This window comes from Gavia stellata, chromosome 6, assembly GCF_030936135.1.
Source record: "Gavia stellata isolate bGavSte3 chromosome 6, bGavSte3.hap2, whole genome shotgun sequence".
Taxonomy (NCBI): Eukaryota; Metazoa; Chordata; class Aves; order Gaviiformes; family Gaviidae; genus Gavia; species Gavia stellata.
The window spans coordinates 14,680,783-14,824,961 of NC_082599.1; positions in this window are offsets into that span (position 1 = coordinate 14,680,783).

A 144,179-nucleotide genomic window follows, 5' to 3' on the forward strand; every position below is an offset into this window, starting at 1 on the left:
TATTAGAGGAGCCTGTCTGAAAAGGGTCAAAGATTTAGGTGGTTTTTAGTTGTTTGAACACCCTCCTGGGTTAATGAGGTTTGCAGCCAGGTGTATAGATATGTTAACAGCCATAGCAGCACTTCTACTGTGACACAGATGTACTTGCAAGGTAGGATGCAAGTCCTGATGGGGTTCAGCCCTGAGCTGAGTACTGAAGCATCCAGGCCAAAGTAAGCAAAGCAGACCTGCCTTCTTGGCTGCAGTGTACCACCTTCTGGGCTTTGGGATAAACCAAATTTCTATGCACACACATGCATGCACGCATGTGTGCAAACGGGCAAATCATCTGCGTACCTCTGGGTGCCAGTTGTCTGAGGCATAGTAGTGTAGAGTACTGTCGCCCACCAGCTTATGCTTTCCTTGTCAGAAAACCTGCCAAAAGACGCACTGAAGACTATGTGGATTTCGAATCCTGCTGAGGCTGAAGCATGAAGAAGGGCTGAAAGCTGTCTCAGGATATTAGGATTTCCTTCTATATGTGCTCCCTCGTAGAAATACAGGCAACTTTAGTGACTTTGCTGGCAGCAACAGAGGCACCTAAAGGGTTAGACAGCAGCTGAGCTAGGATTTTGAGGATCAGAGTGGTGCCGAAATGGGGATTTAGCTATTGGTCCTTATTTAGGTACTAAAATAACTTCAGTTAGCTGGCAAATTTGAAACTGCTTCTCAGAAAAAAATCTGGCTTTAATTGTGGCTGCTGAGCAGTTTCAAAAATCTGGTCCTGTGCAAATGTAAGCAAATACTGATCCCTTGCTGAGTTCTCAGATCTATTGCAAACAATCAGAGACTTCATAAAAATACACAGCTTTTCACTTATCCTATATTTTTTCTCATATTAGGTCACTAGCCAAAAAGCCTCTTGCCAGCAGTCAGTTTAATAGGGAGAAGGAAACAGTCTTATTAGTTAAGTTTATTTATGATGACAAAAGGAAAATCATGAAAACCCCAAGTTGTAAGTGGTAATTTATTCCTGATAAGTAGTAAATCAGTAGGATTTCACTGCCCACATGGGGACCTGCAGTTAAATAATTAATGATAAATAATGAGCCTCATAAATGTTCAGTGTTTTTGAGCAACTATTTATACATGAGCTCATTCTACAAACTCTCCTGCTGCTATAATCATGATAACCTAGTGTCCTTACTGCATTATAAAAACATAAGATGATGACACCAACCATTTTTGTGGTTAAGTTTATATTGCTCATTGCCAGGTTAAACTAATTATTCACTGCCTCCAAGGCAGTGCTGGGTTAATATTTGAAACTGATGCATCTTTTGTCATGATAAACTTAGCTCACACTCATGCATTCCACTGATCTGGCCTTTGTCTGAAAAAAAATGCAGAATTAATAGAAGAAATGAGCAAAGGGAAAAGGCTGTAAACCTTTATGTTCTGGGTCACAAAACAGTAAAAATACTGGTACTGGTAGTAAAAAAAAGAAATATAGAAATACAGTAAAAAAATATTTTCCCGTGTATTAAAGGGTCTGAACACTTGCAGATTTGTGTGCATCCTTTTTCATCAGCACTGTTCAGCACTGGCCACCAGAAGAGTTCAAAGTCAGCTCTACCATGGTAATCTCCACATTCCTACACCTGAGAAACCCTGAACCTCTCTAGAAAATAAATCACCTGAGAATGCCTTCAGTCCTTATTGACCCGTGTTCTGATAAAGCACCCAGGATTGTGCCAGTACTTATTTTTTCTTTTTTTTCTTTCCTTTTCCTAGGTCCTCATCTTGTTTCTCCTGTATTCTCTAGCAATTATCTCATTAATTTCATAGGAAGCAATATCAGGAACTTCAGTAGTTCAAATCTGTTGTGTTCATCTTTTGTTTCACTTCAGAAGCATCCAGCGTGACTCCACGATGACCCAGCATACTGGGGCTGAGGGTAATCATCACAGTTCTCTTTGGTTTTGGTCTACCAACATCCCCAAAGCACAGTCAATCTATGTGTACAAATTATTAAATTCAGCAGTGTGCTGATGTTCAGAGCCTTATGAAAATCCACCCTCTTAGCTGGACTCTCATGCTCGGAGATACTTTTGGCTTTTGGAAAGCTTTTCAAGTAGCTGCTGGCCATTAAAAATCAGGCTTTAGGGTGCTCATGCAGAAGGTAATGCACGACATCCCGCTGTGGGGTATCTAGTATGGTGCGCTGCCTGCACACATAAATTGAAGCTAGCAAACTGCATGGCCACCCCGTTATTCTCTATGCTGCAGACCTGAAATTGAAAAAACACAAATGAGAAGTGAGAAGAGAACTTGGCCCGATTTTTTTTTCACTTCGAGAGGAAAGGGAGGGATGTGGGTGCGGAGAAAATAGAGAATGGTTATTTTAAAAAAATAGTGTATACCAATTCACGAAATCATATTTTATAACAGGAAACAGAGAGATGGAACAGAATGCATTGAACAGTTTTTAAAAAAAATTACAAAAGCTAAAACTCAAAAAACAAGAGCCCAGACCCTATCCGATGTATCAGGCTCTGCCTAAGCAGGAGAGAGCAGGGGTGTGAGGTGACGAGCAGAAGCTGCAGTTTCTTGCCGGGCGGGTGAGCAGGGCGCAGGGAGCCAGCTGGAGCAGGGCATCGGGGCAGCCGCCCCAACACCTGCCTGGCTCCCGCCCCGACAGGACTCAAGGTCTTCTGCCATGTAATCACCCCTCTGGCCCAGGGGCTGCAGGCCCGCAGGCACCCCTGCTCCTTGGCCTCCCTCTGCTCAGATTCCCTGCCAGGAGTGCCCACCGGTCACACAGACCTGCCAGGGGTCACAGCTCCTTCTCCACAAAGAGCCCCCTGAGACTGCCCTCTTCCACAGCACACTTCCCCTATCCAGTGTCCTCTGTCTCGGTTCCAGGAAAAGTTTAATGCCGTACTTGGTAAATCTGTAAGCTTTCCTGCTCGTATTTGCCTTCACAGTTAACCAGATTGTAATTATCTCAGTCTCAGGTCATAGTCTCTCTGAGCAGAGAGAAAACACAACATCTTTTCTCACTCTATATTCCTGGGGATGGTAAACATCCTTCAAGACCTCCTCGCATTGTTAGAAGGGAGACGCGGACACTCTGGGCATGTGTTTTTGCTATGGTAAGAGACATTAATTGTTAAACTGTTTTGTTTCTTGCGGCTTGCTTGTTTTAATAGCAAACTTTTTTTTTTTTAGGTCTCACTGAATTTCATCCACCTAGGAAATAAGGGCTTGAACCCAAAATGAACTCAAAACAAGGAGTCTCCTTCCATACATTTATGACTTGATAAGCATGGGATTTTTTCTGAGTATTATTGGTTGTATAAATTCTGTAGGTAATTGTGTGCAGATTAAAAAAATGGGAAAAAAGGAGGTTTATTATTATACCAATACGCCAAAAAGCCCAGTTTTCCTGTCTCAGCCAGCATGTAGTGACTTACCTTAAAGAAATAAAAAAATCAAAATACAAGCATTCAAAATAAACCACATAACAAAGAAGCTATGTAACTGTCACCTGGCAACATTTGTATCTTGACACTGCTGATTTTGCAAGAGAAAGAATTGCTTCCTCTGGGACAGACTTATTTTTTAAGATTGCTGAATTCAGGTTGCACACCCTATCTCTATAAAACCACACTTGAAAGCTGCACTCCTGTGTTCAGAGGAGTTGCTTAATAAAGTCGATGAAACATAAAGTGACTTTTCATATTGATAATGTTGAAATATAATATAAATTCGTGGTATTTATTAATGGCCCACACAAAATCAGAGGGAAAGTAAACTTTGAAGGTATATCTTCTGTGTGTAAATATGTGTGTGTGTGTGTGTACATATGCACATGCACACATATATACATATATATGTATGAATACACAGTTGTATATACATAGCTACATACATATCTGTGAGCATATATATATTACTAACAAGTCTGCACTTGATTTTTTAACTCACAACTATTCAGAGTTAGGATTCGGTACTTTTAAACTGATAAAGCACTGGGGAAAAAAGTGGTTTTGAAAGGAGGGGAGAGTCAAATAGCTTTGCACTTCTTGATCAGTGTGGGAAAGTTGCTGACACTCATCTGAGCGAAGTAACTTGCAAGGAAGACTAACCAGGTCCCTAGGTTTGCCAAAACGTAACATGAAAATTGGTTCTTTTAAACCACATTTTGTGCTGGACTAGGAGGACACAAAGTTTAGTTACTGAATGTGACCTGAAGGTCAGTAATTCCCATCTGAGAGGTGATAACTTCTTAAGGCACATTGGCCTGATCACTCAGTGAACAGCAGACTCCATGGCAAATTTGTTCCATAGAAACATAAGAGTACCACCCCATGTCAGACTGTAATGAGCAATGCAGAGTCCTTTGGGAGAAATTGTAGATCTTTCAATTAAATAATTGTCATCACAAAGTGAAAAGTTTCTTCCCGTGGCTTTAAGTCACGAAGAGTGAAAGGCTTACCTTCCTTCAAAAATGAGTCTTCCTAGATAGCATTACTGCAGATGTCCCCATACAACATCTACCTCTTCTTAGAATCCTGCTAAGCCCTCGGCCTCAGTAAATTTTTTTGCAATGATTTTCACAAGGTAATAAAGAAAAGGTACTTTCTTTAATAGGTGTTAGATCTGGTGTCTTTCATTGAATGCCCCTTGTTCTTTTATTGTAAATGACTTTATTGTAAAGACTAAATGAGAGCTCCTGATTTATTTCCTCGATATCATTTATTACATTAGTCACCTTTATCTGGTCTCCTTTGATTTCTTACCTTTCTAATAAGTTCCAATGTTTTCAATACTTCCTCATACAGAAAACTTTTGAAGCTCTAATTGTTTCTGATGTTCATTTCTGAACTCTATTTTGCTATCCATTTCTGCACACAAAATATTACCAGCACTGCAGTCATCTAGTTGAAAGCAGACCACTGGTACTTTTAGTACTGTTCTGTGTGCTCTCTCTCTATCATCTAAGCATTTTTGTTCATTGCTTTAAAGTAACGGACTTACCCTCACAGTTCTGTTGTGCCCTTGGCCCTGCAGGCAGATGCTTGCATTACATTCTCCATTAGAATAGGTAAGCCAGTCTTCAAAGGGGTTTTAGCCAATTTCGTTGGTTTAACCTGAAATCATAGTGGGACTAAATGTAGCCACAGCCAGGACAGGGGATAGTGCAGATAGTAGATGAGGTAAAAATATGATTCCTCTCCTCTCAGGAGATCAAGAGTCACATCATCACATCACACTGCACAATGATATTTGGAGAGGAGGAAAAAGAAAGAGGGGAGGCAACCTGTTACTACTGCCCTGCTTATGGTGCCCAGCAAGGATAAGTGCTGAGACACATATTGACAAAATCATTATTATTTTTTGCTAAAAGCTATTTTTCCCTTCCATCTTTGGTGAGGGAAGAGTCTTCATGGAGACCCCTTCCGAAAAGACATTCAAACCAGAGGCTGTCATAACTGGAATGCAAGGGCCATGGACTTGAATTTTACTGTTACTTTGACCAGCAGTACCAGAGCATGCTCAGGCATTTGCTCCTCAGCACAGGGGCATGGAGATCTGGCTTCTCACCCACAGCTGCCTGAGACACACTGTGTCAGCGCAGGTATTAGGACCACAGGACACACCACTTGCTGGATCTGTCCCTTCCCAAGACAGTCCTGACCTCCGAGGCTTTCAGAGCACAGTGCCATTTTCTACGAAAAGCTTCTTCACAACAGCACTTACCATGATTCTGAAGGATTTTCCGCTAACTCTGTGTGCATTAAGTGCAAGATATGAGTGGTGAAAAAGCTCCCTGCTGTATCTGCTGTTACTTTAAGACTGTATGCTACATTAAGACTCTCCTAAGCAGCACAAAGATCTTTCCTCTTTACCATGTGAATAATGAAAAACAGACAGACGTCTGCTATTAAGATAAACCACTCAGCGCAGGTTTCTTGTGTTTGGTGAACTGAGAAATAGAAGCTATTCCCTATGCCACCAGCTATGGATTATCTCACTGAAAAATCACAGAATAGCAACAAACTATTAATTATCTTTCCTTACTATAAACTACTGAAATCGCTCTGTAAATGTTTTTCTTTTATAAAGATAAACATTTCTGTCACATAGTTTGTATAATTAATCATTTTTCAATTTAAGGGACCATCTCATTTTCACTGGGAAACAGTTTATAAAATTACTTGAGAGTGAAAGATTGCTAATAAAGTTTTCAAAGTACACTTCATGGTTTTTAGGTTAAACAGTCACTCAGTATTTGTGGGATGTTTGTGCTGACATTCAGACTATGTCAAATTATGCAGCTAAACTCTTTCCACAAAGGAACTGGACGAAAAAAACATGGACTTGGGAGCTGTCCAATGATTCTCAATTTAGCTTCTGTAAAAGAAAATTAAGCTTGTAAAGAAGGGTTGTTGGAAGCAGCTTTATGGGATGAAAAGTGGGAAAGAGATAATTAAGATGCTCTGGTTATGTTCATTCCCCAAATTAATCATATCATTTTTAAACAATATAACATGAGAAACCAAGTATTCTTTCTTCATATTTCTCGTGTTCACATCACAGAAGGCGACAGTATATGGTAAACAAATTTATTGTATACACCCAGCTTCCTTAGCAGCTGTGAGACTGCACTCCCATAAGCATCTTCTAAGATTCCAAGTTTCTTCAGAAACAACACCCCCAGTGTCTTTTCAGCTATGAACCTGCAGAAAACCAATCCCTTCCTTCAATGTAATGATGGGATTTTTTTTTTAAGATTCTTGACTGAACAGGGTTCCTTCTACCTCAAAACCATCTTTCATATTGCTAACAGTGTCCAGTCAATTATCTTGTGGCATTGAAGGACATCACTGAAATGAGAAATCCATTTGAAAAGACAATTTTCTATTTGTACTTCTATGATTACTATGATATGTTTTCAAAACTATCTAGAATATAATTTTTGTAAAAGACAGGTTGTGTTTGGCTTGTAATGAAGCTGTAATTGGCATTCTTTCTGCACCTGCATACTGTTGCAAGCAATCTAAACTTTTGAACTTAAGGATTAGGATTCTCTTTTCAAATATTTCTTACTGAAGATTATATTTTTCCAGATCAAATTTTTAAATATGAAGAATCAGGATTTCATTTTTTTCTTTTTAAAAAATGTTTATAAGTAAGCAAAGTTAAGCAAACTTAGCTCTCATAATAGGTGTAACTCAGCTGTTCCAAGATCTCTTCTGTATAGGTTTCCTGTTGCTCTTCTTTCTTTTCCCATAATGGTCTCAAATTTCCTACATGTTGGATTCACAGAATTTCAAGAAAATTATCTATCATGGGAACTTGACTGCATTTGTGGAGGTAAAAACAGAGCCATGCAGCAATGAAACTGTATTTCCATAATACTACAACAGCTGTGAAGGACAGAGATTAATTTCAAATTGAGACAAACCAAAAGTTTTTGCTTGCAGAATATCAGTACATAATAATCTAGTATTTTATACTAAAATTATGGCATTCCCAAATAGTTACCATTTATTTTCAATCAACTATTTTGATATTTGATTACCCATCTCAGTATGAAACAAAAAGATTTCTGAACATTTGTAGGCATTTTAATAGAAATGCAGATACCTATTTGACATACAACACAATCTTGATCTCCATCCACATTGGAATTCTTATTACTGTATTTACACAATATATCCTTTTTTCTTAGTTGCACTTCACACACTGCCTCATATTGGCTCAGTGTCACGTAATATAAATGCAAAGACCATTTTAACCAGAGATATTCCCAGAACAATTTAACCTTGCACATATAAAAATCCAAGCGGCACTCGTGCCACTACAGACTTCATCAGCAGAATTAACACAAACCCCTCAAAACCACAACCAAAATGTAACTGATCGAATCACATTTAAGCTGGTGGATATTGTGAAAACTTGTACCTCATTAATTTTTCCTTCTGTGATACTGAGAAGAAGAATGTATGTAGAGGCAAGAGAGTTGCTTCCACTGTGACAGAGTAGTGCACAATTTTAACCGGTGACCACCTCCACTCCTTGATGACTGTTGTTTTGCTACACATGGTCTTGTATAATTGCTTGCACACCATAGAGAGACTGCCAGGAACAAAAAGAAAAAGAAGGGGAAAAAACCATGTTAAATAATATCAAGCATTTAAATAATGACAATGTCATGTTTCATGTGAGATTTAACCATGATCTGATATTACTAAGTTCCAGCCAGACAGTCAAGACTTATGTTCAGACAGCAATGTGTGCAAACACATGCTAATGGAATTATTTGAAAATTTGAATTTATCCTTTTTTTGTTGTGTGACTTTTATTTCACAGAGATTTTTGCATGGGATCCAAAACTTCTCAGTTCTTTGATTTATAACTAGCTCATATATTCTCCAGCACTTTGTAAAGCAAACTGTGGCTATAATGAAGAAACACTCAGAGTGCTGGTCTATTCATTGTAAATATACATGGGTAAAGCGTAATAATAATAAGACTATGCTTGTTCTCAGTTCACAATGGTGAGTGTTCAAGGATTGCCAGGTGAAGTATTCTTAATCATTCCCCCCCTCTTGCCCCCATATAAATGAGAATACTGAAAAGCTACAGAATTAGATAGACGCCATGCTGGAAACTGTCAGTTCTAGCTTCTCAAAGCTTTCATTAGCCATGTCATGTGTGATGACATAAGAAAAAATACTTTGATCTTGCAAGGAAAAAAAACCCCTAAACTGAATGTGAATTGTAGTATGGGAGACCTCACACGGCTTTTTAAAAAGGCAAAGGGTTCCTGAGATCACCCATTTTATCCATTGTCAAGAAAGGTCCACCTCTATCTCAGAAGCCACGTTTTCTAACATAAATAGTGAGATATCATCTCAGACAAACCGGGTAGGTTTTCAAAGGGGTGTGCAGGAGGTTCACTAACAAGTGCCTGTATTTGTCAATGGATAGTTAACAAACACACTGCTTTGAAAATTTACCTCTGCGTGTCCACTCTTCTTTTAGCTGTACAATGGCAGCAGCCAGTTTTCTAAAGGAGCTCCACCCAGCCGGCCTTTCCAGCTGGGAGGGCAGGAGGACATCTGTCTCCAGATCCAATGTCAATCATATTCTAACAATCAGTGTTTCTCCTCAGATGAATTTATTATTTGCACTAAGTGATCTGTTTCTCTCAGCTAGTCTTCTGAACTCCCTTTGCCAAGGTTACTGCATATGAGATACAAAAGTCTGTCTCTTGTATGACTTTTTTTCCCTAAAAGGTTTTTTGTCATCGAGATGCTGACATTCTTTATATATGAGGTCCCAGATTCTTTCCTGAAGGCTCTTCAGTGCTTTTATCCCAGAATATCTCTGCCTGATTTGTCCCTCGCTCTAAAGCTGATCTCACTCTAATTGTTTTCTCTTTTCTTTTGCAATAAGACTCCTTTTCAAGAGAAAGGTCTGATGTTTATTGCATACTCTCCCAAGTAGAGAACTTCTCATCCTGTATGTTTGTGAAATGCCGTGTGTACCAAACATAGTAAAATAAGAAATGATTAAGCATAATACTATATGCTAAGTAAAAGTGATAAACTGAAACATGCCTTGAATAGAAATATGATTTCTAGCTTTCAGAGTAACCTAAAACCAAATCCAGTTATTAAGTGCTTATATATATTAGTGAGTTGCTATACCTATTTAATTTATTCTTCCAATATGTTTATTAGGGGTATTTTGTTCTGTGGTGTATGTGCTACCACATGCAGCCAAAAATATATCTTACATTCATATATCAAATATAATTTTTCATATTATGTCCCTCTCCATGCAAATCTGAAATCATCAGAAACACTTAAAAACAGAAGGTATGAATGCTTCAGGGGTCTTTAAGACAGAAACAGGATTATTACATGTGCAGGGAGGCTAACTTGGAATTTGACATGTAAGTTAGCAAAGAAGCTGATGTCACCTTCCAAATAAACTTCTTTGCAAAGGTAAGACTCTAATTTCCATTTTAGATGTTCCCAAACTTATCCCCACACGTTGAATTTTAAAACACTCACAGCGGCTTCTACTTGGCTCTGTCTCACAAGGGCTCCTGACGAGCAAGATACTGAGTGCAAGGACCACAAGCCTTATGAGGAGCAGCTGAGAGAACTGGGGTTGTTCAGTCTGCAGAAGAGGAGGCTGAGGGGAGACCTTATTGTTCTCTACAACTGCTTGAAAGGAGGTTGCAGAGAGGTGGGTGTTGTTCTCTTCTCCCAAGTGACTAGCGACAGGATAAGAGGAAATGGCCTCAAGTTGCACCAGGGGAGGTTCAGGCTGGATATTCGGAAAAATTTCTTTACTGAGAGAGTGGTGAGACACTGGAACAGGCTGCCCAGGGAGGTGGTGGAGTCACTGTCACTGGAGGCATTCAAAGAACTTGTAGATGTGGCATTGTGGGACATGTTTTAGTGGGCATGGTTGTGTTGGGTTGATGGTTGGACTTGATGATCTTACAGGTCTTTTCCAATCTTAATGATTGTGTGTGATTCTGTGAAAACTGCATGTAATACATGCCTTCATAAACAGCAGCAGCTCATCATATTATACTTATGTTTGCCTTTACTAATGTTTGAAGAATGATTTGTGATTGTATTTGCACCATCCTAGAGATCAGGAGCCTTGTTTCATTACATTTATATTTATTATTACATTGTAGTAACGTGCAGACTTAATCTTTAATCTTTAAACTGCTTTCATGCCAATGTTCACTCTAAAGTCTGTGTACAGGTCTGTCTAAGGCTCCAGCCACCTATGCAGGAAAAAGGCTGATAATACACATCTAAATAATCTGCCGAACTGGGCTGTCTGAAAGTATGAACATCTTTGCAGGACACTAGTGATCCAAAAGCAAATGGAGATTAAGCCTCCTGGTAGAAATAAATATGTACACTCATTTGACTGACTTAAAATTTTTCACATGCACAGTTATCTGACTACGCTTTCTCTCTTCTGTACCTTTGCTTAGGAATTGTCACAGAATACTGAATGGTAAATACAGCAGCTAAAATCAAATATGTTGTAGTCCCTTGACCTGAATATAATATTCATTGCAAAAATAGCAAAATCAAACACTTACATGAATCTCATGGGCAGGAAGTTGCTAGTGGTTTTTTGCTCCATACATCCTTTTCTTATTTTTTTTTTTTTTTTTACTATTCACCCCTACTACAACCTCCCTTACTATGTTAAATATTTCCTCTCCATCTTGAATGTTTACACAGGATTTTGTAGAGTTGTTATGTCTTTCATTGCTGGTCCTTTAGCCCAGCAACAGATATTTCAGCTCATTCTATGAATTATTCCTCCTCTGTGTGTGCATTTTCTTTTTATTCTAATTTTCCAACACAGCCAGGATTGATTTTGATGCAGATAAAAGTCAGATATTGGACAAAACTCTCAAATATATATATATCTTAGTATCCTTGTATTAAAGAGATCTATTTAAATGCTGTTATTTTCATTTCAAAAGTCCCATGTTACTTATCAGTTGGTAAGTGAGCAGATACAAGCTCAGGATATGCTCAGGAAATCACATACATCCTCAGCAGTCCTAGATAAGGCAGTGTTTATATTAGCACTGCACTGCTTTTAGCATTTGAAAAATACAGCCATGGATATTTCAAGACAGTTTGAAAACAGTTTCTTCTAGAAAAGCTTTAGGGTAAGATGAGGCCATGCTGAAGATGGAGGGAGTTGAAATTATTATTTAGATGATCTGGAGAACAGCTTTTTACCCGTGACCTTTTTTCTCTGAACAAGGCTAGATAATTAACTCAAATTAATTCTGTGGATGTGTGCAAAGGGTGAAGTATTGTTAGTAAGAGCCTCAGTACTTAGTGGATACTTACTAGGTACCTGTTAGATTGATCCTAAGGGACGCATCAAAACAGGACTGAAATAGGTGACTATGAGGCCAAATTCAGGGATACACATAAAACTATCTTAAGAGATGGATTTAGGAGTGGAGCGTGTAAGGGAGTAACCTGGCAGGAAAAGTAACGGCAAGAGACTACCACTGCTTCTGCACGTCAAGGATCCCTGCAAACATTTCTTTAACAACAATGCATCACCTTAACTTCATCCTTCTAATACAATCACTATGGGTACTATCAATTTGAGTGAATACATACTACAGCTTAGCACCTGGACATTTTTTATACAAACAGTTAGCAAAACTGCGGGTTGCGTGAAAGAAGCCAGTACAGTGCTGTTCTGTCCCGCCTTTCCCACTGTGCTATGCCTCTCCCATCTTCTGAAGCAGTATCTATCCCCCTCCACCCAAGCATGCTGGATTCCTGAAAAAACTCACTTTTGCTTTTGTTTTGAATGGAAATGTGCTGAAAATTACTTTCATAGCTTTCTCAAAAGGGGTCTCCCTGAGTTTTAACTATTTCCTGTTTATTTTCTTGTCTCTCACAATGGATTATTCGTTTAAATCATCAGCATTAACTCATCAACTTTAATGCTCAGCTGCATTATTGTTCTGCCTTAAAGTAACAGTATTTTTAATTCCATTTTCACCTGGGCCCATTGCAGAAACCATATACTAATAGTGACTTTGAGCATAACTTCATATTAAGACAAATATTTGTTTTCAAGGTAGCCACAAGATTAGGCCTTCAGAGAGTCACTCGTGTGTGAGAGTGCCAATACCAGTCTGATGAAAGTGAGCATGTCATCAGTCATCCAGTTAATTCTGTTTGGGTCTTGATCCCCTGTTCTATTACAGTCCTTCACATTTAGATCACAATCCAAGACAGGAGTGTCAGAGTTAACCAGCTGTGTAAGTTCATCCTTAAATACATCAACCATTTTTCCTCTTTCTGAGCTAGTTGAAACAAATGGGGAGGAGGGACTTTATTAAGCTGCCAGTTATGCCAAGAGTACAGACTGTACCTCTGGGAATATGGATGCAACGCAAAATGCCTGGTGTTCTCATGTTAATATTAATACACAGGATCCTGTTTCAGCTCACTTATTTTAATACTGGAATTTAAGCTTTGGGAATAGACCAAATTTGTAGTTTTAGATTCAAACAGGAACAAACTTTAAACAACTGTATATCTTGTACAACTGTCCACGTCTCCAGAAAGTAGCTCAATTATCATGATTTCACTAGGGTAGAATTATCATGATTTTTAGGGGTAGAAATGAGCTATGAAGAGGGCTTTCAGGGGTACTATATAACTCCTTTGGAACTGAGTAGTTCAAGTTTCCGTTCCACCTCTCAGTCACAAGAGAATACAAATGGGACACAGATTTGGCATGTAAGTATAGAAACCATATACGAGCACAGACTGAGCCTCCTGCATAGAGAGTGTAGCTGCTCACAGCTCTTAGTTTAAGGATTTGTGGATGGCTATATTATGTCTCAGCATCTGTTCTGCATCACAGCTTCTGACACGTAGAAGGAATCTTCCACAGTGATTTGAGCAAAGAAAACACTGCATTCATATACAGTATGGAGGACAAAATTTTGGCCCTGAAAACAAAATACTTGGTTCATTGTTTGGTTGGTTAGATTTTCTGAAAGTAGTCAGACTTCCTGCTTTAAATTTCTACATATTTGTTAGACATCAGTAGCTAAATGTAGTAGTTAAACAGGCTGGATTGATGGTCTGAGGCCAATTGTATGTGGTTCAACAAGGCCAAGTGCCGGGTCCTGCACTTGGGTCACAACAACCCCATGCAATGCTACAGGCTTGGCGAAGAGTGGCTGGAAAGCTGCCCTGCAGAAAAGGACCTGGGGGTGTTGACTGACAGCCGGCTGAAGATGAGCCAGCAGTGTGCCCAGGTGGCCAAGAAGGCCAACAGCATCCTGGCTTGTATCAGAAATGGTGTGGCCAGCAGGAGCAGGGAGGTGATCATGCCACTGTACTTGGCACTGCTGAGGCCGCACCTCCAATACTGTGTTCAGTTTTGGGCCCCTCACTACAAGAAGGACATTGAGGTGCTAGAGCGTGTTCAGAGAAGGGCAACGAAGCTGGTGAGGGGTCTGGAGCACAAGTCTTATGAGGAGTGGCTGAGGGAACTGGGGTTGTCCAGTCTGCAGAAGAGGAGGCTGAGGGGAGACCTTATCGCTCTCTACAATTACCTGAAAGGGGGTTGCAGAGAGGTGGGTGGTGGTCTCTTCTCCCAAGTGACAAGTGATAGGACAATAGGAAATGGCCTCAAGTTGCACCAGGGGAGGTTCAGGCTGGATATTCGGAAAAATTTCTTTACTGAGAGAGTGGTGAGACACTGGAACAGGCTGCCCAGGGAGGTGGTGGAGTCACCCTCCCTGGAGGCGTTCAAGGACCGTGAGGATGTGGCATTGTGGGACATGTTTTAGTGGGCATGGTGGTGTTGGGTTGATGGTTGGACTTGATGATCTTACAGGTCTTTTCCAAGCTTAATGATTCTGTGTGATTCTGTGTGAAATTTGGGTCACTGCCTGATCTCATTATCATCTGTACATACTCTGCCGAAATAAAACAATTTGCATAATTTTAAATGATAAAAAGGAAGTAAAATATCATTTTTCTCTTCATTTCTGTCCAAGTTTGACCTTATTCTTTGTCGGAAGCCTGGTAAACAGCCTTTCTCATGATTAGAGGGTCTGCAGTGTATGATGTCCAGCGGACATAGAATCTTATTTCAGACTGGAGAATTTTCTCTTGAAGAAGTCTTATGGAGAGGTGTCACTTAAAAATGAGCTTTGGTCCTTACTTTTCGTGACATTTTCCTCTTCCTTTCTAAGCAAAAGTAGTCAGTTTCATTGACTGAGCAAGTGTTCACAGGTGTTGAATCATGTGTCCAACATTAGATGTCTCAGTCACATCGCAACACTGACTTATATTCTTCTATCCTTGTATTTTAAAATTAAAATGTATATATTCTTGTGTTGTTATTGCTTAGATACTGTCATTCTCTCTGGCTTCTTTCATGGCCCTTATCATTGTCAGATTTGAACACCTGATTGCTAGAAGATGTTAAGATTAAACCAGGCAATCTGTTAAGTCAAAAGTTCTTCTGTGGAAATGGTGATAGAAAGAAGGTTTCACTACCTTTACTCAACTTCATTCTCCTGAGGGCAACAAAAAAGTAAATACTGAAATAGAGCAGTTTTAAGAATCAGTTTTATGGGAGCAGAGAGAAACAACTTGAATAATAGATGATCCTCAGAATGGGGTGTGAGAAGAAACCTGTAATGAAAGAAAAGCCAAAATTTAAACTGCTGTAGCGCAGGCTAAAACTCTGAGGAGTGACATCAATGACACCTCACCAAAGGGCATGCTGGCACACAAAAGTATAATCAACATCTCCCTCACAAAGTACAATCCAGCCCACTACAAGTTGAGATTTTGAAGTCAGGGCTCAGTCAGAATACTATAAATGCTTCAAATGTCACTTACTGTGATGAGCCAATTTGGATCTTGTTTGAAGGCATAACCTGGAATCTGACATACTATATTGTTTGCTATAATTTGGGAGGAATGGCTGATATCAAGCAGCTTTCAAAAGAATACAGAAAAATTGACTCTTGATAGATTGGGCCATATATTGCATGTTGTAAGGCAATGAAAGCAGGGATGCTGTGTACGAGAATAAATTTAATTTCTCATAGGACAGAAATATAACACAAGAAAATAGTTGTCCATCAGATAGTAGCTTTGAAATTGCCTATTTCAATGGTGATGAACAAATCAATGATTCCACAAAACAGTTTGAGTTTAATGGAAGCAAACACCATTTCTGCGGTAATTAATGAGATATTTATTCCTGCTGAACCATGCCCCACATTTACTTCATCCTGTGCCAAATTTTGGCAATGAGAATTATGGAAGAGTAACTTAAGAATGGCTGAGAACTCTCAGACCCCTCCTGCAATCAGAATTAACAGGGGTACTAAGAAGCAGCACCCTCAGAAAAGACATAAAATTATCCCCCTGCAGAGTTGTATACAGACTCCTTCTAAGTAGGAGTAGTTTATGCGCCCAGGTTAAATTGTTCAAAGACATTTAACAGCAAATGGAAGTTAATGCACCATCTGGTAATGTGTGTCCACTTCCTATTTATCTGATAATTAAATTCCTTTCCTTTCTGATAGCTTTTCACCTTGAGAAAATGTCCTGTATGTAGCAGTAGAGATGTTGAAAAGCTCAAATGTTTCAAATATTATATTGTGTCCTGAAAATGCTGTTCTGTTTTGCAAAGAGACCTAAGTGCCAAGCACTCACTGTTGTTCATTGTTTGCTCTGGTTGTGTTTCTGTACTAGCGGATTTCTTCACATAGTGGGTATTTGAGAATTACCATAAAGTGTCTGCTATGTGATCTGTTCTTTAATAAGAAACTCCTAAAAATTAAGGAACTTTAGGTCTCTTTAGTCTAAGTCTAAGCATTTTGAAATTCTGAACGTGCTTGATGTGAAGTCTGCTGCTGCTGCTGAACTCATTTAAAGTGCTTATGAGGAAGATGTAGTACATGTAGGTAATCTTCACAGGAAGAAAATAAGATAGAAATAGAGAGGGCTGTGCTGCACTGAGTAGCTGAGCTGCCAGCACTTTTCTGTTCTCACTAATGCTATTTTATTAGCAGCATCTAGACATCCACAAGTCTGCCTGCCCTTTGGGCTATGTCATTAAGGTCTTAAGGGTTTTCAGTATCACATTGTGAACGGGAACATTAACAACTAAAAGACTTTCAAGGTACACGCTTTAGTCCACAGTGCAGTGTCTCTTCCAGCCCCTTGGAAAACTGTAAATTGGAACTACCCATTGGAAAATTCCAATGTAAATATTTAAGTTGATTATTCTTATCTTACTTGTGCATTAGCTAAAAGGCCCAAGAGGTTGCCAAGCAAACAGTCCTGAGGAGTTCTTACTGAAGAACAAGACATTCCAGTTACTGCAGTGAAAATACAAACAGGGTTTTTCCTAACAATTAACTGTAAGAATAGAAACAATGTGAGCCTTTCACTAGATACAAAACAGTAGTGTGGGAAGTCCTTGTCTTTTGAAAAACAAATCTTTTTCTGAAAAACTATTGATTCCATTTAAATATTTGTTAGCTAAATTAGTCAAAGGTTTAATTTTTCATTACCAGTCACAGATATGCTTTTTACTCTGCCCAAAATTAATCTGCCTTAGGTAAGTGGTGTGGTTTTAATAGGTTTTGTATTTTTTTATCATAACACTTTGACAAAATACTTGTTTACTAAAATTTTGGTTATATACAATACGAGGCCATGTTGTGAATCCCTCATTCATGCAGAGGAAGCTTATTAATGTAGATAGTTCCATTTGGGACAGTACTTGGGAGGATAATTTTCCCACCTCACTACTAAATTTAGGCACCATTACCTACGATGCAGTGTCAGCAGAAGGTTGGTTGTGTCACTCACAGCATTCACTTAACAGGATTGCCTAGAAGTCTCATGCTACATGCCACAGAAGGACAATCTGTGCTATGTATACTGGCCTGCACAGAAGTCCACCCTGAAACCAGAGCTATGGAACAAGCCCCTCTACATCTAGTGGCAATACGACTCCATGCAACAGTAAAGAGAAATCTGTAGCTCACCTAGTGCCACTGCATCACATGAAGTGTGGAATTTGATTCATCCAGTGTCCCACCTCTGCCCACCTGTAAGCCCTGTAGAGTTCCCAAATCCAGATTCATGTCATTGTGATGGTTTTCATCAAAAAGTAATAGTTGTGTGCTTTTTTCACAAGCCCTTTCTATTGGCCTGCATATGCCCACTGATGGCACAGGTCATAGACTTGATCAAAGAAGTTGGCTCAGACTCAGATACGCTAGAGAATATTTTCTTAATTTATTTTAATGTTTTAATTATGGTTACTGAAGAGCTACCTTCTTCAGAATAAAAAGCCTTCTACCTTAAATAGAACCAAACTATGTCAAAAAACAATAAAAGGGAAATAATTCCCAAGAGTATTTCTGTATTCTTTCACCAAAGGTGTATTCCTGTGGCTTAGTCAGCCACTCGTGGAGAGTGGAAAAGGGTTTATAACGGAAGCATTGACACTAAAAAAGACACCTGTTGGCTTTCTAGCCTGGAGTGTTTGGTGTACGCATCCCTATGATCTTTTCAGTAATATTGTAGCAACAAGGGTAATGTATGCTGCAGCCCTCAGAAAATTACTCCCAGCATGATTTTATTTTTCTCTTCTCATGGGAAGAACAAATTTTAAGAAGATTGAAATTGCCAGAATTTTTTTGTAGCAAATTATATTCTCAGATTATTGATGTTATGAACTAAAGAGACTCTGTATTTCTTAGAGAGCTGAGCTAAGAATGGTTTTCTTCTTGGCTAGTTTTAGCCATCTACACCATGACTGTCTAGTTCAGGATTCCAATTTCCTGGTCTCATTACAGAGAGGAACTGGTATCGCCAGTGTGCAACATCTCCACTATCTGTAAGATTTTAGTCATACAGAGTGAATCTCTCTGTGCTGGGGTCTGCCTCTTAGACCTGATGTGCACCTGCAGAAGCTATTTCAAACTTTCCTCATCCTTTCTCTTTCAGTTCTTTGCACCCAAACCTACATATACCCAGTGTAAGAAATTTACTCACACAGACAAATTATATGCAATTAGGTACTCCTAGCTCCACAGACACTCCCCTCTGCTTCAGTATATCTTCCTTTCTCATGCTATGCATAGCTAGCTTAGATTTTCAGTTTGTCTTAAGGTCAAAATCTGTCCCTGCTCATCAAGAATTCCACTTAGTTTAACAATTGAATGTTTTAAATCATTACTGTTGCTGAAATACCTACTTGATGTGTAAGCAACTATGTAAAAGTGAGTAGGGATAAAGCAAATGGGCACTAGAATAAATTTCATTGACCTACTGACAAGAAAAAAAACAAATATTAATTTGAAAAAAATCTAAGTTAATTCTTTCTGCCCAGATTTAAAAATCAAAAATGACAATACATGTTTAGGAGGTAGAATATACATGGAAATGCTTCTAAATTCTAAAAAATTCTTCTGGAGTGAAAGCACATTATGTTTATGTGTTATATATATGTATGCACACATGTATATGTACGTGTGTGTATGTATACACATTGTTGGGTGCGTATACACATATACACTGTGCATGTGTGTATGACAATGAAATATATGTATTAGTTTGCAGTGTCAAATAATAGCAAAAAGATCACTACAGTTAAACACACAAAGACGCACTTGTCACTGAAGTCGCTTTTCGTATGTACTTTCCACACTTGAATACAATGTCTGCTGCACTTAGGTAGATCGTTTCCCTTCTTCCTCCTCTCTGAATTTGCCATCTGACCTAACTGCTCCTCAAAACAACCCAACCCATGTTACTGTATTTTCCTAGTTATAAAGTTTGAGTACTTCTCCCTCCTTTTTCATTGTGAGATCCAGGAATAACCTGCTCCTTTTTCATGCATCCAAAACACCTCTGTGATAGTTTCCATTTCCAGTTCTCCATTTATGTTACAGATCCATTGACTATTTTTCTTTCTTGTGCTCTGAAAAAATAATCTTCCTGCAGAAACTCAGTGCCTTTGAATAGTCTCCGTACACTAATTTTATCTTCAATATAATTTTCTTCTTTCTCCTCCAGCAGGAACCATGTCCTAATTTTAGGTTATTGAACTTACTCCATCAAATCTACTTCTACAAAGAAACATTCCTCTCCCAAATCATTATCTTTCCATCAACTCTTTTAACTCAGAGTGGTCCAGAGCTATGTTTTCATTGGGGCTCTGTGTGTTTTGATTTCTGCATGTAGTTACTGATATTTTTTTCCTCACAAAAGGGTATTTATTTTATGATAATCACCTGACAATGGGATAAATGGTTTGTAATACTTTTCCCACTAAGCCAGCACCCGAAAGAAGGCATTTAGTTCCACGTGTTCCAGATGTAGAAAGATCTGTAGAAATTAGAGGAAGTTCATTCATACACTGGAATGAAACTTAGAGGAGGAATATTTAAGCCAAATGTGAGAGAAAAATGTCCCTCAAACTTTCTGCCAGAAGGACGCTATGACCGTGAAAGAGAAAGACAATTCATCCGTTTCGAATTTGTGCGTCCTAGTTTGCAACTTGGGCATAAGGCATTAGGCATTACCTCTGAGGCATCTCTCTGAGGTGCTGCACATCATTGAAGTGCGCTTCCTCGGTGCCTTCCCTTCAGTCTGGAAGGTAGTATTTTAGGATGAGATCCAAAATAGTACCTCTGCCATCTCAGGCACCTAAACAGATTAGGTGGGGTTTTTTGGATCACTCTCCTGAATCTAGGCACCTAAATTGCCATTTGGGCACCTAAATACTAGTTCAGTGCTGGAGTAAACCTGTAGCAAATTACACCCACAATTACATCATTTCCGACATGCCATGTAGGCTTTGTATCATGTGGGGAATGATGAGGAAAGACCTTCCACCTACCTCACCACTCCCTGCCTAGCTGCACCCGCTCTCTTGTGCGCACCCAAATCCATGTTCCAGGGATGTATGGATAGTGGGCGATACAGGGGTGTAAAACTCGCAGCCAGAGTTAATGATGGCCCAACACGCCCCAACAAGTCCACAGAGAACTGTTGGAGTGTTAGTGAATTTACAGAAGAAGCTAAAAATGTCTCAGTGAGCCTACAAGGAAGTAGTAGGTCTGCCATGACTAAACTGATTTTTTAAAACTAAGATATTACAGGGAATTCACAGACTACAGCATTAGTAAGATAAAATATAGAGATTCAAACAACTAAGAAATCCCTACGTTTCTAACTTATTCATACATGTAACCTTTAAAATGTAAAGCTCTTCGAAAGCAAATTTGGAAGTGGAATAGTAAATCTAAGTAAAAGTAACAAGGCTTTTGTATTAGAAAGTTATTAAATATATTAAACACAATGCTGTAAGCATGCTGGGCTTGCTTGATGTTCTGCACAGACCACGGATCATCAGATATTATTTTATACTCCAACATCACTTCACAGCTGAGAAACTCTTTAAAAGTTGTGAAAGTTTTAAGCTAATTCAATAACAGTAAATTAGATTGTCCTAGATGATAATTCCTATATTCTTACTGGTGTATCTGTGTGTGGGCCTAAAGATAATTTGCATAGTACAATCTGTATTACAGCAAGATGGGGCAAGCACAATCTGTTTACTCTGGTTCAACTATGGCTCATTTTGTAGCCAAAGAATAGGTGGGGCTGGTTCCTTCAGGTTCTTTTTGCTTGGCCTGTTTTTTGCACCATTGCTACATCTCACATTTGAGGTATGGAAAGTTATATTTCAAAAGGCTAAGGTTATTTCTTTGTGGACTATCTGTCACTCTTACAGCTTCTCAACAGGACTTATTAGCTCAACAGGGCACCACACTAACAGAAGACATCTAATTTCCAGGTGGTTTACGTCCAGTCTTGCGGTGCGAGCATTGCAAGCTCAGGTCTTCACGCAAGCACCTTCATGTAGACCTACCGTCAGTGGCTGGGTAAACAAAAGAGATGAAGGGTTATTCCCTCACTCAGAATAAGATGGCATTGCTCACATCTGTACAGGAAAAGTCTTTTCTGTCACCTTCACCTACACTGTGTGTTGCGAACAGTATCTGGCCTGTAATATGCCCTGAACCACACTCAGCTATGTCTGGGAAAGTCTTAGCACAAGCCTTGTGCCAGGCAGAAGACTAACAATTAATGAATCTTAACATTGTGGCAGACTGCTTGAAACTTCTCTCTGCCCCTCAGTTTATTATTTTAGATATTCCTCTGGCAAAAGTCGGGGCGGGGGGGGTGTGTTTTGTGTGTTCTTTTTTTTAATCATGCAGTGAAATGCAGGTCAACATGAGAAGGACCAGGGGCCCCAAGACAACTTAGCAATCATTTATATAAACATCTTCAAAAACAGAGGCTGACTTGGGGCATCAACATTTTTGCATGCATATCCTGGGGTCCTTCATTCTTTATTTGCGCATATGGAGTGACTCTGCATTCCTGAAACACCATTTGGTTGTTTTAAGGTGACTCTCAAAACTAGAACGAGTTCCCCACAAATATTTGGCCAGTGTCAAAATTTTGTTGTATACCAAATATGTATCCCCTCAAGAACCTTATAATTATAAATTAGTTTTAAATGACCTGTGGTTTCGTTAAGTTAGTTGGATTTGCCTGTGATAAGGTTATGACTGTCTAATGAAACACTTATTTGGGTTTCTTTTCTGTGAAGTGTCCTATGGCCAGTCTCTATGTAATGTGGTCACAGCTGTTTTAAAAGGTAGCTCTCAGGGGACCTCAGAACAGCTTAGTCTACAGAAATGGTGACATTCCTTCATGATCCTAATGAATCATTGTTTAACCTTCTTTAGTGATCATGAAAAAGAGAAAGACAGCATCCAACTGTGTTGGATGACAGGATGTCCTGAGAATTTCTGCCTTTGGATCTGCAATCTTAGGTCTCCTCATTTGCAGTGGGGCAGAGCCATATAGCATGAAAAGCCACCATTTAAAGTGTCTCTAATATTTTTAGAGCTGAAAGCATAAAATGCTCCCAATGTGTACTATGTCATCAGCTCTGCTTAGGCTTTACATAATAAGAATTATTTCAGACGTACAAAACAAACAAATTTTTGAAGCATTGTTATAGTTTTATTCCACTGCTTGATGTGGCAAATACCAATCTGATGTGCTGTGTTTATGCAGTTCTACATTCTAAGAGTGGTTTTGATTTAGGCAGCACTTACAGGTTCATTTAGGCAATCCTCACTCCTTTCTGAAAACAATTACTGTTCAGAAATCCTGGTACTGATACTGTAAATATGAACCTTGTGTGCCCAAACACCATCTCTCATATCTTCTACGCATTAGACTTGGTTAAGACATACTAGAGTAACTGAAAAAGGGGCTGTCAACAGGGGAGAGGAGCAGCTCTTAGTCACATTACATTTGCTTCAGGACTGTATAGCCACAGACACAAGACTCCTATGAAATTAATCAGGTTTTAGTAATAGTTTACATAGCAACAGTAATTATCCTAGTTTCAAAAATGGCATCAACTATATATTCAGTACAAAGAAAGATCTAGAGATTCAACTGCATTTTTTCTTTCTTTGACATAGATTTAAAAAAATGGACAGACACTTTGAATAGCTCAGAGTTGAGATTATGAACTTCAGTTTATTTCAAAAGGACTGAAATTTGCCCCTCCCATCTAGACTCATGCTTTAGGCACATATATGTTGCAAATGGGTGTATTAGATTTCCCCTGGGCTATTATACCCAAAAGACAGCGGGCACCCAGGTGTATTTTAAACCAAGCTTGAGGCTGTCCAAGCAAGTTAAGCATGGTCTGAGCATGCCTGAGAGGCCAAGGCCCCTCTGGGATGTGTAGAGATGTTTTCCTACCCTTCACCAGCAGAATTTCAACATAACCAGTGCCTGGGTGGCATTGCAGAGGCCTCTACCTGGGTTGTGCTGCATATCCACTTTCTGAGACCCAAGTCCCTTAGTGATATCTGACACTGTAAGTCTAAAATTTAAGGCACCTAGGGCTATTATTAGATGTCAAAACTCATTAAAAAATGAAGACAACTGTATTCTGGTTCAGTTAAAGCAAGCAAGTGTCCAAACACTATGTCTGTTCACTCATGAAAGATCTTCTGAATGTAAGAGGTGCTCTCTGTGGGAAGTAGTTATACTATCTTTTGTGTAAGAAAACTTCCATTGCCACCTGGGTTGGGAAAAATTTGGACATAAAGACATAAAATATCTAAAAGAAAGTTGTTACCAATTAAAAATGCGTTTTCTTCTTCTGTACAGGATAAAGAATAAGCAGATGGGATAATAAGATGAGAACAAGGGGAAATTTACAGAGCAAAATATCTAATTTTCTGTTTTAAATGGAGCAAATTACTTCAGGAGGTAATAAACAGAAAATTAAAAAGATGAGAGAGAACAGTTACTTGGCTTTTCCTTATCAGCGTGCACGGTAGTGGAGATAAATGCTTACGTTACCCATTGTTCTGGTCCAGTTTCCTTTTTGACTGTCCTGGAAAACTCTTAGTAAAACATTGACAATTGATGGAAGTTCAAAGAACAAGCAACTTGATTTTTTGTTTGAGAAATAAAAATCAGAAACTATTTAAAAATGTTATTAATTTAACTTCCTCCTTGGATCTTTAGGTCATGTTCTGCATGTCTTTGCAAAGCAAACACTGAAAAAGGCAGCAGTCAAATATTCCCTATAAAAGGCAGTCAGTCATTACTTTCAGTTCCTTTACTGTATAAGTCAGGGTTTTGCAGACACAACTGCATGCTTCATCACCACTTCCAGGAACTTTTTTTAATCCAATGAGATCTCAGTTCACAATTCAACTGAAAAAAAATTACACTAAAAAGTGATCATATTGCTAATGCAGATGATTGTGCTATTTCTGATCCCAGAACTGTGCATTAATTTTATCTGCGCAAAAGAGCAGGGTATATTAAATCCTTGACCAGGGATTTTAGAAGTCTTGCAGCTGTATCGTAGCTCTGTCTTGTGAGTTGATCACTTTTCTCTGCTTCTGTCTCAATTTCTTACTTAGTTTAGTTTAACAAAGCTGCTTAGATTATCAAAACAAAAAAGAGTGGCAAATTGACACCATGTTATAATTTCTTTATCTGTAAATCATTGTATTAACCAGTTCATTAATATCATGTGAAAGGACACTTTTAAAACTGCCACATACCCCAGAGAAAACAATATGTGCAGTAATCTTCCAGTTTGCTTACAGTTCCAGATAGGGAATTAAATGCTGGGATTTGTTGCATTATTTAGATGAAGGACTCAGAAATATTTGCTATTGTTTTGTAGGAAGCGGATTATCTTCAAATGTTAAAAGCAAAGCAAAAAAATGGTTAAATAGTGTTGTCAAGTCTACCTGAGAATTTGGTGAATAAAATAAGAAAAGCAACCTAAATTTCATGGTCTGACTAATAATCACTATTCCTCACAAATTCTTCTCTAGCTAGAATTCCCTTCTGCACTGACTGGCAATGCTGATACTATCTTTAAGAGTTATTATTCTCCTCTTACCTCCATACCACCATGCTTAGCAAGGGCAAAAGGTGAGCAGCCTGAGGAATTAAAAGTGGAAATGAAGCCCATTTTTCCAACAGAGAGATTGCTTAAGTAATGAAACAACTTATTTGGAGAAGCTGTGAGATCTTGAACTTTGGTTGGATCCCTTTCAGAATGCATGTTTTCATCAAGCACATCATATTAGTCTCAGCAGAGATTTAGAGGGAATTTAAAGTCATGCAGTGTGTGAGAATAAGTGGTTCATTCTTAAATTAAACTAAGTGTACTTAAAGATCTATATGTGAGAGAAATTCTGAAAGACTAAGATTACATAGACTGTAAACTTTCGTATCATTTCAATATATACATGAAGGTTGCCCAGGAAGTGGAATCTGATACCTGCGCAAAATGTCCATCACAATGTTAGTACAGTTTCTACCACTGTGCAAGTAGTCACCCTGCCACAGGAATGCACATGGCTGGCCGGTGACTCATTGGCAAAGCAAAGAGCAAGTGAATGCAACAGTGCCCGCTACTGATGGCAAAAAGAAAGAATAAAGAACACTGTATGCTCTAAAATGACAAAATAATTAATACCTACATTACTGGTTTTGTCTCAAATATTGTTTTGGCAATTTCTTTTTCAGTTCTGAAAGAACATTCATAATTTAAAAATCACTTTTCTCTATGTATTTTTTATGTCTAAGACCATGTGGAGACATACCGAATCTTTCCTGGAACTGAAAATTTCACCCTAGCTGAATATCTCCTGTGTGATTTACCCTTCCATACTCTTTCTCATTAGAACTGTAAGATTAGAGGCTTTCATCCATGGACTGTATTAGAGTTCAGCAAGTGCTGGTGTTGGTATTGGCTTTTAGATGACTCTATTCACTATTAGCTTGCTTTTAGCATCCCAGTGTCCATGAATATTAGGAATGAACAAAAAAAAAACTTGGATCCACTCTCTGGAATTAATAAGCCTTTTTTAGCATCCTACCCATAAGGAAAGAAGAATTGGATTACACAGAATTAATTTAAAGTCATATCTCTACAATATATATATAATCCTTGGTTAAAATTATATGCTTTCTTACCAACAGATATATTTACATGACTCAAGATCCTAGAATGGGATGTGCTTTTCTAACTTTGCCAATATTTCTGTACCCAATGACTTGGCTATAGCTATGCACTATTTTTGCCCAGTGCTGACAAATTTAGGTTGCATGTTCTTGGAATGATGGAAGATGCAGTTAATAGTGTAAATCATATGGCTGGTCATGGTGAATTGCATTTAAAATATCTTAGGTTTTACTGGCCTATTTTTTTTCTTGGAGCTCTCTTTGTTACTGGGAATTACTGTAAGCCTCTCCAAACCAAAATGCCTTTGCAAAAATATAACCAAACTTTCGATATCTCAAATCTACTCAGAAACAAAACCCACCAACCTATTGGTTTCTTTTCCTGTGGCCTGACTTAAGCCCAGACACAAAGTCTGGGTGATGGTAATGATACATAGCTTTAGTGCTGCCTTACTTCGATTACTTCTAACTACAAGTATGAGTCCTGGGCAATCCTGATAGCCTAACCTAAATTAAGGGCAGGTCAGAACTTGGCTTTGGCAGGGCTAGTAAATCTGGTAAAATATTAAGGACGTGAAGGCACAAAGGAAAGATTGTGAATATCATACTCTTCTCAGTTACACTCTGCAGGTATGCAAGTATGTGTCTCTTTACAAGGGAATATTAGGAAAGGATGCATGAAGCCCCTATGTACAAAAGCCGAGTGTAGGTAGGATCTGTGTGCAGGGAAGAAAACAATTACTTTGTTATGCTGAGCTCCAGACTAAAGTAGAGACTGAAATTTTTAGCTGTCAGAGTAGCAAGCAGCAAAAATTTCGCCCAAAGTTCTCAAGTCTTTGCATTTCTATGCAACGGTGGGTGACATCAGTCTGACATCAGTCTCAGAAGAGACTGGGAAACACAAACCACAGTGCCATGCAATATATGCTTCTTTGTATCTTTCTGTTCTCATAATATAAAGCTAAAGGGTTAATGTCCTTAAAAGTAAGCATTGGGTTGGCTTTTCTCCACAAATACATTCTCTGTTGAATCAAGTGTGGAAAAATTTGCCCTTACAGCAGAGTGAGCCAGATTCTTTCTGACTATTAATTCTTTAAAGTAGCTGATTGCCTTGGTTGCTCCATCTGATTCAGGTGAGGTGGAGCTAAAATGTAAATGAAAAACAAAGCTTCTGCTTTAATCCTTGCCTTGGGCTTGACCTCGAATTCCTCGAGTTCCTACTTGTCTCATTCATTCCAGTACAAGATCTGGAACAGCTTTTTGTGCATTATTTGGGACAACTATTCAAAGGTGGTGAAAAATGGGAGAAATGCAACAAAAGGGAAAAAGTTATTTCAGAGACTTCATTGTGCTGACCTATTCCTGTTCTCAACTAATTCAGGGAGTCAATAGGATGTTTATCCTCTGTCTGCTCTGGTACTGTCAGTGCTGCTATTATAGATGCTTGATTAATAGACTAAATTTCCCATCCCAAATGCAGCCTGGCAAGAGTAGAACCCTTTATCCTAGTAAAAGGCGATATCATCAGACCTGTTATGGATGTTAATAAGGATATGTAGGGCTTAATAAATGCCAGGTATCTGTTTTAGTGAATAACTAAAAAGATAATGCTCAAAGAAATAACTCACAGATAAAAGAATGTGTAAGGGGTTATGAAATGTGGATTTGTAAATGAGTAAGAGAAATGATGTGTTAAGGGATTAAAATGTGAACTCATTTGTTGTGTAATGATGCCTGTCAGTGTTCTATATTAACTAATTACTAGATCTATTGTTAATAAGATGGGAGGTAATGGCTTTATGATCTCCTGATGAGTAGAAGAATAGCAGTATGTGGATGACAGACAGGAAAAAAAGGGAATAAAAAGAAATCTATTTCAGTTCTTTATGAAAACACTGCCAAGAAACCTGTCTAATGTGGACACAATGGAAAGAAGGTACCAGAAGCCCAGGTGTGTCAGCCTGGCAACAGATGGAACTTTCTGTGGGTGTTACAGGCATGGTTATTATCCCATTACCATGTGGTATTTTCACAAAAAGTAATCCCTGTTTCTAGCTACTTGAGTTAAGATGGGCTTTATCTCCCCTGGGCTGAGCAAGAGTTCTACGATTAGAGAAAATCTGACTGAATTTCTTACTACCTTTTCATTTAAGAACTTCTTTACATCTGACGCTAAAGGCATTCCAGGTTCAGTGAAGGAGGTGATGGGGAAGGGACTCTGCAGCACAGAAAAGCCTTCCACCAGCGCAGAAGTCAAATGTTGCCACTTCTTTTAGAAAGACTATTTTCTATGCAAAAACTCACTGGAAAGGTGTAATAGAGGTGCAGGGAACATTTCTGTGTTCAGTGTTTGAACAGCTTATATGGAAGAAATGTAGCACAAAGCATCTAGTAATTTCCAAGAACACGGCGATCAGCAGCAGAGGAAAAACAAAGGTATTATTAAAGGAGAAGTGACTGACAAGTGACTGCTCGATCTTGAGCCTGGACCAGAAAGACATCAGCATTTTGGAGCAAGACCAGTGGAGATCCACAAAACAGTGGATCAGGGGACTGAGGCCTTCCAATGAGAGGAGAAATGGACCTGTTCAGTCTTTAGAGGAGAGGGCTAAGGGGAGATCTTATTGCTGTCTGCAAAATACCCAATGCAAGGATGTAGGGAACACAGAGCACACTCTTCACAAGTGGTGTTCCCCACCAGGGCCAGTTTTGTTTAATATCTTTATTCATCTAGACAAGGGGATCAAGTGCTCCCTCAGTAAGTTTGCAGATGACACCAAGTTGAGCGGGAGTGTTTATCTGCTTGAGGGTCGGAAGGCTCTTCAGAGGGATCTGGACAGGCTGGATCAATGGGCCAAGGCCAACGGTATGAGGTTCAATAAGGCCAAGTGCTGGGTCCTACACTTGGGCCACAACCACCCCATGCAACGCTACAGGCTTGGGGACGAGTGGCTGGAGAGCTGCCCTGCAGAAAAGGACCTGGGGGTGTTGACTGACAGCCGGCTGAATATGAGCCAGCAGTGTGCCCAGGTGGCCAAGAAGGCCAACACCATCCTGGCCTGTATCAGAAACAGTGTGGCGAGCAGGAGTAGGGAGGTGATCGTGCCCCTGTACTCGGTGCTGGTAAGGCTGCACCTCGAATCCTGTGTTCAGTTTTGGGCCCCTCACTACAAGAAGGACATTGAGGTGCTGGAGCATGTCCAGAGAAGGGCAACAAAGCTGGTGAGGGGTCTGGAGCACAAGTCTTATGAGGAGCAGCTGAGGGAACTGGGGTTGTTTAGTCTGGAGAAGGGGAGGCTGAGGGGAGACCTTATCGCTCTCTACAACTACCTGAAAGGAGGTTGCAGAGAGGTGGGTGTTGGTCTCTTCTCCCAGGTGACAAGTGATAGGACAAGAGGAAATGGCCTCAAGTTGCGCCAGGGGAGGTTCAGGCTGGATATTCGGAAAAATTTCTTTACTGAGAGAGTGGTGAGACACTGGAACAGGCTGCCCAGGGAGGTGGTGGAGTCACCATCCCTGGAGGTATTTAAAAGATGTGTGGATGAGGTGCTTGGGGACATGGTTTAGTGGTGAGCTTAGCAGTGTTAGGTTAACGGTTGAACTTGATGATCTTAAAGGTCTCTTCCAACCTACCGATTCTATGATTCTATCTAAGGAAAAAAAAATTTCATAGGGGTGATCAAGCACTGGAAGAGGTTGCATAGAGAGGCTGTGAAATCTTCATACTTGGAGGTGTTCAGGACTCATCTGGACATGGACCTGAGCAAGCAGGGCCTGCTTTGAACTGGGGCTTATTTTAGATGACATCCAGAGGTGCCTTCTGACTGAAACTAGCCTTTGATTCTGTACCAAAAAAACCCACCAGATAATAGTACATGGGAAACAATGCTAAGACTACAAACTTGACCCTATCATTGCAGTTAGATATTATTTTTACATATATTTTAGTGAATTGTCTTTTTCTGCCTATCCTATGGAATTATTCTAGTTAAATTAACCTCAAGTCAGTTATTACCTCTTATTTGTGCATATGCTTTACTTAAAAGGGTGAAAATAATGTGTATAGCTTGTGAGACTGAGGTCTAAACCAGCAAATTAAATTACTAAACAGAAAGTGGATAATTTCCCTAAAGCAATCATTTTAAAAAAACCTGTGGATACCCTTACTTTATAGACGGTACATAAGTATTTTAGCATGACTTTCTCTTTAAGTGTTGAAACGCCATACTTTTGTTTCAAAAAAAACCCCAGAACAGTAATATTTGCAAGGAGACAGAATGAGTCTGGAAATACACAGAATTCCAATGAATTCCCTGAGATCCATCCTTACAGAAGACAAGATGTACATTGATTTATTAAAAGAATGTACAAGTAATGGAACATATATGATTAAAAGCATTGTAACATCTGAGGATATTAATGTGATTTAGCAAAATGGTGAAGAGAGAAAAGATAAAGAAGACAGCATAAGGAGTAAATGAATGCCTCAGTTGCTGCTCATTTACATTTTGCAGTTTGTCTTGGAATTAAGCTCCTTCTTTTCTGCAGGAAATGGGCCACATTTCTTAATATTTCACTGAACCATCTCTAAGTAACCATTTTAGCAGCTCTCTAAACTGTGTAATAATCTTAAATTATGGGTGTATGTATTTCATCATCTGTGAAACTTTATTCATGCATTTTATTGGCAAATGAACTGAAAGGGAATTTGGATGGAAAAGGTTTTCAACTACTGAAATTCTGGTGACATTTTTCCAAAGGAAAAAAGTATAGGCTGCTCATTTCCTTGAAAGAAAGATTCTGACCCACTAAAATAGGATTGCAAGCATATGGCAGCACTTTCTTGCACCCTGGGATGGATTATTTAAACTCCATAGATGTCACGAGACCTGTTTTCAACACTTGTTGTCCACATCCAGGCAGTACCTTGCTCAGGTTCTTGATTGGTTTGGGATACTAATCCCCCTAACTCTTCTCATACACTGCATTGGGAAGGATTTTCAGAAAATAGCAGAAAGTCTTAATGCTGTTCCAGACACAAACAGTTGTAGACTGGTGCTAACTTTCAGACATTTTTGTCCTTTATTAGACGATTACTTATGTTTGCTCTGTGTTATTCAGCCACAAAAAATCAAGAGTGTTTATTCTGTTCTGTCTATAATACCCTATCACCAGTTTATAAATCCTGAACTGTGACAAAGGCTCCTAAGTCACTGCAGGTAAAGGATGGGTTCCTGAAGTGTGATTTTTTTTTTTTTTTTTAAGGATTAGTTTTTTTTAAACTAATAGATTTTACGTCTTTTCTATTTACATTCTGCTTTTCAAGACTCTGGATTTCATGCCTGCAAACTTTTCTTTCAGTTAGAAGGCTGGACATTTCTCTCTCACTCTCTTTCTTTTTATTTCTTTAAATAAGGGTAGAGATATTTTCCTTAGCTAGAGGTGTAAGGAAAACATATTTTGGCCAAACACAAAAGTGATAAAACTGTTTTTATATAAAAAAATACATTAACAATTTTGAGAGTGTGTCTACACACCTCTCTTACGATGCTGTACCTATTTTATATCTGTGGTTTCATTAATCACATACATTTGAAAATTAGGAAGATCAAGGGTGCTTAGTGCTATTACTCTTCCAGAGAAAGTATTGCATGGCATTCTTCCTAGCTGTAAAGCCTGTATTGGAGATTGGCAGCTTTTAGAGAACATAATGTATTTGTTATATAACAGTGTGCTTTATATAATTTGCCCTTTGTCCCAGAGAGAAAACTAGGTTAAACTTAATATGGTTTGTATGTAGATAGGTGTTAACAGATTTTGTAATCGGATGTTAGGCAATGGACCATGCATTTCATTTCGTTTGGAAGCAAAAAACCTGTCACTCAGGTAACATTACACTTTGAGAACATAATTTCCACTTTTTAAAATTCTGTCTAAAGCAGAAGGAAGGTTAGCTTCTTCTCTCACTTCCTGACTTACTTAGAAACACAAAACACTGGTAATTCAACTGGCTGCAGAAGTGGGTAAAAAGACATTAATTTGTCAGTCATTCTGGACTGTTATTGCATATAAAAGCAATTACTCCTGCTGTTATATGAGGATCACAACATTGCTTACAAATAACAACTACATGTCACACCACCTGTCTTACGCAGTGCAATACATAGTAATATACAGATGAGAAAAAAGAAGCTCAAAATTGAAAGAACCCAAGTTTTTGAGCTTTTAGAAATTTTAACAGTAAGAATCTGTTCACTCCTTTCTATGCTGGTAGAGAACTCTGTTATTCTTGAATTGTCATCTAGCAAGATATAGGATGGAAAATATTGGTCTGATTAGAAAAAATATTCAAAATTATTATTGCAGATAACAAATCAGTCCACCAGAGAAAATATATGGAGCTGTCTTTCATTGTGTGAATTCATCCTCTCCTGAATGACCTAAAAACACATCGTTTTTTGATCTCCATTAAGATTACATCAATCCACATTTCAGTGTAAAAACTAGAGACAGAAAAAGTTGATTCTTTTACCATTAATGGAGTAACTACTTTCTGAAAGATCCCTTAACTGCATCATCCTCAAAGCTAAAAAGGCAATCTAAAAATGGAAAGGCAGGAGTCCTGTTGTAAAAGTTATCATTATATGGTTAATATCTAAAGAGTGCTATATAATTGATGTTCTGCATTGTTCTGCTGTGGTAGAACAAATAATATTGTCATGCATCTTCCTTATTATCAGGAAACTGTAAGTCACATCTCACTTACTACTAAGAGTTCCAGATGCAGCTTGAGTTAATAAAACTTGCATAAAATTATAACTGAAAAATTAATATAATCTGATTTGATCACTGACTACAGAGTCTGAAAATCTGTAAATTAAAAGTAATGACATATCAACATTTTGCACAGGGAGGAGGCAGAGAACTGGGAGATGCTGAAATTATTGTTTGACTTGCTACAGCTGAAGCCTTTAGCGACTGTCTGACTAAGATGAAGAAAATATTAACTCTTGAAAAGGAATATTCTTTCCACTAACTGACTGCACATCCTTTATTAACAATCCAAATATACTAGGAAAGTGCAAACTAACCTAGTTTTGATTTTAAAAAAACAAACAAACAAACAAAAAAAAACCCAACCAAAACTAATCACCACTCTCTACCAGATAGTCAAATGAGTGGCTATTTGGTGACTTAACAGGAATGGCAGACCAAGAGCTGTTTAGCAGGCTTTTACAGATAGCCTAGAGATGGCTAAAAAAGAATATTATGTATGGTTCTGAACACATCAGCACTCAGAAGTACATGACAAATCAGAACATATTTGGGCAAGGCCCTAACAATCTAAATTCATTGGAATGACTCCAAATGTAACTTGATCAGGTGGTGACTAATGATATCTTAAACATCTACAACTATTTGTAAGATATAAGCAGAACTGTTTACAGGTAGTTTAAGGAGTAAATTAATGAAACTTGAGTTCAGAAAAATGTAGGTAGAGCATAAGGAATCCTATGTTAAGGGTATCCTTACCTTGGTGTAATGAGGTCTTTTATTAAGTATAATATAGAGAGAAAACACAAAGTCTAGAGAGCACATGGAAGAGAAAAACTGGGCCTCTCATACTGCTTTCGACTAAAAGGCAAGGGACTACCTTAAAAGGCAATGTGCTATCCCTGGTAGTCAGGGGCAAGTGTCTTTTGTACAGTAGAAATGCACACTTTTAGTGGAGGATTGAAATGTTACTCTTGTAAAACAGACTACATTATTTTAATGCAATGCCTGAATTACATTTAGTCAAAAACAGCTGTAGCTTGTTTCTGGTCTTGTATTCCCTGAGTTTTGTGAATAATAAAAATACCTCATGCAGATCATTGGATTACCTGCTTAGCTGCTGCAGCCACTTTAACTCTCCTTGTGAAGAAAAAGGACTCATACAAATCACCACAAGGAGTCACTGACTGAATCTCTATGGTAGACGTTGTATGTTGAATATGGTGTTATAAGGTTCAGGATAAGTTTGGGCCACTGTCCTTTTCTACTTTCTGAAAAAGACATCAGGATGACATGCTAACACATCTCTGACAGTTTTTGTAGAAAAAGCATTGAATTATATGGGAACAGAAATACCATTCATTCATCACTCAGAGGCTTTGGGAATGAAGCTTTTCTTTTTGCACCTAGTTGCCAGGAAAAAAATATTGACATAATGGTCTTTTTAAAATAATGTTCACCATAAAAAGTCACCCTTTTAACCTAAGAATAAGTGTGGGGTAGCACAATATTTTTTTAAACTCTGCCTCATGCATGACTGAGGCACACTAGTTTAAACGGATTCTCTGAATGTTTTGCATTGACCAAGCACAACTGAATTCCTTCCAGTGGGCTCAAAGTCCATTGCCAGCTGTGTTACTGGGGCTCAGTGATCTCTTAGCTATTCTCTTCTGTAAATTAACTATTGAATTGTGCCTTGCCCAAAGCTGCTGGACATGCCTCTGCAGAGGGCGAAGTGGCTCAGCAGTTCAGATCCCACTGAGTCAGGAGAGGAGAAAAGAGCAGAGCTTAGCAATGCCAAGCTCCTTCCTCTCAACAGCTCTTGTGCTTTCAGGTGTTCATTGAGCTGCTACTTAGTTAAAGAAAATATAACCTAAGAAACATATGGCAAGGATAAATAAGAGCTACTGAGGAGCAAATATTCTTTTAACTTCTTTCATTTCTTTTCACTACAACATTTCATTTCTTTTCTTTTCACTACAACTGACCCTGGGGGGTTGTAGAAGTGCCTTCACTATTACTGTCCCTTGCCTGTCTGGCCTCTGAAAGAGTCCGCAAAGCAAAGGAGGCTGGCATGCCTGAAACTAAAGCCTCTCCTCCAAATTCTTCCCCAACCTGTGCTCACCTGTGCCTTTGCAATCCATGTCTTATGCCTGTAGTTGGCACATGCAGCAAATTCCCTTGTGCTTCACTTTGTTTGTATATTAGTTAATTTGCCTTCAGAGAAAGATTGGCATCCCTAGCCACAATCTGTGGAGGACACAGTGGAATGAAGTAAGGGCAGCTATAACACACACCTCCTTCCTGTCATGTTTGCTGAAGGGTAATTTTTATTGGTGTGAAGGGAATTTTGTGTTCCTGTTCTTGGAATGGGACACTCAGGAGATGTGAAGACGGCAGCCATGCTGTTGTACTGGTGCACTCAAGCCTATGAGACAAGTCCTATGGTAGGACTTACTAGCTTGGCCACAGTTCTCAAATAATGCAGCTATATGGTACCAGGTATGACACTGGCAAGCTTAGAATTGGAGAAGAGCAAGCCCACATGTATGAACCAGTAGTCTGGCTGTAAAAGAGTGTGTAAACATAGCCTTTTTATTTTTTTTAAAAAGCAATGCAAAAGTCCAAATAGTATACCAGTGGCAATTACAAAATAGGCAGTGCCTAACCATCATTGCTATTTTAGTAAGAAATTCACTTGGGAATTACTTAGATTCAATCATCCCCGTATAATTTGAATTTTAAGATAGTAATTTTGAATTATTATCAGCTCACAAATCTTGAAGAGATAGGGAAAGGGAAGGGTGGCACTACACTTCCCCTTCTACTCTGCTATAGTTAAAAGGAGAAGGAAACCCAGCGGTTTATACACCACCCTCATTCCCGATGAATGGGAATCAAACGATAAAATTTGAAGGAAGCAGTTTTAGGACACTTACTAAAACTACAGTCAAATCTTAATGTTCTCTAATTATGGTATAAGAAAGAATTTTTTATGGAGACTTTTGATCCAGACTGTTTTATGGTGAGCAAAGTTCAGTTGCTATCAGTTGGGCCCACATTTTTCCATTAGCATTTCATTATTCATTCAAACTCAGTCACAGTGAATGTTCACTGGACATTTCCCTGGGGTTAGTATAACTACCTAAGTGAATTGCATATGCAAAAATATTGGGTATAATGAAGTGCAGATTCAAAATAATAGCCACAAATCAGGAAGCCATTCTGAACAATCTGGGCCATAAAAGTATAAGAATAGTCATCTGTGTTGACAGTTGTATCAATCAGAAAAAGAGATTGCCACAGAAAGCAACAACATAGCTTAATATTACATCATTTTTCACTTCACACTAACCTTGTTTTCCCTGCTCTTTATTTCCTTTTGTCATGTGTTAACAGCATGCAAGATTTTACTGCAAGAATATCAATACCATAATCATTTTTCAAAGTGTGTCCCATCAGCAGACAAATAAAATTTAACCAAGAGAAAAATAATGGAGTCAAGTCACAGAGGAATAAAATTTGCTTTAAGGCCATTAGCTTTTTCCTCTGGGAAAGAGAAAAAAACCTCCCACCCAAACAAATGCTGTTAAAAATAAACAGCTACCTATATTTTATGCCTGAATCAATAACATGGGCATCCCCCTAAAACTCTGGTGACATTAGAGCAGCAAAATCTTATACTTTGTATTTGGTTTTGGTGTTTGTCTTACATTAGTGGTGCATAAGCTGAACTGCTTAGCTCTGAAGTTAGAGAACGTGTCACCTGTATCAGCAGAAAATGAGCAGGTTAATGTTTTGAGTCAGTAACATCATAATTACTCATCTTTTAAAAAGCACTTTTTAGCTCAAGATTTTAAGGCTTGTTATAGAAGTAATGACTCCTAATTCCTCCATACAGGTAGGAAAATAAGGAATGTGCAGTGGGGAGTGACTAGCTGAAGTCATTTAGCAAACTAATGTTGAAATTGGGATCACAAACTCCTCATTTTTGAACATCGAGAGAACTCAGATAACTTACAAGGATTTCTGGTGCCTGCAGATATATATTTGTGTTGAATAGCTTGGAGGATACAGTTTATAAATTTGTATCGAGCTAAAGCAATCATTTGTTCTGGATTTATACTGTAGTAAGGTCTGTCTTCTTGCTATCAGAACTACTATCAGTAGTTCTCCTTATTGTCTGCTAATCCTCGTCCACTACCAAATAACTGATAAAGCTCCACAGGTCACAGCTCATATCTGTTTATCATGAGGGCACATGTGTGAACTATGGCACAGTTATTCCTTAAAGCACAACTCTGGAGAAAAGAATCAGATCTCCATTTGCTCTGAAAATGAAATAATCAGAGAACAGAGTAGTCACTGGAATTAATTAGTCCTCTGTGCTCTTCTTAAGTCACTGGAAAGAGGTGGGCAGTTGCTGAGAACAATCCATGACTCCCATCTTACACACTTTTGTTAATGTGGAAATAAACATCCTCTGGAGGTACCTCTCTCTCGACAATAGAGCACATATAGGCAGCTAATTTAGAAGATATGTAAATACACATGGCTAAAATTTGTGAGGAAAATCCTACACCAGTTAAAATATTCCATCAGCTAGACTGTTTAGGTGTCACTCATAAAGATTTCCACGTCGTCAGATAAATCCTACTTGTAGTAATGTGTGACCCCACCTTAAACTAATAATTGTCTCCTATTTTACTTTTCCACCTTGTTTGTTATAAGCTTCCCCCTGCATTCATTTTGAAGTTATCTCACCTTATTATATTACAATGCGTAATACAACAACAAAACATTGTATAATGGCTTAATGGTGACAGATTCTGAGCCGGTATGGCAAATCTCTAATGCATGTTCTCAGTTCAGAGTGTGGAAAGTAAGTGTTTAAATGTCTTGCTGAATCAGTGCTTCAAAGTTATGGGCATTTCCTAGCCCAGTAAAGGCTGATAGTATAATAACATGGTCTTACAGGAGTATTCTGAAAATTCCTTCATAAGTGATATTAAACACTGATATGTCTATGCAACATTTATGCTCAAAATTGTTTGCTCCACTTACTATTGGAAATAGTAACAAATAAATTTATATCAACAATAAAAAAGTCTACTTGAATATTTGCAAACACTTACAAGAAAGGCTAGAGAAGACTTTGCTTACAAGCAGAATATTATGGGTTTTTTTTCTCCGTATACTGAAATGGAAATAAAACCAAACCCATTAATCAGTACCAAGCAGTTTGCACAAGAGATTTCAGTCTGTCTGGGACTAAGAAACAAACTGAAAATTGCCACCTTATTCATTGTAATTCAGTGTCTCTTTAACTTTGCATTTTTAAGGATTTTTTTTTTTAGGTCAATCCAGAGTGCTGAAGTAAATTAAACAGACTGTGAATTAATTTTTTGTGGGCGGAGCTAAATTGATGGTTAAGTATAAAATCCATGTGATAGCCAACAGAAAATACTGATCTTGCTTTTTTTTTCTTTAAAGAAATTTGAGGGGGATGACTTTTTTTTAAAGAGTTTGTCTTGTACCTAACAGCATTGTAACTCTGGCGTAATTGGAGACTGTATGTGTCTTAATTCCACCAGTCAATACTATACACTGTTCCACTGCCTGTTATTACGCACAGTAATACTTTGAACTTTCACATGCCTATATTTATTCAACAGATGGCAGAGCCTGTGAGAGGATCAAACGTCTTCCTGACAAGAGAGCATTTTGTGCAAGGAAACTGCCAGGTATCTTTACTGGATGGTAAACAACTGATGGCCTGCTTCTTTTCCCAGGAGGAATTAGCTGCATGCAGCAGCCACAAAGAGGGCAGAGACGCATGAGCTGCTGAATCCTGCAAGCCTTAATTCAGTGTCTAGTAAGGAGACACTGAATGTACCTTGCAGCAGGGTGCAAATTTATGCTAAGACAAAAAGTTCACCCTCGAACTCTGTAAGTATTATCTGGATAATAAACACTTACGGAAACTTTCTCTTAAATGTAATAGAGAATGAGAATCTTTCTGCAGTTTTCTGTATGAGGCAACATATTCAGAGTGTTTGTTTAAATAGCTCCTAAAACAGCTTCAGCGTGGCTTTATGGTGTTATCAGAACATGAATGCCAAATAACAAGAGGTACAGTAGTCCTTTGTATTCAAAACATCTGCTTTGAGATAGTTAAGAAATACCATCAGAAACTGTTATTGGAACTGTACAGTATTTTTTATAGAAGGTTCTTTCCATCAGAGCATATTGTTTTCATTTCTGACAGCTTCTCTAGGACTTTTCATAACAGACAATACCCCAGCATGAACTTAGCACCAAAGTTTTCAAAAGACAGCAGACCTAGCTCTGTAGTTCCTCATTCCAGCTTTAAAGTGGGGTAGCACAGAATTTGCTGATTTACACCTCCTAAAAAAGGTTTCAAGTTCAGTGAAATAATGCTGAAAATACAACAATACGAATTACTGGAACCAGCATGAGTTGGTGGAACACAGAATCAGGGGAAAGTCCGGTAGGAAGTCCTTTATAACAGCAGCAGAGACTGTTTTCTGAAGTGCCCTCAGAAACAGAAATATGTGCACTGTTGCCCAGGTGACAAAATACGAGTACGTGGTGCCTACTGTGAACGAAACAACTGACATTGACTGTTCATTGTGGAGTGGCTATAATTAGTGACGCTAAGAGCTATCCCCTTAAATGAAGATAAGAAACAAAGCCTATTTTTGTAGATATGTGTTAATCATCTTCTAGACTAGGCAGTTACAAAGGTATAGCTTCTTCAAGAGAGGTGTTTTTAAACAAGGCTCATCTTACTGTCTACAAATACTCGTGTAAGTTCCGTTCTTTCTTTCTCATATTTTTTTGCAGTGCCGAAGAAAATACATAAGGAATTTCTCAGGTTAGACTTTATTTTACCTTGGTGATTATGTCCCTGAAGTTGTTCAAGTGGCACCTTCTCTGGACATGCTCCAGCACCTCAATGTCTTTCTTGTAGTGAGGGGCCCAAAAATGAACACAGGATTCGAGGTGCGGCCTCACCAGAGCCGAGTACAGGGGCACGATCACCTCCCTACTCCTGCTGGCCACACCATTTCTGATACAGGCCAGGATGCCGTTGGCCTTCTTGGCCACCTGGGCACACTGCTGGCTCATACTCGCCGGCTGTCGATCAATACCCCCTGGTCCTTTTCTGCTGGGCAGCCACTCTTCGACAGGCCTGTAGCATTGCGTGGGGTTGTTGTGACCCAAGTGTAGGACCCGGCACTTGACCTTGTTGAAGCTCCTACAATTGGCCTCAGCCCATCGATCCAGCCTGTCCAGATCCCTCTGCAGAGCCTTCCTACCCCCAAGCAGATCAACACTCCCGCCCAACTTGGTGTCATCTGCAAACTTACAGAGCGTGCACTCTATCCCCTTGTCTAGATGAATGATAAAGATATTAAACAAAACTGGCCCCAATTCTGAGCCCTGGGGGACTCCGCTTGTGACTGGCCACCAACTGGGTTTAACTCCATTCACCACAACCCTTTGGGCCCAGCCATACAGCCAGTTTTTTACCCAGCGGAGAGTGCGCCCTTCCAAGCCATGAGCATCCAGTTTCTCCAGGAGAACACTGTTGGAAACTGTGTCAAAGGCTTTACTAGAGTCTAGGTAGACTACATCTACAGCCTTTTCCTCGTCCACTGCGCGGGTCACCTTGTCATCGAAGGAGATCGGGTTAGTCAGGCAGGACCTGCCCTTCATGAACCTGTGCCATACACATTTCCAGATGTTTTTAACAGGAAGTTTAGTGTCTGAAGTTGCAAGCCATTTTAGTTTTATTCTGCATCATCTGGAATTAGTATAAGAGAGATCCTTTATAGGTCACATATATATCTATACTACAGTATACCATTGTGTGTAAAATGAATCGTATCAATACATGTCTTTGCAATGCTGCTGTGAAATACAACTCAACTTTCTCCATTTTCAGGAAGAGAATGCAAATCCCCTTAAGAGGACCGGAGGTTAGCTCCAAAAATGGAGTTGTGCAGTTACAATGCTTATCCAAGGTAAAGGAGGCACTCTACTTCTCCATCTGAATTTGTGTTGGTATGTGGAAAGGAATTCAGAACAGAAAGAAAAATTGATTACACAGCCTTGTGAGTAGACGACCCACACAGGGCAAGTAATCCTGGATTTCATTCTCAGGACTCTTACTGGTCAATTTGTGTTCAATACACAAATCATCATAGGCAAGGACAATTCATGTTAAACACAAAAATAATCATAGGCAAGGAATCCAAGATTCTTCCCTCCAAACAGGCTACAGAACCATGTCTGTTCTGTCTCGTTCTCTCTTTCTCTCAGTCATTTGTTTCTACAAAATTTTTTCTTCTTTCTTTTGCTACATATTTAATAGTGATCTTAATAAGTACAGAAGCAAAAAGAGAGAGAGGAGGGAGAAGGAAGGAAGGAAGGAAGGAGGGAAGGACGGAAGGAAGGAAGGAAGGAAATACATTACAACTTCCAAACTCCTATCCTTTAACAATTAGAATTAGGCATGAGTGCATTTTGTGATATGTCCTGTAAGTTTGCGTTATTTACAGGGATCCTGGTCCTTCCAGGAAATGGGCAGAAATACTCTCAGAGGTTCACTTGAACATAGGTATCAAATGGGCTCTGTGCCCATTTCAGGGCATATTCACCAGCAGCCTTTTAGGATGCTAAAGTAAGATAAATCAAGACATGCACATTGGGAGCAGGAAGGAAGCAGTATTGGGAGCAGAAGACTCCAAGAAAACTGAGGTGCCTTCGGAGCTAAGCAGCAGCAGAATGGCAACATGCACCATTATATTTTTGCGTATAGACACTACACTTTACCTTAAGTCCCATCCAAGTTCTTTTTTTGAAGCAGACAGTCACTGTTGCAAAAGCAGCTATAAACCAGGTGGTAGTTTCTATGGTCACGTCCTGGACTGGAGCTCGGAGACTTGCCTTGAGCTCCAAGCAGAGCTGCAGACCTCTTTGGGTGCTTGCAGATACAGAGCTATAATGAGATAGCCATGATTGTATTGTCCGACCTCTGTTATAACCAAAGGACACAAAAGGATGGAAAGAGAGTATCATCAGACATAACGTGGAGGCAGTGCAGTCCTTCATCCTGCCCTGAGAATCCCTCAACCACTTTTAAGAGACATTTATATAACCTGTACTTATAAACAACCAGTGATAATGTTTCTTATACCTTTTGGCTCCATGTTTTTCCATGTTATAAAGCTTCTCCTGAGCCTTTAGTGCTACACTTTAAACCAACTAGTTTCTGTCCTTGTAAATGCAGACAAAAGTTTGTTTTCTACCTTTCAGTTGCATTTATATTTCACACTTGAAGTTTGTTAGCCTGCTTCCTTTCAGTATTTTTTACTTCCACAACTGAAATCTTGCTTTAACTAAAACCACTTTTAAATAAATGGTTCAGTCTTGATAATTTACTCCAGTAGTTCTTTATTCTCCTAGTGAAAAAGTGTCTTATCTCCTATAATCAGGTGTAGAAAGCTTTTAAATTCTCTCAGCTTCCAATTGTGATTCTATTGCAGACAGTAATTCTGCTTTTCTCACACCCTTCTAAGGATAACCCTACTGAGAAAATAAACTCTTCAGGAGGGCAACAAAATGGAGTCCTGATATTAGAATAGGTCTCTGGGCATCCTTGTAATGCAAACATTAACGGCGTTCCCTTTTAACCCAGGCTGGGATGAACAAACACTGTGCAGCTCCCAGCCATTTAAGATGCTGTCATCAGTCACCAGCATCCTGCTGATTACAGGCAGAATCTCAGCTGGTACAAACCAGTATAACTTCTATCAGACATCACACTCAACAGTTCTCGCCTTCTTTATGAAAATGTGCCTTCTGACTGCCATAGGCTTTTATCAGTATCATTCTTTGCTTAATGTGTCTGAGATCTGTAATGGCACATTGAGCAATATGATAGGCATCTCGTAAGGCTATCTGATCTTTTAAGGTCTGGACTGAATTGTAACATCCCTGAAGCATTCAACCTCTTTTAATTAGTGAGTCAATTCTGTCATAGCTACCTACTGAAAGACATATACCCAGATCTCCCTTTCTCAAGCTCCTTCCTGTCTTAGCTTATCTGTTATTATAATAAAGACTCATCTTAGTTATAGGAGACGCAGTCTCATTAAGAAACTTGTAAGAACAGTATCCAGTTCATGTTCAGTGGGAGCATATACCCAAAACCCCTTTGTATCACTTCTGGAAAACTCCATGTTGTTCCTGTTGTTACAGTAAACTGTTTTGCAGTGGAGGATGACTTACTTTAGTATAAATACGCGTCTATAGTTAGTTACATTTACCGTGCTTATTTTACACATGCCAAAAGCCCATGGCCTTCAGTGGGAAATTCGAGTGTGCAAGAAATACCATTTGGAGCTTATTAGGTAGACATAGTTTTTATTGCTTCCAAAGGATGTCTGCTCTTGCGTTCATACACAATGTGGGGATAGTATATGCACATGTTGTGTTAAAGGTTCTGTTCTTGCTTCATTTTAGACAATGACTGGGCAACACTCCAAATTGTTCCTTATGAAAATGTATTAAATGTAATGGTTTTGAAAGAAAGGTATTGCATGGGGTCAGATAAATGTAAAACAGTTCCGCTGGGTACAAGAGCAGTAGGAATAAAAAGTGTGTGAATTAATTTTTCCTTGGCAGCTAACACTATTCAGTGCAAAATTTGTTCAGGGTTTGTTGCACAGCTTAAATATTTGAGCTTTTTGAGATTCAGATGAAATATATGTTTGTTTTTTCTAAAGCTGTCAGGGGCATATATGTGTCAGTTTTCATTAAGAATAATTTCCCTCAGGATCTTTGGCTTAAGCTAACCTTCAGACCTCCACAGACCCCTTCCAAACCATCAGGGTTTCTTTTTGTGTGTTGTTCCATGGATAAATGTACCTGCCAAAACCCAAGTGCCTTCAGCGGATGATGTTGACTGAATGTCTGAGCAGTTCTCAAATCTAAGAAATGTGTCGTGCAAAGTACAGCAAGAAATTCTCCTCCTTCCTTTCCCCTGAAATGGTGTATTTCCCCAGTACTAATAAAACAAACACTTAGGTAAGTGTATATCATAGGGACATTTAAAAATTTGTGTCCTCTATGTTAAAGGTTCTTTCTGGAAGGACTACTTTGTGCTGTATATGTTTAAGCCCAATTCCTACCCTGAAAAGTTATGCTTGCAAACTAATGAGAAAGCACAGCTCTAGCAATTCTTGAAATATATGAAAAGGAATCCAATTAGCTGACAAAATATCATAACAGTAATATGCAGCTAAGGTAGCTCCTCTGGACAAAATGCTGTTTTTTCACCGGCCGCAGGGGCTTCACAAAGACTATAAGCCCTCCTAGTGCACCAGTCAGGATATACATCTGAGCCCCATTCCACTCTTTGCTGATGGTATAGGCCACCCATTTTCTTAAGAGTTAATTTTGTTCCCTGTTCAAATGTAGCAAATAATTTTAGAGTTAGGTCACTGTTGGCAAGTAGAGGAGGACTGTTGAAAGTAAGGAAGTTTCCAGGGAAAAGCAGAGACTGAAATATTGTTCAAGGATCCTTCTGCCTAAAAATCATGAGGCTATTGTAACATAGCGTTCTGGTTCACACGATCCACTGATGTTAGTAAGTAAGGAATGCTGAAATGTTTTGATTTGAAGGCTGTGTTGGAAATTAATAATTCACTTCAGTTCTGCACCCATGAGTTGAGAAATACATTTGCAATATGCATTTCTCTTATAGAATGCTTTAATGAAAGACTTAGCTTATTTTCTTTCCTTTAGATGAAATCCCATGATTAGCTCTTTGTAAAGAGCTATCAAAATGTTCTTTTGCTGCAGGACCAAGGCAAGGGATCAGCTCACCAATTTGCAACAAACCATGCTAGTAACTGATATTTTAATGGCTAATGGTTAGCAATATGAAACCTTCACATAGATAGACTTTTTTAAACACATCACTCTCAGTGAGGTTTATCTAAAGGTATTATTGCAGATGTAATAAAACATTTTTCATTTGTGCATTTACTAGTTGCAGAATCCCCTGAAAGTGTAAACCAAGTTATAGACATTGATCTTTGTGTTGGGTTATGGGAAAATAATTTCAGAGGATGTATGTATTCAGTGCTAGATGTTTTCCCTCTCCCCAACTCACTCCATTTGCCTTTCGAATGGCCTGGATAGAGTGCAACTCACAGGTGGGTGAAATCTGGCCCTTATTACTCATAGTTTCCACACCAGAGATAAGCTGAAACCATTCTTAGGAAGTCATTGTTTCTCTTAACTATGATTTACTCTTATGTTCATCATATTTGTGACATTACAGCTTTGGATTTTACCCACCTTTCAAAGGCTTTCTACATTCTGCAGTGTGATATGGCAATAGCCAAACTAGAGTTAAACAAGCTCTCTCAGGAACATGAACAGGCCTGGTCATGACAGCAAAGTACACCACGGTAATTATGTATATTATTGGGTTTAAAGGAAGATACCTTCTTAGAAGTGTTTGAAGTAAAAAAAATGTTCATGAAAGTGCTATACAAATGGTCCAAAACTGACTGTCCACTCAGTCATGGTCTGTGGGTTACCCATTCATATATAGGGTGACCCTGTCTGGAAAAGTTCCTAAGCGAGAGAAGAAAATATAAAGCATGCTATGTGGTCAGAAGATGGATGTCATTCCCTTGCTCTGTCCATGGCTTGGGGCCATTGAGACCTTATTCTGGATATTGTTCCACCAGGCTCGGGGCCAGATCTTCCTCTCATACAGTGTCCAAAAGAGATTTCAGACAGATCTCTCAAATTCACCCTGCTTCCCTGATTTCTTCTATGTCTGTTATACAGACCCCATTAGAAATTAAGGAACAAGATCAGTGACTTCAAATCAAACCCTATATAGGTGTTGAAAAATAATGGCTCTCAGTACAGTATTCTGGACTCCAGTTCCCCGTCACCAGAGATTACTGTGAAGCATTCTCTATTAAATAGCCAGGCAGTTTCCTCTGAAGCAATATTATCAGAGTCATTGCAAAATGACTTGGAGCTCTCTTTAGCTGAAATTTGGCTCTGAACTAATAGTTAACCTCAAAAACAATCTTTCCCTTTTGGAAGAATTCAAAATAAGACCAACCAGCAGTGTTCAGTGCTAGTTTGTGTCTCCAACTGTTAATAATTACTGCATAGCATCTATTTTTAACTTGAAATCCCCTGTCTCCAGCTCTCCTAACACCTTTGCTGGTCATTATTTTTCATATGATAGGATTCCCTCAGTTAACCTAATGTTGCAAAATGTGTCATCTGATATAGGTTAGCTGCCAAGGCTCCCTACAGAGTCAATGAAAAAAGTCAGGTTCCTCCATAAATTTACACCTCTATTATATACCTATCTCAGTCTCCTGGAGAAGACTATGTATCTCCATCAACTATAAGGGAAATTCAGTCTATCAGCCTAGGCTAGACACCTGACTTTTAGATGGTGAAAATCCATTCAGATAAATCCCACTCTTTGTGTCCAGAGAAGGCATTGTACAATAATGATCATAACCTAAAACTATGCAGGTATATTTTCACAGACTCGATCTATGAAAATAAACCAAACTTCACTCTAATGTAGCTTGTCTGAAATGATCAAACATGTTTAGCATGATATTATTTATCGTTTACCATTAGTTCTAGGTGTCCAGTGCTACAAATATTAATCTATTTATCCTAATATTAGGGGGAACTGTGAGTGCTCATCATCTGAAACGATGTTTATTTCATCTTGAACTTAATATGCATAAAGCTACACCAGGGTCTTTTTGTATCATTCAGTGGGCCAGTCATACCCTATTAAAGGTAACCAAAGTCAGAATGGAAAAAGCATCACAGCTCTCCTAAATTCAGGGAGTTTGGCTCAGAGGGATTAGACTGTGATACCTGAAAGGATCTCAGATTGTGATGAATGGTAATTAAATGAACAACCACTCCCTAAACAGAAAGCTAAGCTTCACACAATCTTTTTGGAGTATTGCCCTTAGCATAATCTGTGGAGGACAGTGGGGAAGTATGCCACTTCCTTGCTGTGTGACCAGGGGTGTGTGAAACCAAATGACACTAATTCATGATGTGGCATCAGGTGTCCCAGGAGTACATGTGTTTCACTGGTCCACACAATCCCTTTAGCTTCATTCACCTGGTTCTTCAGCTGGCACCCACACCACATTTTCTAAGAATGGAGGCATTTTCCTTAGCCATGCTAAGGAATCTCCTTCAAAGATTTCCAGAGGAGCCTTACTGTTTTAGGACCCTAATTCAATGAGAGCTGAGCAGCTAACTCCTTGGAGAGGGTGCTCTTAGGGTTGCTACACAAAGTTGAGGATGCCCTAATTTTAAGCAGGATGATTTGGTATCTTTACAAATAAATTGTTCTCAGAACCTTCTGATGTCTGAACAAATGGAAGTTGCTAAAAATCTGCCCTCATATGCAAATCTGGCATGTTGGAAACAGCTTAGCTGATTTGTAGTCTTATATGCAGTAGAAGTATACCAAACAAGTTACTTATGGATTGGATTCTAATTGAAGTGTCTCAGTAGATTAATGTTGTCCAGAAAGGTGCTGAAAGAGAAATACAGAGTGTAACAACCAGTCTTATTTCACACTATTCTGGTTTAATGGGCAGCTGCAGATTGGAGGGCGAGCCATGGGACTGCATTTGCAAGTGTGTTTACAGATACAGTATTGATTTCCTTGCTCACTAAGAGCATTTCTGTACTACCACTGCTTTCAATAAACAACCCTGCAAGAGCCCACATGGTTGTGAAGCCATAATGCATTATTTAACAGGAGCTAATCAATATAAAACAAGCATTCCCTTTGTTACAGGAGTGCTATTGACAGAATGCTTCTCCCTTTTAATTTTTTATTATTTTGCATTGATTGCTGAAGCCCTACATAGTCTTCAGTAACATTTACTGAGCCAGGCCTGACCATAAATTTCACTTTTTATATAAAACCAGATTGCCACATTTTAGAACAGAATTAATTTGGAAGAATATCCAGCATTCTAAGAAATCAATATGAGCATAGCCATTAACTTCAATAGAAGAAAAATCAGGCCTTTGATCAGATATAAAAATCAGTCAATTTGACCATCTCTGAAATAAAAGATCAATACCAAAAAACCCCTTCCTATTCCCAAATAAGTCCTTAACTTAAGAGTTCACCTGGAAAGAATGCATGGAATTTGGATTTCTCAGCTAATTGAAGAGAAAGAATTTTGCCATTTGTAATTTCAAAAATAATATTCTCTACTCTTTGTCTCAGATTTGACCTGCAGTTCTATTAATGCCATGCCTGTAACATCATTCAAATAACAGTAAACAAGTGCATGATGGCGTTTATAAAACTGGACTGCCTTGCACATATATCATTTATCCTTTCCTAAAAATGTCCAACTGGTTCAGTGGGAGCAGGGATGAAGTAGGCAGAGAGGAACCTATTTGAAAATTCCACTTCCACTTCTTGGGCCTTCATTTATAGGAATATGTTTAATTATTGAAGTGTTAGTAGTTTAAAGTGTGTCCCAGTCACCACCCTTGGATGCTTAGAAGTCTGCCTGTATGGACGTACAGGCTGGCCACAACAAAGCTTCCAAATTCAGGACAGTGCTTCTTTGACAAATCGAGGGTTGTTTAGGAGGGCCCAAGATCCATCTCATGAGGATATGTGGGAACTGACAAGGAGTATTGAACTAGGACTCTGCTACCTGTCTGGTAGACCATATAGAGGCATTCCAGTTTTAAACTAATTATTGGGATTGCAAGTGCTTTGCTTAGTGAGGGAGACACCCTCTGAGGTCTGCAGAGATATCTAGACAGTGCACAAGCCAGAAGGGCTGAGTGGGCTTAGGCGGTTTGGATTCTGGAGTGGGAAATTCAGTTGTTTCACCTCAGAGTTAGAGAATAGACATAAGGCTGTGCAGCTCTTGAGAGGTGTAAAATCACCTCTCACAACAAGGAGAAAGATGAGATCACCTGGAATTTGTGAACCAGGAAGGTAAACCAACAAAGAAGGCTGAATTCTCCTGCCAGACACAGGCACTTTGTAAGTGGCTGTACCTGGCAAGACTGAAGGACAGAAGATAGATGGCAACACAAACCTCAGGGCTGCCAAAGCACTCAAACTTTGACAAAGAAGCACCACAACAACTTAAAAAACTGCTGATGGTCTTAGAAAGGGAGTTGACCTGCCTGAACAAGCTAACCCCAGCTAGAGGTGTAATACAAAACTGGTTTTACTTACAGCAATTTTGCCATTGAAAAATTCTCTCTCATTTCATGAACTAGAACAACTTCTTTCATGGAGTAACAAATTACGTACATATGTAAATTATTGATTTATTTATACTATTTACTAGTTCTAAGAAAATTCATATTATTCTGTCAGGATTCTATCCATTTTTTTCCTTTTCTCTGCTTACTGTAGGAGCCATCCAGTAAGGACTGTCGATACTACTATATATCTGAAAAGATAAACACTTGACAACTTGGCAACACTTAAGCATTCTTCATCCTTATTCTTTTATGCACCGTAAGGATCTGCTCAGAACACCCGCATACATGCACAAACATTGTGTCACTCACACATAATACACTCCTTTTTCCAACCACGATTTTTCCTTTCCCAACAGTTCCAACTATCATTCACTGGCAGAGCAAAATCTTGGAATAAGCATCTCATTTATCACTGGACAAAGACAGGCCTTTACTTCTCCTCAACTCTAAAGGCCAAGGTGGAGCTGGCTGCATCTCATTTGTCATAAACGTTCAGTAGATGAGCTAGTTTATATCTGGGTGCATTGAGACAGGCTGTAGCTTACTGTAGTGTTTTTTCATATTTTAGTCAGGATGGGGGCAGAATTCACAGGTCTGAAGCTTCACTGCTGAGAAAGTTTGACTTTATCCTGCCTGCAAGAACCAGTACTGTGGTTCAGAAGAGGTCCCTGGGGTGCTCAGGCCAAGTAATTACAGTAACTTGCATAACACCTCTCATCAAGAAACTGCATTTTTTCAGCAAGAAGAGGAGTCTTGTTCCATTCATAGTAGAGACTTAAAAAAAGAAAAATGTCAGTCTCCGGTACTAAACTGCCTGTAATCCATTTTACCTTACCAGCAACAAGTAAGGGCAGCAAAACAAAACAAAACAAAAAAAAAAAAACCACAAACAACTGAAAAATCTTATGTGTGACTTACTGGAGGATCAGAGAAGACGCTATTCTTTTTGTCTCAGTCTGGTAGAAGTGAGTTTTCAGGAAGAGTCTACATAAGGATTGGTTAATGGCCCCTGAACAGCAGAGCTCTCTTACGAGCTGTCTCACAGTTCCTCACTACCAAATTCACAGGCTACCACACAAGGAGGGACTGTGCCTGAGGCTTGCTCTTCTGTTCCACAATTGCTTGGTATATGTAGATGCCTGCTTACGTTACAAAAGCTGTTAAGTTTGTGCAAGTTACTCCCCTCCCTCTGTCCCTTCTCAGTCCTGCTCCCTCAGATGGGGACACACCCATGATGCTCTCCAAATGACAGTCACCAGACCACGCAAAGTCCATGAAGTCCAACAAGGACCATTGGCAGACTCCAAGGGACTAAGGCTGTCAGGATGCCAGGCTAGAGTCAAGAAAAGGGACACAATGATTTAAGCTCTTATTTATAAGGTGGGAGAATCTTTAGTAAAAGAAAAGTTCTATCACATGCAAATCGGGACTGCTTTAACAGGGAATTAAAAAAAAATAAAATAAAATCATTCTTCCCCCAGGATATTTCTTGGAAGGTAAATATACAAGTTCTCCACTGGCAGAGGAGAGCTGTGTTCCCCACCCCTTGGGCAAGTTCCCTAGCCACTGGATTACTGGCTGCAAGATGGACTGCATCACCTGCTGATTTTATGAATGGTGTGCAAGTCTGGCATGCCATTTCTCTGGCTTTGCTTTTAATGGAAATGTTGATATGTAAAATGAAAGTGCTTTGTTTCGTAGAAGAGGAAAAAAAATGAAATCTCATTTTGCCTAAGAAAACCCTACTTCTATACAATTTCATTTCTTTTTCAAGAACCACGAACTAGGACAGGTTCATTTAGATTTAGCTCAAGCCAAATTCATTTCCATTTTTTAAAGATCATTGGCATTTAAAAGGGTAAAATACGCTGTTTTGTGAATTAATCCGTATTCCATTCCTTCTTTATGCTACAAAGCTTAATAAATTAACAACGTGGGAATTGTTACTGGGGTCCTTAAATTTCCAGACATCTTTAACAGTGATGAGAAAGCTTAGTCTTATATATTTGTACTCTACACCTAAGATACAACATATTTTTATATTTCCAATTTTTAAGTTATATTTTCCTCCACAGAAAATAATTGGGTTTGTTCCCCTCCCATTTTAACCTTTTTTCCTCAAGCTCAGGGGTGCCAACGTTCTTCTTAGTACATAAAGCATCCTGATATTTTGAAAGAATAAAAAAAATCCTTTTCTTTTCTTGGCGAAGCATACATTTAAGGATGAATAGACCATTTTAAAATTTCAACAACAGCACTTAGCCAAGAATGCAGAGATTGATAGTTTCTCAAAAAATTACGATTATTTTAGGACATATTTGGTTAACAAAATATCTCAGGTTTCCCACCCAGCCTCAACAGTTGGCTTTTGCTGTACTAACCACTGCTGTTAAATTATATAGTGCACACTACACTTATGATGGACATGGTTATAATGGACAATTGGTTATAGCGGACAAAAACAGATCTCCCAAACCAAACATATTAAGTTCAAGACATTCCTCTCTGGTTATAACAGACAAACTTTGGCCGCAATGCCAATTTCTGGGCTTTTTTCTGAACCCTATAAGTGGACTGAATAGAAATGGGAGCTGGTGAGGAAAGTTACAGGAATACTATGTTTTTAAAATAGATTGTGCCTTAAACCAAAGACTGATCAAGATGGTAAAAGAGGTTATGCCAGACTGGCACTTTCTGCCAGTCTGATTGACCACCGCATACCAGATGAACCCAGAATTTTTTATAATCTGTTTGCTCCTGCTCCAAGAGCCAACGTCAGTGGATGCAGTACTGTAGACATGTAAAAGTATTGTGAGTCACCACTCCTTCACAGGGCTCTTCCTCAGGTGACACAGCCTGTCCTGCCCATGCGCAAGGGCAGAAACTCCAGGGTACTCCAACTGACATCATTTTCAAGGTAGCCTTTTACATCCTGTTTATATCAATATTTGCCAAGGGCACAAGGGGGATTGGTGGGTGAGTTAAAATATACCCATTTCAAATAGAAAGAAGAGCCTGTGAGCTGTCAAGAAGTGTGAAATATTTATGATCCACAGCTCATGAAAGGATTGCATGTTAGGCTCAGTCAAAACTCTTGAGAGATTTTCACAACACTCACCTAGCCCCAACAACTATTACAGATAACAAACATTTAAGTGACCATTCAGGTCCACTTCTTACGTAGTAACTTTCCTGGATGAATTACAAAAAACTAAACTATCAATGGTGGGTGTAGAAGTGAGAGTTATTTTTCAGGTCTGCTTTTGAAACAAACAAACAAAACAACCTTGTTTTTCACTTCTGTTAAAAGAAACAGTTTGAATTTAAGCCTTTTGTTTTGAAGAAGAGCGACATAAACAAAGCATGCTTGTCTCAAGTGTGGGCAAAGCCTACTCGCCTGAGTTCCTCACTGGGGAGCTTAGCAATAAAACATGTGACCCTTTTTGAAAGGCTTCAGCACATGCTTTTCCTTAGTAGCCACATACTTGCTTTTAGGGGCCTTGTGGCAGACATTTTCTGGCCAGCATTTGTGTCACTAGCAAAGTTAGTTCTGCAGGATCCTTGCCTGTCTAGAGCTCATGAACTCCCTCTCTGCTTTACTTCTTAAAACAGAGTAACAGAGTAGGATGTAATTCACACTTGTACATCCACAAGCATCCACTCACATCTATGAAAATAGTTCTGGTAGAAACAGAGAGGCTCTGTGTTTGCATGACCAAGGTCCTACAAGAGGGCAGGCACCCTGTCAGCTGATGCTAATGGAGAAGAGCTGCCCCAAGATGTAATTCTGCATTTCAACAAAAAGCTTCATTTTATTCTATATGTTCTTTGGGGTCCAGGTGTGTCAAGGCATAGTTTTGGCTTCCTGATGTCTAAGAGTATAAATGAGTGCCTACTACATTTAGGTAACACAAACAATGTTATCTGTGAATTTAGTTATGTCCTATGTGACCTCCCTGCAAAATAGAGATGAACATCCCAAGTCAGCACAGAGTACATTGGAGGTTCTTTTACCTAATACCTACAGGGAAGTCCCAACACACATCTAAAAATAAATTGTGGCATTCTCAGAAATATGATGGTAAGAATATGTGTGATCCACAATAGTCTTATGTGACACAGCATACATTCGAAAAGACTCTGCAGTTCACGTAGCGATTTTTCAGGCAGTGGAGGTCTCTTTCCACCCATACGTCTCTTCCCTTCTTGTCATACAATAAGGGCATCACAACACTTTGCAATTGTGTAAAGAGTGTTTCATTTCAACAGCAGGATAGATGCCTCAAGTACCTGCCATTTTGGAGGAAGATTGCTAACAAAATGTCATCAGTGAATGATCATTAGAGCAAGTCCTGTGACTGGAAAGTGTTTAGGGAATATATACTGGCAAACACACTTGCCACCTAGAATTATAATTAAAAGTGTTTGCAACGTGCATTCAAATGTACTATATTTTCCGAAACTGTAGAAAATATCTCTATTTAATTAGTCAATTCATTCAGAGGGTTTGGGATTTTGACTTATTCTTTTGTCCTGAGCTTCAATATTTTAAGGCCTATTTTCCAGTTATTAAGTAGACGCTAGCTGTACTCAGGCAGTGCTAATGCACAGAATTTGATAGAATTTGATGTCTCATCAAGAGATGTGAATGTCATACAGTTTTCTGTGCATTTAAAGTACCATATTTGCACACAGCTTCAAGTAGCCACTGGACTTTGCCTTCACTGGCTAAATAACAACACAAGAACAAAATATAGATTTGTGGAAAATGTATTATTTACCTAGAGAGTGTCTTAAATAATTTGGGATGCATGTTGATATCTTCTACTTATCTATCCTCTTTTCATTTCCTTGGTTAAAGATATAATACTCGGGGGGGGGGGCGGAATAAAAGAAAAAAAGTGCATTAAGATTACATTTAGCATTTTTGAATACATCAAAAGGTACCTATAGGGCTGCTTTATCGTCCAGTCAAGTAAACTCCAGCTGTCAGGCCTGTGATCACTTCTTCAATAGGCAAAAAGGACTCAGCTCTAACCTGGCTACATGCTGGTTCTTATCAGTATAACAACTGGTATTTTCTTCTTTATGAATCGCATTTACAATTATTCCTTGGCTTTCAAGGAAAACTTTGAAAGAAAAATGTGACTAGACTTCCTAAGTGAGTGCTGGTTTGTTTTGGGTTTTTTTGTTGTTGTTAAATAAAAAAGCTGTATATCTGTTTTTATTAGAGCTGGAGTAAAACCTTTTGCCTGAGATGAAAACTTCTGCAGGATGACTTGCAAAATCTTGTGGTTTTACTGGCATTCTCCTATTATGTTCACATTAAAGAGCCCAAAATATGCTAACTATGACCCTCTGTCTGGAGAGAGAGCAACTACTGCATATATGGAGTCAGAAAATATGCATTGCTGAAACTTTGATCACCTCTTTAAATGTGTCAGTAAGGGGAGAAATCCTGGCCTTGCTGAAGTGAATGGGAGTTTTGTCATTGACTTCAGCTGGGCCAGGGTTTCACTAGTTGTCTTCTGGTAGGAATTTCCAGATTTATTGTCTAACTTTGTTGGAGAGCCACACTTCACAGGAAGAACAAGTATAACGGAACACTAGAATTGATTTAAAACTTTGAACAACATTTTCCTGAGAATTTTTCTTTTCAGAATGTTCTCTTTTAAATTTTCTGAAGGAGGAAAATGATGAAATCAAACAAACACCATTTTGAAAATTTGTTTCAGTCTTACTTGAAATGTCTGATATTGTGTGGTTTTTCTTCTGCCTTCTCCCTTTTTCTTCATTAATTTCTGTCTTCACTTTTCTTCTGGAAACTAAAGAATAAAAAAAAAATTTAAAAGGGAGATGTGAGTGGGGTGGGAAAAGGGGAGGAATGACAGTTATTTGGGAAGAAAGGTGACTTTTTTCCATATGCCATTTCTTGCATTCAAAGTCAAAGACAGAGACAAGTGACACAGCTTCTAAACTACAAAATTCCATTTTTTCCCAGAATGGTTTGCTACGCTGTTTTCAAAAGAAACCACCATATTTTGAAAGCTAATGGCATGTTGTATGTTGTTTCTTTTATGAAATTATATTTTTCATTTCTAAGTCCATTCTGTTAACCTGTTTGTCAGAAACTTATAATAAATGCCATTCTAGATTGCTCCGTCATGTAGATAGGCAAAACACAGAAGGCTATGACAATCGCAGCCTGTGCAATGCTAAGCAGCGTATGGCCTTAAGCAAAAATGGGCCCTAAATAATTTCAAAAAAGTTGTTTACTGTGGCATTATACATTTGTCAAACTATATTCCAGCAAATCAAAATATTGGCAACTACTCAGTGAAAAATTTCTTTTCAGCAAAATGCTTATCCAGGTGGCTGAATGCTTTGTTTTCAGTTCTGACCTCAGTCAGCTAACTAGTCTGCTCTTTCAGCCTTCTCCAAGTTCATCAACCTTAACGCTTCATAAAATTGAATCAATTTGTTTTGCCATAATTTCTTTATCATCAAAAGTCTATGTGTTTATATGAAAATACTTTTTTCAAATGTCTGAAATATCTATCTATAGGCTCTTGGGTAAATGGTTAACTATTTAAATGACAAGCTCAAAGCACGAAGTGAGCTTTCTAAGCCATTTTTTGGCTTCAACAGTAACATTCTGCTCACCTTATAATCCGGTTGAACCACTTTAATGTAAAAATGTACCAATGGAAAAAATGAAATATGAGGAGTGGTGTTGCACAGTGTTTTCCTGTCCAAAATCTTCTATGTAGTATAAAACAAACAAAACCAAAAAAATACCTACAAAAATGCATATTAGGTATATGAAGGTACTTCCATCCTCAGCAATAGGCTGCCAACAGAAATTTTTTAAAAGGAAACCATATACGTATGAAGGATTTTCTAAGAGAAAAATTGTTTCAATGTTACCTAATACAAATTTAACCCTGTCAGTGGTATACTTGCTCTGTGTACACACTCAAGCAATGAGCAGAGCAAGCTTTAAGTTCTCACACTTCATTATTCATGTCATATATTATCTGTATGACATAGAAAGAGATACTGTTTGATATAGTGGGACAGAAAGTTTACCACAGATCCTACCAGAGTCCTGGCACAAAGTATTTTGATAAGTTAACAAAGTTTTTGACAATGTCATCAATAAGAATGGCACAGGAAAACATTTGAAAAATTTAATATCTATACCTGAAGATACCCTATGCTAATCAGAGGTAAAGGTTTACTTTTGAAAATCCTTTCATCTGGCATATCTGTTAAACACCTGTAAACATCTGTAACACCTGCCTACCTCCAGGGGATTTAATACCCCCTGGCTCTTCACTCTTCCCTCCCAAGCTTCATCTAGCAGGGAACTGCAACTATGTTTGGCTTCTAAAAGCACTCACAGTTACTAGGTATATCCATGGAACTTCTTCCAGAGTAGGTAAAAAAACCCTAGCAGTTTCAGGTAAGAAGGAGAAAGTTCCTGTAACATGATGTGTTTCTAAGGTGATGAGAAAAATCTCATCAGAATTGATTACAAAGCCCAGGACATGAATTATGCTGTGTTATGGACTGGCTGAGCTATTTCAAGCCTTGCTGCAAACATTTACTTCCCTACCATTCCTCACCATAGCGTACGCTCCTCCTTTCTTTACCCTTATTGATAGGCAATTACCTATGAAAAATTTGAATTCTTTCTTAAATTATTTACACCCAACTACCTCTTTAAAATTGCAAATCCCAAAAACACTGTCCGAGTTATTCATTCACCCACCATGCTGTTTGCGATATCAAGGGCAACACTGCAGCAGGTATTCCGAGTGGTGCTTTAACCCACTGGGATTTCTGTTACGCCACAGACCCTTAAGATTCTCCGAAGTACTCCAAGGACCACAGAAATCTAAAGCTTTAGAGCAAATTGGATTTAACACTTGTCTCCTTAGACCCCTTTCCTTCTAGAACTGAGTTCCTTTCATTGGGTTTGTTGTATAAATACTCACAGAAAAACCCTTCTATAAAGAACTTATAGGGTGATGTTTGAAAAAATGAGTAAAGCAAAAGCCATAATAATGTGTTGTGGTAATTCAACTCAAATTAAAAAAAAAATATATAAATTATTATAAAATTAACCGCGTTATATTGGTACTGAAGAACACATCAGAATGGAAGATAGCATATGGCATGTGGGCAGCTGTGCACACCGATATGTTACCCTCTTCCAAAGGCTGGAAAACATTCCAGAAAAATAATATCCCTAGGTTTCAAAACTTCAGTGAACTGAATATTTTGATTTATGTTTTTCATAATTACATATTAATATAAATATTTACCAATACTTAAAATACATAACATGAATTTGATTAACCAAGTAAAATTAAATATCCATTTTGCCTATGCAATTTCAAAACACCTTTTTAGACAATCTAAATCTTTAGGCACCAAAAACAGTTGTGAAAAATATTATCCTAAACAGAGCCTTTAATATCTGTAAGTACCATAGTAAAATGTATTATACAGTTCAGCTACTGAGAGATGACTAAACAGATGTCCTACTGGTGGAGGTTAACATGACCAAGAACATACTCTGTAATATTCTGCTATTTAGAGTTCTTTTTTCTTTAATGCAGCTGGAAAGATTTAACAATGCATTTAATCTTCAATAGAAAAATATCATGTGTTAGATCACTTATTGGTAGCGGTCTTACTACAGAGGTAAGAATTACTTATCCATTATTAAAATACAGGGTTTATGACCCTGTGGACAGATAGCCGCACAACTAGCAAAATTGAACTAAAATGTTTTTTTTTTTAAATATACACTGTTCAGATATCAAGACCATTTCCCACTTGTCAATCCTGCTTGCTTCCCTCCAGGTGGGGAGAGAAAGCAGCCTTTCTGCAAAAAAGACACAAAACCTTCACCTTTGTGTCACTGGTGTGTTCCAAGTCCATGCAGGAAACCACAGCCCATTTGGCAGAATCTACCATTTTACTGGCTGGAGTAACAATCTCTCTATTTCTGGACTTCCTGCAATCACATGATGATTTCCCAACAAAATGGTTTCTGCACAGGTATAGTTTTCAGCGTAATTAAAGTGTTACAAGAAATGCATTGTGCCCCCTGCTTTCAGACAGCTCTGTGGTGTCAGGGTTGCATACTACCACCTCACTGGGGCTCCCAGCATCTCTAGGAGGTGGTGCGGGACAGAGCCAGCAATCCCATTATGATACAGATTCATCAGCCACGGGAAAGGCATGTCTGAACACCATCTGAAATCACAAGAGAGAAGGGAGCCAGCACCAAGAGAGCTGGTGCACTCCTGCTATACACAACATGGTGCACACGCTAACCAGGAACCTGATCATTGCACGGTTGTGCTAGAAACACATTTCATCCAGGCTACGCGAACAGACACACGTCTAGTGCCACACTGGTGTTGTTCCACCACTCCCAGTTTCTGCAGTAGTTCAGCCTACAATAGATGAAAGCTGTTTGCTCTGTGCTCCCAAGTGATGATCAGACAAGTCCTTAGAAGTGATATTTGGGGATTTTTTTCCCCTCTATCCTTTGCTTAGACCAATATTTAGACCAAAGCATACATTTTCTACGGGATTAGTTCAGTATTGTCAGTGTTTAGTCATGCTAAGGAGCCTCTATAAACCTATCCTCCAGATTTATGAAATTTTATTTTTTTCTAAAACTATCTGATGACAATACCTGGGGTCTAGATACAGTGAATTAAACAAAACCTCTCCAATATCCATCTCTCAGAAGTAAACACTGAGCCTTCAGTTTCACAGCTGCAGCTCTGCAATTATAGAATCACAGAATCATTAAGGTTGGAAAAGACCTGTAAGAGCATCAGGTCTAACTATCCACCCAACACCACAATGCCCACTAAACCATGTCCCACAATGCCATGTCTACATGTTTTTCGAACACCTCCAGTGATGGTGACTCCACCGCCTCCCTGAGCAGCCTGTTCCAATGCTTCAACACTCTCTCAGTTCATGCAGCCACTTTGAATAACAGAAAGTTTTCCTTTCCTTTGTCTTTTCCTTCTCTTAGCTGTGAAACCAGTACTCACAATACAGCAACATTCAGTCACTCTAGGTAGACAGCCTTGGCAAATACAACTGTTCCACATATACAGCTTGTGTAATCACTCCATGTGAGGTCTGAAACGGGGGGAAATAATGGAACCATCTCCAAAATAAGAAGATTGGTTTAGATCCAAAACAATCCACTAGGAAGTCATGTTAGCTATAAAATCTCTGAAAGACTTATTCAGGTAAGCAGGATCAAGCTCATCTCATTATAATATTTGCCAAATAAAACTAAAATTTTTTAATAAACCCATTCTTTCATTATAGCCAATGACCCCTCTTTTAAACGTTGTTCTAGATAAAGACCAGATTTATACAGAGTTTATCTTCTGCTGTCCTGCCAATGGTTGGTCCACCAATCCCTCAGTTCTTCTTGTAGCAATGTCCATGCACTGACACATCCAAAGAAATATAATGAAAGCTTTTTAATTTCTTAATATGATTACAGTACCCGACAATTTTTAAGAGACATATATAAAATATATTCTTTTCAATTAAAGGCTGGCAGAACTGATTTATATTGTTTTAATTCCAAAGTAGTTTCCTGTCAGTAGAATCAGGGCTAGATTTGAATTTGCTCTTGTGTTTTAATAACGTTCATGATTTAAACAACATTCATGTTATTGAGAAGAAAGTTAAATCACTGAGAATATATGATTGGTTGCTTCTTCAGGCTGTTTTATGCAATTGTGACAGCTATATCAGCCCGTGAAGCCAAGGCAGGGGGGGAACCACCAAAAAACCCCAAAAAAAACAACAAAAACAACAGCATATGAAGAGCCTTATTCACTTGCTGGAAAGTCAATTTTTTTCCTCATATGCACATTTTTTAATTCAAAAGTATCTCAACCAGTATAAATTATTTATTGTATTAACTGGTACTTAGTACCAGTGCAGTGCACTCAAGTACCTTCTAAATTCTTTCCAAGCAATTTATAAAACATTTAAACAAGTAAAACTGAGATTAATTTTAGTTTGAAACCCAGCCATAGCAGAACAATATTTAGAAGGTTACTGCAATCTGTCCCAGATGTGGAAGAAATCATTTTCACTATTCATTTGAGGTAAGAATGGATATAGTACCTCCTACACATTAAGAAACTGAGAGAACTAAGATCAATATTAGATTACACCATTTTCTAATTCAAGATCCTGAAGCACTCACAACTAATAGAATGAAAACTTCAATATAGACTATTCTTCATATAATAACTCTCAGCTTTCAGCAATACTTAAAATTTTCTACAAAGCCACTATATTGTTTTAGAGGAAATTAACTGGAAGAGGTTAAGGCGTATCCACGCACTGAAATCAGAGTGAGAAAGCAGATAATTAAGACATAACACTGAACAACATCCCTTTTCATTTTTCCTGCTTTGTTATAACGTGTATTTACTTCCGTCACACTTATGAGCAAAAAAGAAAAATCATAAATATTTTGATGAAAATTTTTCTTGTTGAACACATTATGGCATAAGCCTTCATTAGAAATAAGATCACATTGTTGTAACTGTAGAACAGCAACTTTTTGAGAGAACTGTCATAGAAATGCAAGTGCTATTGCACTAGTCATTGAATCAGCCTTAATATTTTTGATATTGAAAGACCTTAGAGAGTTTTAACTGATTGGTATTCACCTAATATCCAAAGCCATTTCTAATAGCTGAAAAATATTTTAAGATAATTCAACTTCAATCAGTATAACTTGTGAGTATAGCTATTTCTCAGAATTACTAAATGTTTCAGGCTGAAAACAAAATCTCTTCTGAAATTCTGATGTTATTTTACTAGACAAAGAAAAAGTAATTGAAAACTTATGTTATACAATCTATTAGCAATCAAATAGTGATTTACCTATATTACAGTTTCTTGTATAGTATGTACTTAGCTCATGGCAAATACTCATTTTCATTTTCTTTTCACCTCCAGAAACAAAGGCACTTCTCTTGAAATTACCACTTACATTATCAGCCGCAACTTACGTCATATCAAATAACATAAAAATCATTTATATTTGCAAATACTTTTTACACCATTTCCTTGAAATCTTGAAAGTGCAGTACATAATGGCTCAGTCTTTTTTGGTTGTGTAATAAGAAACACAAATCTTCCTATCATTTGAATTATCAGCAGTCACAAGAGAGTACTTCCTTCACTGTCAGTGTTCTCAAATAAAAAGTGAGCCAATGTGTTGTTGCAAATGTGTGAAGTTTTAGTCCAGTAGTAATAACTGTACTTCTTTTGCATTTTAGTGGTGGCTGATTTTTGTTTTGCGTTCACAAAGAAATGTAAGATCTTTGCTGTTTTAGAAATGATTCTTCATTGTAAGCAATCATTTTCTGGTTTTACTGTGGCCAGTTCTCAGTCTTTAAACATTAGCCTCATTTCAGGATATAAGGGATTCCCAGATGAGACTTAGAGTCTCATGTGAAACCTCCATCCAATTCTTAATCTAATGTCAGAAGAAACTAATTTCTTTCTTGCACCATCATACCTCTGAAGTCCTTCCACAATCTCCTCAGCACCTTAGACCACCACAGTAGCACACAACACTGAAATCTCATGCAGGCAGATGTCCTGCGTTATTTATAGAGTTTTGCACCTGGAGAAATATTTGCAGAGAGCTCTGCGAGGGCCTCTACCTGAAAACTGCCAGGATGAGTTTGCTTGCAAATACGTTTCAAAGCCTTGCCCAGAACGTCTGCAATAAAATATATCAGCACTCAGAGGCAGCCGGCACTTTCAGAATGATGAATGAAGAGTTCAGAATATGTTCATTTTTTCATGATGTTACCCAACCTGGGTCAGAGTCCTGGGTCAATAACTTGTTTGCATGAAGAAAGTATAAAGCATCAAGACCACACCTCTGTCACTTATACCAGGTGAGCACTTCACCGTAGAGCAAGAACAGCACCAAAGAACTTTTTTCTTTAACTGTGATTGATATCTTTTAAAATCTATTTTTAATCTCAAAACAGATTTAAATTAAAGTGACATTGCTTAATGTTGCTCTACAAAGCTTTGACTGATTGATTTAGGCTCTCTTATTTAGGCAGGAGTTGCATGAACTAAGAAACATGCCCTATGACGAATGAAGATGGGAATTATAGGGGACAAATCCAACAAATGAACTACAGTACATACTCACCTCTATGAAGCCATATAATTTTGTTTTCCTATTTTATTTTCTCATTCTTTTGCCTTAATCTTATTCTGTGACATGTAAATTAACTTCAGCAATTTTCTGGATGTTATCTCTATCTCAGAAAAGGCTGAGGAAATAAACCTGACTCCCCAAATTTATAGAATCCAGTCTTATCATCCAGCCTTTTCTGGCTTTCCCCTAAAAACTATGCGCACAGTTGCACCGAAACTATGAAGAAACAGAACTTTCAGCTTTCTTCCCAAGCACAGCTCCTTCTTTCCAACATCACTAGCTCCTTCCATCTCATCTAAACCATGTCTTTGTCCAGCTTCTGCCTTCCAGTCCTGTTCAACTTACAGTTCTGTGCTTTCTTCTATCCATCAGCGGTTTTGTTTCCGATAGGAATTTTGCTCACTTTCTTCCTCGTTAAACTATAAAGAGAAATGCAAGCAACCTGATGCAGAAGTGACTCCAACACAGAGTTATTCTGTAGCCATATTCCAGACTGAGGCCCAGAGCCATAAAAAAGATTGAGATTGGCAGGATTTAGGAAATTAAAGCCAAACTTGCGGCCCTCAAAACCTGTAAGCAGCTCTTCACTAATGATCAGAGTTCCTAAACTATCTGGAGCTCTTTTGGCACCTAAGGAAACGTCTGAAAAGGCCCTTAGGGCTGTGCTTTGAAGAATACATTTGGCTATACCTCCACTTATTAAAAATAGGTCAGCTGTCCTCAGGGAAGCGCTAGAAGCCAAGAAACTGGAATGAGCGATAGAGACCTCTGCCAGGCTACAGGTTAGACACCTAAATCCAAGAGGCAAAGACCAAACCAGTCCTTTGCCTTCCAAAGCAGCTCCCGACTCAGCACACTGCCAGCCTTTGCCCCCATGATGACTCTTTCCCTGAGCACACGCAGTGCCCATGAGCATCCCTGCAGGGCCAAAGGCTACAGGCTTGGTGCTGTGTCACTGCACTGCCTTCCTTGGTGGCTCCAGCAGTGAATCTTATCTGGACTCATGTGGCTATAAAGCTACAAATGTATGTCTGCAAAACATTCCCTGATTGCTTTTTAAGTGTTGTCCAGAGTTAGAAAACCAAGAATTTAATCCTAGGATTTATCCAGACAGTCCAGTCCTGACCAAAAACTTATCTCTGGCTGTTTTCTAAGGGGTTAGAAATGGCATTGGTGACATTTCTCACAGACTTCAGCTGGCACATAGCTCACCAGGCATTCCAATTCACTATGTGATGCTTTTGTTTCTCCACTCCCTTATCACAAATTATACTTTAATTTTTATATTTTGACTCTGCTGAACACTTGAAGGCTGTATTGTTTTGTAGTCCCTAGGGCACCAGGCAAAACAAACAGAGAATTTCAAACTTCTCACAACATCAAGCTGCAATAAGTGTCCATTTACCCTCATATTTTGAAGACTGACTCCAATCATCAGGATTGAGATCATGGGGTACACTTCTGTTGCACAAGATTTCTTTTCTGGCAAATTCTGTGTAGCTGTAAGTTACCCAAGCCCCCAAAACTGCAGACTATCATCTATTTATAGCTCAGGGACAGATGACTTTGTGTCTTTTGACTGAAAAGGTTATTTACCTGGTGAAAGGGAAAGCATAAGTGATCTTAGTAGTAGAGCCAGAGTTTCCAGACAAAGATACATGTAAGAGACAGGAGATTGGAGTATTAGTACTAGTAATGTTAATACTTGCAGCCATGTTAATAAACAGACTAGCCACCTTCAGAAACTTTTAGTTATTTCTGTCTTCGGTTTTGTCACCTGGTTTCTTTGCACTGTCCTCAAACAGCTTTCACTACGTGCCTATCTGTCCACTTATACTCCCGTTCTTGGGTGTAAGGACTGTTTTTTCTCTTGTATTTGGAAATTGCCCAGGATATTTTAGACATAGCCACAACATAAATAATTTGTATGCAGACAGCTGGAATGCCCACTCAGTGCGTTAGCTGCATGGCTGCGCGTTCAGTCACCTCTTGTTCTTTTCCAAGGATTGTCCCTTATTCCCTGCGGTTTACCACCAGCAGCGGGGGAGAATCTATACAATCAGATGTCCAGTTTCAGAAAAGCAGATATTTTCCCCCCTTGGTTTTCTAGGAAAATTAGATAATGACAGTTTTAATGAACTCACTAAAAGCAGTGATCTACACAGAATCCACCAGCAGTGAGGCTGCGTGCATTACTCAGCAAGACGTGCTGCAAACACAAGTATAATAAACACTGCTGGAGAGGGCTGCCTGGTGAACTCGTGGTGCAGCTGTGGAGCACCGTGTTGCTGGCCAAGTGACCCCAATCTCAGAGCAGTCACAGAATCCAGAAAGCTGAGTTCATAACAGTTATGTGTTCATAGTCAGGGAGAAAGAGTCAGAAAAACAAATATTTCTTCTTGGTTTAACATGTGGGATTTAAAGTACAAGACCTGGCTTTAAATTACTGACCAGGTTCTCCAGCTCTGCAATGCACCAGCTGCTTTGTGTTGGCATAAATGTTGCTCCACGGAGGTCAATGGGAGTTCCAGCTGACCTCAGTGAAAGATCTGTTGAATAAAACACATCAAAGAATTGGATTCCCTGAGCAATCTCTTCCTCAAGTTTCCCTGCTGTAAAGGAATGTAGAATGTTACTCACACTGTTGCATAAAGCTCCTCAAGAACTTCACAGTAAGACAAGAAATTAATTCAGTGACAAATTTTGGCATCGCTGCAGAATACCTACACCTCTAATTAAAGCAGAATTACTCTATTTGTAGTACTGTACATATGACTAAATTATATTCCTTGTGAACTAAAAAGTATGTAAGTTGTAAAACTTCATTCATAATCAAAGTTTGTATTTTTTATTTGAGAGATATGTAGACACTCTGTTGGAAAATGAAACAAACATTTCTCATATTATTAGAACTTTCACAAAATGCGTAGAACTGTAAATTTTGCACAATCTATAGATGAATCCCCTCATTAACTTAAAATTAACTAAGTAAATTAAATTCATTTTATCTAGAAAATACATATATTAATAATGATAATTTGAATACATAAGAAATAGTTATTATTTGTATATTTACACTCATCTCACCATCCAGAGCTATAATAGTCACCAAGAATCCATTCCCATATATAGCAGTAAAGCTGTAATTTTAGAACAATCTCTGCTAATGTAGCTACATGAACAGTTTCACCATTGTTTTACCATGTCTGTCATTTTGGATTTAAAGATACACAGAATCACTAAGGTTGGAAAAGACCTGTAAGATCATCAAGTCCAACATATACAGTTTGTACAGATAATGAGCCATCCAGCTATTCAACAATCATGCTAAAATTATGATTGTAAAGACACAGAGCAAAAGTCAACTTTTTTTCTTTGTGACCTGTGTTTAGGTTGTATTATCCACAGACTGTGGTCAGACTTCTGCAAATGAAACCTTTATCTGATACCCCAGGGAACTCTTAATTTCTCTCTGTTTTTCTTGTTTGGCACATCAACTAAACTGACATGGCCCAGATTCACATCAAAAGTTCATAGGATTTGCCTACAGTAAATAAATAAGCACCATTATCATGGCCCTTGCAGGTATTGTGAAGAGGAAGAGATTTTAAAGTAAAATAACTGCACAAGATATACAAGCGTTTGTGTAGATTAGTGTATCAGTATACTCAATGAAGAACAATTTTAAGCACATCTAAGTTAGGTAACAGAATAATTGAATTTTCTTGCACAACCTTAATTCATCTCAGTAAAGTACATGCATTAGGAGACAATGTTTAATTAAGTGACTAGGTACTACAAATTCTGCACTGCATTTTACAATGCACACAACAGACTTTTTTTCTGGAAATGAATAAAAATTGTCTTGAGTTGTCTGAAGAAGCCCCTCTTACACATACTCCTACAATAACAATAGTTATAACTACAGCTATCTAAAACTAAATAGAAACAACACCTACCAGTGTTTTCCATCTGGTGTCCACAAGGAGATTTACAAAGTTGTAACAGAATATTTGTAATCTAGTTTGCAAATTCAGTCAGTGGAAGCACAGCAAACTCTTCGTCTGCACTTTAAAGACTGTTCTGCATTGTTCTTTGTAATGAACAGAGAAAAATAATGTACCCCAATTTTCTTCCTTTCTTGAAACTACTGAAAATTAGGAATTACATGGTTCACAATGAACTTTTAGATTGCTTTCTAAAGCTTTGTACAGATATGTGTTAAAAGCATATGTCTTGTCACACTTTTTAAAGATGGAAAGGATTCTACCTGTATTTTTGATTCAAAATCTCCTTTATTCTCCGTCGGGAACAGAAAAGCCTTTATTATTCTCAGCTGGGCCCAGTCCCACAAACATTTCAACTCTGCCTTCATCAGATGCAGATCACACCAGCATTTATCCCCACTAATCACCACTCCCTCTGGCACTGACATTATCCTGGGGAGTTTCCCATTCACCTGACATCAATTACCCTAGACCCTGCTGATACTTAATTCATATCATCATACTTAATTAATCATTAACCCTTTCACTCCAGTCAGTGTTCCGTAATTGGTGTTCACAGCATCTGCAAAGTATTAAGGGTATTTGACTGTACATTCATCATGAGCTCTTCTACTAGAGCATGAGGTACAGGCTGTAGACTTCAGCCATGTTTCAGAAGGATATCACCCAAACATATTAACACTTGGAAAAATTAGCATTCCTGATCCAGCAGCTCCATAAATCTAGCAGCTGCACATCTACCATTCAGTTCTCTTCAGAGCCATTAATAAAATCCTGTTCTCACAAGGACATCAGGAGACCTGACTAATCACTTAGCCAGGAAAAATGCTCATGGAAATAAACAAAGCCCAATGAGAAGCTTCATGTTTCAAAATATTTAAACAAAAAAGACTGATAGATTTAAAGGAAGAGTCCAGTTTAAAATTTAACTGTTGGCAGCTCACTCTAGAAATAGGGCTTTTCTCCTGATCGTGATACTGATAGAGCTTGGTGGACGAAGTATCTGAACAAATACATGAGGTGAAACCACAGCTAGCTATGCATCTCTGAGAATATTTTATATTGTTTAGGTGATATCGTAAAGGGGGATACTTTTCCTTATAGAGAGGCTACAATTCTACTGAGCTTCAAAAATCCACTTACCCAGACAAATAGTCCAATTTTTCTTTTCATTGGAGACCTATAGGAAAAAAAAGATGTCTACTGTGCATGGAGTCTTTGGTGTGAGACTCTAAACTTACAGTGAGAAATGCAAGGAGGATGAGGAATAAAACAAGTACTGGGAATGGTTCATTTCAGGGAGCAACTACATACTCAGAATGTGAGAAAATTAACCATTATTATCAGTGGATTGGATTATTAGAGTTAAATCCTGTCGTCCTTTGTTATATCTCATAACCTCTTTTCATGTTTATCTTTTAATGGTAAGTTTGAACAGAAGGTTTGTGAAATTACATTTATCTGAAGCAAAAGAGCCAAAGAATTGGTACAGAGGATCTATCAGTGGATCTCAAGTTAGCAACAACTGTGGAGGTCCATATTCTACGCTTGCTCTACTGAAAGACAAATAGCACATCGCTGATGAGATGCTTCCCAGGTCTTTATATTCTGCTTTTATTTTGTTTTGCTTTTAGCTTAACAGAAGAGAAATATTTAAAGAGCAGAGTATCTGAAAAATCTCATTTCACAAGCATCAAGGAAGAGGTTAATGAGGTTTCAAAATAGGGTTAAGTGGTACCACCATCACAGGAGCTGTGAATGTTTGTAGAAGATGCACATGAAAGGAGACCCATTTTAATAGTATGGAAGATTCTCACTTTCATTTCTTCTAGCAGGGTAATGTCACAGAGATTTTTAAATTTTTCTTAGAGGTGCAAGATAAGATAGAACAAAGCCACATTTACTGGTCTCATATCTTCACTAATCAGGCTGCAGAGATCAATTAATAAAAAAATAAAAATTTAACTATTTTTTAATATGTATTTCTGTTAGAAATATCTCTAGCAAATACATCAAAGTTATACATCAGTTCATGTCAGACTGAAATCAAACCACTTTTCCTTGTGGCCAGGCAGAATACAATCATATCTGTAGATCAATGCCTATTACTTTACTTTGAAAACGAAGTAAAACAAAAATAATCAAGCATTCTATTCCCTCCAGTTCCACAGAACTGATGGTACCAGTTTTTACCTTCTTACAAAGACTTGTGGATCCACATGGTAGATCAAAATTTTCGTGGTGCAAAATCACCCCTCCCTATTATATTCACTAGTGTTACATTTGCTTTCACCACGTAAGGAGCTTGTTAAGCATTTCCAAGGAAAAATATATTACTGCAGGAATCTTTCTTTGCAGGAATGGAAGGAGCTGGTTTATTTCCGGTAGCTGGAAAGAGTCCAAGCTCAGCCAGTTGAGAGAAAATTTCTTTAGCTAGATGATTTTTGTTTAAATTTTCCTGAAGAATTTAGCCTGAGGCAGTCAGTGAATATGGAAAATTTCAGTCCAAACACTTGAAGTATGGTGAACGTATTAGCATTTGAAAATGGGATTTTATCATGAGATGTGTCAGGCAACTTTAGTAACAGGCAGATCTTTTTGCTCCCCCTGTAATACTGGCCTCCTTAAAGGCACCTATTAATTCCAGACCTGGTTGTAATGTATGGTGTCCTTTCCATTCTCTTTCAGGATAACTGAAAAAGCTAATTCAGTGCATTTATGGAATCCAATATCATGAAAAACAGAATCTTTTTCACAAAAGAATTGTCCCAATGGTAAAAGCTGAGCAAACCCAGGCTTCAGAGTCCAGGAGTTTTTGTTGTGGCTTGTTGTATATACACTTCATGGAGGTTTCATAGCAAGGACTGGGTGTGCAAAACAGGAAACAGTCATGTACAGAGAAGCACTCATGAGGGAACAAGGGGAAAAGACCTTTGTGGCATAGGAGAGGATTGAAAAATGGGCTTGCAAACTGTGAGCAAGAGAACTTCTGTGCTATTGTTTTTTCAACTGTATCTGTTCTGCATTTGGCTAGGAGCATCATTTTTTCTCTTATCAGAGAAAAATCTCTGATGTTCTTTAATTGTACAGAACAAAGAGCAAATATATAAACATTTATGTATACTGGTGTGTGTTTATTTATTGTTTTTATTTCTCTGAGATGGTAAAAGCCTTTACATAAATTTCACAGATGTATAATATTTGTATTTAGTTTATTTGTTTGATACCACTACCCGCACTTGGTTCCTAATAATAATTTAGTTGGAGAAAGTATTTTTGAATGGCACTAGTCTCTCTAATCTAGAATTATACCAAGTTAATGCCTACCACTCCATTTCATGGATTGCATGAATTCTGTTTGTCTTTATCGTATATGTCACCACCCTTACTTAAGTGCAGCATAACTCATGATGAGTCCTCATGTACTTGTCATCAAAAATAAGGGTTACACAAGTAATAATTTGTTGGATTACAGTGCATTAATAATTGCTGATTTAGCACATTACTGTTCTACAGGAGAGATGATACACTGTTTTTTTTAACAAGAGAGCAAAACACAACATCTACTGGGTGGTGACGGAAGTTCTAATGCCTCCTCCCTTTAGGACTGCCCTAGTGCATAGCACAGTGCAGACCTGCACAGCAATTGCATAGAGCCCTGATTGTGATATGGCCATCTGCCTGAACTGTTCCTCCTCCAAAAATAGGTGCCCACGCTGATAAACACCAGTTGTCCCCAGCTGGCATGCTTGTCATTGGCTTAACATACTCACTTCATCCACTAGCAACCCAGTGGCTATTCCTCTTCTGCAAATTCCCCCCAAAAACATTTCTTGACCCCATTGTCCACCTGGGATTTGAGTCTTTGTGGCCAGACCACAGACACGCAGATACAGTGTCTCCTGGGGACCCAGGGAATGGTCAAGAGAGCGTGGAAGAGCAGCTTCTATTTCTATGCAAATAAAATGTGTCCTTGAAGGAAGAAAAGGTTGCTGCCAACTTTGTACCATTTGCAGGACTACCGTGATAAGAGACACCTCTGCCTCAGGAAATGTGAAATGTAGTGATTTCCCTTTAGAAAAAACATTTTTTTAATCAGTTAGAATAGTTCTAAGAACTGCTGTGAATCCTATTGCCCATTTCTCCACCTGAAATACGCTTATAATCTCAGCCTCAATATAATCTCAATAATATGAGAGGATTAACTTTAAAATTGAAAGCAAATTATAGTTTCTTGCCTCTGCACTCTTTTTAATGTGCTCAAATTAAAATCAGGAACATTTTTTTCTACACATATTTATACCTTGCTAAGCTACCTTGATCATGACAGTCTGAAGTGCAAACATTTTCTAGCAATATTAGGATATTTTAATTGCTGTCTTTGCTATTCCTATGGCTGACTGAGAAACACTCTTTCTGGATAGGTCTCTGAAAAAGACTACAAAAATTCGTCTAGATAAAGAAAGCCTCTCCTGAAGGAATTGCCTGAAAGGCAGATGGACTAGCACACTCTGACTGTTGTTGTTGTCTGACAGTTGACGATAAGTACAGAGTAAAAAATAAATTTTAAAGTAACTTTTGCTTACCAGCTGAGCAGAAAATAGCAGGCTGGTATAGAATAGAAATAGTAAATGGGAGGCATACGTGGGTTTGGAACTATAAAGATCCCCTGATAGGATTGGGCAAACAGTTTCATTCCAAGTCCAAACAACCTGAACTCCAGCTATATAATTATGTTTGGATTTGTTTTTCTTTTTCTACCCGTAATATTTTGTTTGGCTTCTGGACTGTTTGGAACTTAGAATTTCTTCTGCTGCCTATTTACTTATGACATTCAGTGCTGGCAAGGCTGATGCATTTCTGAACTGTGGAGCTCACTAAATTCCCAAGGATACTTGAAAACCATCATTGTCAATAATAAAGTTTAGATATTGTGGGTAATAAGAGCAATTTCAGTAATGAGAGGCTCACAATTTATCAATCTTGTGACTTTACTTTGTTTGCTTGAGAGCTAAGGAGTGGGTCAGCAAGTATGTAATATGAAGTAGCAAGTATTCATCCTAATTATTGTGGAAGTACAGTAGTGTCACTAATAAAAATAATTCAAGGCTTTACTAGTTGGATGTGGTCTAAAAGCAGGGTTTCTCATTTGCAGGAAATGCTAGTTTGCTTGGTATTTGGTTGCAAATTCAAACCTACCGCAAAACGTTTCAAAATTCCTTATAAACTCAAGACCCTGGAGCAGCCTGGTGTTCCTGTCAGACAAATCACTGTCTTCGCCACCAAAATTACCTCCTATAAAAAAAACAACGATACTACAGTTATATGGCCTGGCATGCACTCCATATTCAGAACACTAATCATGACTGGTGAATCCAAAAGAAAATAAGATTATACGGTCACACATACATGAAAAATTAGCCTCTTCTCCTGGAACAGTAGGTGGAAGGGCTCCCTAAATGCTTCTGCAATGTATGTTGTACGTTACTGCAACTGCCTGAGTTTAGTTGATCTCATTTCCACTAATTTATTGTAATGCATTTACTAATTAGTTGGTCTTCACATATTAACAACCATTTTCTCTTTCATACCATCTCTCATACTAGATGTCTCCAAAAGCACCCCCTTTGCTGATCGAGAGTCCTTGCTCTTCTTTCAATAATTCCTTTGTGCTCTGCACTTGTGACACAAAACCTTCAAGCAAACCTTTTGCATGAGATGCTGACACTTACCAGTTTTGCCTGAGACTCATTAGGACTAGAATTGTCCTTGTATGAGTGGCTCAGCCTTTCCCTTACTCATTACTTAACTATCAATCTAAAATTTATTTAATAAAATAGATCCAGTGGTATGAAATAATCTGTACACAGGCTTGGTACCTGGTTGGTGCAGTTTACCAAAGAACTTAGTAAAAGCACATCTTTTGGAAAGATTTCAAAACTTCAGCCAATTCCCAGAAACTGGTCCACGATCTCCTTTGGAAATAGGCCTAATTTTTTTTACTGCTAAGGAACTGCGTCTTAGTAAAAGTCCACTGCCATATATTTTAACCCTGTTTTAACGATACAAAGCTAGATGTCTTAACCAAGTGTATCCTGTCAGTTTATATCACTCAAGTTACCCCACAAAAAATTCAGGTGGTTCTTGTATGAAACTGAGATGGATTCTATGGGGACCCGTATTATTTTGTCCGAAGGTCTGGTGAGGAAGACTGAGGGAACTTTTCCAGGACATTACACAATGATCCTTCATTAGAAGACTGTAAAGTTTTCTGAGTAAAATGTGAGGGGAAAAAAATTACTTCTGGCTTCCATACTGCGTAACCCCATGCAATGCTGTAAAAACCCCTCCAAAATTGGCTTGCATAGAGGCCAGACCTTTTACTTCGGCCATCCCTTATTAGTCACTAATATAATTAAACTTGTCTCAAAGTTTCCACAGACAAATGCCATCTTTGAGGGGCTATGATTCAGCTGTAAATTTTTACTCTAGGGTGAATTTTAACAAACAAAGGCTTATCCCAAGAGCAAATCTTAATAGTATTAATTTGAATTATGTATTTATTTTTTATCCTTTTAAGCTATTAAGTTTTCCATGTCCCCGGAATCCTATGTGCCCTGGATAAGTTTTCGAAGGAAGTTACATTTAAGGCATGCTAAACTGATGGTACCAAAACCAGTTCTTGCCTAAACGGTGCTTCTCTGACTCTCCCCAGTGACGCCCAATGCCCTGGGTACCAGGACACATCTGACCCCCCACTCCAAGGGCCTTAGCATTACTCATGTAGGTATTCAACTGAAACTTTCATGTAGATATTCAATTCCAATACTACTGACCTGGAGATGAAAGCCCTAAGTTCAATCTCCTCTTTAGTTGATCAGACTCAATGGTAGCTCAGGGCTTTTCAAATCACCCTTGCACGAGGGCGAGCTCCTACGCCCATGCGAGGCAGTTTCCTGATAGCAGTCAGGTCTATTTTGACTCTGTCCGGCAGCGGCTCCCCTACCTTTGGCAATGTCCTACTGAGTTGAATTCACAGCAAAAATTCAGAGCCACAGCTGCTACGCAGCTGTTTTCTCCCATGTCTGTACTCCATGGAAGTTGAGGGCTACTTCCCAGCATAGATGCAAGTTGTTGCAAATTTTCAGGGTCTTGTACAACAACAAGGAACTCTACCTTCTTTCATTTTTCTCATCACAAACACAGGTTAAAAATGTTTTTCTTGACATCAGACTTCACTTGCATCTGCCGCTTATTGCTCTCTAAGTTTTTTATGTTTTGTTGGGGTTTTAATATGTTCCTGAAGGTATCATATTTTTTTAATGTCATTGGTCTATTAGATATAGATCTGAATATCTGTTGATGGGCACAATTCGCATTCATTGCTAAAATCAAAGCAAAGTCTTTTTGATTTTTCTCTTGTTTTGTAACTTTCAATGCAGGAATAAATGGCTGCACAAACAACAAGATCCACAGTGAGCATAAGAATTAGATACACCGTTTTCCTTCCACAAAAATACATACACGTACAAAAATCACATAAATCTTCAAAAAATTGCACAGTATTAAATTACATAATTTTGAAAATGCCAACAACAACAAATTTCTGGACTTTTCCACAAAAAATTAAGATGTTTCAGCCAGCACAGTGTGTCAAATCTGACAATTTTTTGCAAAATTTTTTTGATAAGTAGCATATCTCTTTTTCAGTTAATAATTCTGCCTCTCCCAGCAAATATTCTCTGCTTTATTTACCATCACTTGGTAAACAAATAGAAAAACCCCAGAATTTTAAGAACCCTAAATTCCCTTACACTGAGTGCTGTTAAACAAACCTCCTCACGCATAAATATTTCGAGATGGTAAATGAAAAGGAAAAACTGCATTAGAGGTACAAAAATTTAAACATCAAGCTAAGGAAAAGTAGCAGAGAAAACCTAAAACACTTTCTTCAGCTGCATGAGCAGAGGCTCACATGGGTCTGCTGTGCTCAGCCATCAGCAAGGGGAGTGAATGTCCTGTAATTCTGGATGCCTGGGGCAGTGGACAGGCTGAGAACAGAGCCCAGACTGTGGCCTCATTGTGCTATCTCTTACAGACATGTAGTCACAAATCTTAAATTGTAGTTAGGTGTTTCAGTGTATGTAGGTTTGTGCTGATGCGTGAGAAAGAAAAACTCTTCATCACATCATGGCAAAAAACTGAGGAAGGAAAAGACTTTCTTATTTATCTGAACTTTATTTACATTTTTATTTCTGTGCATTTTAATAAATTATATCTGCTGCCTGTAAAGTAAAATAAATACTTTTCAATTTGCAGTTCAACTGATCAGATTTTTAAAATAAGCATTTTGCCTTTTCGCAGAATCACTAAGGTTGGAAAAGACCTGTACGATCATCAGGTCCAACTATCAACCAACACCACCGTGCCCACTAAAACATGTCCCACAGTGCCACGTCCACATGTTCCTTGAACACCTCCAGGGATGGTGACTCCACCACTTCCATGGGCAGCCTGTTCCAATGCTTCACCACTCTCTCAGTAAAGAAATTTTTCCTAATATCCAGCCTGAACCTCCCCTGGTGCAACTTGAGGCCATTGCCTCTTGTTCTGTTACTTGTCACTTGGGAGAAGAGACCAACACCCACCTCTCTGCAACCCCCTTTCAGGTAATTGTAGAGAGCGATAAGGTCTCCCCTGAGCCTCCTCTTCTGCAGACTGAACAACCCCAGCTCCCTCAGCCGCTCCTCATAAGACTTGTGCTCCAGACCCCTCACCAGCTTCGTCGCCCTTCTCTGGACACGCTCCAGCACCTCAATGTCCTTCTTGTAGTGAGGGGCCCAAAACTGAACACAGCATTCGAGGTGCGGCCTCACCAGCGCAGAGTACAGGGGCACTGTTGTTTTGCAGTGTTTAAGTTGTTTTGCAGTGATCCAGTCATTATTCACCTTTCTAATGGTACATACCCAACCTGGCATGTCTGAGCTGCCCTTTGTGGATAGGCTGTACAAAGACTTTCACACCCTAATAACATGTGCTCTGAAGTGCACCTCATGCAATCCGTACCAGAGGGCATGCCTACATCTTCCAGGACCAATCCACACAGGTATTTTGACTCCTAATTCCTGCATTAAATGGAACCAAATCTAAACACCTTTGTGGATCTGACCTTTTCACATAGAGTTTGTTATATGTTTAGTAAATCCCACAGCTCTTTTTGAGTTGTAGGAGCTTCCCATTCACTGACAAATATTGACCTTAAGTATGTGTATATGTTGTTTACGGAAAATCATTTTTTAATTTTGTTTTTAATCCAGCTACTTACCTCTCTCTACTTTTTGAGGACTGTGCCTTTTGTAAATAGAGCACTGCTCTCTAATTTTCAGTTCGAAGGACTGAACGTTAGCAAGGTATTGGTTTTGCTATTAAGTAAATCCTTAGCTTAAAATGCAGGTCTGCAGAGGACTCCTTGCATACCACACCTTTTAAAAGCTTCAGTAATGTCTAAAGCATGTTCAGGCCTGCCACTACCCAGATCCACATTTTGCAAAGTTGCCTAATGTCTGAGAACAAAGTTTAAATATACGAAGAAAATACTACAGGCAGACCTCTAGCAATATTTTTATTTCCCCATTTTTCCAAGGAAAAAGTGATTGAATTGTATAAGCTGCCCCTCTTCCATTTTATTGTAAGAATTCCCTGGTGCTGTTAGTTCATTCAAAGCCAGAAGTATCACTTTACACAGTTTTTCATTGTACTCAAGGGAAGTATATGGAAATTTTACAGCAATAAGCTACAAATGGGGAGCTGGACTACAGCCAGTCTGCATCCTTCTCATGCCCTTACAGCATTTTTCTTCAGCATTCAGTGTTCTCCACGGTGTATAGAATATTTATCCTGAGAGGCTATTATATTTGTTTTGGACATGCAAAATGAAGTAAGTAGGCCTTTAACAATGATGTCTAAGCAGCAAAGCTGACATTTGCTTTTCTTTTTGTTTCAAGAAAAGTTCATTAGTGGAGTTTTTAAACCCACAAAATCAGACTTTTCTATAATGTGCAGCTTTTATGTTTCAGTTTATTTTTTTCCAAGTGGTCAATAATTACTATTCTGGTATTACATAACTCAATTATCATTGCATCTCTTGAACAAATTTTTAGCATATGCAACATGAAGCTGCGGGTTGGCCTGACTCAGGGCCTCATACATTTTTACTTTGTACCTTTGTAAGTGAAAAGAGGGGATAACCAGAATAGTATTATAATTGCTAGAGGAATATAAGATAACATGTTATGAATATACTCAACGACTGAAGTATTTAAGCCCATAGGAAAGCTGCTGTTTCAGACTTCTCATGGAAGTCTGATGGATGAAGCATCCATCAATAACGTACAAGTGACATGTTTTAATAGCAGGCTAACGTATTTCATCCTTTCTATACTGAATACATTACATACATGAACATAGCCATTGTAGGCATCACATTCACTCCTCAGGGAGTGGTTACTCCATAGAAGATAGAATTTTACAATTGAAAGGATCATATATTCCATAGAAACAAGCAATTGATGTTTTCTTCCCTGTATATGAAATTCACTCTGGAGCAGATGCCTAGCGAGATTGTCTGTATAATGAAGACTTTCTTTTCATAGATTTCATAGGTTTTAGGCGGGAACTATCCTATTCACTTACATTTCAGACCTCTACATTTGAGCCAGGTGCTATGTCTGCCATTCGCAATTGATGGAAACAAGCTGGTACTCTATGGACAAGATTCAGCTGTCCAATTTTAGAATTAACTTTAGGGTAAAATAGCTAATACTAGAGACTCTATTAAACCAGTCCGTTTTTGATCATACAGGGGGACTAAAATCATCAGTTCTGATGGGCCTTTCTACACTAAAGATTTTCACATTTAGACAAATTAATAACCAGGCCAGTGGAGCGATGGCGGGAAGCATGGTGTAGGCACGAAAAGAAGTGGTACCTGCCTGAAATCCAAAGGCTATCACATCATAAGACCTTACCATCATGCCAAGCCTCCTACAACTTCTGTATGCATCAGCTCAAAGCTTTGCTCAGGATATATGTGAAATGAACTGAAATCAATAGCAAAGTTTGTCAACTTTAATGTGGTCAGAGTCACACTTTGAATTAGAATCAGTTCCTAGAGATCCAGTTCCCAGGAGGTTGCTAACACTTTTATGATCTAAATGGATAACAGCAACAAGATCCCATCATGTCTTGAGAGGTAATGGATGAAAAAAATACCATGATAATTAATTATAAAAAACAGTGAGAAGCTCTTGCATATCCAGGGCTAAAATAAAATTCACCATACCTTTTTTTTTTGCAATGTATTCTAGGAAAAGTCATTTAATCTTTCTGTGCCTCAGCTCCCTATCTGTTCAGTAAAGGGGCAGTGTTCTATTTCTCCCAACTTCTGTAAGGTTAGAGTGAAAGTCCTCATTGCAAAGACTCTATAATGACTTACTGTTTATCTTTGTAGTACCTAACACAAAGACAGCTCAGCTGGGATCTTTGAGTAGAGTTAGAAAATACATAACAGTGTACAAAACTTGTATTTAATCAACATCAGTTCCAACAGTTAACATGCATACATATATATATTTCATATAAATATATAAATTTTACATAAATTTATTTCTAGAACACTGTTGCTACTACATATTCACTGCTATTGCAGTGCCTGCAGATGATTTCTTAATTTAGAGGCTAACAGCAAGCATATTTAAGAGTGAGAATTCATGCTCATGGCTCTGTGTTTCTTTTACAGCATTTGATTAGTAACACCTAAAATTATACTGGGAGCTATATTTCCTGTGTCTTTATACAGCCTTAAAGCTATCATCACCACCAGAGGGGACAGAAAGATTTTTGTATAACTACAAGATTAACAGGTAGAGAAGGGAGGAACTGATTTTCAATCATGTATATAAAATAATACATTGACTATTCCATGTTTATTTTTAATATGACAGAAACATTCTGAAAATGGTACAAGATTTTCACCAGATTACTTTCTAATACTGATCTACCATACATAAAGTGGTTTACCACACCAGCCTGTATGCACTCGTTTTTCATGATGATTCTTCAGGACGATGTGAACTTTTGACCTCCCACCTTCCCAACACAGGTTCTATTCATTTAAAAAAAAAAAGAAAGACCAAATAGCTTACACACATGTATGCATAATACACATCTTGGTTGCAAAAAGCACTTGGTGTACTAGTTGTTCAAGAAGGTAATCCCAGCAACAAGAAAGCTTTCAATTAATTAATGTGGGGGTTTTGTTAAGTTTCTTCTGGAAAAAAGAATCTGTCTTAGAGGTGCAAGATAAAATACTAAATATTCACTCAATGTAGCTTTTCATACTTATGTATGTCATCAATTCAGTTCTTGGCATTAAGACTCATGCAAAAAAAAATGCAAATGGACGGCTATTTGACCATGGAATATGATGACCTCCTATTTTTTGAAAAGTTTTGAGTTTTTTGAAAAGTTTTTGGTTTTTTATGGTTGGACTTGATGATCTTAAAAGTCTTTTCCAATCTAAATGATTCTATGATTCTCTTCACTTGAAACAGGACTCCTTTTTTGTATGTGGATACTGCCATCAGACAGTTCTGAAAAAAATTAGAAGTTGGGTTCTTCATATTTCCACTGGAAGTCTCATAAGCAAATAGGCCTTTTAATTCCATTGACTTTAAGAGGTTGAAGACTACATTTATTGAAAACTTGAGATTCTGGACTATAAGATTGGAAGGAGTGGTAATTTGTTAGAGCAGGGTACTAGTATCTTAGCCAGCAAAGATAAAAGCAGATGATGAACTTTGCACATGTGAACTCCCTTTCTGTCAATGAGAAGGCTATAGTTTGCCACACAATAACTTAATGAAGAAATACTATGCCTATTAAGAGGGAATATATCACCGTTTTTCCATATGGGAAATTAATTATTGGGTTATACTGCATATAGAATCTTCACTTTACTGTGTACCTGGGTGTAAAGTGAAAAATAAAATGGATGGAGAACTAAAAATAAGTTTCATTCTTCTAGGCCCCTGACATTGACTCACTCGCCCTTATATGAACACCAAGAAATGTCAGCATACTGAAATTACATCTCAGCTGGACTGATAATCACCAAGATGTCTGTTACTCATCCAGGTTATCACTTCCTACTGAGAAATGTGCTGTCTTTTCAACAAATATCTGATATTTTGATCCAATCCTACATTCTGGGCTCAGTGCAGTGTTATAATCCAGATAATCCTAAATATGAAGTACATTTACTCAAAGCCAGTTAAAAAAGGAAAATAAAACACTGGGTTAGTGTCTGTTATTTTATTCAACTTTGAAATGGCTTGAAATATCTTGAGGGTAAATTAAAAAAAAAAAGTGAATGTCTTTTATCTAATCTGTGGTCTGGTGCCTCTTCATTGTTAATGGACAAGCCAAAACTTGCTGATTTACACAGTGTGAGCAAAAAGCTGAAGCCACATTTACATTTCATAAATCAGATGACAGACCTGTAGATGCCAAACTGCAGAAATCTACAGAATCTCTGCAGTCACGTAGCTGGAGAAGTCAAGTATTAAAGATAAAGAAAACTATGTTTATTATAACAAATAATATCAATTGTAATTCATTTTTAAATTGACTGTTTATCAGGGATTGTAAAAGTATCCGCAGACAACCAGCTTTCTACTTTCCTTTGTGTTGTACTCTGTTAAAAAAAGGTGCTCAGTCTGAGAATACCACATTATAGGTGATTGCTCTAACCACTGATATTTTTACCTCCTTGTCTTCTCTTAGCATGTAAATTCGCCAAAATAAGCACCCGACTTCAAGACAGGGCCAAAACTTGTAATCCCAATCGGACAATCAGACATAGCTACCATCATCTAACACGGAGTTGAACACTCACATTATAGCTATATTGTCACGAGTCTAGTTGATTAGTGGAAGATACTCTAAGCTCAGTGTACCGATTCGTGTTAGCAGTGCAGAGAAGTTAGCACAAAGTTAGCTAAGAAATGTGAAGCCAGTCCATGCTGATGCCCCATCTACCATTCCTCTTGGGCACATGTTGCTGCTCCAAGACCTCCCCTGTGTGACTACAGCACATCTATGTAGAATTCACTGTAAATCACCAACACACTCAGGTCCGTCTAGTTCATGGGTTTACTGAACTGAGACTCCTAAGGGTTACAACCTTTAACTTCCCCTAGAACCAAAAAATTGGGATCATTCATATCTATGAGTTAATCTACTAAGATATATCCAGAAAGTTTCTTGCACCTCCCTTACATGCGATCTGGGACACACACGTGTTGCTGGGACATCCATGAGTGACTTCTCCTCCCTCCCTCCCTGGGATTTATAGTCCTACCTATAAATCTGTCCTCCATAGCAGTCAGTGTGTTTGGTTCCCATATAGGCAACTAACTGCCTAGGCATTTTATGTATTAGCTTAGTCAATGTCTGCCTCAGGGCGAAAACTCCCAGTGAAAAACTACAAACAGTCAGATTCTGAAACTTCTCAGGCTTGAATTGCCCAAGTCATTAGATAGAGTTGGACTGGAAACTCCCCATTATCAACTTCCTGCGAGTTTCACTTCTCTGAATGCTGTAAATCACTGAGGTTTTTTCCTAATTGTTGTTTTATGGAATACTGCAGAGAAGCTTGCAAAAGAAACAAAACAGGCAACTATTGCTATCAAACACAAGCTGTGAGAGATCAACCCTGGTCTCATAATCCACTATTTAATTTGTTGGTCATTACACATCAGATTTGAGGACTCATTAGCCAACAGTTAGGCCTGATGAATAGGTAGGCATGTAAAGGTAAGCACAGGTGGCTTTTTAAGCATGGTCTCTGGTATCAGAGACACCAAAGGTCAATTAGCAATATGACTGCAGAGCTGAGATAGTGGTGATGTGAAGAGAAGTTATTACCTTCTTAGGACATGAGGGAGCCTTTCCTGCTAAAGCACAGTAATCTATATAGACAGGATGGCCTATGTCTGAACAAAGGCAAAGTAGTGCCTTGAAGCCTCAGGACATCATTTCCCTTGTTCTCAAACTCAGTACTAAGCACTTGAGACAAGGTTGAAATGTTAATGCAGGAGGTAAAGAGGGTCTCCCTCATTCTCTAGCTTGTCTTTCAAGGGATCTTCTCCCATATTTCCATTTGAATTCTGGGGAGGAGATACATCTATACGGTCTTTCAAAAATAAATGAGGCCACAGGCACCCACTGACTGCACTCTATTTAAAACTCTCTTGTAATACTTTGGTTCAGCCAGTCTATAGGTTCTTGTACTGTACAAAATCCCTACTGAGTAACAGCAGTGCTACTTAGAGAGGTGCCAAATCAGCACTGCAGGAATCCTGCAAGTCATTGCAGACCAGCAGGTGACTACAAACTACCAGTAATGATCCACTGGATACATACAGATCTAGATACAGATGATAGAGATATACAGATAAGATAGAGGTAGAGATATAGAGATGATAGATAGAGGGGGTGGGGGTGGGAAGGGAGGGAGAGAGAGAGAGAGATTAATGGTGACACTGACCATAGAGGAAGGAGAATCAGAGAAATCAGAGCAAATATTTAAATAAATATGTCTGAGACAGTAATCTAGTGAGAAACAGCAAAGAGTCTAGCTACATAGACACTTTTACAGGAACGCTGAGACTAAAATCTTGCAGTAGTAAGCAAATGAGTGGTGAAAGCAAATGAGACAGCCTGAGATCCCTCTCAGTGCTACAGGATTTAAAAGTCCTAGGCTCCAAATGAGAACAATTAGAAAATTGCTTTGAAGCCAAGCTTCATGTATGAATCCCTGGTGACCAAGAAATAAATAGCATAGCTCCAGCCCATTTTATGTACAGTTTAGGTCTATGCATACATACAGGTATGCAGCCAGATTGCTGCCTAAATGTCCATAGGACTTGGTGCTGAATTAACAGGTTTGGGGCTCCAAACTCCAACTGATCAAAAAAATCTTGCCATAACCATTACGGACAACGCTGAGTCCTACAGTTAGGCATCATGGAGGCACCACTCTGGTGCATGTTGCTTTGCATTCATGCCACTATGAACTGAAGCAGCATGGGGAATTCTTTCAGAATGGCTGAAATATTTTTCAGCTCATAACAAAAATTCTTGCCATTTTCTAAGAAAGGATTTTTTGCATCACATTAATAGTAACTGTGATTTATGGAGACAAGTCACCAAGAAATATATGAGCCGGGTGGCCATGGTTTAGTAGAGAACTTTCTTCCTTCATATATATTTTACTGCTCTAGCTTGAATCCAGTGACACCCCAACTCCCCTGCAAATGAATCTGATGATCTGAACTAGAGCTGAGATTTTGGGGGAAAAAAAACAGTGTTACTTTTTGGAGTCTAGACACAGTTTGGGATTGTCAAAACTGAGTATGAGTTTTCTTTCTTTGCAAGGAAAGGGGAGACTTTCTTGCCTGCACGGATGTGCAGTGAAAAAGATTATCACTGCAGTGCTAAGGCAATATGGGGTAAAAACCAAAGTGTACTAACCAAAGCAAACCAAACGCAGATAAACTATAAAAGAGCATCCTAAAAATCCAACAATAAAAAAGGACTTGAGAAAAACAGGTTTTAGCCTTTGCACAAGAGATTCTGGGTTTTGAAGAGGAAGGTTCTAGAAGTAGAGGATGTTCACCACCAACAGTTAAATCACTGAAGGGAGTGTAGGAGACATTTCTGTTGGCAATGTAACAAATAATGGTATTATTATAAACTAAGCCTTTCCTAAAACTCAGTAGTTGGAATAAAGTCTATTAACGTGTTCAGAAGGAACCTGGCTAACATCACCTTCTAAGACACAGATGCTGGATCATTCCAATGTAAAAGTGATATATATTATTTAGTCTGCAACTGCAAATGATTATAGTTTCACTCCCCTTTTTTCTGGTGGCTAACACGACAGGCCATCTTAAAGTTTGGTGTCAAGTGTAAACCTGTCATCCTTACTCAATGGAGAAAAATAGACACCAGAAAGACTGATTTATGCCATTTATAGGGTGATCCTCTGAAAGTCACCATATCTCCCTAGCAGCTATGTCAGGAACCAAGATTAGATGAGTGATCTTTAGACAGTTAAACAAGAGAGATCCTATGAAGTCCTCTATCTGTATGGACCTGACAAATTCCTTGAATTGCAGTTGAATCTGTTAGCAAAGGCTGTGCGTGCACTGTATGAATAAAATCCTACTCTTATCAGAAAGGGGTTAACATCTTTATTTTTAATTTGAGGAAGATGCTTTTTCTTTAAAGAGACAAAACAGAATGAAAAGTCTAGTACCCAGAGGAGCCTGACTCATTTACATTTTACAGTCCCAACCAAAACCTCTTCACAATGCAGGCTGACTTCCTCCGTAGCAACAAGAAATGATGCCTGCCTGTAGGGGCAGGAGTGTTGGGAGAGGAATCCTGTTTTCTGCCAAGGGTGACCCAGAGCAGTACCCTGCAGGACCTGTTTGTTGCTTCTCCAAGAAACATCGGTGCATGTGCCTACTATGCCCAGACAGAGGTCTTGCTTATGGAAGCAGTTGGACAGATGGCTGAGTGAGTAACCAGAGCCATCATCCTGAAGGCTACATACAGAAGGGAGTATGGTGTTCTTGGCCCACCTCAAGTGTCCATCTTTATGAGCTTTGAAGAGATGCTGTTACAGATGCCACTCAATGTTACTTGCTGGCTCAGATGACTGCCTATGCTCTTGGTTCATCTCTCTATCAAAACAGCCTAGGAGGGAATGTAATACCCTACAGATGCTTGAACCAGCAGCTGCCAAGTTCACAGTCCCATTGTCAGTCACTAAGGCTATATCTCCAAAGATAAAACTTTTTCTTAGCTTTCCTGTCTCCTAGTGCCAATATGAGCTGAATCACAAACAGCTTGTCAGGCATTTAAGCACTCCAGTTCCTCATATGGGAGGAATTTTCGCTGAACATACTTATGAGTCTTTTTGTCATATTCTAAATACAAGCAGTTTACTAAATTTTAATTGTACAGTCCTTTGGCAAATGCACTATAAAAATATCTAGGAGGTATCTACTGCCAAATTTATTTATAGAAGTGAAAAGTATCAAAAGGTTATCATTTCTGTTTAGTAAACCCTGTACATGCCTAGCAGACAGCAAAGCAGAGCATGTGTACTGGATGGTTTCTCAGATATGTCCTATTTCTGAAGAGGTTGCCTGTTCTCACAGGATCGTGTGTTACTGACATTTGTCAATCTCATTGATTTAGAAGGACTTATCACTTGCCTTTTTTAAAGCAATGGCAAATACTTTCAAGCAATATATAGTATCAGTCTGATTATTCCCCTGCTGGTTAATTTAATTTTAATAATTTTTGTTTTTATTAGAACAAAGTCTTGCAGCTAATTTCTACACTCAGATGAAAGTCATAATGATCTCATTTTGAAGTTCAGTTTCAGTTTCTTATACCTCCCCATATTTATGCATCTCTGGTCTTCATATACTTCCATGGGCACTGTGTTTGTGTAACTGAGGGTACTCAGTGGTTTGCCAATTAATATAATAACATTCCTGAAGTGTTTCAGACAACACACAGTGTAAAGATTTGTTAAAAACTGTTTCCCAAAACCTTTTTTTTCTTCATGGAGAAAATCCATTGGGACTTGATAGCTTTTTGGTGGAGTGGTATGTAATAGGGAGTTTATTTTCTTCTTTGGAGACAAAATGAGATGATCATCTCCATGCTCAGACTTCGGCTTCTCCCATGCCTTATGCTTGGCTTATTAACTCTTATTTCCCCAGCATGACACTTCTTTTTTTTTTCCTTTTCTTTTTTTTTTTTTTTTTTCCATGGACTGCCCTTCTTTCCACTGTTTTCATTATCACATCCCTCTCATAGTAATTTTGTTCTCCCTTAAAGAATAGGGCTGTAAGCCTAATGATAGAGATTTTGCCAAGTGTGGAACCAGAACTCTCACCCAAACACAGATCTAGCAATACGACTTGAAAAGAATTTTCTTATTTATTAAAACTGGGATAATCTTTAGTATTTTTCTACAGATATCATATAATTCTGTGATTTTTCATATGCATTGGTTCAAGCAGACCATTACCTCTGTGATCATTCAAGTAGCTTAGATTTTGTTGTTGTTGTTAAATTAAACCTTAGTTTGAAAGGGTTTATTTTACTTCTATTTGAATTCTGTGGTATTTTCCAACCAAGCTTTCGAAAGACATTCTTGCCAGGAGATTGTATAATTCCCCTATGATTCGATATGAATTCCTCCCTCTTCCCAGCATACCTTTTAAGCCATTTTTACAAGTTCTCTAGATACTCCAAAGGGTCCATCATTTATCTATCAGTCCTTTTGAAGCATCCTCAATATTGTTCATTCTCATCTATTCTGTGCTTGCAGTTTTGTGGATAACACAAAATTTGTTGGTTTTTAATACCTCTGTCATGTGTCATCTCTTCTCTCCTGCTCCAGCCTCCTAAATTCTGTAACACAACAGATCAACTTCCAAACCCTGCTTGCTTTACAGTAAGGAGGTATCGACACCAGTGAATTTTAAATAATATTTCAAGTTTCCACAGAGATCAGGATGGCAGTCACAACCTTGTTGAATGCTTCCATTGAATACTACATTTCTTCTAGCACGCTGGGAAATCTGACCCTTCATTTTCTTTCGGGACTGGGTATAGTCAGACAAACTGTCACAGCACACTGTATGACATGGAAACAAAGAACACATAAGCTAATAATCACAGTGAAATTAAAGTCCACTTAGATATCACAGAATCACAGAATCACTAAGGTTGGAAAAGACCTGTAAGATCATCAAGTCCAACCATAAAAAAAAAAAAAAACCAAACAACCAAACTCCCACACAAAAAACCACCCACACCACACAGCACCATGCCCATCAAGCCACGTCCCACAATGCCACGTCACAGAATCACAGAATCACAGAATCACTGAGGTTGGAAAAGACCTGTAAGATCATCAAGTCCAACCATAAAAAAAAAAAAAAAACAAACAACCAAACTCCCACACAAAAAACCACCCACACCACACAGCACCATGCCCATCAAGCCACGTCCCACAATGCCACATCCACACGCTCCTTGAATACCTCCAGGGAGGGTGACTCCACTACCTCCCTGGGCAGTCTATTCCAGTGTGATACCACTCTCTCAGTAAAGAACTTTTTCCTAATATCCAGCCTGAACCTCCCCTGGCGCAACTTGAGGCCACTTCCTCTTGTCCTGTCACTCATCACTTGGGAGAAGAGGCCAACACCCACCTCTCTGCAACCTCCTTTCAGGTAATTGTAGAGAGCGATGAGGTCTTCCCCCAGCCTCCTCTTCTCCAGGCTAAACAACCCCAGTTCCCTCAGCCACTCCTCATAAGACTTGTATCCAGTCTGATTTTTCTTGTTCTTGTAGACGGTAAAGAGTGAATGTTTTGTTTGACAACAGTTGCTGTTTTGGAGAGTAAAAAAATGGGGACAGTGAAATTATTAAATCAACCCATATCAATTTTCCTTCTTTAGTGGATTTTTCTGTTTGGTAGTCAAAGAAAAGGTCAGTTATGCAACATAGTCCTACTTTTAACCTTCACTTTTGGATTCTTGCAAACAGACTTCAAGTGCAAATCCAGGCAGACCAGACAGCGTGTGGTAACTCGTTCCTGCTCAAGATAGCTTTTTGCAGCTTCATTTACTCCTCCACTGTTTGCTTCACAGCAAATGAAGCTTCACTTTGAAACGAGGAGACAGATTACAGGGTAGGAACATGAGCTGGGGGATGGATGACAGGAGCCTCCACTGTACTCCTTTCAGTCCTAAGGCAAACACATGCCTTTCTTTAAAAGCATGTTCATGATACTACATACAATGTCTTCGCAGTTCAGATATTGAAATTTTAATGTAGCTTTTTTTTTAAATCCTCGAAACAACGTTTGAAACATATATTGATATGGTTCCACCCAGGAGTAAATGGATGTGATTCCTTTTGTGGTTCTTATTCAGGAATAGAGAATTGCTCTACTGAGTAATCGAAGAATATTAGAGAAGGGAAACATACAGTCCCAGTTATCTATCTAGAAGCTCATCTAAGTTGTCTCTTCAGATTCAAGGAATGAATAAAGAATTTATGATTCAACCCTGTGTCTGACTTTTGATTCCAGTTCCCTCCAGAGTGCTTTTTTCCCCCACTGCTACCTAACTTTTCCTAGCAGGTATCTCCCCTGGCCTAAGATTCTCAGCAATCATCCTGGTTTTCACTGGTTGGAGAAAAGACTGCAGGAGGAAGCTCTTAATTGCTCTTTTAACAGCACCAGCTGGTTCTGGTAAAAGCATCAGGTTTTTCAGTTCCACTGAAAATCGTAAGCTTTTTTTAAAGGATTTTGCAAGAAGGGACCAAACTTAGAATGGGCTCATAATGCTAGGACAGAGAGAAAATTGAGAGAGGATACTTTATCTGACTTTTCAGCTTTCTGTGGGTTCTAAATTAAGAATAAAAGAAACCCACAGTTGTAGAGAGCTGACTCTATGGGAGGTCTGAGTGAAATAGCCCATAGCAGAAGGGAGAAGCCTTTCAGGAAACGTGCTGTTCCATCTGCATTAACTCTTGCCTCTCTTGAATTATTACTGTTAAGCTCTCTAGATCTGGTCACTGATAAAATGTACTTCTAAAAGGTTGTCTTGTCCAGGACCATTCCAGGAATGGCAGTGCAAGCTGTTGAACGCTTTTGTGCATACAATGGAGCTTCTGTGAGAAATTTGTGGTATAACACTGATGGAATTTTAAAGTGTCATTTAACATCAGAGTAAAGGTTTACACAGTATACATAATATATAGCTCTGGTTGCTAAATGTCTGCTGCCAGCGCTTCCTGATGTCAACAATGGCTGCCATTGTTTAGTCAACTTAAAATCTTTAGAAATATAGCTGTGAAATTCTTTCCTCAAATGCAAATTGAACAGCCCTAATAAATATACTGAGCTTTTACTGACATATGAAATTCCCTTTAGGATTAGAGGAAGCTGAAGAAGTTTGTTAACATAGCACTCAATGCTATTCAGAGCTGGTGAGGACATTTAAAAATACTCAGCTGGGACTGATTGTGCTCCTGCTAAAGTCAACCTCCCGCTCACCTTAATGACCAGAACAGAAATTACTCAGTAGCACAAACTGAAGTGATGCATCTGATGGAGAAACTCCTTGAGAGTTGCTTTATAAAACTAGCCAAGTTACTTGCTCGTAGTTGTTCCTTTGGCTTTGAACCCTCGAGGTTTTGTTTTTCATACCTCTTGTTTTCCAGTACCATTTCTAGACAATCCTTTCAGACAGAAAGCACCATTTTGGTGTTTTTTTAATGCTGTAAGAACATATGATAGCAGTGCCTTAGACTTTCCATTTAAAAGGATTCCTCGGACTTGTTCTTTCAAAGCTCTCCCACATTCATTGCTTGCTGCAGGCTTTTGATATTCAGCAAAGAAAATTCCCTTCAGTACAGAACTACATTTTTTTTTACCCCCTCTCAAATTCCTTTCAGATTTGGCCAAGATATGAAGTGAATAAATGTGATTTGGGATCCCAGTATTGATTGGAGAGAGGATGGGAGATAGAGGAGAAAAGAAGGAGACAGACAGTGTCCCATTTGCAAGAACATGTGTTTTACCTTTTTGCTTTACAATGCAAAAGAAAGCAATAAATTATACATGAACTAAAACAGTAAAAGAACAGTACTACAGTCTGCAAAACAAGCTGAGGTTTGCTATTGGTTTTATGCTTCTTATTCTTTTGCCTTGTACAAACACATTAGGCACAGTCCAAACTAATGATTTTGCTGCAAATTACTGTGAGGCAGCAGACAGAAGGAGGTTTGCAGGCTAAACCTTCAATCTGTCCTATCCTACATTTTATGGGGACAACTTTTTTAATCTAAAAAGAACTTCTTAATCTAGATTTTGAAATACTACATTTAAATAGATCGACAGTATTACTCTGTAGTGTATCTTCCATACTATTTGGTCCCATAGAACAGATACTGAGTTTTACTACTCCCGATCAAGACTAAATCCACTGTCATCATAATGACAGAGAGTGGCCCCCAGAGTTTAGGCCCTCAAAACTCAATCATTTATTCCCAAATCTTAATTCCTTGGGGTTTGTGGCAGCTTTTTGTACTCAGCTTCTTAATCACACCGTCTGCAATCTTTTTTTTTTTTTTTTTTCCCAAAAAGTAATGCTATAATAGTGTATCTTCTGCAAACAAGACAAGTAGAAAAGCGTACCAGAAATTTGCTGAAGAGGGACATACAAACAGTCTTTTTTCAAAACATTTCGTCTTGGAGGTGAGGTCTATCTCTTCACTGGTGCAGTCTTCATTGTCACATGCAACAGTCACATGTTTACTCCCCATGGCTGCCACTCTGGTGCCACTACCTGAAGTGGCAATTCCCTTTCAGTTAGCAATCACAGTGCTGCATCCAGCAGCACTGGTGTAGACAAGCCACACAGATAGCTGATAGCTGTGCTTGGGCAATGTGTGTGATGCAAGAAACAAAACGGAACAGCATGGAAAAGGGAGTCTGAAGTTTAGCTTTTCATTGTTCATGTATAAGGGTTTTAGTAATAAATCTGCCCAAGGATGTTGGGCTTTGTCTGTACAAAAGCACCATCTGTAGCTATCATGCGTGGAACAATGCCAGTCATAGCACAATAAAAGAAAATCTTTAAGAAACAGCTCAGTGTTGGCAAGGTTCATGAAGCCAGTGAGCCTCAATACTGGTCTTGCACACACACATCCACACTTCTGGCAGCGTTTTGCAGTATTGGAGTAATACTGTTCTAGTCTCACATCACTGAAAGCATGATTTATCTCATCATATTTCCACAGATCTAGGCAATAACACATTTTAAATAGCATATTACATCATCTACAATTATTTCTAGTCAGATTTACACTGTTCATTTCAAACGAACTTCAGTATACAATACTCTGTAAAAGCAGGCTTTTACCAGTTAGGATCCTGGGTTTTGGGGACCAGTTTTCAGTGCTCACCCTTTCTATCTTCCCTTCTTCTTTCTTTGAAACAAAGTAATTCTGTATATCCAAATTTGGATGTGTTTGCTACTGATGGAAGTTACAATAACAACACTAAGCAATAACATATGCTTTCTTTCAAGTTCAATCATATCTAAGTCATAAAATTCATCATTCATAGTCAATTTTGGACTCATTTTCACATATTTGGAACTTAAAATATTTGTGAGTTCATGTTAACTGAAGCCCTAGTGGAAGCTGTTTATAAGTAACTTCAAAAAATTTGGTTTATTTTTAGAGTGCTTAGTGGGTGAACGTCAATAATTCTTTGTTTAGTCCACTCTGAGCATTGTGACTGTGTGTCTGAATCACCACAGCTTGTCTTGGTAACAGCATCATAATCCTCTGTTTTTGAACAGGAGGGTTATAACAAAGTGGAAAGATGTATTCCAGAATAAACGTTAGCAAACAAGTTCTTCTCTCACCAGGAACATATTTTGTTTGTATATTTAAATGGATACTGTCAAGTTTGTTGGCTAGAGGACTGTTATACCTTGAATAGTTTCCTAGGCATGTAACCAGAATTAATCTCCAAAAGTGAGGACTCTGATGGAGAAATTGCTGTGGAATTTTTCAGTAGAGAAAGAGCTTCTTTCTAGAGTAGTTCCTTAATTAACATATGGATTTCTCTAGAAGGAAAACATATTTCCTTAACTTTCAGAAGAAAGTATTGCATCCTTAATAGTCAAGGAAATGGATGGTCAATAAAAGAAAAAAAAGTCTGTTCCTATCTGTTCCTATATTTTTTTCTTTTTTATGCATACAAGCAAGGCAGCCTATAGCTTTGGTGATAATGTAAGAACTATTTCTTAAAAACCGAAACAAGAAAGATAAGTCAATATTGGAACTGCTGTGATTTTGAAAAGCAAACAGTTGGTTAGTGTTAGAAAACACCAGCTCTTCTAAAATGCCTAAAAAGTGTAAGCCTTCTAGGAATCCTGCCCATCAATAAAAGACAAACAAACAGAACCAGCATCCTAAAGGACAACCATTCTTTTGGTTACATGAATTCTGTAACCTTTCACATTAAAGACATTTGTTTGAATCTTGCCTTGCTCAATATTAACAATTTAAGTCTACAATCATCTGATAGTTGTTTACAGGTTTATATGTAATTAACAGACAGTTCATCTGATGGTAGAGTTCATAGCTGACAGATGTGCATCACCCGGAACTACTATCCGGTTTCCCAGCTGGTGAGCAGGATTTCATGGACATGAGATAAAATCCATTTATCAATTCAGCTTCATTTGTGCTCCTTGTTTGTAAGATAGGTAGTGTGGGCAGGTGTTACTCTTGTGAATCTAGGGACATGTCACCACGTTACATAACCTGCATAGCAAACCTGTGAGGAACTACCCATTTTATAGAGGCAAAGGCAAAAGAAGTTATTCAGCTACTAAGCCAACACTATATTGAAACATCTATTTTTTGTTTCTTTCTTTGAAAACCTTTTTTAATAAACATTGCTTTAGGAACAGAATTGCCCTTGACATGGCCCTAATCTTTAATATTCTTGGAGTCATTAGGATTTTTTCAACATTATGTCAAAAAAATCTCTTTTTTTTTGTTTAGGCCTTTTTGGGTGAGTCTTTTGGTGTTTCAGAATTAGCCCAACAAAACAGAAACTGACTTCTGTCTGCCTTGATAGTTTTGCTAAGTTAAGAACTCATGAAACTGGCGTTTGCCTGGATTTCTGTATGCTTTACTTTAGGAACAATACCATTCCTTCATAAAGCACTGGGTTTTTTGCTGATGGGGATCACAAACCTCTAAAGGCTCATATATTAAACCTCCTACCTTTGAAAGTAGTTGTATATTTGTTCCTGTGGTTCGTGTGGTTGTCACTTCAGTGTACATCTAGATGTTATCTTGTTTCAGTGAAGGAAGTAACACCACAGAGAAGGGGAGGCTGAGCAGTGGATACCAGAAATTGGTCATTAGCCATAGCAGTTCATGAATGTTTATGTAGCTTTCTCTGAACTGCCTTAGCCATTAGGTGTGTGGTTTTATTAGATTCACCTGCAACACATACAGTTGAATAATTCAACCTATTGAGCATACAAGCTTGTAACAATAACATAGGGGAATACCATTTAGAAAGATCAATCATTCCTATGTAACTATGTGGGTGCACATGATTTCAGTCTTTACCATTTTGGCAGCCCCATGTCTGTTTTCTTCTGTCACCAATAGTAAAAATCAGCCTGTCATTAAGGATCTCTCATACACCTGAAGGGCCCAAAACCTTGACCATTTAGGACATTTTGAGTTTAACGAACCATTTAGAAAGATGCTTTCTTACTGAAGAAGAGTTAGAACGGTAAAGAAAGACCACCTGTCCTTCAAAATCTGCCTCAAGAACAGCCTTCATTACTTCTTATGTGTTTTATTAACTCCTGGCTGCTGTTAGTTATCGGTGCCAGCTACAGCACTACAGGCCTAAAGACAGAGCAGCAGATGTGGTTCTGGCAGCATTCAGTCTAGGACATTGTTGTTCAGTCTGATAAAACTTCCATACTTTGAAACTAGGTACTTAAAGAGAATACATAGCCCTTAAAATAAATACTTTATTAGCTGGACACAAACTGCCTTCTTGGCTGAATAAAATGTGATGAGTCCTACAAAACTTATTAATTTCTTATATTTGAAGAACAAATAATATAGCAGTGACAGACACAACAGAATTAACCCAAGGAGGGCACATAATGACAAGACATTGGTATTTTTAATGTTAACAGGAACAGGGAAATATTGAAGCAAACTTTTCATTATATCCCCAGGTTCCCATATGCAGCTCTAAAAGTCCGTGAGCCCTGACCAGCTTCCAACAGTAAGGCTGCAACAGAAATCTCCAATGGAAATCTGACTTTACTCCACAAGGGAAGTTACAGCATAGACTAATGAGGCAGATGCAAAGTCTTACTGGTCTTGACAATGTCTTGAAACACCAGCACCCAAAACCAGAAGACAAAATATTCAGTACCCATGAGCAAGCCTAATTAAGTGGGAAAAGGAGGTGGCAGGGCAGAAAGGACATCTGCCATGGGGAAACCGCTCTGTCACTTCTGGGGTTGGATGAGCACCAAAGCTCTGCTCTGTCTGTCCCTGCAAGTGCACAAGGTCTCTCCGAAAGCAGGCTCCTGCGTCGTTACCAGACACACACATGCCAGCGACACGCTTCCCCACGCAGACGCGTCCAGAGATCAGGACAGTTTTCCTGCTGCGGGATGCACGCAGCAGAGCCATCAATAGGGCATCTCCAAGCTGACAAAGAGCTTTACCAGCAGCGCTTGTCACTCTTCTGAGTCACTCCAGCAGACGATAACATGGTTTCTCTACCTCGTCAATGCTCTCTCCCTGTTTCCATAGGAAACCTGGCTATGGGAAGCTGATTCTTCCAGAGGTCTAACACCAGACCCCCTCAGGCAGGAAGGCAGCTTAGTGGGCCTGGTGGGAACAAACAAATGGATAGAAAACCGACCTGCTTTCCCAAACTATTTAAATCTAAATGCTCCTTTGCTGTGGCACTATAAGGGCCATATAAAATCAAGGAATATTTAATCAAAAAGAAGGGTCATGATGAAGGAGTTTGAGCAAAAACTGATACCTAAAAAAAGGGGGAAAAAAAGTCCTTTGTAAGTGTAAATATAAGCCTGATAAAGGCTGAGGTAAACATGCATCTCCCCCTTGAGAACTATGAAGCAACACTGCTGAGAATGGTGTCCCAAGGAACAGCTAGAGGGGTAAAAGTAGACTTTTTCATGCTGATTTTCACTCCTGGGTATGAATTTTTGCTTTTACCATGGCAGCAGGACAGTTTTCTAGTAGAGTTGTCCTTGGTTTAACTGACCGGTACTGGATAGATCAGTGCTTTCAGGTAGTACCTTCCCATCACATAACTCATTTTCAGGTAATCTGAAGCAGATAACCTGCTTGTATGCAGTAGTCCACTGGTTTCCCTAATGGCCTGTTCTTGTATCTAATGTGCTTACGAATCTGGTCACTTTGAGAAATCCCCACACTACTACTAATCATTGACTTATCTGAATACAAACATGCTTCTAACTGCCAAAAAACTTACAGTGGGTCTTGAAATAAATTCAAGACAGGACTAGCATCGTCTTAGCCTGTCAAAGGAATAGTGTGGGTAATAATTTGCATGCTTGCAGACTGGTACACGAATGAGATAGTGTAAGCATTAGGATAGACATTTCAACAATAATCTGCCTACATACAAATTTCCCAAGGAAGGAAATATGCTTTAAATATTGTCAACACAGACATGCAGTCTCTGAGGTTACCTCCTCAGTGGGAAAGGTGGATGAAAAACATTGATCATTTCATACCCATATAATTTACAACCTGTGAGACATACAGTAGAAACATAAGGAACTAGGATTTTGGATACCATTTTCAGTTAAAATAAAGGTCAGTGTTTGTCTGTGTTGTAGGTATGAGGTTATGGATAACCCAAGAAATTTCTAAGTTTTTTATGCAAAAGAACATGGAGGTCATAGAATCATAGAATGTTTTGGTTTGGAAGGGACCTTAAAGACCATCTAGTTCCAACCCCTCTGCCATGGGCAGGGACAACTTCCACTAGACCAGGTTGCTCAAAACCCTGTCCAACCTGCCCTTGAACACTTCCAGGGTTGGGCCATCCACAGCTTCTCTGGACAGCCTGTTCCAGTGTCTCACCACGCTCACAGTGAAGAATTTCTTCCAAATACCTGATCTAAATCTACCCTCTTTTAGCTTAAAGCCATTACCCCTTGTCCTATCACTACATGCCCTTGTAAAAAGTCCCTCTCCAGCTTTCTTGTAGGTCCCCTTCAGGTACTGGAAGGCTGCTATAAGGTCTCCCTGGAGCCTTCTCTTCTCCAGGCTGAACAACCCCAACTCTCTCAACCTGTCTTCATAGGAGAGGTGCTCCAGCCCTCCAAGCATCTTCATGGCCCTCTTCTGGATTTGCTCCAACAGGTCCGTGTCTTTCCTGTACTGAGGGCTCCAGAGCTGGATTCGGTACTCCAGGTGGGGTGTCACGAGGATGAAGTAGAGGGGGAGAATCACCTCCCTCAACCTGCCAGTCATGCTTCTTTTGATGCAGCCCAGGATACGGTTGGCTTTCTGGGCTGTCAGTGCACATTGCCAGCTCATGTCCAGTTTTTCATCCACCAGTACCCCCAAGTCCTTCTCTCCAATCCATTCTTCAGACCTGAGAGAGAATAGTGACAGAATGAGCATCAACAAATACAGCATCCAGTATCCCCATCCTAGATATAAAGAGCAGCTGTAGAAGACATGATACAGATGTTAAGGTATTTTATGGCACAGATTCTTATGTGATATGGCTTAGATAATTTCAGAATTCCATTTAAGTTAAATACCAAATGTCTGAGAAAAAGTGTTGAGAAGTTATTTTGATAAAAATGTGTTTAGATGCCAAAAGTGAGAGAGCATATGCAGTCTTATACAGGAAGACCAAGGCAAACTAGGAACAGAGATCATATTAGAGAAGAGATTCATTCAGAGAGCTTCAGTGAAAGAAATACTTCCACGCACTTTTTTTTCTTGCCAGGGTAGGCATCATCCTGCAAAGCAACTTGCCACAGCCTTTTCAGTATTTTTGTTCACATGTTGGTTTTAGGTGGGGGGATTTGTTTGTCTATGAAGAGTAGGTAGCACATCTACAATGTCCAGAGATGAATGTACCAAAAGCATGAATAAATGTGTGAGAAAAGTTGAAGGTGGATAAGAACTCAGATGCAGATCTGAATCAACAGAGGCAACAAAACATTGCAGGAGAAGGAAGGCATAGGTATCCCAGCGTTAGACACGTCTACAAGGTACAAGTTTGTGGTAAGAGCACAAAGGATAAAATAGCAATGTAAAATTAGTATCATTTAAGAAAACCTTATATGTGTCTTGACCTGCAGCTGACACTAGCTTTAAGTTATGCCAAAGAATCAACTCTGACTCTTTTATGCTACCAAAATACTTTCTCCTCCAAACAATGGAATTATCTCCTCCCACACATACCAAGATCCTCTGGAAGTTCAATGTAACTTGGTACATACAGGGATTTGGGCAACATTCGTTTCATATTTGTAAGTTGAAGTAATAACAAGGGAAGGAGCTCTCTTGAGGAAAGATATGAAATGTTTTGTGTTGCCAGAAAAAGGAAAGAAAGAACTTGAAGATAATAAAGAAAATAGTGCTAAATGTACCAAAAGTCCTAAAGGAAAAGTACACTCTGCAAAACCCTCTGCTCAGCCCAGTGTCCCTTGCTGGTGCTCGCTCAGAGACCTTACTCACTAGGGAGGATTACTCACTTTTTAAGTGTTTTAAGTGCAGGCCTCCTTGGCTTGTGGGTTTCTACACTGGCTTTAGTCCTGTGCAGTTCTTATTTTAAATCCTGACTGAGATCACAGGTGTCATTGGGAGGTTTGTTCCCAAAGAATATGCCTGCCTCTTAGGTCATTTTGTAGCCTGAACATGCCAAGCAAGAGGATGCCCTGGCGTTACCAAGGGGGAGATTGTAAGTCTGAAGTGAAGCCTCTCAAAGGCAAAGCAGTGCCTGTAATTCTTTTGTTCTACTGCTTGTCTTGACATTAAGGCAGCATGTCTTTCTAAAAGATATGCTACAGCTGCACAGGAAACTTCACCTTAGTGAACTATTAGTGATAAAGAGCCTAAGTGCAATGTTATACAAAGGGATAGATTAGATGTCACCAAGTTTTCTTTCTGACTTCAGAACAAGTGAACTTATGACTTGTAACAAGGAACATGTACATGCCAAAACTGAACTACTGAATGGATTTTATAGAATATTCACAGGATGACATGTGTCTGTATAGCTACTAATAGTCTCATAGTAACTGTAATTTTAATAATAATGCATGTCATAATTAAAAAAAAGTATATGCTATGCTGTGACCTTAATGCTTAATTTACCAATTTGAATTATGAATGTCACAAGCTTTCTTATGGCTTCACAGGAGCTCAAATCGATTTACAAGTTGCTTTGGAATGTGAAAATAAAGAATCCTTTTATAAATTAAGGAAAAAAGTGAACGTTCACCCAGAAGACCGTGTTAAGCATATAGATGAGTCATTGAAAGAAACAAAGGAGAAAAATAATTGAGTGGGGTTTTATTTTTTTATGAAACACTCACCCGTGGATCTACATGTGTCTAGCAGACATCAGAATTTATGGCGTTAACATGATTACAAGTGGTGAGTTACAGCACAACAACTTTTTTTATTTTCTCCTCTGCATTCCATGAAGGGGTATTTGCCATCACTGAACCTCAGCTGAAGGAACCAGCAGGTTACATTTCTCTCAGCCTTCAGAAACACCAGCATATCATATATTTGTTTTAAATCAGTAATCCTCAGTTTGTTCTCTATCTAACTGTTTTTCTGCAAACCCTACCCTTTCATCATATTTCTAATCTACTGCTTCAGAGTCTGGTGCATCTGCAAAGCTCTGCTCTGGAGGAGGGACTGGGAGCAAAACTCCTTCCAATTCTGAGATACTATTTATCGGTCACTATGTTTTTCTGCTAGAAATAAAAAAAGATTCCCAGTTTAGTCATCTATATGTCAGCCTAGAAATAGTGAAAACCCTTTTTTTTCCTCTCTCACCCACATTTGACAAGTTTAAAACTGACTCTTCTGTTGGCGAAAGGAGAGGAAGGGGGAAGGGCGTCCCTCCAGCTGTTAACAGCAATCTTGGTGCGGAGAGAGGCTCATATTCAACTGCTGTAGACTGGAAAAGTCGGGCTGAGGGCAGAGAAGCAATCCCACAGCAGGTCTAACTCCCAACTGTCCCTGATTTTTTTCATCAACCATCTTCATTGTTTGTCCTCTGTCTGGGGGTTTCCCTTCGGTAAGTATGCAGATTTGGAAAGACTGAAAAAATGTCAGTTTTAAAAGCAATAGCTGAGTTCTTTTGCACATCTTTCAACTCTTTCCCTCATTTTCATTCACAGTCCCCTGCTCATATTTTTACAGTTTTCACCTATATTGCTGCTTTTTGCCACGGTTTCATTTTTTGTCCCATCAATTCTGTGTCTTTTAATCTCACATCCCAATTTCCTATTGTGATATTCATTTGAGAAGGTTTGGAGGTGATCGAGTGTTAAAGAAAATGAGCAATGAGTGGCAGTGTGTATTGACTTCTCTAGATTTACATTTCCCTCAGCATTCACAGGAGTCTAATTGATTTGTGGACCTTGTGAGCTTTCTCCCTCCAAAAAAATAATTGTGTATGCAGTTCAATTATACCCAGGGCAGTTAAGAATCACAATTTGAGTAAGAAATAATAACAGAATTCAAGACAGAAAACAATCACCTTTTTTGGTCTGTTTCTTTTCTAAAAGAGGTCAGAGCCAACACTTCCACTGAGTTCAAGAGGAAGACTTCTCTGCCTTTATTGTCAAGTAAACGCAGTTAAAATACATAAACCAGACATATACAGACAAAATTCATGGACTATTTCTAAGGCCAAATTTGGTAACCGATCACAATGAATTCACTGTTTCTAAATGAGGGCAGAAGTTGTCCCTACAAGACACTTTCTTTTATTTAGGAGTTCAGTAATAAACTCAGAAAAGCTTAAGACCTGCTTTTTTGGTTTGTGTACACAGAGTACCTCATACAGTGGACTACTGTTCCACGTCTGAGACTGTATGACAGTTCTGCAGCACAAAAACAAACAAAACAAAAAAATCACAGTATCTTATAAAATCCTTTCGTCTGGCATCTTTCTCCAGAATACTACTATTATTTATGTAAAGATTGCCATTTTGAGACCAAAGTAAGGCCATCTTTCTAAATGCTTAATGTTTAAATATTTTAGAACACCTGCACACAGTTGGTGGCATAGTCCTGAAGTTTAGAAGACCGTAATAAGAACAAAACAAACAAAACAAAACGAAAACCCAACCAAAACACCCCAAGAACAACACTGAATTGGATTTCAGTTTAGTTGGAAAAAATCTTCAGGCTTTAAAAGCATCCTCTGCAGAGAAGTGCAGAGAACGTACATCTTGAATATTTTTCCAAGCAAAAAGAGAGAACCCACTGTTGCTAGTGCACCATTAGCTGAAGGTTGCTTAGGGATGGGAACGAAGTTCAGTCCCTTGGAAGAGACAGCCCGAGAGCAGCCACACTAGAGCCATCTGTACAGTCACTCTCCAGTGCAGGCTGACAAACAAGCCAGGGAAAGACAGCTAAGGGATCAGACCCAGGTCTAGCTGTAGCTGTAACTGCTGGAAACTTTATATTCCAAAACAAAACTGAAGTAAATTATCAGCTGAAGCAGGGGGCTGACTACACCCAGAATGATTAATATTTTCATGTGTAAGGAGCTGAAGGAAAGTTCCCAGACTCTGCTAAAGTGGACCACTGCTTATGACTGATAATATCAGGGACACAAAGTGCAGGAAAGTAGTTAAGAAATTGCTCCCATGAGGCCAAATCTACACATCTTTTCCCTCTTCATTTGCATGAAACTTGTTAAGGAGCTGCTGTTGCTTTCAAGGTAAAAGCTCTCCGAAGAAGGCTCTGCCATTCTCTTGGAGGATCCTACTTGACCACAGGCTCTCAGTTCTCTTTAGGGGAGATTTTCTGAGGTACAGATGGGAGTTACATGCCCAATTCCCATTATCTCCCAAAGACAATTACACGTTTAACTCCTCTCTGTGCCTTTTATAACCTTCCCTTTTAGAGCCAGTTGTTCATGATTACATAGATTATCTACAATAGGTTTCACAACAGCAGTACTTTGAGGTACTTCTTTAAAATGCTATTGGAAGTTTTGACAACATACACAAAATATAGAGTAATGGTCATGTAGTCTATGGATTGTTTGTTTGAAGAAGCTGAGATTTTCATGCTAAAATAGGATACATTTTTAAGGAAACATACCCTCAGTCTAAAATATATGTAATTATGGTTTATTTTGTTGCTCCAGTGGATTAAAACATTCATTATACAAGCCACAGATAAGATATAATCTGCGAGGTTGATGACTTTTGCAACATCACAGAAGATTAAAGGGGAGATTTTGTTGTAAACTAGTTGAGTTTGCAGTAGAAAATTATGTCCATTGTGTGGCAAAAGGGTTACTGTCACTTTCAGCTCTGGCCTTACTTTATTTTATTTTTCCTAGTCTAGCTGGCTGTAAATCTTTGAAATTGCATAATGCCAATTAAGAAAAATAAAGAGCAAGCTGAGATACCAGTATTCATAGAGGAATGCTGTTGGCTGAGGCCCCAGATATTTTTTGTGTCTCCAGTGATTTGCCTGTAACTGTTCCAGGAAGTTTGGGAAAAGCTTTGCATTGACATCATGCTGCAAGTGCTGGAAAAGCTTTACCCTGGGAAAGATTTGAGGCCTAGTTCAATGTCCTGGGTAACCTACCCTATGACTTCCATGGACATTCTCAAGGTTAATGAATTTAGCAGAAACCTAACCCATCTCCCCCCCTTTCAAAGCTGTTTTGCTGAAGGGAAAGTTAACAAATTGTTTATTTTTGCATTATTTTTCTCCTGATTTCTCTCTTCCCAAAGTCTTGGGGTTTTGTTTTTGGTTTGCGGTTTTTTTCCTCTCAATGCAGCTGCTCCTATGAACCATTTAAAGGGAAAGAACTTTATACCACCTTGACTTCTTAAAAAATATTTTCAAGGCCCACAGTAGTTTATTTTCACTACTAAAATAAGCAGATTAAGGATGACTCTCCTCTTCCTAATTGATGGTCTTGACAGTTGTTTTTTTCTTTTTACAAACAATAGACAGAAAGATAATAGGCACAAATAAAAAGTAATTCTAGGAAAAAAACAAAATCAGGGGCCATTTAGCTTCAGTTCAGGAAGGTGGCCATTGTGGAAGGTTAAGCCACATAAGAGTTCACTTCTGAGGAAGGGAGAAAGCACCACTGCCTGTTAGGTTCAGTGCTTCATCCCTCAGTAGAAGATTCAGTGGAATTACTATTCTGAGTAGGTTTTTGTTTTCTAGGAACTATTGTATTTACTTTCACTTGTCAGCAACTGGTTGGACTTGTCTGACCTAAACCGAGTGACTCAGAAGCTGGGTGATCCAGTCTCTACAGAGGTATGAAAGACCAGGAAGCTGCACTGCTCTTCGCGAGGTGCCTGTCTCTCTTTCTTTGACTACAAGAAGAGCTAGGTGACTAGTTTGAACTAGAAGCCTTATTTTTAGATAACCAAAGTTAGTCAAGGAAAAGGTCAACTAAATAAATTCCAATAATTGCATTGTTCTTCATTTCCAAGTTAAATCTAGCAATGTAAAAAGTGAGTAAAAGCTGTAAAAAAAATTGTGAGAAGCAGCAATCATTTTTTCTGATAAAGGTTTGGAAAAAACAGGAAATAGAATGACCTTGAGTGTTCATAAGAAATGAAATTCTATTGCAGTTGTTTCTAAATGTGCCAGTTTTTCTGACTTCTTATTCTTGAAGTACATTTTCTTCATAAATAAGTTGAACAGGAAAAATAGTTTTTATAACCTCTCACATTTGGCAAATTGAAACACTAATGTCTCATTTTGATTTGGTATTTCACAGACAAGGGTAAGTAACATCTTAGAAACAATGCTAAGACTGTGTGTTCTTGTTGTTTTTAATAAAACTGTCAAGTACTAAAACCCCGTGAGTGCATAGGTATATTTATAGATTGTTTCTCTCCAAATAGATAGGAAGAATTATTAATCCACATTTCCAAAATGTAAAACTAGGGAAACAAAAATTAACTCATTATACAAAATATTATAAAGAAAATATTATAAAGAAATTAATGCAGGTCCTGGATGGAGATAGAAAAGGACATAAAAAATGGAGTAGAATCAATAAAAATTATTCATTCAAAGCTTTATTTAAAGAAAACCCTTAAAATATATTCTGAAAATAATTTGAGTCTAAGCAAGAAAAGCAAAAAATGAACTATTAGAAACCATTTTGTTTCCTTTTGGTTTTGGTGGGGCTTTTTACTGTTGTGTCAACTGTATTCAAGACAGGTAATCTACTACTAACATTTCAGAGTATATCATAACCCTTCTGGACTTCAAAAATACAGGTAAGCATTATTTATTTCTTTAAACAGGTAAGCAAACTCAAATATAGACAGATTACACCCAACACTTTAAGTTCCAGTACTTTCATCTAGTACACAAGCACTAAAATCACTTTCAGAGGTACTGACTACAAAAATCCCAGTGAATCTAGACAGGAAGAGAGTCCAGGGGTTAGATCTGCAAAAGTATTTAGGCCACCAAATCACATCAGTTATTTTAGTGGAAGTTGGATGTATTTCTTATACATACACTTGTAAAAATAGCTGTTCCTAATTAGTCAGACTTACTCTATAAGCCTACAATAGTAGCAATACTTTTAGGCAATTTTTAATAGATGTACAGAAGCCATCAAGTTAATCAAGCATTACCTGAAGCTGAAAGTGTCAAAGAAAGGGCATCTCAGTCCTATCCTTGAAACATAATTTAGCTCATACCCTCAGATAAGATTTTCAGGTTTGGGTAATTTCTTAGAGTGAGAAACCCAAGTCAAGTTAGCCCCTTGCCTTCACATGATCAGGTTATTTTCTGCATTTACCAAATCTGAAAGCCACATCTATACTACTATCCTTGTAGACAGCCAATAAACCCATCCATTTTACACATAGTCATCAGAACCCCAAGACATGTTTTCTTGCTCTATATCAACTCCACAAATGTTAAGAGATGGGGCCTAAACCATATGGTTTACTGTGGTTCTTCTGAAAGGATCAACACTTCGAGGTGCCCTTCATTTCAATATTGGTGACAATGAGAAGCTGAAAATGCTCAGCTCAAGGCTGAAGATTCTCATAGGCTTTAAGGACACTTCAGCTTTAAGAGTAGAAATAGTCTGGCTCAGTGTAGATGTCAACACAATTAATCATCCTGGGTTCCATTGACAGTCAAGGGGGGTCTATTCAGTGGGACACTGGAGTTCAGGTTGTCATCCTAAAGTACACACTTAAAATAGGTCAGATAAACCATGCCCTAATAAGGCCTGTTTCTCTTCATAAACTACAGATGGAGCCTAAGATGATGAATTCAACTGAAGATAGCTGAAACTAAAATTAATCCATGCCTGTATTATGCAATACAACCTTTGTAGGTGTAGTCTATCATATCTAGTGTCCTGTTTTCCAAAGAAGAGGATGAAGAAAAAGAATGTTCAAGTATAAATATTTTTAAGCCTAGACTCTTGCAGATTTACCTGTAAAATATATCCCAAAACTTTAATATATCTATTTTAAGGTTACAGTAAAAATTAGTGTAGAGAGACTGTGAAGAATCAAGGTCTTCAAAGAAAAAAATTAAGTAGGAATTAGATATGGGATTTCGAAAGCAAAGGGATTTGAATGTCTAATGGAAATTGGGCAAGCATATCCCTTGAATTTCTTTGAAAGCCTAAATATTAGTAAAGGGAAAATTAGATCAAGAAAATGTTGGCACCTCTTACCATTTTTTTGTTGAAAAGGGAACGCAGCAAAAATAACTAGTTCTCTTTTAGCAAACGTGTTAATGTAAAGTTGTTCTTTCAATCATTCCATCATATTTTATGTCTGGAGAAAGAAGAACATTCCAGTAGTCACATTTTATTCACTTCAGTTTTTTTCAGTGCTCATGAATCCGCATTTATGCAACTTCTGACCAGTTATTTTGAAAAATAAAACTCACAGGAATCCTGTGAGCATAGCTCCTTTTCAAAAGCACTGTTTAAAAACCTTAAAAATAATTGCTTGTGTTTCACTCCAACTACACAATATTAAGCTCTGTCCATTAAGAAGTTTCTAAAGAGATTTTGATAGGAAGACTTATAATAAATATCTTGATTAATAAAAAACCCAAAACTGTATGTATTTATCTTTACATTAGTCTGTCTCTTTTAACAGGAAATGTTACAGAACTGTGATTACCAGGCACTGAGGTTTTTTTTAACATGTAAAATAGAGAAGAGAGGGGACAAGCTGTGGTGAGGAAAATGCAAGCATTGTACAACTCACCAGACCTCCTGTCCCAGAGAGATTTATTTATTGGAAATTATGGTGAGAGGAAAAAGACTAAAGAACTTTAAGTCCCTAGTTATTATGTCATATGTAGCTCCATAGTACAATGCAGCCACAATCTGCTGTTTTGTAAACCGAGCTGTCAGACACTTGTTATTTTTAAGCTGCAGCTTTTCAGGGTCCTTTGACAGCCAGTGGTCCCAGCTTTCAGCCTGATTCATGGCTGGCTCTGAGACAGAGGAAGTTCGCGTCTGCTATAATCTAAACACTTTGCAAATGGAGCATTGGAACAGTGGTGAAAGAAGAAAATAGCGTAAACCCTATAACCCAGACAAGAATCCTGCAAAGCTTCTGGAGAGAAGAGAAAGGAAATAAGTAAAACAGCATAGTCTGCAAGATCAGCAAATGTATTCACATGATTTTATTTCAAAAACTCTCAGCGTTTCAGGCAGGGGGAAGAAGTTGATTTTAAGCCACTTAGCTGAAAAGCAGTGAAAATTAGTCTCTGTCAAAAATATGGAAACAACGTCCCAGATGTGTACTTCTGGAACATCTGTATTTTCCATTTCAAGTGTAAATACAAAAAGGCTGGTTGTAGAAGGATTTCTCCTCCCCTCCCTCCCACCCCTGAGAGTTGTGTCTAGCCCTTAAATTCAGATCAGTGGATGATTATAAAGCATAAAGAGATGTGGATAATTTCCACTGCACTGAACTCTACATCTACTGTTTCAGAGGCATCATGCAGACAGTAAAGGGAAGATGTATTCCTGCTCTGTGATAATGCTCCCCTATAATACTGAGATAATGAAATCAAGACACATCTACTGCTTTTTTTTTCTTAAAGGAAACAAATGTCCAAATCCAGGGAAAAATATTTTAAAAGCTCCCTAATTAATTAAGCAAAGGCACTTGTATGGTATGATATAATATTAGCCCAGAATTAATTTCCTATTTTGCTCTAATTACAGTTCTCCCACATTTCCAGTTTTCCTTGTCTCCAGTACATACCTGTTTGTTACCTGTCTAAGCCTCATTCTCTGTTCCCCTTCTACCAACTTGCATAGAGCAACTCTCATCAAAACACTCTGCCAGGATATAAAAGAGGCCTTCCTTCTGTCCCTTTACATCTTGGTCTGACCAAGTATAGAAGATGTTTGTTTTAATTACTTATATATACCTTAAGTTAGATGCATATGTACCCTCAGGATAGCATTCTAGCTACAAGTTTCTTTCAACTGTCAGGAAAAAATATGTTTCTTGATGAAAACTTGGTGATTCTGTCCTACCACACCTCATGGCAACATAAATCAAATGTATTTTTGTAGTTTGTGTCTGGAGAATTACAGTTCACTTGTTTAGCATTTGTTTTATAGACAGTAACACAATACAGCAGGAATTGTTGCAAAAGGAAAGAATCTGTTAAAAGAAATAGCAGTATAATTTGTATACATTCTGTGCAGAAAGACACAATGCTGAAGATTTTGGCAACTTACTTCAAATGTTTATAGCAGCCATAATACGTGCCTTTCAAAAAGATTATTTATGGGCAGCTGGAATTTACACACATTGCTTGGAATCTGTGAAGAATCTATATGGTGGTTCATGGCCTTCAGAAAGCTGGATGCCTTGAAGGAGAGCCTTGGACAATATGGAAAGTAGGCTCACAAAGTATCTGCAAACTTGTGCCAGCATTATAGCCTTTGTCATCAAGCAATGGAAAGGCTTTTCTAGTTAAACTGAAGTAATTAAATCTCCCTGCTCTTATTAAAAAAAAAAAAAAAAACAACAAAAAAACCCCAACTCTCTGCTGTTGGTCTGAAGAATTGCACCAAGTAAATGTAAATTTTAATTTCATGCTGCAAGTGTTAAATTATTGCTATCTAAGCTGTCTGTCAATATTACATGGAATCCCACCACATTTTAACAATTCTCCTTTTGTTTTGGATGGAAATACTACATGTGTTATGATTTGGAAGTTTTTATGTGCAATTAGAGCCTTGAGAACTGCAATAACGTAACCACATTCAGTTCACCTAATTGGACTGAGAGGAAACTATCATTTCTGAAATGGTTTGTATACTTTTGTTTGTCTGTGTGCGTGAGCACATGCGTATAGTATGAAACTTACTTTCTCCTTCATCCTGTATTAAAATATGAGAAACTCCTTGCAATTTATATTGGACATATAGCCGGGTGTTCTAAATTAATCTCAAAACAATTGTTGGAGTGCATATGAATACAAATCTGTCCTTCTGAACCCCAGAATTCCTTCCTTGCATTTTCTTTGTTATCTCTTATGATACTAACATGGATTTGTTATCAGTTCCCTGTCTTTACAGTGCGCTGGATGATATTTTTCAGATTCCCAGACTATACAAATCAGAACCATCCTCTTTGCTGTAGAAAGAAACACTGATTTTTCTTTCAGGAGTACAGAACTAATGACAAACGTGACAATGTTCGTAAGATCACATAGCTGTAAGTTGTATTAACAAAGATAGCCCCATGGAGATGTTTTCAGTACAAATGGTTTTAAAGGTATTTATAAACTTATATAGAGAAATGGAAAAAGCTGGGAAAAGCAATAGGCAAGTCTCAAATACTTATGAAACCATCAATTTCTCTTTAGGTATTTTCTGGGGAAAAAAAAAAAAAGAGGTTTTCATTTCTCTTCTATATAGCCCACTACGGTCCGTTAGATAATACCGCACTGACATTTCTACATGGCCAGTCACTCACTAGCTCAGCATGGTCACTTGCCTGGGGTGGCACTAGCCAACCCTAGTCAAGAAGTTACTTAGTGTATTTGTGTCATTTGTGCTTGAACAACCAGTCCCATTCTCTCTGGCCCCACAAAACTAACACTGGCACAAGTGCCAGTGAGGTGAAATCTAGAAAATGCAGAGAAATGCCACTAACTCTGCTCTTCTCTGACTTTATGATTTCTGTGCAGAAAGTAAGCTAAGAATTGCAAATCCAACCAAAGTTATGTTCCCAAGTCCTGTTTCAGCACCTAAGCTTCCATCAGAACCCATGAGCTAGGCACACAGAAGAGATTTAAGAGCTCACCTATCCTTGGGAGTCTGACCTTTCTTTCAAGAAAGCAGAAATGGAGCCTCTGAGTTTTTCCTTTCCTTTCCCTCCCTCTTGGTGAATAGAAAATTACCCAGGCTGTAGAAAAGTAGGGTTCAGCACCTTCTTTTGCCAAAGGAGTTTTGGGTCCCACCCTGTATGCTAATAACATACCTTAAATCATCTGGCATCAAAAGGTCACCAATGGCAGCACCCCTCCTGCTAGAACTATTCCATTTTGCAAGGACCCACTGTTTTTTTTCTGAGCAAAGACTGAGACTTATGTCTCTAATCATTACATCAGTGAGACTGTTTCTGAGAGAATATCCCCTTTGTTTCCCTATGCAGATTTAATTATTCAGCAAGACACTGATAGCAGCTGAAACCTTGAGGTTTGGAGAGTCCTCTCACAGCACAGAAGAGATGATCTCATTGCAAAGGTACTGGAAAAATGTTGAGATACCACAATCCCGTCTTCCAAATGTCTGTGCACATGGACAGTTCTGTGCATGCCTAGAAGCTCACTTTTGGAGAAATTCAATGACAGAAAACATTGATGGGATCAGATAGAAACTAGGGAGGAATCTTGAAGATCAGGATGACTCCAACAAAATTCTATCCATCTTACCTAGACATCTGAGATGTCTACAAGTATCCAAGATATGTGTCTTTAACCAAAATTGTCTTACTGAGCTAGCATTGTCCCAATCCCTGCATTTGCTGAGGTGACTAAACATGTATCTCCTGCCTTATCTTTCTCCAGGATTCTGCTGACCACACATAGGTGCCCACTCTATGGCAAGCCAAGCATTCTTGTACATTCTTGTTAAATATCAGGTTGATACTGTTGTCTAAACTTAAATTTCTACTGCCATTTGAAGCACACATAAAGCTGACAGAAAGAACACAGGGCTCTCTCTAACTGAGATTTCCTGGTGTGACAGCTGGAGGCAAAGCAGGTATCCTAGGACATTTCAAATGGTCCTGTGTTTTGACAACCCATCTGAATCCTGGCTGAGAACTAATCCATATATAGATACCCTAGAGGCATACACCTACATTTTGGCTTCAATCAGTGGCAATGAATCCTGTTCAATCTGTGGCAATGAATCCTACTCAAGAGTCACAGACTCTGAATATGGGACATAACCCTGTGGAGTCCCTTGGGATCCACCAGAGAGTCCTTTCTTATCTTACAGGGGCCACTTATGGATTCAGTAACTGCAGGGAGGAGAGAATAAAATCCCAAGAGAAGATACCTGTAAGCTTGTTCTTGTATTCCAGGTAGGGAATAAAGTAGTAATAGTGGTGGTTCTTAAGGTTTTACATCAAATAAACTATCTTGTTAGGTTTAAACGTTTTGAAACCAGCATTGACTGTGATTTCACATGTATAGCCTGAAAATTTGTGTAATCATAATGCATATTACAAACAAGGTTTACTGGTGAAGGCCTAACCTTGTAAACAACCCTTGTTTACACAAGGATTCAATCGGACTCTTCTTTTGTTTCAGAGTTTACATGGTCAGAGGCTGTGATCATTATTTTTGAAATGTGATGATGGGAAGACACAGTAAGTACCCTTGTGAAGTTTTTACAATGAATCCTGTAAATAAAGCCCACAAGAGAAATACATAGTGTCTCCAAAGAAACAATTATGATGTATTGTGTTTGAATAATGACTCACAATGTTTTGTCATCATCTGTTTACATAATAAGTCATAATAACATTTCAAAATATGGTGTATGCATTTTTATGATTGTCTTAAGTGCACAGAGGGGAATTGCCACAGCCTAGCATCATAAACTCTGTAAACCTTTCTTGGAGACTGCTTTTTTATCCCCATCCTCTTCTGCTCAAACAAAAATGTGAAGGAAACAGAACACACAAATAAAACTGCATTAAAATAGTCCCATGTGTCTGGCTAAAACAAAAGACAGGAAATTCTTAAAAGTGTGGTTGTAAACTGAAAAATGCCTATAAACATGGCTTCCTAGTGTCCTAGGTTTATGTATTCATAATTATTTCACTACCAATATTTTCTTTGTTTATATATATACAAATGGCATTGGCCTAAGTGCCAAGACCACATTCTTTGTCTGAGATCTGGAACACAAGCCCTGCTGCCACTGGCTTCTACTTCAGCATTAAAAATGAAACTGAATGAAGTCCCTAGATTTCAGCTCCCGGAAGCTGTATGATTTAAGCATATTTCTAATCTATAGCCATATTCCATTGTGGACATTGAGGTTCAGATTCAGCTTTCAAGAGTTACATGGTAAATCTTAATGAACTCCAGAGATATCAGGAGGACAAAAGGCATTGCAATTCCAGCAAAAGTGCTCAGCACAGGAGGATCCAGAAAGAAACCAAGGTGCTCACAGACCCAGGCAATGCAACATCTGCCTAGATTTCAGGCATCTGGGCCCACAAAACAGAATCCAAACCCAAGATTAGATATTTGTTACAGAAAACATATGACAGCTTAAGTATATGAGGGCACTGACTCAAAGAGATTGCAAACGTTGCAGAGGTATCTAACTCTAGCTCACAATACTGAAACTCAAATGATGTCGCCCTATGGAGTTTAGGCACTCAGTGTCACAGCTGAGAACTGTGGCTGTTCCATCCAGTTAGGACCCGCAGACCAATAGGGGCATTCAGCTGTTCTTCAAAGGTTCAAGCTTTTTGTAAAACTGACAAAGAGGAGATGGTAACAGTTCTACATAGGATTATTCCTAGTTCCACCATAGATAGACATAAAAGTTTTGTGGGGCAAAGACAAAGGCCAGAAACCAGCTTGCTCCATACAGTTTCCCTTTTTTCTTATCTATTTCTATATCTGGAGTGCACACCACCTGCCCAGCTATCTAGGCTAGGCTGGGACCCTGTGGGTAAGGTGTGCTTCCTCAGAAATGAGAGATTTAAATGCCTGAGATCAAACCAGATGTAAAAAAAAAAAAGTCTTCTACTTCTGAAATGTGCACAGTTTTATTGGAACATATTCATAGTACAGTTTGGGTTGGAAGGGACCCTCAAAGATTATCTAGTCCAACTCCCCCTGCCATGGGCAGAAACATCTTTCACTACATCTAGTTGCTCAAAGCCCTGTCCAACCTGACTTTAAACACTTCCAATGATGAGGCATCCACAAATTCTCTGGACAGCCTGTTCCAGTGTCTCAGCACTCCCATTGTAAAAAATTTCTTCCTTATATAAAATCCAAATCTACCCTCTTTCAGTTTAAAACCATTGCACCTCATTGTGTCACTACAGGCCCTGGTAAAAAGTCTTAGTCTTTCTTATAAGCCCCCTTTATATCTTGAAAGGCTGCAACATAGTCTCCCCAGAGCCTTCTGTTCTGCAGGCTACAAAATCCCAGCTCTCTCAGCCTATTAAATTATGTGGGTCTGAGTGCACTTCCCAGGTCTCAGCTATAAGTGAGCCACCCCACTTATCTTCAGGATCGCCAGAGTGCTTAAATCAGATGGCATTACCTGCCTGGTTAGCCTTTCTGAGATTGGCCAGAAACAGAGTATCACATGCCCTGGAAAAGCTACAGAGCAAACAGGGAAGTCAATTATTTTTAAATGACACTGAGGTCAGGCAGCCAATGAATGCAAGGTTTTGAAGTTGCAATTTCAACGTGGCATCTTAAACCTCACTGCGTTCTATTTTAATTAAGTAGTTTTATTGACCCTAACCTGTTGCTCATTTGTGAAATGTAAAAGTATGCAAATATGTCTCCCACATCTGATGTTGCTTCTGCATTGCTTATGAAGAAGTAAGCAATTACAATTAAATTCTGCACTAAATGAACACAGCTACAGCTCAAAGTCTGTTCCCGTTCCAAAAAGGCGGGGTTTTGTTTGGTTGGGTTTGGGTTTTTTTACATGGAACACTTCTGAATTCTTCATTATTTTTTTCAAAAAGACTCTGACATATATCATTCGCTTTAAAGTTTATTAATATATTTCTCATGCAGTTGCATTCTTAAGGCAAAAAGATCAAAAGGATAGATAGGTTCAGAGCACAAGCTGTAAACTAGTTAGATTTCAAGATGATTGACAATATTTGAATCCTGTTCTGACAAACTATACAAATGACTAAAGAAGAAGGATTCTTCAGTTGACTCTTTTAAATAAATTTCTACCACAGGACTAGACATATCCTATGGCAAAGGGGAGGGTTTGGGCTCTGCACAGCTATGCAGCCACGATCGTGTCTCACAAAGCAAAAGCACGTACAACAGCCTGAACATAGCTTCTTTTTCTTCCCTCCAGTAAATCCAGGTGCATGGTCCTACTACTACTCTTTTATCCCCCAGTTCGGTTTCTATCTACTCGACCTCTGTGTGGATCCTTTCCTCCAGCCATGTAATCTCCTGATAGTTCACCAGCACAGTTAATTTGGGCAACAGAAATGCAACACATGGCCATATCAGTGGAGTCTATGCACAGTGTTGGAACACATAATTTATATTTCCTACATGATATAGAACTTCCTTTTGCTTAATTATTAAAAGCTATATAATATGTCAAGACATGCAGTAGTTCATGAGCAAACTGTTTTTTCTGTGGCCAGCAGTTACTTGGATGCTTGCAGAGCACCCAATTTATACATGAAAAGGAACTAGTTTGTCTTCTTAGGTCAACAAGTTGATCACTTCACCTGCCAGAATCTTTCATAGTAGTATTTTTTATTTTCTTGTGGGAAAAGAAAAAAATTCACAAGAACTAGAATCCCTCATCAATTTAATGTTGAGTGTGTTGTATTGTTCTATAGAATTTTATATGGTGGTTCAAAAGGTTACACAGCTCTTATCACTTGATATTAAAACCTCCAGTGCTTTTTAATAATTTCTGTGAGACCCTTCTGGCTTCAGTTCTCTTGCAGTGTATAAGCCTTCCTGGCAACACTGAAGCAAGACAATATCTGACTTAATGTCAGAACATTTCCCCCATTGAAATTTACCCAAATATTCATTTCATCTCTATTCTTGGTGTTTACATGCATCAAATATTTGAAGACAGTTATCATGTTCCTTCTTATGTGTCATTTAGTTAACCTACAGTATACATATTTTGCTCCTTTAATCTTTCTTCATAAATCAGTTTCTCTATACCCCTTAATTATGCACGTTAGTCCTCTCTGAACTCCCTCCAATATCAAAACTTTTGTTTATTCTTTCAGATCCTTTGCTTTAAAAAATTTCATAATTTCAAATTTATTTAGGCTCACAAGGGAAATGCCAAAAATAATATAATAACATTTGATACAAATAAATTATAATAATTAATAATGCATTTTCAGCATCTAGAAAACATACCCAAATAAAGCTAATGTATATTACAAGTTATTCCCCCTTTTCTTTGGCAATTTGTGTTGGATTTTTGTAGTGCAACACAGTGGAACTTTACTTCACTAAAAGTCAGGATGGCATTTATTTTAGCTAACATCAAGGTTCTGCAGTTTTCTAATCTCAATACGTAGAGCCCAGCTGACCTATTTTAGATTGCTACTTCAGAATGAGATGTATCAGAGTGTTGACTACACTGACTGTGAAGAGAGTCTAAGATGCTCAGAACCCCAGCTCACCTGAACCTGCGCTGTCAGAGGTCTACATACATAGACTTCCGTATTAAGCCAGGTGAATCCCACCCTCATGTCATCTTCAAATCACATCATTACTTGAAAAAATATGAGAGGAACAAAGGAAGTTCACTACTCTATAGCATAAAATAGTTCTTCCTCCAAACCAGGTTAGTCAAAGTAGTGCATTTACCTGGGGATAGCCAGGGTTTTTAGTGTGAGATGCAGCTTTCTGTGTAACTGCAGTCTAGACAATGCAGAGATGGGAAAGTTCTCAGTAATTAGATATCAAGACCCCCAAGGCATTAAATCATTCTCTCAAGGAACAGAGTACTTGAGAAGTTAGCATCAGAGTCAAAATTTACAGAGACACACATACACACAATATAATTAGAAGATTAAGGTAAAATTAAGATACTGCCTTTGGGAAAGTCTGTCTCTTAATTGGCAGAAAGATGATTAAACCTGCCACGTCAGATACTTTTGCTAAATTGAAGATCTTAAGAGGATGAGAATTATAAATAGGAGTTTGTTTTCTTAACTCCTAAAGAAGAGCCAGTAAACTGGTAAATTTCTTGTCAAAACATCAAGATCAAAACACTGCTGTTTTTAATCAGTCCCTCCAAAAATCTTAAGGTTGGTTTTCCTTCTTAAGATAACACATTGTTCCTTAGGGAAATATTTACTTCCTAGGAGCTTCTGTCAAACATTTTTTTCCTAACCAACGAGCACAAGACTTCTAATTGGAAGTGATCTACAAAACACATACAGATGTCTTGTAATGAGTGAATGTCCATTATCTGCAATTAGCAGAGCCACCTCATTCCAACCTCAGCAGGGCTGTGCTCCTGGAAGCACAAGGAGACTGGAGAAGTCACCAAACAACCACAAGACTCGAGAAGTAATGCTGTGACTTCTGTGGAGCTCAGGGTCAATACAGCAATTCCTTGGAAGACCTTTTGTAATATCACTGCAAGCTTCTGAGGGAACTGCAGCAATGTAGTGAAAGATGCGCGAGTCATGCCTGTGAACAGCAGGGAGTAAGCTCAGCAAGGGGTGACAGGCCTTATTTTACTGGTAAAATATCTTCCTACAAGAAAAGTAAAGGTTTTTTTCCCTCAACAGTGTAAGACTATGACTTCTGGACATGATAAAACAATTGGTAGTGCAACATTGTTCAGGGTTCATTCAGATGTTTTGTACACCTGATGTGGGTTTTTGTGCTGCTTCCTTTATTGGACTTAAAATTAGTCCACTATTCTAACAGTAGTGACTGTCAACAACCAATCTCCTTGTGTAAGATACTGCCTTTTTCTTCTTTCTTTTCTTTGGTAACCTGTGAAGCTGTTTATGTAATAAATGACAGCAAGTCAGACCATTTAATTGAAATAAAATGCCAGAATATATTGTTTTCAGTGTTCAAAAGTCTTTCGTAGGTAGAAATAAACATAATATCTTGAAATATGTCTTGTGCTTCTTTTCAATTTCTGTTTTAAGACTAAAGAAAAAAGTGCAGAAAGGTGGAAAGAGAGACAAGAAGTAAAGATGATAACCCTCAAATATTCAGAAGACCCTGAAAGTTTCTCAAAAGTTTCACAAGAACATTCCAGTTCCTATAAAAATAAAGGGTAGTAGAAAAAAATTGTTAAAGAGAAACATAATTACTAATCTGCTATAGATATTTCCCTCTTCATTTTAGCATTTTCCATCATAAAATCAGACTCCTTGCATTAACCGCATTTTTTTTTAAATTGCCCCCTGTAAGTTAGCTTTGCAATATTCTTTCCTCCACATTTTCAGAACTGAATGATTTTTCACCTGTTTTCAGGTGAGTCCTCAGTTTCAAATACTTTAAAGCCACTCAATTTCCCTCCTTCATTCTTGCAGCTGCAGTTTTATTCTTCATTCTAGTGTCACAGTGAAAGTTGTGCTCTGCACCAGTGCTGATGCCATCTTAAAGGATGGGTCTGTGACGAAATTTGAAGTGTCCCTACTGCCAGCACACAAAATGTCCTACACTGGGTGTGCTGCACCATGTAGTGAATCTGGGTTTGTACTAATCCACTGAACTACTTGATTTCATCTGCCACTATATGAACTAGAGATCATTTCAGACTCTAGATACGGTTGGGACAAGATAAAGAATTGCATCAAATGTAGTCAGTAAATATTAGAACACATAAACACAATTTGGAAAAAACTTTACTTCCCGTTATCTCTGCCGTGGCAGAGGAATTACAAAATGCAAGTATGGCATTCAAGTAGAGGTTTAATAAAGAAAATAAACTGACCCTCAGAATCAGGAATTTGTTTTCTCTGCTTTTCTGCAAGGACATAGAGTCATATATAGAAAACAAACCTTTTAAAGAGTTTTTAATTATCATCATGAAGGGTTGGCAAAAATAAAAGTAGGCTTTGCTTTTGAACAGGGCACAGCTAGCAGTTTACAACTGAAGCTATGTTGTAGCATAGCAATGTATACTATACTAAAGTAAAGGGAGAATAAAGTGAGGTAAAAATGTGTGTTGAGCATACTTCAAGTACACTCAGAACTTCATTACTCCAAATTATAAGTGTTCAAGAATAGTAAATGGTTAACAGTGATGCAGAAGGAAATGTTAGAAGAGCAATCAAAAAGGACTCCTAAAGGATTAAAGAAAACAAAAAATAAATAAATTAGAGGGCTAAAAAACAGGTAAGAAGAGCAAAATAAAGATATTACAGAAGATTATGAAATTACAAAAAATGCTTTCAAAATATGTAAGAAAAAAAGGTCACTGAAGAAGACAATAATGCCTAAAAAGGATCATTTTTTAAGGGATGAGGCAGAAAATGGTGGAAAATTTAAACAAATTCTTCACATAGCTTCTCAGAAAGAAAAATTAGAGACAAATGGCAGACCCGTACACATACAGGTATACCTTTCCTGAGGCAGAGAGAGGAAAAAACACTGAAGTAAACAGATAATGTATCTGAAATATTACAGACAACAATCTGAACATGTATGAGAGGAAATAGTTCCTCGGTGTTAAGGCATATCCACTTCAGAATTCACAGAATGGGACAAAACCAGCACTACTCTTCACAAGAGTAATTTAAATCACTTCACCATTGAAATAACTTTTTCCTTATGCACGTTACTTTGAAATCAGCTGGGTTGTTCACATGAGTGGCAGCAGTGGAACTATGGAGAAAAGGAAGTTTTAGTGGATTTAAAGAAAAAATAGTGGAGCTGTGCAAGGAAGGGCCTGGTGCAACTCTTCTCACAGCATGTCTCTAAAAAAGCAAGAACTGTGTTCAACTCAGAGAAGTACTTTCTGACATATTTTAGTGGTATCCTTTTACTCAGGAAACTAATTTTCTTCCAGCCCAAACACAGAAATACGTGCTTATAGGAGTGATGTGTTACAAAAGCAATAGAGCATAGCTAAATTCAGCAAATTATGGAAGAATGGCTATTGCAATGAGAGTGACAGAATCTTCTAATGAAAACCAGAAGTTTCAGCTCTGAACGAAAGTGATGAACTCTGCTAGCCTGGATTTGAGTTTAAACTCCTACAAGTAGCCACCATTCTACATTACAGCTATTCATCTGTCATATTTTTAGCTACATCTATAAAGGAGTTCTGTAACTTCAGTCTAAAAAATTCAAAACACAGACACATATTTTCAGCCAAAACAAAGCCAGGACCAGCAGTAATTTCAATTCTCTTAATTAAATACTGTTTTGGCCATAAGAGTATGTGTAAAATGGATGTGGTTGTAGCCACAATGGCCAGGGATATATAGGGTTTATAGGGTGAAGAAGTTGCTGAGGAAGAGTTTGCATGCCTAAAAGATTGTGTTTTCTTCCAGCTGTAGTGTTTCCTGTAGCAAAAGTATTTCTCTTTCCTTCCTAATCTTACTCTTCCCTAAAAATCTTAGGTTGAGAAGCAACAAGACAGCTCTGAAATCTTTCATGAAAGAAGTTCCAGCAGAGCATAAACTAGAGTAATTCAACTTTGGATCCCTGAGACGGAGACGGGAGTTTTGGGAAAAAAAACCCTGCTCTGCACCTCTGCAGGAGCCCTGCTCTCTCCTGGCCTGGGCTGGAGTCTCAGCTCTGCCTTCTGGCTGAAGACAGTCCAGGAGAGGCACATCGATGTTTGCTTTCTGCTTGGTGCCTGAAAACCTAGTCCTCATCTCCTCTGGGGAGAGGTCAGTCACGTTGGCTGGATGCACCTCTCTGCATCTACGGAGAGACACTGAAAGGTACCTGCATGCTGGGAGGTGGGAAACTGGCTTGGGCTATTTGATTTCACCTTTATTCAAAGAAACAGGGCTTTGAGCTTTCTTACAAAGAAAGAGTTGCTTCAAAGAGAGATGACTCCACAATCAATCTTTCCACCAGAAGAATCACCCAAACTTCCAAACTTTTAACCAGACAATTGTATCAAGAGCAGTCCAAAACCAAAGTGTAAGGCAGTGATGACAAACAACTGCTAAGATATTAACTGTACACAAAGTCTGCCAGCCTACAGGTCAGTTTTAACCTGATATTTTTTAAATCCTCGGTGTTGATCAAAATAACTTGCAAACACAATAGCTGCAAAGTAAATAAATACCTAAGCAAAACTCTGTGTCTTCTGTCCACTCAGATACAAAAAGTACGTGTTTCTAGCCTGCGAAGTAAAATAATAAGTACGAACTGTGTGTCTACAGACAAGCATTATTCAGAAGAAGCATTGTTAAAGTAGTGAGCACGATTATCAAAAGCTATTCCCAATTAAAAAAAAATACAAAATCAACAGCTCTACCTCCAGAGCCAACCAGAGAAGACAAAATATTAAAATATATACCTTCCAGAGAAGATAAAATATTAAAAGAGCAAACAGAACTAGCATTTCCCTTTTCAGCCCATTAACAGCAAGTCAGTTGATCTGTAAAGGATGAGTGCATGTCTAAAAACTATAGCAACAAGAACTAACAAGACAAGGTTTTATCATCAGACTGAGCCAAAAAATTCAGGTGAAGCATTTCTTAATAAGTGCCTGAAACAAAATAAAATTAAAAGCTGAAGCTATCAAACAATCCATTTTGGTATTTCGGATATACTTTTTTTCTGATATACTTTTTCAGGACAGATTCACAAGTGGTCTAAAACATGAAAAGGTGGTCGCCTCCTTTTACTCAGTATATCCCAGGAGTTACACACTCAGCTGACCAAATCCTCATGTATTGCATTAAGTGGATGCTTGAAGCTAGCTCCACCTCCTTCATCCAAATACTACCCTGTTTTCAAGAGTAAATTTCTCTGTATTTCACCTGCTGCAGCCAATTCATTTCATACAAATAACTAATGGAGCAGAAAGATAATGTACGTAAAAAAGCTTGAAAATTCACCTGACTGAGAGACCGATTGGCTTTATTCCTTGGTACAATCATCATTTTTGTTTCTACAGAAGATTACAACTTCTGCACAAGGACTGAAAGATATCCTCAGAACTCACTGTTTTTGTGGGAGTGCAGAGACTGAAATATTTGAGTATAACTCACTCAAACTTTATGTGAGTGCCCTCATTACTGAACTGTGAGACTACTAGCTCTTCTTCCTCTTCCAGTTAGTGAAATTTGCTTCACCCCACCCCATGTTATACACCATCTCCTTGCTATCTAGTTGTCTTTTATTTAATACAGTACTTTCTGCTAGAATTTCACTTACAGTTTGGTTTTGGTTTTTTAATTTGCCAAAAACCTGAGAAGAAAATTTATTTTGGGTTAATGTGTAAATAGTTTATGCAACTGTCAATGAGCCAAAAAACCAGATGCTTTATAGAGAACTGACCTCTTCTGTATCATGCCCCTTTCTTCTTCTTAATTATTCTCTCTGTTCTATTGCAAGATTTTAGTGAAAACACTATTAATATAAAATGAGTATATTACAAAAAGAGCAAAGGTAAAAATTTGTTCAATTAGAAAGCTGCTTCTTAACTCACATGTGAACTGTAGATCTTCATGAACTCTTCATCCCCTGCTGAAAGGGAAGGTTGAAATTGGGAGATAGGTTGCACTTTTTAGTGGGCATTTTTGGTTTTTCCATTAGTTTAAAAGCTTTCTATCTGCTTAATTGAGCTAATTAGTACCATTTGTGGGACACAGCAGAGAAGCCATGATTTTCTCCTTCACTCAATGGTCACAAGAGTGTGTGGGGGAGACCAAAGTCTAGAAGGATATCTGTGATTGTCACCCATTCTCATTACCTGTTTCCATTCTAAGTAACATCAGTGCAGAGTTTTATATTATGTGAATGAATATTTAAAGTGAAATTATAGCTTTCAGTGGCAAATTACAACTAGATGTGACCAAGAGAGGATTAAGCCCATCATTTTGCTTAAGAGCTCAGATGGTTGGAGTAATTGGATGATAGCTGTAGGGCATCCTTTTGGTCTATAATTAGGTCATTTCTTTCTCATCCCCTCACAGTGTGTATAATTACAAATTAATTTGAAATCCCACTGTGAGTAAAGAAAATCAGTTTAATATAATGGAAGTGCAAAAGCCACAGGATATTATTATTTAAAAGATTTTTAGTGTTTATGCCAAAATACTCAGTCTGGCCCAAAACCATATCCCTACGGACTGCAGGGCTCATGTTTGGTTTCATTTTAACTTTTATACGGACATGGATAAATATTCTCCCTTAAAATAAATGATCTTTCATAGCACCACACTTTGCTGTAGCATCTGTCAGCAGGAGTCAACAGCACAAAAAGTTGGGGAAAAAACTGAAAACCAGTCATGAGAGTTTTGATAGGCAACAGTACTGTCAGAGGACTCACAGGCAGCTCTAAAGAAGGTGATCTAGTCAGCCATTTTATTTGTTAGTCCTGCCATTGTTTGCTTGCCATTTAAAATGTATTTTTCTGCTTTTACCCTGAAAGCATGAAGTGCTGCACACCCCTAGCTAGCATACCTGCTCCTGTGTGCTGCAGGAGCTCACCCATTTCATCTCCTGGCTGAGGTATGCTGCTGGCAAGTTTTGCTTCCCTTCCTTTATCACAACATTGTGGTCGGATGCGTTAGACCTCCTGCCTGCCTTAATGCTGATACAGGTAAAAACACGCACTCCTGACAAACGGATAACCCCAACCAGATCCACAGAGACAATGTTTTGACTTGCTGAACTTCCTGTTTCACTCAAGGGACAAACGTGTTTTCATCTCTCCCCAGAAATCTTGAAAAGGATCGGTGAGAGGGTCCCAGGTGTGATCTGAGCACCGGCGATGTCGACAGCGAGCCGGGGGCCACGTGGGGTGTGCAGTTGGGGGGGAAGAGCAGAAGAAAAGACCCTCGGTGCCGAGAACAAGGGTATCAAGATTTGATCGTATTTGTAGGTGTGTTGTAGAAACTGTAGAACATCCCATGCCGTTAGCATGATAAGATTAGAGTTCTGGCAGAAAAAAAAGAAAAAAGGAAAGAGAGAAAAAAAAGAAAGGAACCGCTTAGATATAAGTTCCAAAGTTCATTAAGAGGGTTCTTTATTGCATAGCTCCAAAGCTAAGATGTGCTGGGGCATGTGGAAAAATAAGGAGGTGTTAAAAAGCTACCAAGCTTCTTAGTTTTCAAAAAGAGTTCAAAGTCCTAGTCTTGGATTATTCACGCTGTGACCTCCAGGCCTATTTGTGATGCCATAAAAACTGTATTCAGGAAGGAAGGAAGAGATTATCAAAAAGGAAAGAACTTCTTTTTAATCTAATAATGTCTTGATAGCAAATATCTTTTTCTTTTACATAAAACCTTTCATTTGAGGATCTCAACATACTTTTTAGATTAAAAAAAATAAAAAATCACAGCAACATGGGAAAAACCTGGAGCAACCAGCCAGAAGGAAGAGGTAGAGAAAGAGACTTAGATGCACTTATTGCTCACAGGAGAGATATGAGACGATAAGGTAACCTAGTCTTCTCATCCCAGAAAAAAAAAAAATAGACATGCTAATAGGATATATCCAGCAGGATGTTTCTGGAGTGGTTATGTCACCCTGTAATTTTTGAAACCAGAAGACATGTGGGACATGGTTTAGTGGGCATGGTGGTGTTGAGTTGATGGTTGGACTTGATGATCTTACAGGTCTTTTCCAAACTTAGTGATTCTGTGATTCTGTGATACTTTAAAATGTCCACATGGAACTGAATAGGTAAAACATTTATTTTTACAATTTTCCTTAGAAAATATTTTTTAAAAATGCCAAGAAAAAAAGTCACATTTTTTCAACTAAATCTCATTTGCTACTTGGAAAATTTTGCATTACAGATTTTTCACCTCTATGTAGCTTCTAGGCCAGAAGGTACACATGAAGGTTACATGGAAAACGAATAAATATGTAGATTAAAGAATTAGCTGCTCTAATTAATTTTTTCTTGCTGTTATAATTAAAACACTATATTAATTTTAAAAACAGATTTTATGTCTGCCATACAAATAATATACTTCGGTGATTAGTCTTCTATAGGGAAATACCCATCATACAGATGTACTACTTATAGGTATTCATTTACCCTGCTATGACTTTTTAAAGTAAATTATTCTGATTAGCAGAGGCTGGAGGCTATCAGTGAGAGTTCTTATACAAAAATAAATACAAGGGCCAAACCAGAATAATTACTGGGTTGTTTAAACTCAATTTCTTAAGATTTTTTAATCTCTCTAAACCACAATGAAAAAATGGGTGGTCTCAAATTAGCTTCTAGATAATAGAGTTTAAATTATGTGAGTAGTGAATTAACTCATTTCCCTCTAAGCCTTTACAACTCTTTGTTTGCTATGTAAATAATTCATGACATTTTATTTATACCAGATTAGTGGGAAATAGAAACCCATAATATGAAATTTTCCTTCTTTTCTTATTATTCTCTATGCCTTAATGCTAATAACAACAAATATTCCGTTGACATATGCATTTATAAGATAGAAAAACATTTATCCCTGCTGTAAAGTTGCCCTATAATCATTCCTCTGTTCAGGAATATACTAATGCACTTAGAGCAAAGAAATCCTGCTCACACTTTACCCACACTCCACCCCTCAGGATGCTACCAGAGTGGTGCAACATTCAACTCAAACCTCAAAACCACTTGAATAAAACCTTAGTTTGATTTGCTCCTGACCCTCAGGCCATGCTTACAACAGTTCATGAATACAACTTGAGGTTTTGTACGCATCTGGGAAATCTGCGGTCTCTCAACCCTTAAAGTTTCCCAGGTGGTATTCTTCCCACTTCCTTCCACCTTTGCTTGGTTCAGATGCCTGGGGAAAAAGGATGACGATGGTAATTTAGAAATATAGCTCCTAAAAATGTTCTGATGTGGTAAGGAGTGAGAGGACATTACAAAAAAGAGCTGAATGGAGGATGGCAATTTCATTTGCAGCAAATGTGAAACGTTATATTCCTTTGTGTTCCACATTAGAGTTAAAAAACCCTATGAACATTTTTCCTAAAACACAGGATTGTGGTAGAGAACTGTTTTCAACAACTGATATCAGTGAATGAAGGAGGTCTAAAAGTGTGGGAGGCTCAGCTACAAGTCCCTGATCTGCCTGATAGGAATGGTTATTTTCAGTGTATATCTATCTGAACCAGGACTTTTTCCATTCATGGCACTGCCCTAACCACCCACCATAAATCCTGGGCATTGGTCCTCACTTCAGTGGAATCTTCTTCTCAGAACTATTTTACTTTTGGCACATATTACTTCCCCAGTCACTCTATGCTGTTCTGAGGCAGATTTTCTACAGTGTTTCTAGGGGGAACCATTTCAATAAACTACTCGAAGAATTAAACCAGATTTTAACAGAATGAAAGTGATTTTCCAACTTAAAAGTCATGATAGTCACCTCTATGATCATATACTGAAACCTCAGTAAAATCTTGATTCCTTGGTCAGGAGTGGAACAGAATTTACTAGTCTACCACGAAAGATGCTAGAGGTCATAACACTTTCCTAGGACATGTGAGTTTAAACATTCACTGGCGTGACTGAATCCTCTATCCCAGTGCTGATCCAACCCTGAGTCACTGCGTAGAGCAAGACCATTTCCTCCTCTGTTGGAATTCTAACCTCTTTTCCTCTCTGCTTTTCCTTCAAGTGCTTGAAATTAAATACTTCGCATTGGGCTAGGTGGTCAGTTCCTGTTAGAGTATTTTATTTTCAGTTTTACCTTCATTAAGGAAATGTTATTCGTTTTCAGTAACATGCCATTCATTTTTGCCATGGGCCCCTTAACCTATTATTCTATACCAGCAACACAAAGGAGGAGACCCACTCCTTGTGCCATCTTCTTGTGGGCGGTAATACAGTAAAATGTATGTGATGCCTCATTACTCCTTACAGAAAGAAGAGTCTTTGCTTGTCCCTGTACCTGATCTACTCATAAGGATATTGGAGGTAGGTAATGAGGAAGACTTATATAAGTGTGTATGAGTACCGTGTACCCTCAGTACCAATATATATTTGGTAAGGCTAATTTCAGATAAAATAAACCTAATTTCAGATAAAGTTACTATTCTTGACAATGTCCCATAAGATTAATGCCCAGTCTTTGCTCTGAGGTAAAATTTCAGGTAAATTTTGCCAAGACATAGTACCCTATAATTATTTTTAAAGGTGTGATTCAAAATTGAGACCCAGCCCACCTCTCCCATTTCCTCCAGGCTTAGATATATCATAGTAGCTTTTCACAAGCACAAAAATGGCATGCTGTTGTTTGCCTACAGGAACACTTCCCTGCCCTCTATATAGAATACTCTATATAGAAGCAAGAGCTTCTATGTTCTTTCTTTCATTGTAGAAAGGATTAGAAGAGTACCTAGACATTCTTGCCTTTCAAGTGTAGTAATATGGTTTTGACTTCAAGCAGGAGTGATTTTAGTTACCAGACCTTGTGGCTGCAAATGAACATACATCAGCTGTTATCTTGGGATTAGACAAGGTTTGGGATGCAGCTAAAACTTTATTAAAAAATTTCTGCAGACTTGATGAAAAATGTGCATGTTCTTAAACTCCAAAGTGAAGAGAAAGAAAAAAGCAGTCTGGATTGAGTTGACCACTATTGTTTCATGAAGTACCATTCATAGATTTAAACTCAGAAGTGACCATCCTGCCTGACCTCAAATATAACAAAGGCCATAGATTTTCAGCCAGGAATTTCATCCTTTCACTCAGTAACTCAGAGTTGAGTTGATTTGATCTTTTACAAAAACATGCAGTCTCTATTGAAAGTGATGAGGAGTTTATCCCTCCTCACCAGCAGCCTTACAGGTAATATTGCGTACGAGAGGTTGTCGCACTTCTAAGGTTACTCAGTCACTGGCAGGAAAATCCATTTAAGAGACAAATCTATCCTGAACAAACAGGCCTTTAATCTTTTGCATTATCTTCATTGAAGGTGATTTTATTCTAGCATCCTGACGAAAAAAGGCTTCTATAATTGCACTGCCTGCATATGAATGTCTGTTTAATGACTTTTTAACCCATTAGCCAGCTTGGGATAGCAATCTCAAAGAAATGTGTTTCCCAGAAATAGGTAGCTAGATAAAAAAAGTCTACTAGTGTCCTAGTGGACTTAAATATTAGACACTGGAAAATCTGCATAGGAAAAAAGGCTGTAAATGTTCCAACTACAGAAAAGCTTCAGCTGAAGACTACAATTTCACAGACACCAAAGAATGTCTAACCTATAAAGTCTGTCAATGAGAGTGTATGACTATTCCTCTGAAGAACCTGGGAAATGTGGATCACCATCAGAGGATGCTGAGGAACCCAGCTCACCTTGGCTGAGTCCTTTGTTCGCTGAGCTTTTGGTCAGGTTGGCTTTGCTTTGCTTCCAGTTCTGTGAATCTGTCCTTCTTTTTCTTTTATTTTTCCTCCAATTCTCTAAAAAATTTTTCCAATTTCAATAAATGGAAGCATCCTGCTGAACAAAATATTTTTTTCTTTATTTTGTTTCAGCATAGAAAAATGAAAACCTGCAAGCTTGATTTAATTTCAACTGTTTTTTATCTTTATGGCTCAGCTGCTGGGCCAACACCAATCATTAGTTGCATGGCTGTACTCAGTGAAGGCACATTCTCACTTCCCTTTTGAAGGTGGACACTGAAAGAGCTGCAAGTAATAAGGAAAATTTAATCACACATGGAACTGAAGGCATAGAGAGGTAAAGTGATGTATGAAAGCCACTTATGGAAGAACAGGAGCGAGCAGAGTGTCTTCTAAGTCCAGCTGCACCGAATTCCCCTGTAAATGGCACGCTTAGCAGCAGTACAGTTGGGTTCATTCTGTAAGGGTTTATTACAGCTAAACCAGAAAACACATGGCTCTAAATGGCAGAGTTCATTCTGCAATAGCAGGAACTCATTTGGAAGATGCAAGGCCAAGTGCTCTAATGTCAGTTGTGTGGAAATCAAACAGTAACAGAGATTGTGCTGTTTATAACGAAGAACAGTACACTGAACTATACAGAATTATAAGCAGACCAGTAACAATATCAAAAGGACTCTGAGTAAATAAAAATAATTCAGGAAAGACTCTTCCCCATTTATTCACGCCTCGTAAATAGAACTAAACCTATTGAGCATGAAGTTGCCATCATGGGGCTTCCCCTCCCCACCCCATGCCAAAGACCCATACATATAAAGAAAATTGAAAATAGTACTCTCTTCATGTGAGGTGATCCATTCTATAGGCCTATATCAAAGGTTTGAGATTTTAATGGGTAATCAGCCAGCTTGAGACATTCCCTCGAGGTGCCTGCATATTTTGATTACAGAAGAACTCAACACTACAGCTCTGCTGCTCAGGCTGAGCTCTCTGTGTCTAGTACCTTATATTATTAGACATATATTTTGTATTAATTTATACCTTGGGGAATAAGGGCACATTAGTTTCCAACTTGAAGAAATCACCTGTCTCTTTAAATTGACATCAGGTGGGGCTCCTACAGCCACATAGTAAAAGCTTCCTCACATACATGTATAAGAAAAGGTCTCTCTCAGGGACCAAGTGCTGATGAAAATGGCCACTTAGAAGCCTTCCACAGCTGCAGTATTACCAGCTCTTGGCATTTAGGTCTCACGATTAAAACTTAAAAAAAGATCATGAAAATAGCCTTCGTTCTTTTTTGTCTTCTATTCCTTTTTTTTTTCTTTCTTTCCATTTTTTCCTCTGTCACTGTGAGGACTTGAGAACTTAGAATTCTTTAAAAGTGAGCACAGTGATTTTCACTCAACCACATTACTCCAGTAGTATAATGTTTTAAGAAAACCACCAAATATTGCAAGGCTCACTAATAAAATCACAGCAGCTGGCAACATGGATGAATGAACCAATCTCTTTAGGATCTTTGTACAGACCAAACATGCTGGCATGAGCAACTATTCTCTTCAACCAGAAGAGATGGAGCCAGAAGGAATGACTGCAGCGCATAAGCTATGACCTGTCCCGACTAAGCTCATTTTTATATCTGGCTTTGTTGATATCTCCTTGTTTACTCTTCTGTGAGTATAGACAGTGTAAGTATGATCTTTTGCAAACAGTCTTTCATATGTATTACAAATCTGCACAGGCAGACAGATAGCCAAACGCAAACCAGCTGCAAAACAAACAGGTATTGCAATATTAAGCTCAAGATAGTAAGTGTGGCTGAGAAGAGCATAAGAACCCAGGCTCAGTGCCTGGTTTACGTGTCTGATCATCTTACTCACTGAGAAAAAAGAAAAAGCATCAGGTGTCCATCCATGAACAGTCACAGTGGTGTAGCCCAGTGCTATCTCTCACCACCCTCTGCCTTTCAAAATTTCATGGCTGATTTCTTCACCTTTCTTTTGTCTTTTTTTGTGTACTTGTTCCTGCTGACCTGTAAGCCCCACCTCCTTTCTCATATAATTCCTCGGAAGTGGAGTCCAGGTATGTGTTCTTGAGTACCATTGTGGAAGGCCATCTTCTAGTCCAAACTGCACCGCTTTTCTTAAAAGAGTTAAAATTATCTATTTTAGCACAGGTCAGCCATAGCTCAAAGTGTTCTGGTCATGACCTAAGGAAGGTGTGCATTCTCCAAAAAAAACAATACATACAGTTTGAGATCCCATGCACTCTATGGCTGAGATCCAAACAAGGGATTAGAGCAAGACTTCCATGAAATCCAAGATGCTATGTCAAACACTGAAGTTGTCACAACTCCTAGATATTCACTGTACTTAAACGAGGAGGAGTGTAGACTTTTACCATAAAAATTCCCCAGATGCCTTGAATTCTGTGTCTCTATGTGCATACAGCCTTCTAAGCCCCCTCAGCCGAAGGCGCCAAGGTCAGAGTCCTGCCTAAGCTCTAAATCCACTGCTTATGACCTAAACCACACAGGAGCACATTCTGCAAACAATGGCACAAATGCCCTTCCCTTTTTTAAAACCTGACCAGAGTAAGAGCATATACCCATCTCCCCTATTCACTATTTTGAGGGTAAGAGCACTTATCATGGAAAGCCAGCTTTAGTTTACTTGAGGATACTCAGCTTTACGTACCCTCTTTTCAAGATGCTACCCTAACTTTAAAGCTATGCAGGTAGAGAAGAGCACACCCAAAGCCCTCCCACTGAAGATTTTCCATTTTCCATAAAAGTATTAAAGGTCATCTAGGGAAGGAGGAAAATTAAGAAAGAATAAGATGATCCTGAGCCTGTGGTTACAACACTCAGCTTGCACAAGGGCATCAAAAGTCCTGACTGTTTTCTCAAGACTTTTTATGGATTAAACTGTCATGGGATAAAATACAGAAGCAGACCATGATGCACGGACTGGGCAGCACAGTGCCTTCTCTGAAGCGAATTCTGTAACTGCCTGGAGAATCAATGATCCCTTTCCCAGTGACTCTGTAGTCAACAGAGACCATTCACCACTACAGCCTATTGCCACTGTCTGACCTGTTACCTTGGGAGAACAGGGTCTCCATTCACTTACCCTCAGTGAGCTGAGATATGCAGAGGGACTGAGCCTCCTGCAGTTCAACCATAGGGCTAATGGCTAAATTACTCTTTCCACCTCCTCTAGTCTATTATTAAAATGAAAAAGCATGATCTTGGTTGCATTTTCAGAAGAAAATTTACAGATGCTGACATGCAGAAGAAGCTTCCTCACTGTGAATTCCTCACATGAGAGAAGACACTATATTTCATAGTACTCAGCAAAAGTCCTAAAATTCAGAGAGAGGGAGCACTGGTATGTAAAACACCTCACTCATTAGTGTTTCTTTGTTACTAAATTAAGTGCTCCTGCTCACAGCTCTGTTTTAGGCATAGAGTTCTGCCCAAGTGTTGCATAGCCTCAGCAACATCACCAGGACTTTTTTGGAAGAGCCTAGATGCAGATGCTAGGCTTTGCAACAGTCAGCATTCTGGTGTCCACATCCCTGACCAGAGGCTATATACCAAGCTTTCAGAAGTGAAATGGCCGTCTCCATTTGTTGGAACCCTGTTGAAACATTGTGAGAGTGTTTCTCAAAAACCTATGCTTAGTGCTTAGATTTCAGTCCCTTTCTCAATTTAAATCTACAAAAGATGCTTAAATATAAACCTGAAAATACAGGCCTTATGTTCATGGATATTCTTGTAACATTTGCTTGACCCTCATAAATCCATTTGTTTGGATTGATCCAGACATTTTATTGGTAAACATTTTAATTTTTTCTTTGGTTAAAGGAAAAATTAATTTTGTATAAAACAGGTATCCTATTATTAGTGAAACACCCCGAAGTGATTTGTGCTTGCATTTGCTAAACATTATGCGTTGGTTCCTGATACTGAATTAAAAGTACCATGGAAGACTTTGGGTCTAAATATTAGGAAAAAATCTTACTTCATAGGTCTAGTAGACATTTAATTTAATAATTTGGGAAGCAAATATAAGCTTTTCCCATTTCAAATGAAAGTTTTATTTAATTAATAAACAACTCATGGCTATTTTGTGTCATCACATCTAGAAAATTCATTCCAAACTTATTAAAACACATGTGATGATTTGAAATTGTAGACCACTGAACAGTGGAAAATTTTAAGCACTCTGGGCCCTGAAGGCAGTTTTTCCTACAGGAAAGGCAAAAACAATATAGAGGTGAAAACAAGTTATGACAAGCTGTGCATGGACATTGCTAATGGTCTGTGCCTTTGACTCTCTACATTTTCTGAAATTAATTTAGCCTTCATTAGCTTGAAGTTTTTTTGGTATAGTCAAGTGGTATATTTTTCCTCTACATTACTAAAACTCTGCCAGAATTATCTAATACCTGACTTTTAAAAAAAAGTTTTCTGGGCAGCTGCTAATAGCTGTCTACATTGAAACCATATTCAAAAGCTGCCAGAGTGTCTCTGCAGACACATCTGGAAAGGGCTAGTCCCTGTAGCAAACAGGCTACTGCTGGTTTCAGAAAGCAGGCACACGCCGGTTTAGCTATTTTCCCTTACTCCCGGCTAGGCACAGGCACAGTCATGCTTCAAGCCCATGTCACATGTATTCACGGGGTCCTGTAGACGGCAGTGAAGTTACTGATGGTGGGTGTTGTATGTGGATGTGCTGTTCCAGCTGCAGCTAAGTCACTCAGAGAGGTTACTGCTTCTTCTGCTGCTCTTCCCCAGCACGCTGAGGGAAGCCGAACGTCCCTGTGCAGTCACTTCCTAACCTGCCAAAATGATCTTGCTTAGTTACATGATTACATGTTTAAAAGTGCTGGTGTTATTTACAGAACCAGCTTAGAGAGCAAACATGTTGGCAGAGCCCGAGGAACAATAAAACTAGGTATGGGGATGGTGAAGCTCCAGAGACATGGAGACTTCAATGTCTGAAAGCAGCTGAGCTGTGGTTGGAACAGCATGTTGGACTGCAGCTGGAGAGGTCTGCAACCACACAGATAAATAGCTGCACATCCTTATGGAAATATTTAAAACCAGTCAATTTCAAAATAATCCTAATGGCCTGTGATTCCTCTTGGGGACTTCTGTGCAATTTAACTGTGGTTATAAGGGATTGGCACTGACCAGGGATGGCTGGTGTGTGGTAATACCTGTTTGTTTGTGGCAAGTGAGTGGTGGTAGTGATTCAGCCTGATGTCTAGCATACGCCAAATAGAATTAATCCCACAAATATGGCAGGAGAGCAACATTTGAAGAATAGGTTTAAAATAGACAGGGTAGCAGTTTTCTGGAGAGAATGTGGTAAGCAGATGAGAAAATCTGAAAAATGGAGTATGAAAAAAGGTAATCTGGTGAAACCATTTAATTCATAGAAGAGTATAGTCTCAGCTGACAGAGCTCAGTCAGAGACGGGAGAAAACACAGCAGATTGAGGAGGAATATAAAGGGAAGCAGATGACAGAAAGCCTGTGGAAAGCCCGCTGACCAGAGAGGCTACTGTCTCCAATTCCACCCCACAACTGCTCGTCAGCCCCATGGACTGCTGACTGAAACGACTGTCTGAGCACACTCTCATGACGACACTAACCTACCTCAGTCAAAATGAATAAAATCAGACTAAATAGAAGATCTTTACTGACTGGACTCATTGTGGCTGAAACTATTTCAGAACTGTTCACAAAAGCAGTTCACCTTCTAATTTGGAAAAGGCTAACTTGTCCCAGAAATAAGAGATAATTAGGGCAGTAGTGTTACTACTTGATATAAATGCAGTCAGACAATGCTGTGTGTCTGATCACAACTAGCATCATTTAGCAGATATCCAGGTATGCCTACTTAGCGAGGTGTGGCTGCACAATGCTGCTCAGAAGCACAGCCAGATGACTACAACAGATTGGCCAAGGACACAGCTCCTCACAGCATTGCTGAAAGCAGAAGTACATGGGTTTGAAACATAAGTCCTTTCACTAATATATACTTCTGAAAAGGAATGAATATGTAGAGGGAAAAGAGTGCTCCAGGAGTCCTGACAGACCATCCAGAAGAATGAGAAAAAGGAAGGATCACATCCCTTTTGTTGTCCTTCCCATACTCCTGTTTAAGCATTCACTACAGATGACTTTCAGAAACGGGATCTCAGGCCAGATGGACCTTGCACATGAGCAGGATTGCAGGCCTTGAAGTTCCTGAGAGTCCATACGCACTCATACACAAAAAAACAGCCATAGTAATGTGGGCAACATCCACAAACTCCTCGTAATTCTGTAATTGCAAGTGGTTCCACTGAGTTTCCACACTATCTTCCTGAATAAGCTAAACAAAGACCTTGTTTTAGAATGTTTTTTGAGAATACTTTAACAATGGACGTTAGACATTAACAATGGATTGGGCAGGCAGAAAAGGATCAAAAACCTGGGCAGCCAGATGAAGTTCCAGAAATGAGTAAAAATGTATACTTGTTTCAGCAAGATGGTCGTCAGACAAGCAGAGGCAATGGGAAGCCACCCAAACTATGTGTGATATATGATACAAACCATTAAGTTAAATTGCTAACACTTTTTGAGAGGGTGAGGGTGACATACCTCCTAGCATTGCTTCTACCTGCTGCACCTCTGAACTTTGTAACTATGGCTGTTCCTCTTAGAGATGGGCCGTGTAGTCAGCCATCAGCATATGTAGCTGGTATGGGCATAGAGCAGCAGTGTATTAGCTACCTTCTTCCTACAACAAATATTCAACGAATTTAAGGGGGAATTTCTGCCTTTGCGGGTCATGAAGCAGTAGATTTTGAACCAGAGACTCCCATCTACCCTTTCACATCTTCAACATTTTGACTGAAATCTGCCTAATTTCTTATATCTAAATAAATTTCAGGTCTTTGGAGAAACAAGAATTTATATCAAACAAGTAAACACTCAGCTTCTGTCTAAATGTGTGATCTTCACTGACATTATAAAGGAGTGAAAGAAAAGTAGCAAGAAACTGCAAACATAAGAATACAATTAAGTCAGCAAAAATCACTGCTGAGAGGGGGTATAGCTGCTGCCTGTAAATACGTCAGAGGGTAAAGCTGCAGGAGGGGAAACCAGTACCAGGTCTCTCCAAGTGCTGACAGACACCAGCTGGTGGGCTGTGCTGAGATGTGACCCTGCCTGTGGCAAATGAGACCCATCCTTCAACCTAGTGTGTTAGTATTAATAAACTTAGAGCAAACAGTCAGTGCTGTACATCAAACTGCGCACTGGGGTGGCCAAGGTACAAGTGTGTCTTTTGCAGTGTGTGATGTGTGGACAGGACTCATCAGCAAAGGGTGAGGTGGACATCTAGCTGCAGTTGCTTAAATCATACCAGCAAACTCCAGGTATTCGTCATTCCTACCAAAGCCTTTTGTTATGAGCATGGGAGGAAAAAAAGGCCTGCCTGCGCCTCTTAGTTTTCACCTCCTTTAGGTTTTATGCACAAAGGTCATATGCAACCTCTGTTTTAATTTTGGTGGAGTTGGCAGGAGTGTCCTCTCCCCACTAACATCTACTGGCATCACCAGCAGTGAGCGGTATTATTAGAAAAAATGCAGGAAAATGCAGCCTGCACATTAAAGAATGTAAAACTAGGGACTTGGGTTCATTGACTCTAACTATACAGACATCGAAAGGGTAATAAAGCTTTAGCTAATACATGCTAGTAACTTCTAAACGTGACTTAATAGCTTCAGTTTAACAACTTTGGGCTATATCCAATGGCAGAGTTAGAGTCCCAAAAGTTTTAGGTGACTGGTCTCCAGCATGGAATCTGATTTAGGTGCCAATGTTCCCCAAAGGGAGGGTTAGCACCTCAAAATGAGACCGAAAACAGCCAGCTCAGCAGGAAGCAGCCTGGAGCTGCTGCTCTCCAAGAGGAACTGAGGGGTGGGTATCTGTCTTCGTGAGATGCAGAGCCCACCATCCTCTTCTAAACTTAATATTTTTTCTTTGAAGGAATAGCAAGAGATTACTCTTTGCTTTTCAGGATCATAAAGGAAGCAGAAAAAACTGTCTTAAAGTCTAGTGATTGCCGTCTTCGTTTAAGAGGTGAGGGTCAATTTCTTTAGAGTAACTGATTAGAACACACACATGCAAGGAGAATGCCTGAACCTCAAGGCAGTGGAAGAAGATGGAAAAGTTTTTGTTCAAAAATGTGATTTTGGGTTTTTTTAATAATAGTGTACGTTAGAATCAGCTAAAAATCTGACTTCTAAGTAAATGGTTCTGGTGGAGACATATTAGTGAGAAAGTGCAATTCAGGCAGTCAGAGGTGAATGATATGGCTCTGCAATATATTACATGGCTCTCATCACTTTATGTGATATATGTGTGAATAATTAAAAACTTGAGGCTGCTATGTTTAAGTTAGAAACAGGGGATTTAATCCCTGATATATAATATCCAAAAGCAGATACTTATTAGCCACACCAAAAATTATTGGTGTGCAACCTATGTAAATGAAAAAAATTAAGAATACAACATGTAGTTCCCAAAATTGAAAGGCAAGCAGGCTCAAGTCAGCTCTTTTATTTCCTCTCTTCATGAGTGTAGTTGAGAATACAGTTAACTCAGTCAAGAATCTTCTTTTTTTTTTCCTTTTTTTCTGACAGGGGCTTTCACTCCCCCCACTAAAGGAAACTGAACTCAGAGAACTTTACAGGCGTTTCTATTGACTCTGCGAATAATCTTGACTCTAAGGATTATCCTCAAGCAGCTGTGGAGAACACAAAAGCTTTCCCCAGAACACAGGAAAAAGAATACTGATGCAGCCTGGGGCGGATTTTTTTTTTTCCTCAGCTCTCAAGTGATTTTTAAGAGCCAGCCGGTCTGGAAAACGATGAATTTGTTTGTAGGAAAAGTAAACACTGCCAAAATCAACAAGTTCCTTCCTTAGGGGCCTGTAGAGCAAATTGGTCCACAGATTAAGACAGTTCAGTCAAGTCATGTTGGGGCTGACATGAACCCTTCAGGCTCCCTAGCTTTTACCCCAGAAAATATGAAGAGAAGTGATAAATTTCTTATGGAGGAATTATATATTGTAGGCTCAGAAAAAAGAAATAAATTAAAATTGATCTCCTCTATAAATATCCTGGCACAGGATTTGGGGTGCTTAACTGAGACGGCTGGTAGGTTTACTAGTAGTTTCCTTTGCACTGGGTCAAATAGGTTCTGTCTTGGCTCGCAAGACTGGTATCGGTGAAGGATTTAATGGTGATTAGAGCAGTGTAAAATGATCTCATATGTTGTCAACTGCCAAAGAAATTTCAGTGGGTGAAGCCTAACCCTATTCAGAAGTCATTTTTCCAACCTAAGCCAGGAAATGTCTTAAACAAGCAGAGCCACAGTGTCTTACAGAGGTGGATTTCTTCTTCATGAATGCACAGGATGTGTGTGAGAGACAAAGTGAGGTGGGAAAAACAGTATTTTACAATCTGCTTTGCACTTTCCCAGCACTTTTTGTTTCAAAGGCATTCAAGAATTAAGACAAACTGGTTTTTAATCATGGTAAGACACAAAAACATTCATCATTCTCATTTCATAGATCAAGAAACAGAGGGAAATAGAAACAATGGTCAAGCCAATTCTGGTGCCATAAATCATAAGAGAATTTTATCAGAAACAATGTAATAAGAAGGTAAGGCAAAGTTTTCAAATTATTCTACTAAACAGAGGTGTCTAAAACTTCAGCAAGCAGTTCTGAATACTTTGGCTTGCTGTGGCTGACATGGCCAGGTCATGCACAGTTCAGTCGGACTTTATTGGCATGACAACATCTTCACACACAGCTACAGGAAATCAGCAATACAGCTGGGAGGGAACCCAGGTCTCCTGACTAGCAATTCTGTGTATTAATGACAAAACTCTGCTTCCTAGTCCCTTACATCCTCACAGCATTTTTCAACCATTAACTAATGCATCAGTCAGGTTTGTTTGAGATGGAGATGCAACAAGCAAGCTCAAAATGAAAAGCATGTAGGGCCACCATTTCAGTTGGAAAAGGTTAACTCACTCTAATTAAATCCTACAGAGCCTCTCTGTTCAGAAACCACTACATTTTAAAAGCAGTGAGGGTTAACATCTCATTAACGGGGAGGCTGGTTACTGTAAGGCTGCTATATAAAGATTTTTGATACTTATTTCTGCTGGAAATCAGTGTAGGGGAATATTATATTCAAAAGTCTTTGTCGGAAAGGCTAAAGAACTGCTAATCACTGCAGTTACATTCTCATTTTGACCTAAATTAATGTAGCTCTTCAGACTTTTCCTTTTTCTGCACATCCATGTATGAGAGCCTACATGCTGTGTGACACAAGCAGAGGGAGCATGCATGTCCATCAGGTCACATGTCATCAGACACACTCTGTCTTAGGACGGAGCTGTTGCATTTGCTGGCACCAAGAGGGAAACAACAAGACTGTTTGCAGTGGGTGTAGTGATGCACTACATGGAAGCCTCTCACTGTTCAGTCTCCTGTAGACCCAATTCTCTGTCCTGCTCCAGGACTGCAGGCAAAGATGCTGAGCACCAGTGGAGATAAATACCATGGAAACTCCTCAACTGTATGAGATGCAGATACCACAGTGCCAGCACAGCCTGAGCCTTGTTTGCAAGGTGTATCAAGTGTGGATCTGGCATGTAGCAATGATCTCCACCTTTTACTGAACATAAACTTCTTTGTATTGGTCCTACCATCATAGGACCTTTCCTGACTATGTTTTCCATTTATTATTGCCACAAAGAAAAAAGTTTTCATGTGTTTGATATACGTGGAGATAGTAAAATTTTGCCTACTCTTGGAAAGATTATGGATTTATATTAATAAAGTGCTATTTAGGTAGTGAGTGACTGAATAAGAAACCTTAATCAGTTAAAGAGAGACCCAAGGAAATACACACCTCATATATGACTCATAGCCAAGGAAGAGGAAGAACTTATGCCAGCTAGAAGAAAATAGCAAACAAACAGCGTATGTGTTGTTAGCAAAATTTCAAAAACGTAACCCACAACTTTACCCACTGAAGGGTAAATTTACAACGTCTCTCATGGTTAAGTGAGAGAAGGACTCATTTCTATCATAGCCATAGGTTAATAACTTTGGTTAGCTTCTCGCACAACTGAAAAGCAGCAACAGGCATGATTGTTGTTATCGCCACAGGGTGGTAACAGAATTCAGTGAACTCCGGAGAAAAATACTTAAAATGTCAAAACATAAGCCTAACTGAATAAAAAGCCGAAGTGTAAGCCCAACCCAGAGAATGGAAAAGTACTGGATAAAAACATTGGAAAATATACTGCAGGGAACAATCCCACTTTGGCAGTGGGATAGATTAAATGACCTAATACAACTTTTCCATCCCTGATTTATACGATTCTATGATTCAACAAAAACAAACTGTGAAATTAAAAACTAAAGCAAGTCTATAACCTGGCTACCATATTTTATAAAAGTATATATACACATTTCTATAGGTATTTAAAATAGCGACTGTCTTGGCACTAGTACTACAGGAGATATATGCAGACTGTCAGATTTCCTCTTAAAACATTCATCTGACTGCCAGGCTGAACAGATGCCAGCAGCCTAAAAGATAGACCTAAGAATAACCCTGAAGACACTCTGAAAAGAAATAATCGTTAAAACTGAAAAAGTCAATTATGCCGACCGCTATGGGCTAAAACTCTGGTCTCATTGTGAAAACGAAGGCAAAGACAAAAAAACCAGGAACAGCAGGAAAGCTGGGCCCTCGATGTGAGCGGCTCTGTTGGAGAATGGATGCTCTTAGGCACTTACTGTTCTTTAAAAGGTCGTGCTTCTCCTCTGTGGGGAAACAGGAGCAGTGTTAAGCGTTGTAGGGAAGTTGTTACAGTGCACTGTTTATAAATACACAGTTCAGACTTTTACAAATCAAGTTCAACACCTGAACTGATGGTTAATGAGTAGGCTGATCAGAAGACCTAGTATTCAATTCTTCTCCTTCCTGGGTAGATGCACATTATTAAAAAAATAATAGAAGTGAGGAATACATCCAAGGCCCTTCTGCTCTTTTTTTTTTTTTTTTAATGATCTTCTTTTAAAGGAAATCGCTACTCTCAAAAGACTGCAAAGTGAGATTTATATAGTTAGGTTCTCTTAGCTTAGTATAAAAGTATTCCAAATGAGAATATGCACTAACAAAGATTGTCCTGTTTTCTGAGAAGGGAAATACTGACTTTCAAATGTGCTTCCCCATGCAGATAATCCTGTGACCACAGAGGTTCCTGCAGTTGTAAATAATTTGAGACCACCTGGACATGTCTAATAGAGACACCCTAGGGAAATAAGTCATTCAAAAAGAAAAATGAAGTCTTCTTATTTGAGTCCCTCGGTACAGATCTGTAGCTCTAAGGCTAATCAATTAGCTCCCAGAAGAAGAATGGGTGGCTCTGTTCTGAAGTACCAGCTTCAGTGCCTTTCCAAACAGTGGAAGAGCCCTGTCATCCTGCTTTAAATAAGGAACTAGCTTCACCACTGAGGAGGACTAAAATGTGGTTTAAACAAATAGTTTATTAAAGGAGCAATTGTAAAAGAAAAGATTCATCGCTTTTTTTAAGGAGTATTTGTTTCATCTGAGAAAAATAGCTACTGTGAATTGCTTTTCCACAACAGTGCGGTTCCAATTATTAAAGACTTTTTTTCCTCAAAGGAAGAAAAAACACTAGAAGTGTCGAGAAAAGCAAATGTTGGGCAGTCCATATTCAAGGAGAAGGTTACCACCAGAATTGGTTTTAACAAATTTACCTGGGAAGGTGGCTCAGCAGTTTCCTGTTGGAGGAATAGAAACACTAGGTCCATAAAACTGCAGGCTACTTCAGCTGCTTTTAAACGCTTTTAAAACTGCCTTATTCATTACCCTCCCACTTCTCACATCTGCTTTAGCCTTTACAGCAGATGTTAACATAGCAGTCAAACATTTACAGAATCTCACATCTCGTGACTTAAGAATATTTTCAAAAGCCTCTAAGAGATTTAGGAGCCAATACTACTGATTTTCAGTGAGGTTTGGGCTCCTGGGACAATATTCACGAGTTGTTTTAGAGAATTTCTATTCTGAGAGTCTGCTCTGTCCCAGCTGGTCATGGCCCTGGAGGCCACAGCTCTCAGTAGCACAGGAAGCATTACTGGCTGCACAAGACCAACAGAAGCCCCGAGAAGGAATTTGATGCTAAAGATGGAAATGCCATAGCTTGTCCCCTCATTTACAGTTAGTTTGGTTTGTCTATCTGCAACCTGCTGCACTTGCTTGGCTACTGTAATAATATTCGGTTGCAGATATGTCAATACTGTAAGTTATACCCAGCTTTACAAGTTCAGACTTCTTGACCTTCACAGATCTAACATAGCTGCTTGCCTTGTGCATTTCCTTTGTACAGCTCATGGAACAGTGCATAACACAAACACCTCCCCAGTAAATCAGCAGCCATGTAGAAGAGAAATGCTCCACAAGGCTGAGCCAGAGGACATTTTGTGGGTTTAGCTCTAACTCACAAGGCAAGAAAAGCTCCTGGCCCCACTTGGGTTTCACAGCCATGAGCTAAGCCTTCCACAGAAAAACGGAGGGAAAGAAGGGAAAGGGAGAAGCAAAAAAACTCCCTTATAGTGTTATGATTGGAGTATATATTTCAAAGATCCACATTCATATCCCTCTTTGGGTAATTGAATCTGAGCCCAAGCTTCTCTGTGCATATGCTTTTGGGTATCTGGGGACAATATTTCTCAATTCCTCAGATCTTTCCCTTTCCATTAATTAAGTAGTCTGCACTTTAGGGTAGAGAGAAAAGCAAGAAATTAAGTGAAGGAAAAAGCTGAAGGAAAAAACACCCTCTAACTTGCCAAACAGAACATTTTCCTGAGAAGTAGGACACCTGGAGCTGAAACAAAGTTGGATGCACCCCACTCTCCAGGGCTACGTTCTCTAACCAGGCCGTTCTCCTGCAGCTGAGAGATGCTAGAAAACATGTAGGAAATTTGAGACTGGACTGAGTGCATCTACCCAGCAGGAAAAATATTATATATTTAAGGATGAGCAACACGGACCAAAGTACTACTACTGCAAGGATTTTAAATAGGTCTATACACCAGAAGCAAAACCAGAGGGGATTTTGATACCGATGCACAGACAGCTAAGATGGTACTTAGGCTTTGGATTTAGAAGAAACAGGCTGGTGATGTGGATCTGTACTTCAGTCACAAGGGTTTAAATAGGGTTCCTTTGGAAAATGAGCCTCCAAGTACCCAGGTTCCTTTTGAAGTGGGACATGGGTGCCTCTGAACTTGCCTTCACTGTTCAGTAAAGTGTTGTGCAGAGATACCCCAATGAGTGCTAGACCTGGAAGTGCTATAGCTGTGCTAAGTGCATCCAAGGGTCTTTGGCTCTGAGAGCGCTGGACTTGGAGGATGCCCCAACTTGGGCCAACATGGCTCAAATTCTGTTTTCTGTTTATGATAGTTAATTACTACTTTGTATACCTATATCTAAAATCTAGCCCTCAGACACCTCTTAATTACACTTCACACTATGGTGTATACATCCCCACTGAAAATATTAACCACAGTCCTTCTTTAGTCTTCCAAACCCATCTTCCCCATTAGTTGTTTATGGTCATTTGGTGCAGTACACACAGCTAGTCTGAGTAACTATAGTAGGAAATTTGGAGGAACATGCAGTTCTCTTGCAAACAGAACGTTTAGTGAAAATGGGGAAAATTTTCAGTGTTGCAGTGTTGTATTGCAAACAAAATATTTTTTATTATTTTTTTAATGGCTAAAAACATAATAATAAAAAACACCAACACTGAACTGATTTTTCCCCCTCAGAAAACTGTAAAACTTTGAGAGTTTGGCCCCACTTGGAATAACGCCAAATTTTTGAAAACTTGACATATTTTATAGCATGGAATGTCAGCTTTCCTCGTACTTATAGTAATATGCAATTTAGGCCCCTAGCTGCAGTGAACTATCTGGTTTTGTGGGGTCTGCCCAAATAGTCTAGATTCCTTGGTCTGAATCTGCAAATGTTTTTACCCATGCTCAACTTTCCTACTGTGTGTGGTCCCACTGAAATCAATAGGGCTCCTCACTGTGGTTAAATTAAACAGGAGTGTGAGTGTTTGAGTGTGAGTGTCTCATGGCCTGAGACTGCATATTCCCAAGGAAAAGCACATGTTATCTGGGGAGACGGAAGGTCTTCTGAATTACCTGACACACCTATTATTCTGTGTAAACAATGCAAATGAAAATGTCACATTTTCAGGCTCAAACTTTGGATGCTTCCTTATATGATGCCAAGAATCATAGTAAGTCAAGAACCTTAGAATAGGCAATGAGTGTTTCAAATTATTCCCTTATTTTCTTAAGTTTACTGGACACAGATATTTTATATGGCTCTTAATTTATTATCTTTCATAATAAGGACTGTTACTACAGAAATACAGCTTTATGGAATATTACTGAACATATTATTAAACCTAATCATGGTAAATGGGTTTCCTTTCCAAAATTGTATGGTCCTGTCTATCTTTCTCCAAGATATTTGGATAACTGTTGGTTTCATTCTTATACATTTCAAGCTGTACTAATTACGCTATGAGTAGATCTTTACACAATGGGTGCTCTGGTGGGTTAGCACTGCTTCTCCTGGGTGCGGGGTAACTAGTGCTGAAGCAGAGGGATTGTACTGCTGCTGAGAAATCCCAATGGCCCAGGCTTTTATGTTCATCTCAAATGAGACAAAAAATTTACTTTTTTAAGAATTATTAGTATCAAGAATACGGTTCCTTTTTATTAGTGTTTGGGTTTTAAATAGCACCAGTTTTAAAACAGTCATCCTTTTTATTGTACCATTGGAAAAAAAATCACACAGAATCACACAAAATCAAGTTTAGTACGAAGTAATGACTGGTCCCAAACCTCGCATTATACAGAGGAAAAATTTGTAGTTAAATAACAGCTGCCAACTGTGATATTGAGCCAGAACAACAGTTTTTCTCAGCAATGTGCTGGGAGGTATCTCCAAAGTGTGTGGGATGGTGTACAGCACTCAACAGGAACAGGCTGTGTCACTTCTGCGATGAGCTGAGCACAGCAAGGGAAAGTGGAAGCAGAAAGAGGAGGACGAAAATAAGTACCTGTGCCCTGGCTTGCCTCAGTGTAATCCAGAGAATGTAAATCATCTGCATTGCGGCCATTTTTAGGATTTTTGCCTTCCTTCCACTACCAAGCTGGAACAGCAGTTTATGCAAGCATGTCTTAGGTACGAAAGGAGAGAGGAGTGAGAGCAGGGGCAGCCGTACAGGACAGCCACTAGCAAAAATGCTTCCAAAAGTCCCCATGAAATATTATCTCTTGCAGGCAGCTGTTCAATACCTCATGATGTGGTTAGGCACTGCTTTCCTGCCAGCCTACTAGACTGCACAGCACGTATACCTCAGCTTACTTTACTTTATTAGATTGTGAATTAAAAAGCATTATTCTCGTTGCTCAGCAGACAGCTTCCCTTACCAGTGACTCACTGCTGCTCTTGTAACCCTCACGTACCCTCAGCACCACCCAGGCCATAATTTGTCTCAATACATCAAGTATTGTCAAGTGCCTGGGAATATAGTCTGATCCGTTACATCCAAGTAAAGCAAAGTTTTGTCTTATGCATATGTATGTGCTAAAGAGAGAGTAGATCACTTCTGGAGATGACAAAACTGAATTTGTCACCACTTTGTTTGTAGAATTCTTTTGTCTGCCTGCATGGAAAGTTTCTCTTTGGTGACAGTGTGACTTTCAGGGATTTAAAGCCAAATGAAGAAAAAAAGATCCTGGATGTCCCTGCTCATTGAGAGCAAGCCATTCATACCCCGCCATAGCCCCAATCTGTTTGTCAGTTGGTACACAAGCACACAACATGCAGAAGAGTGCAAGTCCAGCAGGATCCAAATAGCAACAAATTGATCTGCTGGGTTTTTTAACAAAATAATGAAAATAAATGAAACTTCCATGTGAGCAAGATGAATACACAAATAAGATCAACGAAGAATATTTCAAAGGAAGTTTGCAATAATCTTCTGTTGTTTGGATTATTTAGCCCAAATAAATTTTCTTTATTCACAGTCTTAAATCCAGGCTAGCACTGAAGGCCTCTTCCACAAGGCTCAGTCTCCCATATAACTGGAGTTTGGAGAATGGGTTCAACAGATCTCAGAGAAAATTTTCTTGCTCACCCGTTAGTATGCAAAGCTCCATTACAGACCAAATCTCCTCTAAGCAGTCTCTTCTTTTACTGACTTTAATGCAGATTGTTTTCACTCAGAGAACTGAAAATAGAAGGCAATAATTCCTTGGTTAGTCAAGCTGAAATGCTCTGAATTATTAAACAGTCATTTAGCCAAGGTCCAAGACCACCTATGAGTCTAGCAGAAGCTCACACATAACGTGGAGGAAGGGCGTAGTTTTGGAGATCTGTGACCTCCTCCAATTTTCAGCAGTATGGTGTAATAGTTACATTTACTGGTAATGGGTAAAATGAGTGTCCTGAAAAACATGGACAGCAGCAGCTTCTCTTGCCTGGGCTGCAGCTGCTCACCATCTCGGGGGGTCAGAAAGGAGTCCTTATTTCTGCCACAGCCACAATGAATATGGGGAGACACATACCAGTCTCACCACACAAGCCAAAGCATTAACCAAAAGATGACTATAATGAATGTCAGGAAGATCAAATTAGGGTCAAGATAGTTTGATGTCCTGCTTGCTTGCTGCTTACTCAGAAATAATTTCCTCTTTATGTGAGTTATTTGCTCAAATGAGGTTTGTAAGAGCCCTTATCTGACTCAGCCTCCAGGCAATGATGTCTGCCTTGCTGGGTCAAATCATGAGGCCACTGAAATCAATGGGAACATTCCTTGTGATTTCAAATACGGGCAAAGCCTGAGTTACCATATACTATAGTATATATTTTCCTATCCAGTTACTAAGTACTAGGTACACCCCACAAATGAAAAAAATCAGCCCATTAATAAAAAAGAAAATCATCTAAAATTATCTGAGTTGCAACAACTATTTTCTCTGTGAAATGATCATTTGTTCTCCTGAAGAGAAGCCTACCCATACAACTAGGTTCATCTGTCCTTTTAAGTTAAAAGTCACTGTATTTCACCATTAAGTTTGAGGACGAATATTGCACTAGCTCCTAATCTATATCAAGATTTATATCCTAAAGTATATGAAGAACTTGATGATTTAGTATATTAAGCAAATATATTGATTGAGGTTTCCAAAGAGTTTCTGCTGAGTTTTTAAGCCCTTTTAGACTTGAATTTACCTATGAGTTCCTGGTTTTCCTGTTTGCCTTTGGAGCCACTTGCAGAAAGACAGAAGGAATCCTGTATTTGCCATGATATACGACATATAAATATACATCCATTTGTATCTTAATCTCATAGTGCCTCACTTTTCCACCATTCTCAAGGTGCTTCTAGATTAATTTGTTTATATATGTTCTGCTTTTCTTTCTCCATTCCATTACTTTTTGCGTTCTCCATTAGCCTTCAGATATGTGTCAGATCTAACTTTATAAGGCTATGGAATCAGCATCTTATGAACTTTTTGATTTTTATATATATAACATTTTCATTCATTAGTAGTTGTTGACAATGAGCAAAATAAGTTCATTACTTCATAATGAAGCCTGCAG